The following is a 144,179-nucleotide window of genomic DNA, read 5'->3' as shown; positions in this document are numbered from 1 at the left end:
CTTGTTTAAAAATAATTCCTTATCTCTTCTGGCTAACCTCTGGAATTTTGCATTTAATTGGGCATATCTCCCCCTATCACTGTTGCCTTTTGCTTTCCTTCTTTCTTGGGCTACTTCTAGTGTCTCAGCAGACAGCCATTTTGCCTTCTTGGTTTTCTCTTTCTTTGGGATGTATTTTGTTGCCGCCTCCTGAACAATGCTGCCAACTTCTGTCCAGAGTTCTTCCGGGACCCTATCTACTAAGTCCAGTCCCTTAAATCTATTCTTCACCTCCACTGCATATTCCTTAGGAATATTAGTGAGCTCATATCTAGCTGATCTGTGGGTCTTCCCTAATCTCTTTAGTCTGATCCTAAATTGTGCAAGAAGAAGTCCGTGATCTGAACTACAGTCAGCTCCAGGTCTTGTTTTTACCGACTGTATAGATGTCCGCCACCTTTGGCTGCAAAGGATGTAGTCAATCTGATTTCGGTGTTGTCCTTCTGGTGAAGTCCATGTATAAAGCCGTCTCATATTTTTATTGCTAAAAATATGGTATTCCATTTTGGATGCTGTTCTTCAAGAAGGTTGACATTGGCCCCTTCCTAAGATTTCAACCATAGTTCAAAGGAAACTGAAGAGGCTCAGAAGAGGAATGGGGAATAAGAGAAAGTACGCACACATATTGACTGGTTTCAAAATAGGTGTTCAAAAAGAAAGGAGGCTATTGTTCTTGGATCAATAAAGGCTCAAGTTAAAATCCAATCCATTTAAATTTCAGGAAGCATTATTTCAGTTGAGCTTTAAAGATAAAGATACAGCAAATAAAATGAGTTGCTTAGACAACTCAACCATAACTTCCAAAAGAGAGAAACTGTAAAAAAGACTGCTCTCAGAAGAAGAAAAGATTGCAAGAACATGTTCATATCTATATTAGTGTATTTCACTTATAAAATTTCATCAACTATTATTATGTGAAAATAAGAGCCATGAAGACAGGTTTTATATTGCCTCAACAATGGCTGGATTATGCTGGAAGATGCTATAAATTGCTAATGGGGAAATGGCATGTGTGTGAGTGGATGTGGCGGTCTTCTAAGAAACTGGGAAGTGCGCATTTTGTTCCATCATATTATGACACAATTGGACTCGTGGAGGAATCCAGGAGATAGGGGAAAAGACCAACTGATCTTCCTGTTCCCATTGCCATTTCCTTTCCCACTGAGTGAAAAAGTGATGTATTTTCATTAAACATTATGAGAAGATGGTATATTTGATAATTATTCAACCACATTCATTCATCTAAATCAGGCTGGCCAGGTAAGTGTGAAAGGTAGTCCTTGCTTAGTGACTGCCTCATTCAGTGATTGTTCGAAGTTATGACAGTCTTGAAAAAATAACTTTATGACCAATGCCCGCATTTACAACCTCTGCAATATCCCTCAGTCATGTGATTGCCATTACAGTCAGTACACATTGTCCTGTGCCTGACCTGTTGTTTTTCTCCCCCGCACCACAGAGTGGAGAGATTGGAGAGGAAGGGATTACAAGAGAGTAAGCAGGCACACAATGGGGAATACACACAAAAGGAATGCAGGGGGAAATGGGTCAGGCGCAGGAGAGATTGCCTACAGAAATCACTTGTTTTTTTTGTTTTTTTCTCCCACATTCCTTTCAATGTGTATTCCCTACTGTGTACCTGCTTATAATCCCTTTCTCTCCAATGAATTAAATCAAACATTGATTTCCTTCTTGCTAATTATCCCAGTGCCAGGGTGAGCATTCCAAAGGGCAGGGGAGGGGAAAAGGAAAGCACAGTCACAGTCACATGATTTCCCACTTAGCAACCACTTCACTTAATGACAGAGCTGCTGGTCCCAATTGTGGTCACTAAGTGAGGACTCCCTGTACAAAAATACATTTACACAAACAAACATACATACTTTACGCAAACACTGTTCATAGTACCATTCCATATGTTTCCATCCTGGCTTCTATTACAACAATAGACCACTTCATTCACTGCCTTCTGTTCTTTAGACTTCTCACCAATCTCTTTTTGAGGAACTCAACCCCTTCATCCAACCATGACTATCTTGGCCTCCCTTTTCCTCTTGACCCTTTGTTTTGCAACTTGATTCTTATTTATTGCTTCTATATAACCAAAGCACTCCACATAATTCTTTCACACTTGTCACTCACTTTTGAATTCAGTGACCAAACTACTTCAATGCTGTATGCTTCTTTCATACTACTCATTCAAAAGAATATTCAATTTATTCATCATCCATTTGTTCTTGGCTCTATCTCTCCTTGTTTTACCTGCATGCTTCACAAAGACCTCATTCCCACTGCATTCTACTTTTATATTTCTCCTGGCATATCCATCTCTCACATCCATATAACAAAGTGGGCAGAAGCCCATTGGTATGTATAGCCATTTTCACTTCCTACAACAGCCATTGTTCACTACAGACCATATATGACCCACTACTTTTCTACCAGTGTTTGCATGTCATGAAAATTATCCATACATTTCCCATCATTAGTAAACATTCCACCAAGGTATGCATCATCTATAGGATCTAGTTTTTCATTGTTTATGTGTAACTTAAAATTGTTCACTCCATTTTCCCTGTCAAACACAACAACCTTGGTCTTTGATACATTAATTTTCAGATTAATGTATCCAGATCCATATTCTGTTGCATCATACAATCTAACACTCATGCAAATCATTCAAATTCTCAATCATATACTGTGCTAAATAGAACTGTAACCTCACATGACCAATTATCCCAAAAAGGATGAATAGGAAACATGACAGTGAATATCTAAACACGAGATTCTTTACAGCTGGAGCTCCCATCACCTCTAACCACTTAGTATTCAGAGATTTCTATTGAAGAACATTTTTGACCAGCAAGTATGTGCTAAAAATTGTGTTAAAATAATTCAAGTAGTAAATAAATACACAATTTTCAACTAATTTTGTACAAATTTTAGTTTTTTTTTTAAATGGAGGGGATGGAATGCAAATATAATCACTGCCTTGACTGACTGATTGATTGATTGATTCAAGTCAAGTCCATCAAGTCAGTGTCAACTCTTAGCAATAACATACACTAACCTTCTTCAGGAGGCTGTCTCTCCAACCTAACCCTTCAGGTTTTCCAATGTCGCACCTGTCAGCACTCTAAGTGAGTCCATTTGCCCTGATACTGGTTGTCCTGTTTTTTCCTTTCCTTCTACCTTTCTCAGCTTTATGGACTTCTCAAGGGAACTGGAATTTTGCATAATGTGTCCAAAATATGATAATTTGATCCTGATAATTTGTGCTTCGAGTGAGAACTCTGGATTAATTTGCTTTATGATCCATTTGTTTGTTTACTTGGCTATCCATGGTATTCTCAGGAGACTTTTCAAACACTAAAGTTCAAAAACATGAATATATTTTCCATCCTGCTTCTTCAAATTCCAACTTTTGCTTTATTGTGTATCACAGGAAAATTCATTGCCTGAACAATTCTAATCTTTGAAAGGAACATTAGCCTTAAAAACGTAGGGAAGTCAGTCTTGGCTGAACATCAGTCACAAGGGCCAAATCACAAAATACACTTGGAGAACATCAGTATCCTGGCATGATGTAATAGATATTATCCCATAATTATTAGAGAACAGCAGAAATTATGAACATTCAAATATGCCTCCAATTTCTTTTGCTAACTGCTCCTTACTCTTTTTTCTGCACTTTGCATAATGCTTATTGGGAAAGGAAAGAGTATAATGGGTATGTATGCGTCTGTAGACATTTAAACTGCTCTTTGATGCCAGAATTAAAGCAAGTGAATCACATCAGAGAGGAAGAAGTGAGACAGACTAACTCAGCAAAATGAGAACTACCATTTGGTTCATCCTCCAAAGAGCCATTTCCTCTAATTGTATCAGAAAGTGTGGGCAGGTCAGTGGGACTCATGCTCTAAGCTTAGTCTGGGAAGATCAGTTGTCTCTGAGATCTCCTCCTCCCTAAGCTGCTTCTACTCACATCTAGCTATCATACATTGTATTAAGCCATGGTCTGCTTAACTGTGGCTTACTGAATAAGACACAATTGACTGCCTTTGTTGTACATGTTGTACCACAGATCAAGCTACAAATCACACCACAAGCTGAGCCAAAACCAAACAAGTCATATTTTGGGATAGTATGGTAGAAAAACCCAACCTATAAGGACAATGCTGTAAATTCAAGATCAGAAGTCTGAGTCTGCTACAGTCCTGATTTCCTTCTGAATTGGTTTACGGGGCTGGGAGGTACAGTGTTGCAGTGATTCTCCTCCTTCCTTCCCTGCTGGTTCCAGTCAGTGTTATAGGAGGAGAAATCTGGCCCAAGGACCTTGCTTTGTGGAATACCTCAGGTCCCTGCTCCTGTTTAACATCTACATCAGTGTCATTTAACCTTGGGAGCTTTAAGATGTGTGGACTTCAACTCTCAGAATTCCCCAGCCAGCATGGCTATCTGGGGAATTCTAGGAATTGAAGTCGACACTTCTTAAAGTTCCCAAGGCTGAGAAACACTGACCTACATGAAATACCTGGGTGAGGTCATCCATCAGCACAGGGTTAGATATCATCATTAATGATGATACTCAGTTGTACACCTTAACCCTGGTCCCTCCAAGTGATGCAACCAAGATTCTGTCTTGGTGCCTGGAGGCTACAGAATAGGGTCCTGGATGGAGCAGAACAGGCTTAGACATAACCACTGTAAAACCAAGTGGCTGTGGATCATAAGCCTTTTCTGCCACAGCACCTGCCCTTTGGAACATCACCCCCCAGTGGTTAGATTGGCCCCAACCCTGCTGGCCTTCCAGAAGGTTCTAAAGACTTGGCTCTGTCAACATGCCTGGGGATCCAATTATGGTTCGGGGCCTGCTAGATGGCTGTATTGATTGATCTGTGATTTGTACTTGTCTGCTTTTTTGTTTTCTGGTTTTGATTTTGATTTTTAATTGGGTTTTAAGGAATTGTTTTTACTGATTTTTGTATTTGGTTTATCGGTTGTGTTGTTTGGTTGTTTTTAACTATGTGAGCCACCCAGAGTCACAAATGTAAGATGGGTGACTGTACAAATTGGATAGATGAACAAATAAACAAACAAACAGGGGAACCTCTGGGTCTGGGAATTTTCCATCTTTGGTACTGGATGGATTTGCACTGCCCCAAACAGGCCCAATGCACAGTTTGAGGTTCCTTCTAGACTCCCATAATTCCTGCAGTTCCTCCCACAATTCCTGGGAGAGCATTTTTAGGAAATGCCACCACAAGCCACTGAATCTCTGCTGAGTTACTCAAAAGTAGGTAAAGTGGTGACCTCTTTCCTTGTTTCTCTTCCTTCCAAGCAGGAAGAAGTGTGTGTTAAGATTAAATTCCTTGATTGGTAAGTATCAGATATGAGCAAGAAGTCTAGAGACAGAGGCCCAGTCTTAATCCAACCGCTGTACATACACAGAAGATCAAAAGAAAACTTCAGCTAACATCTCAACATGCTAGGAATTCAGGTTTTGTTTTCATACACTGTATGGGAGGTATATTGTTACATTTGTTTATTGTTGCCACCCAGTATATGGTTTTAAGATGGGTAGCTACACAAATGTTTTAAATCAGTGTTTTTCAAATTTGGCAACTGTAAGATGTGTGAACTTCAACTCCCAGAATTCCCCAGCCAGCATGAAGTCCACATATCTTAAAAGTTGCCAAGTTTGAAAATTGCTGATATTAAATAAATAAATAAATAAATAAATAAATATTATGCATCCCAACTGCTATAACTGTGTTCTGAAAAGCTATACACTTTCCACAGTTACAGAAAGCTGATCTTTTTTTAAGCACATTATAATAAATATTCTGTCAAGGGAAGTGAAAAATTCTGGACAGAATTTTCTAAGCTGAGCATTGTAGAATCTGTGAGCTACCATTACATTCTTCTTGAGCTCTGTGGTTCAATACAGAGTGAAGGTTAGTTTTAGGGCTTAGGGTTCTGGTTGTGGTTCTGGTTGTGTGGTTGTGGGTTATTGATCTTACACACTCACCCCTCCCAAGCATAAAGAATCACACGCTTAGACAGATTAGGTTAAGATAAGTAAAAAAGAATTTTACTGACTTTATTGTTGCTTCTGTTAGACCCATCTTGGTGGAAAAGATGAAGTTCCTTTAGTTTGCCCTAAACTCTCAGCCCTACAGCTGCCAAGAGTTGCGTGGAAGAAAGGGGCAGAATCCTTCATCAAGGCCCGAGCACATGGCCCTGATGAATGGAGAGCAGAGCAGCATGCTTGCTTCTCCCTGGGTGGAGGAAAGAGAGAAGAGAGAAAGAGGAAGTAGGAGTGGCAACAAACAGCTTCCTCAGAGTTGCATTGTGGGACAACTCAATTTACATGCTAATTCACATGCTAACGAGGCATGCTGGATTTGCCAGGACTTCCAACAATCTTAGGGTAACAAATATATTTTACCATTGGGGTAGGTTTCCTTGAGGTTTAATTCTTCCTTCTATTTAATAGGAGAGTTAGCTTTGCAGTGAATTTTTATGATTATTGATAGTTTTATATTCATGTTATAACAGGAATTGCTTGCTCGAAAAAATTCAGTGTAAGGTACTGTCAAGTTAGGTTTAGCATTACTGTATGCTTCTTGGAAGCCTATACTTAAAATTCACAAAAGAGTTAACTGAGTTTTTATAACTGGTACCAATCATAACATCCCACAGAAAGTATGGTAAAGGTAGGGTTAGAGTTAGGAATCCTTGAAGTCCTTAGAGTTCAACTTGGTGTGAGGGGTAGCACTAGGGCAAGTTTTTATAGCTGATTATTAAAACTTTAGTTTTTCATTGCAAAATGTGGAAGAACTCCACCCATGAAAATTTCACTGAAAACCTTTTCTTTTCTGGAAACAGAAATTGAGAGTTACTTCTTTTCCATCAAACTGAAGGACTGTGGTTGAAAAACATGCAGAAGAAAAGTTCAGCACAGCACTGCTTCAAATGGGTGGCACTGAGTGCCAAGGGATTTTCTAGGTTCCAATGCTGAACTAATTTGATTGTAGCAAGCTGGAAAATAGTTCCTTCCTGATAGCTGATATGACTGCCATCAAAGAGAGCTGGAGGACAATTATAAGAAGGAGACCAAAACGTGTGAGGACAAGAGGTCTGCCAGGAGAAAAACAAATGGGCCTTAAATGGCCTTTAGGTTTTACAGTGGAAAGTTTTTCATTATCTTCTCCTTTTTAACTAGGAGATTTATATGACTGCTTGGCTGTTGGCAGCCTTGTATCTACTAAAGTTTGTGGTCTGGACTGCCCTTTTAAACTTTCTACAGTGGAAGAAGCCAAACTGGGATCCAGACACAGGGGAACACTTAGCTGCGTGGGTTGAATTTGAAATCCATCAGATTACAGCTATCTTCATCAGAAGCAAATATTAATGTTGATAAGAAAACTTTCATCACAGATTATCTGCTCACAGCATCAGCTCTTATTTCATGTCTTAAAATGGCATTCAGGGCTTCTAGTGGCAAAGGAGAAAGAAGATCTGGTTTACAGTATTAGAAAAAAAAGGGCATCTTAGCCTTCACTCTACAGAAATTCAACATGCCAGTTTGCTGAAACATGCTATGATTTTTCAGTAGCGCTATTTATAAACGCTTTTTGTTTCTCCAATTTTTCTCCTTCAGAAGTGTAAAAAACAGTTTTGAAATACAGGTAATCCTTGCTTAATGACCACAGTTGAGACTGGAATTTTGGTTGCTAAGTGAAGGAGTCATTAAGTGACTCCAACCTGATTTTATGACCTTTTTTCAGTGGTCATTAAGCAGACCACATGGCCATTATGTGAATCACACAGTTCCCCAGTGATCTTGCTTGCCAGAAGCTGGCCAGGAAGGTCGAAAATGGTGATCACAGGACCATGGGATGCTGCAGCGGTCATAAATGTGAACCAGTTGCCAAGTGCCCAAAATGTGATCACATGACTACAGGGACGCTGCAATGGTGGTAAGTAAGAGCACTGGTTGTAAGTTGGCTTTTTCAGCACTGTCGTAAGTCTGTAGTATCACTAAATGAATGGTCATTAAGTGAGGACTACCTGTAGTTCTTGGAGTGTATTGGAAGCATTGCTTCCTTAGCACCTCATCAGAAGCCACAGAGATGTCATCTACATGCATTACAGAATGAAGGAATAACATCCTGGGGGGGCACTGATGGCACCACATTAAAAGAAGCTGCTGGAAGCAGGTAGAAACCTTCCTCCTGAATAAGTACAAAAGGTCAAGTAAAGGTTAACATAACCACAAAGGCACCCCTATGAGGGAGAAAGAAAATCAGCCCAGAGACAGAGCAGAGTCCACCAAAAGTTATGAACCAATTAAAAACTACTGATGTAATCTGACAAGATCTCTGAGGTATGTAAGTTTGATGTGAGGGCCATCTGGGCATGCTTGCTTTGTGACTCTAGTCCCAAGCATTAATTCTTTACTTCTGTACAGAGATAAAGTTTTAAATATGTTCCCACCCACTTCTGTGTGATTTTGGGGCTATTTGCACCAAGTGAAACCAAACACCCAGCTTTGGGCTGGGCCAACAGCACTAAGTCATAATGTGGTTTATTTATTTTTGGCTTTGTGTGTTGTCTGAATTTAGCCATCACAGTTGTCAAAGCATCATTTAAGGATCCGTGTGAAATCAAATTTAGTTTTTAGCCTGGGCCTACCGTCTTTGGTTTTTAGAATGCAATGCCCAGTCAAAGGCCAAGCCAGAAAAAGTTCAGCACTTCTGACTTAGTGTGCTATGCAAATACAGCCAGCCGTGCCAACTGCCCTGATTTTGACAGCACTGCCCCATGTTTTAAAAGCTATATTTGCTGTCTGAAAGTATATTAGTATATATACCCATATATGGAATCTCAAAAAGCAGGCTATCAATTTCACCCTAGTCTGGTTTAATACCACAGGCTAAGCCACAGCTAATTTAACCACATCTTATTTAATACACTAACAATGACTTAGCTTAGCATACTGTGTGAATCAAGTCAATAATTAGATCCAGACAGACTGACCAACAGAAAAGAGGGAAACCCAGTAGGAAGCTGCTAACTGCTTGCTTAGAAAACCACTTGATCTTTAGAAAACAGAACGTGAAGCTTTATCAAAATGCAGTAGCAGGGAATTTTAAAATAGTTGACTAGTATAAATCCAATAGATGAACAATAAAATTCTACACTTGTTAATCAGTCATAAGTCCCACTGACTTTAATTAGATTTTCTCCTTGGCAATGGAGTTCAAAGGGACTTACTTCTGACAGACATGCTTACAATTGAGAAGTCAAGTTATACTCTAAAAGTGTTTCTCAACTGCAACGATTCTGGGAGTTGAAGTCCATACATCTTAAAATTGTGGAGGTTGAGAAACACTGCTCTACAACCACATCACCAGCAAATAATGCCATTGTCCTGTCAGTGGGATTGATGAGTCTTAGCAGTTACTCCATCACGCCCCTGATCCATGCTCCAAGAGTTGGCCCACTTCATGTCTGATCAACAAATATTAGTTTCTGTTCCTCACAGTGTGGAGTTACCAACTATTTCAACCAGTACAGAAGCAGGCATACGAAGATACGCAAGGCTGCTGCCGAAAATGCAGCATTGTGTCTTTTTCTTTTCTTTTCCATACATCCAGGATAGCCTTCCCCGACCAGGCATATAAATGTTGGACAGCAGCTGCCAGAATTCCTTGCCATCCTGGGAACCATCAGTCTATTTGGAAGACTGGGAACACTAATCTTCATTTAATGTGTAAAAGCATGTGAAAGCATCTCACATTTAATTTTGTACCAGTTTGGCGGGGGTGTAGTTTCCTCCTTGGTGGTTTCTTGATTATTGTTTTCTGCCTGATTGTTTGTCTGGTGTTGACCTCTGCTTATCTGAATCTGGGCTGCTGGAGGGGATGTGTTATAGTCTTTTTGTTTCCTTCCTATGTGTTTTATTGTCTCTTTTGAATGGTGTGTAAATGTGGTTTATCTCTATGTGACTGAATGATTATATGCCATCAAGTCATTTTTGACTCCTAGTTACCACATAGAAAGATTTCCTCCATGACATTCTATCCCTAACCTCTTCTTTCAAGTCTTCCAATGGTGCACTGTAACTGAGTCAATCTACTTTACTTACTCTTCTTTTCTTGCCTTCTACCTTTCCCAGCATTAGAGCCTTTTCCAGAGAGCTGGGTCTTTGCATAATGTGTCTGAAGTCGGATAATTTGAGCCTGGTCATTTGTGCTTCAAGTGAGAACTCTGGGTTGATTTGTTTGATGATCCATTTGTTTGTTTTCTTGGCTGTCCACAGTATTCTCAGGAGTCTTCTCCAACACCAAAGTTCAAAGGTGTCAATACTCTTCCTATCCTGCTTCTTTAAAGTCCAACGTTTGCTTCCATAGAGTGTCATAGGGAATACCATGGCTTGCACGATTCTGATCTTTGTAGGTATAGACATGAGTCTATGTGTCTATTGATAGCCATTTCCACCAAGGAGGAAACTACACCCCTACCAAAACTGGCAGGGCAAGCTACTGCATATAAACAGGAAGCAAACCCCACACTCACTCGTACTGATGATGTTACCTAGTTGGGTAATGAAACATCTGCAAGGAAACATCCAAATGCAGAGAGCACCAAGGACTCCACAGTTCAACCCTGAGCTACAGATCTTCTCTTCTATTGGAACATTTAATTTTCCTGCCCTCTGCAAGGAGTTGCCAATGGAGCATGGAGAGAAAGATGAGACAGGCATCACGTAATACATTTTTATGGGGAAGAAGATTCAAAGCAGCTGTTTTCAGCAGCAGCTGTGCCTGTGTATATCTTGTGGGGGAGCAACAGCTGCATTCTGTAGTTAACTTTTTGGAAACAGGAAAGGCTAAAGTGAGTGGGATGATAATGCCAGGAGGATAAACCCAAGATTTTTGGTGTTTTCTTGTTTGGGATAAGAAGCTTTGGTTTCTTTCTTTCCCTTATTTAAGGGATACCCTAGAATTTCCATTGCTTTCTGATCCAGGCAGGAGGAAAATCATGTCATATTTTTTCAGCAATTATAATTGGAGGGAGATTGGGGCAATGAAAAATAGTTTAGAGCAGTGTTTCTCAACCTTGGCAACTTGAAGATGTGTGGACTTCAACTCCCAGAATTCCTCAGCCATTCTGGGAAATTGAATTCTGGGAGTTGAAGTCCACACGTCTTCAAGTTGCCACGGTTAAGAAACACTGGTTTAGAGCTTCATGTAGCCCCGGTTGCCCTCCCTATCTTGCAATTTTTCAGTCTGTTTTCAGTACAGTAGCATATTTTATTTTATTGATCAGGGTTTCTCAACCAGGGTTCTGTGGAACCCTAGGGTTTTGCGAGAGGTCACTAGGGGTTCCTTGGGAAATTACAATTTATTTTAAAAAATATTTCAAATTTGGGCAACTTCACATTAAGGAGGTAAGTTTCATTCTTTAGTTTAAGAACACTGTTAATGCACATATACAGGCCTACACATGAAACTAATATAATTTGGTAACTTCTGACCTATATTTGAGCCTGAATGTGCAGGAGTTCCCCAAGGCCTGAAAAATATTTCAAGGGTTCCTCCAGGCTCAGAAGGTTGAGAAAGGTTATTATAGATATTAGGTTGCCTTTCAGTGGAAACTTCCAAAAACATTAAGATGATAAAAAGCCATTAAAACAGAAATGAAAAAGCAACCCAAACAGGACAGGAATTATCTACCAAACGCCTGAGGGATGAATGTGGTAGCAGAGTCAGTGACAGGCAGGTGACTTTATGACCCTGAAAAGGCCCCAAGTCATTATCATCTCACACTGGGATTTTCCAGAGTTTCAAGCAAGATTTCCATATAATTTGACATCTTGCTTGAACTTACGTGATTTGACATAAGTATACGACAGGGTATGATCTGTTGTGTGAAAGTAATTGTGAATTATCATAATAGAGAAGGCCTCTTGCTTTACCCATTTTCAGACAGATACTATTTCTAAAGTTCACCAAGTCACTGAATGCTTCTCAGCCTCTGGCTCCCCCTAGTGGCAGATGCCTCTATTGAAGCCAAACTGGCTGTTGTGAGGTACAGCTCTAGAGCAGTGTTTGTTAAAGTTTTTGCTCTGAGGACCCCTTCCCACTTTTAAAAATTTTGGAGGGAGGGCCCCAAAAAAGTTTTTCTTTGTATGGGTTATATTTATCGATATTTACCATATAAAAAATTAAAATTGACACATTTGTAGAATATTTATTGAATCATGTAAAAACAATATTAAACCCATTAGATACAGTATTAACATAAATAAAATATTTGTATCTTTTTAACAAATAAAACATAATAATGAGAAGAGTGACAATGTTCTAAATTTTGGCAAATATGTTCAATATCTTGCAAATAATTTTGATTTTTGCAGATCCCAGGGGTTCTTGGACCACACTTTAAGAAATACTGTTCTAAAGCATGCTGCCTGGGGAATTCTGGGAGTTGAAGTCCACATATCTTAAAGTTGCCAACGTTGAGAAACACTGCTCTACAGTAAAGGGCAATCTTTTCCAGACTGAGATCCTTACTCCAGTTTTGAGTTTGTAATAACTCTACACAGATTTAATAAGTTAACTACTTCTGTCACATTCATACTGACAGTAGATACTATACAAGGGCTGTGAGAAAGCTGCTTGTGAGATTCTGTGCCTCCAACTACAATTTCATAGCATATATCACTAACAATGATGGCCCTCAGCTGTAAAACATAGGAGATAGAATTTTGGCTTGAAATCTCATTTACACTTCCCAAATATAGAACTAAGATGCAAACCAGAACACAATTATCCTTCCATTTTTGTATTCTTCTAACTTTTTGTGATCTATTCCTCTGATCCAAAACTATACACAGAAAGGTATATTCCTGAAAATGTACACATTAAGGGAAAACCGAATATAAATAGACTCAGGGCTGCTTGTGGACTTTAAATTATTAAGAAAAATGAATACAAAGTTTTGGGAGTCTGAAATGCACAAGACAATAATGGATGGATGGATGGATGGATGGATATAATTCCAGATGAGGAATCTCTTTGGTTCATTCCTGTATTTTGAATACTGTTGTTGTGAAAACAACTCCACTTGTAACCAATGTTAACCAACATTAGGTTGTAATAAGTCATTTTCTCCCCTCTCCTCCCTGTTTTAGACTTTATCCCATGACACTCAAAAGTTCAATTGACTCTCAAAGATCATCAACCTAGTGACAGTTTCCAGAGAGGGATTCTATTCCGCCCGTCCCCTGCAATATTCCCAAATAATGCTAAATTTTGGAGGACATAAACAGTGGCCAGCACACCACCACAGTTGCTGCTTTTATCATTTCTTTTAGCAGCAGAACAAACATAGAACAAGAAATAACTTCTGTTGCTTGCTATCCCTAATGGCAAGAAGCTGCTGGAAAGTTTCTTATTTCCCAGATGAGAAAGTGATAGTCTTTTGCAGCAAAAAGTAGTAATCCTGTGTATTTTAATGACAGGGATGCTTATTATCACCCAAGCTTTTGTGATCCAGGTTTGCTAATGAAGTAGACTGAGACCCATAAGAGTTTATGAAATGATAAAATGGTCATTGTTAATGCTCCTCAAAATTCTTGTTCAAACCTGACTTGTGACTAACAATATTATTACAACAGCCAAAGATACTCCCTAGAAACACACTAGAATGGAGATTGTATCTTACTTTCACACTGGGTATAACACAAGTTCCTTCATTCAGACTGTGTAGTACATAGTGTTCTGCACTCCAGTAAGATTACCCTCCCCACCATCCATCACTTGTGGTGTCTGGCTCATTCTAGTATTTATTTACTTCCTGTATTTTTATCCTGCTTGTTGGACAACAGCTGTAGCCCAAGGCTCACTTCAGTTAGAACCAAGAGATAGCCCTTCCCTTCTAGCCCACAGTTGAAGACAAGCTACAAAAAGGACAAAGGGAGAAGGACAACCAGTTTTTCAAGACAGCATTTATAAAACTGCATTTATATCTGGTTCAGGCCAAGTCCCTTGCTTTTGTTTAACCAGCAATGGGCAGCTTTTGTTCCTTTGGCTGGCATAAGTGTCAGGAGCAAGAGGATTCCCTGCAACTGCTCTTTCTTTCGCTGAGAAGGCCTCTTCATTATGTTCCTCCTGGGAAACAGGGTGCACAACCTCACAGTTGGCCTTGGCCCCCTGGCCAATACACGGGACCAGGTGTGCTAATTCCAAGGCAACTGGGAAGGCTAATACCAGCAATTATATGCATATTTAATATACAAAGGAAACGAAGCAATTGAGCATAGTCTTTCAATTTGCATTTTGCAAAACAAAGAAGAATGGTAATCATCTAGTGAGTTGTGCAGTCTTTGGTCCTGTTTTTAATGGAACCCTGACCACCGAATTCAGACTCCATGGAACTGTTAGCAATTCTGATGGATTATCACCAGATTATATACAGCTCTCTGACGTAGCTCTTAATGTAGATCTGCAGCAGAATTTGTCCCAGGGCCAGAGAAGGCTAACATAGGTTATGACGGAATAGGGTGTAGGAAAAAGACCGACTGGGTTGCTTGCAGGATCCCCTCTTCCTCGTCATCTCTGCCTGTCCCACAAGGTTGCAGATGGCTTACTCTCTGTTACGGTATGCTAGCTAGGAGAAGTCCAGCTGACTTAGTTTGCCTGCCCTTTCATAGCCCACACTTATCAGTAGGTGGTGTGCCTGTACTTACATGGAGATAAGTTGCGTTCTGCTTTTCTAAATCTGACTTTTAAAAAGACATTGCACAAACTAGAGCATGAAGAGTCTGCTTGCATATTAGGAAATCTGTATTTGAATACAATTATGTGATTCATATGTATCTGCATCAGTCATTTATCCTTCCAGGTTTTGGTACGGCTTTTGGCTTAATCACACCATCCAGCATAGGCACGGGCTAAGAGAGCTGGCTATTCAGTTAGGCACACCAAGCATAGATTCTGATTGTTTCTGAAAAGGAAGCAAATGGCTACTTATTTCATTTGTTTTTATTGTTCTTATTTGTACTGTCAGGGATGGAGAGAGAGGTTTGTAAGATTTCCAGCCTCATGTGACAAAATAACTTCGATGCTTTGCGTATTGGGTATCTTGAGAAGACATGGGAATTGTTCTGCCAGTTTTGAGCTCCTATGGAAGGTGAAGTACCCACAACCCAGTTTGCCTGCATTAACTGTTTATGAGTTTGCCTCTCCTTTTGTCTGTTGTAACAGGCTTCCTTATATTGTTTAAGTGATCAGTTTTCCTGGGATCTGTCTTTGGACCAGGGTTCCTCAACCAGGGTTCCATGGAACCCTAGGATGTGAGGTCACTAGGGGTCCCCTGGGAGATCATGATTCATTTTAAAAATTATTTCAAATTTGGGCAACTTCACATTAAAGAGGTAAGTTTCATTCTTTATTTGTAGTTTAAGAACACTGTTAATGCATATATACAGGAGCCTACCCACTGCTATAGCAGTGAAGATCTAAAACAATGGCACTTATGTAATGACCAGGTAAATAAATAACTCAGGTCCTTTTCTGCTCATGATATGCTCTCATTGCCATCAAACAATGAACTGGTAGTTTATCCACTTTGCACTTCTTTAAAGGTCCTGTTTTTCAATTAATTGATAAGATGGAGACAAATGGAGCACATGAAATAGAAAAGTACACTAATTTGGGGCACAGGGACTTACAGTCAGCATAAGTCCCCTCTATAAGAAACAGAAGTTTACAGAGAATCACTGAGCAGATCGTCTAGTCTAGGCTCCTAGTCAAGGCCAGAGATGCAGAGTTTGAGACTCCTAAGCAGAAAGCCTGCTCAGAAATCTCTAGTGATAGAGCATCCTAGATATGAGTTCCCCAATTTGATGTTTTCCATATATGTAGTATACCCACAGCCTACATGGCCAATGGCTTGAACAGGCAGGCCCTTGGTTGCAGAATACTACTATATGTAGATAATTGGTGCTGGAGGAAAAATGTCAGCTGTTTAAATACTAGTTAAATTTCGCACTGTAATTAAAGCCTGACCCAACTCAGCTAATACAGCGTTTAAGAATTTTGATATAATAGTAAAATCTAATACAAACTAAACTTAAAGAAAAGAGAATAGAAAGGAGTAAAAAGTACAAGAAGGGAGGGAGGGAGGGAAAAGTAGGAATATAATAAAGAAGTGACTTCCAGGGGAAGTATGGTGAACCGAAGACAGATCTGCGAAAGTGGTGCTGATGATCATGGCAAAGACCAGGGAACTGGTGAGTTAGAACCTCTCCTTGGAAGCTCTCTAAATAAGGAGAGGATGGGAGATCATCCACATGTGCTCCGGATGGCTGCTCCTTGTGAGGAGGCTGCAGGGCAGTGGTTTTTCGTGGGTTTGAGCTCTGGGAAACGATGGGATTAGCCACCTTGCTCGCAACTGCAGCAGAGACTTTTAAAGGACACTAAGTTCACAAACCTGTCAGGATATAGAGTGAAGAAGCACGCTGAGACAGGAATTGAACTCTAGTATTTATTATTCTACTCTAATAGACAGAATCCTGCTAAACTGAAACGGAACTAGCAAACTACTGGAAAGACTCCAGAACACTAAGGCAGTTTCTTTCTGATTTTCTTGACTGGGAGCCTAATGGATTCTACACTGTGTGTGCGCTTTTCCCCCTGGAAAGGGCCCCCACCTTCTTCACCAGCAATCCCCATAACAGCACCCTCCCCTTCAGAAACACATTCCATCACAAAACCTCACTTTCTAATCACTTTCAGAAATTGCTCATTAACTACTTCTAAGCTATTAGAGACCTTCAGAACAACAAGTTTGAAAACACCAAGTGAGTCTGCCTTCAATCCTGAATGAAATTTTTTTAAAATCATAACCTTAAGAATTTAAAGAATCTGAAATAAACAGCAAAAAGCTAAATAAGATTTTGATCTTAGAAAGTTATAAATGGACTAAGGGCCTAGATAAAATTGGAATATTGAAACTTTTACAATAAGATTTTGGAATTAATTATAAAGTACAAACAGCTTCTCATGGGAAATAGATCCTGTTTTGGTTTTTACAAAATATAACATAGATAAATAATTTCATGATTTCAAAAACTGGACACTAGAGAGGACTAAGAGAAATCAAATCCCACGACAATAAATATTTGAACAAACTAAATATTAAGACTGTTAGAAGTAAAAGGAAGGAATATAAAGTTGGTTTAATTGATCAAGGTTAAAATAAGATATACTGTTATTTCTGACAACCCTTTATGGACTTTCTGCTGACACCAGGACTGAAAAGATGATGTTTTATGGATTTGTTTATAGATAAGGGATGGGATATGGGAGGAAGAGATAAATGTTTCTAACCTTAGAGTCACTAAATTTGTTTATACTTGTTGTGATGAAGGTTGGAAGTCATTCCAGACTTTTATTACTAGTCTTCAAAACTTCAAGAGAAAATAATTTCAATCATCTTTTCACAGGTGGGGTGTGATGGTCTTGCACTTCCTTAGCTGTCAGGTGGCTGAAGGTGGCATAAATGCATTGTAGAATTGTATTGTAGGCTTGTATTGCAGAATTGTCTTTCCAGCAGTTTATTCAACTTCCTATATCTAAGGTCAGTAAAAAGGGAAGACTGGGAAATGTGTTCTGCCAAGAGAAGACTTTGCTACAAAGGAAAAAAGTGTAACAGAAATCTATACTAATAATAGCATCTTCTGCCACTTCTAATAATAAAATAAGTGCTGCCAAAAAAATAATTTTTAATCAAGTACTCAGAGAAGAATCCCCTATACCCTTCCCTCAAAGCTAGAAAAACTAGGGGGGAGAGGGGGAGGGAGAGGGAGAAACAGAGGGAAACTTGCAGGGAGGAATCATGGCAGATTTCAGCAGAGCACTGGCTAACTCACTGAGCCAAACTATGAACTTCATACAACATGGTTTAACACAAGATGCCTCCAGCCACAGTCAGAAATAAAGAAGGAAGTTTTGCATTCCCAATTGGACTGTGTAAACTGCTCCTCAACAAGGCAGATTTTGTCCCAGATGTGGCATGATTCTCTTGCCTGAAGCATTGAGGTGACATGATTTGCTTAACTGAGACCTTCAGATCACTACAAAACCTCCTCCATCAGTCGCACCACCTGGAAGAGACTTCTGGGCATCTGTTGTGCGAAACAACTTTACCTGAGACCACTTAGACTCTTTACATAGGCCTACTGGCCAATCAACTGCTAGAGTCTACATCAGATTTGAAGCATGTCTGGCTAGGATATGGGGTAGCTCAACTCTTTATTAATTGAACTGCATACCTGTTACATAAAAATTGAGATCTGGACAATGGAAATCAGATTGAGATTGAGATCTGGACAATCAGACCTTCAAGGTAAGCCAGGTCAATGAACAAACACTGTAGGGATTCCAGAAATGCTACTTATTTCTATATTTGAGATATTTGCTATATTTGAGATATTGAGAAAGATATTTGAGGAGCCAATTGTATGCCAAAAATAAGTCCTATTGTATGAAATAAATACAATTTTAACGATGCAGGCAGAATTGCAACCTTGGATTTCCTGAGGCCTTTGAGAGGAGGGTTGCTTCTATTGGAAAGCAAAATGAATTGTATCTTTCAAAACAAGGGTGTGTCACTCAAAAATCTTATTTATCTTTTTTTATATCAAGAGATTTTATCAAAGAATTGAGGTGTGTTTAGAGCTCTTGTGTGTCATTTGATTGTAAAACACTCAAAACTTAAGAGTTCAAAGTCTCAGAAAGTTGATACCATGGGAATAAAGAAGGTCAGTGTTACTTAACAAAATTTTATTACAGTTGGGTGTGTCAGGAGGATTTCTTGCATAACAAGTATTACATAGGCTTTTCCTCGCTTGCACCTAACCATGATATAAACATTCCCTGGCAACCTTTTTTCTGTTGCATCCTTACGATGCCTTCATCTCATCCCCAAGTCATACCAGAGGCAGCTTTAAATTATTTCTTGATGTTCAGGTATTAAAGTAGTATTTTTTCTTTAAGCAGGCAACAAGCTGTGGCAGTTGTGCCATGGGTGCAATCTGACATGCTTCACCAACTATTCATTTGGTGGCTCATTCAGGAGGCCTCATAAATTGGGATCAACCCAGTACCACTTTGCCACTCTCTCCTCTGGTCCCAGGGCACCAGCCCCTGTGGTCTTTTTGCTTTGCAGCAGAACAGGCCAGTTCTTTCAGATGGGCTGTCCTGCAATACATCCCAGGTCTCTGAACCCCATCTCAAAGGCCCGTATTAGCCTGAAGCAGTTGACCGAGAGTGGTGGTGGGGAGGCTTCATGATAAAGCAGCTGCTTCATGCTGAACTCTCCTCATGCTTGCCAGCTGTTGCTTGGCTGCTTTTGAAAACCAGTTTAGCACTCTTCTGGAATAGAGCTAAACCCATGTATAAAAGGAGCCCAACTTTCAGATGAAGCAGTAGATGGTCAAACACCCTTCCAATGCATCACACAAATCATTTCTGGAAAACAAGGACAAATTTTGAAAAATGGCTAAATCTGCCAGTCTGTCATCTGTCAAACTTTACCTCTTCCAACCCCTAGGCCACATTAAGAAGAATGTTTGTAGATGTTTTCCCACTGGCTGGTGGCATTTAGTGGGAGGGAAGGATAACAAAGCCAGCAGGATCCACTAATTCTCATCCTCTATGTGTCATATATACCTTTAAATGAGGAGAGCACCATTTGCTGGCTTTGTGCCTGTTACAAGATATGTATGATGGATTGCCATGGGGAACATAAATGTATTGTTTATAATCTACTACAACTAAAGGATCGTTTTCTGCTGACTCAAGGACTGGTGCATAGCACTTCAACTCAACTATGGGGAAGAGCTGCTTGAATGTTTCTTCATTCCATTTACACATTGTGCTAAGCCATAATATGTAGGGAAGTTGTCATATTTATTTTTGGGGAATAAACTTCATATTGTCATGGGGACAAATAATGTGTTACTAGGAGTGGAATTGCTTCTGTTCCATCCGTAGAAACAGTGAGACTTTGATGTCCCGTGAACACTGGACCTTCTCATGGACTGCATAACACTCACAATCCATCATACGCAGGGAACTTGGATCTCCAGGCCAGCAGAAATATTAGGGAAATATTTCTCTGAATCTCCCCCTTTCTCTGAGAGTAAAATTTGATAGGATAAATGTTGACAAAATCCCAAGAATTATTCTTTGGTCACAGTTATGCACAATGGCTGCAGAATTGAGACAAGGGGGAGGATTAAGGGGAATGTACAGAACATCAGAAAACTATTGTTCACTCACTTCCTCCCTTCTTGAGTTTAAGAACCTTTAGCAAAAGGACACTGGAAGCAGGACATCCTCTAAATCAGTATTTTTCAAACTTGGCAACTTTAAGATGTGTGAACTTCAATTCCCAGAATTCCCCAGCCCTCATGCCAAGTTTGAAGAACACTGCTCTAAAGAAATCTTGCTAACAAGTTTACCAACCCTCCCCCCGCAAAAAAACTTTTAAATGAACCCTCTTAATCTCCAGAACATGCAGAACTCAGAACATACAGAACTTTGTCCTTTAGACTTAACTGTGAATATAAAACAATTAAGACCCAGCCTGTAATCACAGCTTTGTGGAACATAGTTAACCAGATTCAGAGATAATATAGGTTATGGCTGACTTGGAATTACCTGAGACAGCTATAAAAATGTTCCTGCCTTCCTGTGTCCTCTGCTGTCTCCAGCAAGAATCGATCGTCTTGGGGAAAAGTTGCATTTGGAATATTAAGAGCATGCTGAGCGTGCTCTCCCAAAGTGATCGCCACAGTTGCAGAACACAAACTGGCGACATTCCTCTCTGCAACTTCAAGTCCTGTCATGATGCTTGCTGCCACCTCTGCATACCTTTGTCATTTTTCTAGGCAGGTATCTACATATCTACTCACCATTTTTATTTTATAAGAACATATACAGCACCTAGTGTATGTAGGACACAGTCATTGGGGGAAGTACGTTTGATGCCAGAGGCTTGACAAAGGCATACTTTGCAATAAGCTAACTTCCTATTTAAAAACAACAACAAAAACTTAAAAATATAAATTAAACCCAGTAGAGAGTATGAAAAATGCCAAGGGAGGCCTACAGACGCACTGGTGTCCACAGAAACAATTCTATCCATCTCTGATTTGGAGTAAGAGTCTTATGTGTAAAGACATTTGCCAGTTTGGTTGCTAGTTCATCAAGGTCAACTGTCCCTGACACATGGACCAAGATAGGATATCCAAAAGTGCAAAGATCTGAACATCTTCTGAAAAGAACAAAAATCTTGCAGGAGAGTTCTTTTGGCATGGGAGACATGAAGGCCTTTCTTTCTTCTGCAAGGAAGTACAGGTGCCATCAAGAGACATTTTAGTCTCTGAACTTAATGGTATCAAGGAAAGGTGGGGTGGGGTGGGGTGGGGGCTTTAGATGGCCATCTATAAAATTACTTCTGCTTCAAGATTCCTGCTTGATTAGAGCAAAACTACACAACAACCCTCAAACAGCTATTGGCCAACACAATAAATGCATCTGCGCAATTTCAGACTTTAAATTTCTTTATGTTAGTACACTGTCATGACAATCATAATAAAATGGAACATATTTCTTGTGTCACAGAATTAAATATAATTTTGAAGTAGAAAAGGACACTCATATGTTATATCAAATAATAAAATGAGCATCATTAACTATGCACAAATAGCTAGCTGTCTCCTGATATGTTTAAGGCAATGCCTGCACCCAAGCAGATCCTTATGCCAGCCCAGTTACTGATGTTGGCCTTCTTTTACCATGGATGGATATTTTTAGTTGGTAGCCCTCTACTGGAATCCAGCTTTACTGTACTGTTGGAGAGAAGATACTGGGGCAAAAGTCCAAATTCCAGCAGAAGGCCCCAGAGAGCCCTACAACTGCAACAGAGTTTTGTTTTTATTTGGTTTTTAGAGAAATAAGATGCAGTACCAGTTTAGGACATTCCCATAATGGGTACACAATGTTCAGATATTCCTAGTCGCCTAAGCCAGCATTGCCTGCACTCAGGGTTGTTGAGAAGGGTAGGCCAGCAACAAATAAAGGGTCACACTTGTGCAGTCATGTGAAGTCATATACATGATATTACCATCTGCAGAACACCCTCCCTCTCAATCATAAGACCATCAAGTCTGGAATCTAAAACTACTATTGGCAGTATCAGAAAGTATTGGGTCTGTCTTGCAAGGCTTGGTGTGATAAAGAAACCGTAATTCCTGTTTCTTGGTGTGGATAGTGAGTTTCTCTCTTGCATTGAATCTGGAGCAGAAGTCATTCCTTGCACAGTTTCAGAATGAACTAATGGTTTCATTCTCTCATTCCAATTCATGCAATCTCTTTAGAATTTGTGAATGTTTTCAGGAGCTATTAATGTCTGGGTGACATAACTAATCTGCCATTAAAATCCCCTCCTACCATGGAGGGGACGCGGTGGCGCTGCGGGTTAAACCGCTGAGCTGCCGATTGGAAGGTCGGTGGTACGAAACCGCGCAGCGGGGTGAGCTCCCGTTGCTCGTCCCAGCTCCTGCTCACCTAGCAGTTCGAAAACATGCAAATGTGAGTAGATCAATAGGTACCGCTTCGGCGGGAAGGTAACGGCGTTCCGAGTCGTCATGCTGGCCACATGACCCGGAAGTGTCTATGACAACGCCGGCTCCAAGGCTTAGAAACGGAGATGAGCACCGCCCCCTAGAGTCGGACACGACTGGACTTTACGTCAAGGGAAACCTTTACCTTTACCTACCATGGAAGGAGGTGTAAATCTGTGGTAGAACACCCACCACACCCATCCTCTGCCACTCTTAGTAGGTGGGGACAGTGGCTTTCTTTCTTCTTCTTTCTGGTACATGAAGAAAAAAAAGCTTCAAGGGAGAGAGTTTCAAAAAAACGATTTGTTATGGAACAAGCTGGCAGATGAGTCGATTAGATTCCATGGATCCAGAGCTACCTTAACCTCATCTCCTGCCATCCTATTATCAGAATTATGATGTCCTATCTTGGTAAAGCAGTGGAAGGTTTAATTATATTGATTGTTATGATGTTAAAACTGATGTTTTTTTAATACCTATATTAGTACTTAATCTGTATTATTTAGGATTTTCTCCCTTAATAGATGGCTTTAAGTATCTTAATCTGTATTTTCAAGCCTTGTTTTTCTGTTTTATTCTATTTTATCAGCAGCTTTAAGAAAACCAATAAAAGTATAATTAAGCCAAAATGCATATGGAAGGCATGGATAAGTGACTACAGTAGAGGGAAGTGAGGGGTTCACAGCAGCCTCAACTGGCCAGTAGGAGTTCAGCAATTTCCAGTCCTGACTGTGTCATCCTGAACACCTTCATATGCCAAGACTTGACTTGGGAGAAGATTGAAAATACTACTTTAAAACTAGAGCAGCTAGGATAAATTCAAGATGTCTCTAGAATGGGCTAGGACAAGACAAAGACTCTGTCATGACAACATGTCCCAGAAAACAGTTAGTAGGGTGGATAGCAAGATGTGAGAAAGAGCCCTGGCAGAGAAAAATGCTCTGCTCTGGCAATTGGTTTTTGCCAAGCGTTATGGAAAAGGAGGTGAGTAGGGTCGACCCACTGATGCACAACGTTGTAAACACTGTAGATGGAAAGCCATGTTAGGGAGATGATTTCCCATGGATTTCAGTATTAGGGAGTCTGTGGAATCTCTTAGGTAGCTGGAGTGTGGGTGGCAAGTGGTCTGAATGCAGAGTCTATGAGACCTGATATTTCAGCTGTGATGGTTCTGATGCTTGAGACAGTGGGGCAGCCTGGGTTGCCTCATTTGTGTATTTTGGGAAGTAGGTAGAAGATGGGTCTCCCAACATTGTATATGGGATGTGACTTGGAGTCAGTGCAACTGTGTCTAGGTTGCATTCTGAACGGACACTAGACAGAAGCAAAAAGATCAAGTAATCTCTAACTTGTCTGGGTTTTGCAGCTCAGACCATGTGGCTCTAGTAAAAAAGCCAAAAATCCTTTGTCTGTGTGTGTGTGTGTGTGTGTGTGTGTGTGAGAGAGAGAGAGAGAGAGAGAGAGACTGATAGATGGGGGAGAAAACAAATAGAAAAGGTAGTGTGAGAGAAAATGTTTGTGGGTGTGAGTGTGAGAGAAAGGAGGAGAAAAGAAACAGAGAAAGTTGTGTGCATCAGAGACAAGTGTGATGCTTGCTTAGATTTTGGAGGTAAGGGGAGAAATATTATTTTGCCCAGAGATCCAAGTCCAACTGTATTTATTTGTGAGATTTATATCCCTCCTTTCATCTGGGAGCAAAAGGTGGTGTACCTAATGCTCCCTTCTATTTTTCCCCACAATAACAGCCCTGTGAGGTAGGTTGGGCTGAGAGAGAATGGCTCACCCAAAGTCACCCAGAGAGCTTCTGTTGCTGAGCGTAGATTAGAACCTGGATCCCCCAGTCCCAGTCAGACACCACAACCAGTCAAAATAAAAGGCTTTATTTAGTTCAGAATGGTCCAAGAACACACCTTTATAAGGAAGAGCAGAAAGGATGGCCGTCATGCATTCTGGCCCCTATCTCACTGCAAAGTGGATATTAATGGCAAGGGAAAGCATGCGCTTCAGAATTTTGCAAGACAACAAAAAGCTGCTAAAGGGGGCCAGGAAAGGACATAAATATTAGCATTAGCCTGCAATGAGTTAGGTGCAATGGACATCTAATACTACTTTTTATTGTTAGAGTAATTTTGATCTGGAAGTACAGGTAGTCTTTGTTTAGTGACTGCCTCATTTAGTGACCATTTGCAGTTATGACGGTAATGAAAAAGTAACTTTGCGACCAGTCCTTGCATTTATGACCTTTAGGGGAGTCTGTAAAGCAAAGGAAAGCTCAAATAAAATTTGTAAAATAATGTTTTACTTAGTGATCACTTCGCTTAATGACTGAGTTGCCGGTCCCAATTATGGTCATTAAACAAGGACTACCTGTATATTTAGTTTTTAGATACCCATCACTATTTCTCTTTCTTTTGTCTTGTCCTCCTTTCTTATGGTATTCTAATGGCCACCTAGCCATGTTTTCTGCAAGCAACCTGGTCACTGCCCAGCCCATGCTCAGCCTGTCTCACAACCTAGAGAAACCCCTCCCCATCATCTGGTTGGGACTCAAGTGGAGCTGCAAGGAGGGGCTGGGAAGGGTGCAGCCTTTCCACCCTGGGCCCCCTGCCAGGGGTCTTCCCTTGGGAGTCCAACCATAGCAGGCCAGACTTTCCCACCTCCCATCCCCAAGACTGCCTGGCATGTCTGGACAGTCCAAGGAGTTATGTAAGTAAAGGTGATCCAGCTGACCTGGTGCATCTGGACTTGCAAAATACTTTGGACAAAGTCACTCACCCCACTCTTGTGTACATTTAATTTTGAAATGCATTTTATTCCTTTTTTTTAATATGCAAAAATATCCCCCCAAAAACCCCAACTACAAAAAATACAAAAACAAACGATGCACAAAAGTAAAAACAACCCCCCCCAGAACATAATTAATAAATAAGAAGGAAAACATAAAAAAGGGAAAATGTAAATAATCTAGGCATAGCATCATCATAAATAATCTAGGCATAGCATCATCATATCAAGTATGAAATACTGTATGAAAATTTCAAATTGGAAAGAAAAAAAATGTGCTTGTTGTAAAATATCATGAAATCTGTGCCAAAGGGTAACATATGTTTCCCTTGCATAAATTTAGTCATTCTAGATTAAGAGGATAGGTCTACTAATAGATAGCTAACTGGCTAAAGGGTAGGAATCAGTAGAAATAAATGGATATTAATATAGTAGTTCTAAAAGTAGAAAGGCTCTTATGGTGATGGATTTTTTGATGATCTTTCTTTGTGTAGCCAAAAGGGAGGAAATGGCCACAATCGTTTTATACAGAAAATAGAAATGAAGGAGAACAGCATTTTAAAAATAAAAGCAGTTTATCTCTATAGCAGAATAACAATTTAATTAAAATGAAAATAAAAATAGTAAGCATTTAGATTTTGTAGCCGATATATTTCTTCTTGCTGTGTCTTTAATTTTTAGTTTAGGCTATTTGGGCATTCTGTTCTGAACGTCGTGTTTTAAGAACTCACTTTACAAGAATCCATCTGAAATGTTAAATGAGGGTTGTAAGGGATGGTGTGGTTCCTAGTGTGGAGTTGCACTGGACATGCACACTCCTTAAAGCGGCTCTCATTATCATCAATTTTAACATGCATGCAGTTATATATATATTTTTCTCTTGTTAATTAGTTTGATATAGTAAAATGAAATATTTTCAAAAAATCATCAGAATTCCGATGGCCTCCTTTTCTACAGCAGAGAATAAGGCCCTATGACCTCTCATGAAAAGGAAAAAAAAAAAGAATCAGATACTCAAAGAAAGCATTATCAGAAAGATTAAACACTCAAGAAGTAGGCTGTGCCCGGAATCGTGCCAATATTCACTGGATTATTTTCCAGATAATCAGAGTAAGAAGTGGAGATTCAGAAGGACCCTGTGATTTTTCCAACTTCAAAGAAAAAGAACATCCATGCCCATGAGGCTGCTCTGGTCTGACATCAGAGTATGAATTGGGAAGTACTGAGAAGAATGATAACTTTGGAACAGGGTTCTTATATGTAAAAGGGCTTAGAAGAGAGGATTTTAGCAGGGGTGCTACAGGGTGAAAAAGGGGCCAGGAGTGGAGGGCACTAGGTGGATTAAAATGCCTGAAATTAAGCAAGCCTAGATTGGACCAGCACCATGTAAATCCTGACAGAAATGCTATAGATGCCTAAGAAGCACTATAGAAATTCTTCTAATCAATTGGCTTTTATTCTTTATTCTAGACAGTAGGAATGTCACTGGAAAGGTGTGGAAGTAATTTTTCCTAATTTCTTCTTCTTTCTACATTCCCTTGCAACCTTGTAAATGAGACCCCTTCCATACAGGTAGGGAAGTAGCACGAGAACTGGAAATAAAATCTAATGTTTCCAGAGTTACCTCTCCTGGACAACTATTGAATACATATGATCCTTGTTCTCTGGAATCTTGCCATTCCAATATCAACTATCCTCATAGTTTTGTGATTTCTCAATCAGACCCACCTTGTTTTATACAAAATTCGAGGTATATATTTCAGTCCACTATTGTTGTTATGTTCAGGCAAGACTGTCATTCATAAGGATGATTAAAATGGCTATGCCGAAACTAACAATGAATTCATGTTAATTCAGGCAGAAATCTCACTGAATTTAAGGAATTATTTAAGGGAAGTATTCATTATAAAGAGTTACAAATTCCTGAAATTTAAGAACAATTTGGCTTAAAAATTCCTGGGGCTAATAAATTGTAGTAAAATAATAGTGATGCTTGGGCTTGGCAGAGAAGCTCAAAAGGTTTCTGTTGGCAATGAGCAATTCTAATCTTCCCATTCATTCCTTTGAAGCCCTGCCCTGGGAGGTGGCTCCTTGTGAAACAGAATGATTATTAAACTAGTTTTGAATCAGGAGTGTCCCTACAGTATGTCAGGAAAGGCATCCAGAAAGCAATTTTATGTTGGTTCTCTGTGATGAACCAGGAAATTGGGAACAAATACTGTAGTTTTTTTCATGTTAAAAGTAACAATTGTAAATTCACCTTCCTACATATTGCCACTCAAAATAGGAATGCTTCTGTTGTTGAGAGGCTCAGTGCTGAAGCCAAAAGATAGGAACAAGATGTTCCATTCTTTCTCTCTGTTTTGACTATATGGCTAAGGGAGGGCAACCTGTGGACACTGGATATAGTAAGTGCCTCCTGTCTTGAACGATGTCTTCAAAGATGTCTTGAAAGACCATGAAATCAAGATTTTTCCTTTTTTTTATTTGGCAGGGAGAGTTCTATACGATTTCTGCCATTGGGCCTCTAACAGTAACTAAATGCACCTGATACTATATAGATTTTTACAACGTATACTAAAGGACAGGTGAATCTGGCAGGTCCAACCCAACTCTGCAGCAAGGCAGAATTTTGGAGGGAGGACAACTGATCAATACAAAGTGAAGCACGCTCCATTTATACCTTTATGGTACCTACTGGGTGGCTATATTAAATAATAATAAAAATAATAATAGAGCAATACCTAAAGGACTCCCTCCATATTTGGAAATGTTGAATTTATTGGACCTGAACAGCTGAGCTGTTCAAAGAGCATAAGTATATGTATGGTAGAGAGGTATTGTTATTCCCTTCCTGTATGGAAAAGATAAATGGTGGAAGATTAAAGGTAGACAGAAGGAAGTATGTTTTCATTCCTACCGGGTTCACTCATCCCCCATATCCATGGTTTAACTATAGTTTATTAATCAAACCACACTTGGCTCTGTTTGCATAATATACTAAACCATACATTATTGTTCACAAAGCCTAATCACTGGGTTCACACAGCAAACATATTACGGCTTTACTCAAAGTGTGAACTAAATCAGTGTTCACATACAATGTCAAGTTTACGGTGGATTGGTTGGTTTGCAAGCCGTGGTGTCCCATTTTATACCCATTAAATAATGGGCAAATTTACATTTCATACTAAACCAAATCTAACTATATTAGGATTTAGTCATTCTATAGAATTCACTATGTCAGTACATAGCGTGCTTCACTTCAGCAATGTGGTAGCTTCTCAGGGATCTAGCTTGAGTCTCCTTATAGTCAAGCCCATTTTAAAGTCACTTTCTTATAAAGCCATGAAAACAGATGACACACGTAAACCACTTTTACATACTTCCCAATCCCTCCAAACTATGCTGAAGCTGGTAGTAAAATCTTTTGCATTCCTGCAGACCTTGGAATACAGAGCAGACAGGAAATGAGTAACAGGAGGACAGAGAAAACACTGGCAGCTGATCAAGCCATACCCTCTAAGATGAAACTTACTAGTGTAGTAGACAGATTATTTACAAGAAAAAGCTAGAGCTTAGAAATTCCCTGCACATATCTTATGGCCAGCGTTAAGTTCAGTGGGATGTTCCTAAGCTATCACTTCTTAGTTTCAGCATCCAAATGTCATCTGCATATGATAATGGCCAAACTTACAGGATTATTTTGGTCACCCATATAACAATCAGGCCAATACAAGCTTTGGAGATGATTTGGAAGAAGGGCTTTGGACCTTGTGTGAACATTATGCTTCTCTGCTATTAAAGCAACCCATCCTTCTCTTTTTTCTTTTCCACATGAGCTTGAAAAAAGCTGTGGCTGTTTAAAGAATTGCACAACAAGTTGATTCCTTAAAGCAGCAGCATCGTTTTTCAGGGTGGTGTGGATGCCTGAAATAAGACAAGCTGCTTTGGTAAGTAAGTGAGGTGCTCTGGCATGAGGTCTGAAGTAACTTCTTCCTAAACATTTTCAGTGTGTGCAGTGTTAATAACAGTGTACGTCAAAGTGCTCTGAGTGCCTAGTAATTATCTGATATTGGCCACAGGTGCCCATGTCTGATCTAAAACTTCATCTCTCACCTTATGAGCCAGGCCAGGCATAGGTAGCTTCCTTACTTCTTTTGCAGCAGAGAAGTATAAAAAGAAACCATCCACTTTTAGCAATCTCATTATTGTCCTGTTAGCATCTCCCTTCCTGCTATGGATATACGGATTTCTTTTCAACTGCTTTTGGTCTTTATTGTGAAACTTATCAAAATATTTCATTTTCTTCTTTGTGCAAGTTTTTCTTTTTATTATCCCAGTTTGGACAAGGCTTGTTTTCTGAAGTAAGTTTTCTTTTCTATACTAGATACCTTGACCTTGTTACCTGTGCTGTTAATCTCTGGCTTGGCCCTTTGGTGAATCACAACTCCAGTACCTAGCGTTTGTGTAGCTGTTTGGTTTATTCTATTTTCTGAAGTCACAGATATTAGCTGATCATTATTACTGCACACATATATTCACTGATTACAACTTAAATGCAACATAAAGCATTTTAGTGTGTGAATGGAAGATGCAGGAAGCATAATGGGCATGAATGAGATAAAATAGAGCTCTGCGCTATTTGAAAATCACAAGCTTTTTCCCCAAGTAAAATAACGCATGCAAAACATCACAAGTTCACCAGCTGAGAAGAGACACATGATAAAAACGCACACTGCTCCATAAGCTAATAGATCCTTTTTAATTACATCCATATTGCTAGATAATCTGATTAGTTAAGCTCCCCAAGTATTAAATAGAGACAGGCCAATTCCTTGTCATACCAGTCTCTGGAGTCAACAAAGAGCTTAGCAACAAGGAATTGTGTGCTCAGATAGCCCAGCTCACTTCTATCTTAAAGTCTGAGGATATGGTTAGCTTTATGCTGCCCTAAATTCATTTAGCCTTTTTCATCCTCATCCTCATCATACTTGTCAAGTGTAAAACAACTTATAGGGCTTTTCCCATTAGGTGGAGTGTTAGACAATTGTGAAACTTCATCCTCTGCTGTTCTACAACATGTCATACATTTTTCCAGTATGGCAATATTTTTGCCATATTCTAAAAATTAGATTAGTGATTTTAATACAAGCCCTCTTCAATAAAGATGGTGTAAAGGGTAATTCTACATTTTGAGTCAGTGCTAATTTGCTCCCAAATCCCCTTTCTGTGAACAATGAGAACCAGGGAAAACTTGGCATAACCATCAGCAATACTCCTCAAATATTAAAAATAAGGTAATCATATGCATGGGAAGGGAGAGGAGAAATAAAAAATAACGTCTCTGAGATTTCTTGAACACTATGATATATGGCTAATTAACTCGCATGACAAGGAAACTTTGGTGAACTTAGATTATTATTCATGTTATTTTTGAGATATGTATATTTTTTGAGTCCCTTGGCTGGTGTCCAAAAATTAACCAAGTCAGACTTGATTAATATTTGGATGGGAGTCCAACTGGAAACACTACACTAGGGCTGTCGGCTAAACTGAAGATTTGGAAAAACATAGAAGGCAACGACAAACCTTCTCCATACTGTTGTCAATAAACCTGCATGGGTTTATCCATGGAATCACCAGAAATCAAGCAACAAACTGAGTGCACTACAATGGTAAGCAGCAACCAAAATTACTATCACTAAGTGAGCAAATGGGATAAGGAGTGCAAATAGTTCTTTGGATGGGGAGGTCAAAGAGAAAGTACTTTTTTGTTATTTCTCGTTCATCAGAGGAACATGGAGATGAAGGGAAAGTCTCTTGTGACCATAGGAGATGTGTCATGTTTGTTTTCTACCCTGAAGACAAGAACTGTACATGCTGCAAGAGAAGGTGAAGAGACTTTTGCTTGCTTGCTTGCTTATCTCTCTATCTTGTATAGCCACCCATCTCACTTTTACAAGTTACTCTGGGCGGCTTACAAGTTAAAACAGCAATAAATACCTAAAAACAGTATAAACAATTAAAAACATCAAGAGTATTAAAAAAACAAGCTAAAAACAAAAAGGCAAAGGGATGTTAATAATACCTGAGCCACCTCACTAGCTCACCCATCCCCTGGGGTCCCAGGCCTGTTGACACAACCAAGTCTTAAGGGATCTTCAGAAGCGATCAGACCAACCTCACCTCAATGGGAAGAAGGTTCCACAATGTGAGCGCTACTGTAGAAAAGGCCTGCTGCCTTGGGCCCGCTAAACGTAGCTCCCTAGATGACGGAACCCATAACATGCCCTCTCTGCTGGATCTGGTGGGATGGGCAGATGAAACTGGGAAGGCAGAATGAGGGCAAGATGGAACCCTGCTTATGAGGGAAGGTGGGAAATTCTTAAATTAGATACAGGAAGTGCTTGCAAAGGGACAACAGCAGCAAGAAGCTTCCCAGAAGATAAATGAAAGCCCAGCAGAGGAACAATGAGAACATCCAAGTCCCTTAAGAAACTTCTAGTACCTCAGTGGCTTCAGAATTGATTCCAGTCTCACCACTGATTAATTTTCTGAATTCCTGGATGAAGAGCAGCTGCCACAAGTCTCAAAGACTATGTCCAAGTGAACGGGCATAAGGCTAGGTTGATTGAGCCTATCTCCCATGGTTTCTGCCTGCCCAGTAAGATTGGGCCAAGTTGGTGTGCTCCATGTCCCTTCAATTAAACACCACCTTACCAGAACCCAGGAATTGTACCCTTTTTGCTGTGGCACCTTCACTCTGGAATATCTCCCAAGAGTTCCATGTAGCTCCATCCAAATGATGTTCTGGAAATCCTTAAAAACTTGGCTAATAAATTGTAGTAAAATAATAAAGATGCTTGGGCTTGGCAGAAAAGTTCAAAAAGTTTCTGTTGGCAATGAGCAATTCCAATCTTCCCATTCATTTCTTTGAAGCCTTACCCTTACCCTGACCCAAGTCACAAGAATTCCAAGTGCCTTTATACAAATACACAGAGTGTGGGCAATGCTTAACAGAATGCCTAAACAGAAATAATGAAAAGCAGAAAGGCAAATATGATCTGGAAAGCAAATAAGATCTGGAAGGTATTGTTGAGATCTGGTGTGATGAAACTCATGAGTGGAATGTAAGGATTCAAGGATTTGAAAGAAATAGAGAAAAGGGGAGTAAGAATGGCATTATATGTGAAGGAAATGCACAACTGCAGTGAGACCCAGTAATCTGAACATGTGAGTCCAGTTGGGAGCATTTTGGTAGAAATACAACAAGGGAAGGGGAGACAACAAAGTTATTATGAGTGGGTGAGTGTAACAAGCCACTTAACCAGGTGGAACATATGGATAATGCCCTCTTGGACCAGATTATAAAACTTTCAAGGAGGAAAAACATAGTAATAAAAAGAAACAAAGCAAGAAACTTATTGTTTACCTGCTTTTAACAGAAATGCCCTCCAATAGAAATATACAGATAATCTGTTCACTTGAAAAATGGTTTGTTAAGAACCTCCAGTGAGGATTCATGGTGAACTAGACGTCCCCAAAGGAGTGGGGGCAGCATTGTGGTGGAGATCGGCAGCATTGCGGTGAATTCTGACCAGCAAAGTCTCTCCAGAAAAAGGAGAGACATGAGATCACCCACTTTTACTCCAGACAGCTGCTCTTTGTGAGTAGACTGCAGAAACTGAGGTTTTTGTGATCAACTTGTGAGTCAAGTGGCTGGGAGTCGGCCCACAGCCGTAATGTAGCCTATATGGACATAAGGTTCGCCAAGCCTCATTTCTTCATCACTTTCAGAAATTGCTTATCAATTGCTTTCCTTCAATCCTTAGCAAAAAAAGTTTTAAATGCAAGTTTAAGGACTTTAAAAAATATTTTGGAATAAACAGCAAAAGGGTAATTAGAATGCTGATTTTAGAAAGTTACAAACAGACTAAGGGTCCAGATGAATTTGAAATAAGATTTTGGAATTAATCATAAGAATCCTTCCTGTGGGAAAATGCTGGTGTTTTGAGTTCTCTTTAAAAAATGATAGGATGAGACTTCAAAAGGTTGGACACTAGAGGGAACCAGAAGGAAATAAAGATTACAATTAAAGGAGAAGAATGCTTAAATTTGACTTATTAATAAAGAATGAAGCAAAATATTTTAACATTGGACATATGGAAGAATACTTTTGAAGAATGGACTCAGAAATTAATTTTAAGAGTGTCTGCCTCTAAGGATAGACTGTTTAAAAGATGTAATCGAAGAGGAACAAATTTTACTGGACAAGAATGAGACTGATCTGAAAGTGGATTTAAAAATCACAGGGTACAAGAATGATATGGAAAAAGATGCTACACTAGATATACAAATGAAACAGGCTGATGTCTTAATAATTAAAAGGGATATACAGGTAACAAACCAAAAGAGTGACCTGGATAACTTTCCTATATCGGATTTTGAAAAAGAGACCTGTTAAAAGTTTGAGAAGGGACAAAGGAAAAATAAGAAATCAAGTTCTAGGACATTATTTGAAGGGATTAAAAATAAAGATTGTTAAAAGAAAGAAGAAATATAAAGTTAGTTTATTGATCAAGGTTAAAATAGCTATGTTGTTATCTCTGGTAAACCTTAATGGACTTTTGCTGACCAGGACTAAATGACAAGGCTTTGTTTATAGATAAGAGATGAGATATGGTAAGAAGAGATCATTTGTTGTATTTTAAAAGAAAGTGGTAAGTTACTAAAATTGTTTATACTTGTTGTAATGAAGGGGGAAGTCATTTCTTTATATTTTTTTCTTTACTAGATTCTTATTTTTTCCTATTCTTTTCTACAATTTTTCTTTTTATTCTTTTCTTTTATTGGTTTGTATTAGTTTTTTAATCTTTTTAATTGTAATTTTTAATAAAATTATTTTTAAAAAAATGGTTTAATAAGATTTGGTTGATTTACCTGCTTGGGGAAGGCAATGGCAAACCACGCCACTATAGTCTGCCAAGAAAACGTCACGAAAGCAGCGTCCACCCCAAAGGGTCAGATATGACTCCGTGCTTGCACAGGGGACCTTTCACTTTCACCTTTTTTTTTTTTAACCTGCTTGGGAAGGTCTCCAATAAAATTCACATGTTTAAAATAACATGTAGGAAATCATTATTTTGTCAGGCATGTCAGGATTTTAGGTTTTATAAATGACAAAATAACTATTCAAAATAAAATTAATTGGCCTGATATAGGACCATTTAATAGGTGATTGTGTGCAATGTACAGTACTGTAGTAATAATAAGAATAATACCATCTGTTGGAAATCCAACTCTACCCAGATTGCAAAGTCCTTAAAATTCCTTAGTAGTCTTGGTGATGGTTTCTCTTTTTCCAGAAGGTTGAGACAAAAGGGTAGGGTTTTCCTAGATCTGATCCTAACCAATAAAGAAGAGGTGGTGGAAAAGCAGTGGACATTTTGGGAGAAAGTGACTCACCTTGGGGTGAAAGATGCAATAGAAAAAGAAACTGAAGTATAGTCTTACATGCACACTAGATTTCAGGAGAGTCAATTTCAACAAGCTTAGAGAAGTACTATAGGACACCATTCATGGAAATCTTCAGGTCTAAGGGAGCACAGGAGGGTTGGGACTTCCCAAAAATAAGCTATCTTAAATACAATCATGCACCATTCTAAAGAGAAACAGCTCAGGAAACTGCAATGGATGCAGAGAGCGCTTTCTGTTGAGCATGTTAAAAGGAATATAAATAGGAGATGAGTATAATTATTATGGGGCTGTGCCATCAAGTAGCTAATATTTCTGGGGGGTGGGGGGGAAATAAGCTTGCAAGGGAAGCTGAAAGCAACCCAGAGAGCTATTTCAGTATTAAAAGGAAGACAAAAGGTAGGGGTAGGCTCTTCACTCAGCAAAGATGGCAGGATAATGATGGGGAGAGGGCAGAGCTGGTACTTTCCTTTAATCTTCTACCCAAGGGGGAACTATGGTCAAATGGAACTAAACAGAACAATTCATAAAAAGGAGGGAGTGGCAGTCAAGTCAAGTGATCTGATTAGCTTGTGTCAGTACTGAGCAAGACTGCGGAACAAGCTACACAGCTGACTTGTGAGCAGTCAGAAAAAAACCATTGCTTGGCAGAAGCCAGCATGAAAATGAAGTCTTATCAAGACAAAATAATGCCAAACTAACCTGATCTCCTTTGAGACAGTGACCAACTACTTGATTAACCACAAGAATGGACATAGCAAATGTTGATTTCAGCAAAGCATTCAACCAAGGCTCCTGTAAGATTCTAGTATACAAGGTGACAAAATGTGGGATGAAGTATGCTACCTTTAAATGGATACAGAGCTGATTGAAAAATTGCACATAATGAGTGTAAGTTGCTCTGCATCAAACTAGAAGGAAATGTCAAGTATGTTCTGCAGGGCTCTGTTCTAGGCCTTTTGCTGAGTTCAACATACTTAGAAAAGTCTTGCATGAGGGTGTCAAAAAACAAGATTATTGAAACTGTGGACATGGCTGAATATGAGCCAACAATATGTTGCAAAAAAAAAAAAAAAGCAACTAGGGTTTTATGCTACACCAATAGAAGTACAGTGTCAAGATCAAGATGAATTATCATTCCTCTCTATTCTGTACTGGTCAGACCACACCTAGAATATTGTATCTAGTTGTTGGTACCAGAACTTAGGAGGGATGTTGACAAATTGGAGAGTGTCCAAAGGAGAGCGGTCATGATAAAGAGCCTGAAAGGAAACACTTATGGGAATAGTTTAATTGTAAAGATTTATATGGCTGTCCAATCAAAATGCAACTCTGGGTGGCCAACAATCAATAAACAAGAATAATTAGAAAAAAAAGAAGCAACCTAACAGGCATGGATAAAAAATACCAGTCAATATCCAGACCAATGCTCAAGGGAAGGGCCAGAATCTTAGTGCTTTACAAAAGGCTGGCAAGTCTGGGGCATCTAAATCTCAGGGGGTATACTGTTCCCTAGGGCCCCATCAGATTGCACTATTTAATAGAGGAAGCCCAGTGCACACCCAACCTGCCAGATGTAGTGAGACCAGCAGAAATAACTGGCAACAGGTGGTCCCACAAATAACCTGCCCCTATCCCATAAAGAGCTCTATAGGTGATAACCAGCACCTTGAATTGTACCCAGAAGTCTTCTGGGAGCCAGTGCAGCTCATAGAGCAATCATATATGATGGAATGTGTCTCTGAGGAGGGAGGTGATGCTATGGAGGTAGCAGGAGAAGGAGGAGGGGGTGCATTCCAGGGGAGAAACAATCTTACAGTTTGGAGGACCTTGGGCAACTGGCTAAGAAGCTGAGACAAGACCCGCCTTAGATTCCCTGGAGTATTTCTCCCTAGCACCTTTTGGCCTTGCCTAGTTTGGCAAGATTCTGTGTATGGTAGAAACAATAAAGAACTAAAGCCTAATTCCTGGCTCAGCACTGTTTCTTTGCCTCAAACCCTGACATCATATGGGTGAATCAGGACATACCTATAACTACCTGCATTACTGCAATTTCTGAGTGGTCTCTTCAGGGTGGCCTCATGTAGAGTGCAGTACAATAGTCTGAGGTGGCCAAATAGTCTGGGGAAGATTATGAGGAGATAGCCTATTTGGCAGTAGACAAGTTGAATGAATATTAAGATGTATTCTAAAAGACAGGGGCAAGAAACAAATAAAAATGAATATATTTCATTTGGACCTCAAGAAAAATTTCTTAATGATGAATGTTCTGCAATAGAACAGACTGCCTCAGGAGACAGTGAATTCTCCTTCACTGAAATGTTCACTGGATAGCTAGCCATATGTCATATAAACTGTAGTAGTAGAGGGTTGGGCTAGATAATTTCTAAGACCTTCTAACCCTTACATTACGATTTTTTAAAAATAATCACCATCTTTCCAAAAGGAAGCATGGAACTGGATTATCCTCAGATCCTAGAAGCTTTTTAAAAGGGGTATTTTATGAAAATGTTTGGAATAAACTAGATTCCTCAAATAATCTGGTTAGCCCAATTTAAACTGTTGGTTCACAACACAGATTGACAAAGACAATGATCACTCACCAAAAAATCAAACTTCAGACGATAGAAAACCTTTTCTAGCCCCTAGATAATTTCACTAGAATGTATGAAACATATATTCTACTGAAATTATCTAGGGGCTTGTCCAAACAATGAATGATTTGAATTACTTATATGCACATTTTTTTAGAACACAAAACAGTTTTATAAAGCTGAAATTTGAAATTCATGTGTCAACTTCTGTAATGAAAGGAAAATGAGTGAAATAACTTTTTAAAAGCATTTTTTAAAATAAATTGTAAATTTAAACCAATTGCGCATTAAGGCTTGTCTGTAAATCTGGCTCTTCACTACACTGAATTACATGTTAGTAACTCACCCATAAATGAAGCAACATCATTACCATTTCTTGGTTCTTGAATATGTATTCTTTTTACTGAAAAAAATCACTCATAAATTAACAAATACAAAAATGTACAAACACACAGGTGAATAAATGCAACAATACAATGGATTGCTTTGCTGAAAATTGCATTTTAACACTAGATTTCAGTGCAAAAATATACCCCTGGAGTCTCACAGAAAACACAGAGCAAGCTCAAAACAACAGAAAGAAGGGAATTACATATGATTCAATTCTATCTTTGACAGTAGATGTTTGGCAATGCATGGTGGTTGCTCAGTTGGTAAACTCATTACAAAAGAGTTTTTACAAAACAAGAAGAAGATTCTAAATAAATGTTTTAGCAAATAAAGATCCACATGGCTCATATAAAACATACATGTTTATAATCATAGTGTTCTGTCCCTTAGCAGTATTAGCTGACAGTGCTGATGGAAATGGGGAGCATTCTGTTGAAATTTCAGTTATTAATGTACACATTTTAAATGATTTTTAAAAACACCATAACAACACATGCGTTCGACAGTTATGTTTCCAACAATTACATTTACCATATAATAACGGACTTATCTGATAAGAATAACAGTGCACATTTAAAAGATATTCCACGCTTTTAAAGAAAGGGCAAGAAAATAATTTGGGGGAAAAAAACCAATCCAGAACTATTAAGAAGTGAAGCTGACTCTTTCACACCAATCTTCAACAAGTGCATTTCTTAGCAGAGGTAATTCAGAGGGTATAGTACAAGGCTGGACAATCTAAAGTGTGTGTGTGTGGGGGGGGGGGGCTGCACTGCCTAATGGCTGTTTGGAAATGCCATGGTGAATTAAGACAGATCGAAAACATTCTCAACTGAAGCACCATTAAATAAAATGTTGATTTCTACTAACCTGCCAAGTTAAAAAACAAAACAAAACTATATATGAATTATTCACAACTGAAAATTATCAAAATGTGTAAGTCTTTATTGCTTCATGTGCCATTAAAAGAAAAAGAACAAAAGCTAAGTTATTACCTCTGCAGCAACCATAAAGGTTCTCTTAGGAAACATTTTAAAGCGTACTTATCAGCAAACTCAAGAACAGACTTCCTGCCCTTTCATATCAGCTGGTAAGATTCACACATGTGCTCGCTCGCTCGCTCACTCACACACACCCCTTCATAACTCTTGAGGTTCAAGAAATAGGTCTGGTTAATCACACCCGCAACAGCTGTACGTGGGGGGGTCATATATCCACCAAACCCAAACCATAAAAAAAAACCCTATTAACACAACTGAAGGCAACAATGCAATCAGAGATCAAAGTACTTTTCACATTAAGTACTCACAAACCTTGTCTATAAATATATATTAAAGAACAATTTGTTTTACCAGAGTAACACACCCCAGTTTAAAAAAGTCTGTACATGCTACATAAACAGATGGACTGGTTTTAAACCAGAAAAACAAAACACAACAAAGGCACAAACCCATTATGACAGGCTTAAACAAAAAACTAGGTAAGAGATTATGGACCAACCACTTGTCTGATATTCACATTTTTTTTATAACTAATCTCAATGCCCTTCATTCCTTTAATTAAGAGTTGGAGTCTGGATATCTTTATCCCAGTATCTATACTTGTGCAATGTTTTCTCTGGTTAATAATCATACCCAAGAACTTCAACCTACAGTTTTAGTCTATATTAGTTCAGTTTCATTTACACAATAAATATATCAAAATACTATTCATAATCCCTTCCCCCAAAATTAAAGTTACAGGAATCACTATAGACTTTTCCAACAACAGACCGAATGATCTGCAAACTTAAACCAAACAAAAAATATGAGGGTAACAGGGTAAAGTGGAAACTTCGTTAACTTTCTGGAGACTCTTGTCCCTGACAAAGATAAAACTAGGAGATATTTTCTCTGATATTCTGCTGCCATTATGGAATATGGAGACAAAATGCAGTGGAACCACAAAAAGACATTAGAAAGACTAGGCATCTCCAAAAATGTATGTGATTGGTCTTTGCACTTTTCTGAATAGAATACACTCCCCCCAAGCCAGATTCCTCCTTCTCCAATGAACAGTGCTATGACTTCCAAAATAACCAATGACCTGACTAAGTCTCAATCCCACTAACAACTGGTAAATAGCCCTGAAGAGAATTACTTGCATGAGTGTCATCCTGATGTGCTGAAGTGCTTGCACGGTTGAGGGCTTACTTGAGTTATGTTAAATTGGAAACCTTCAGCTTCTGTTTTGAACTGTATTTTTTAATAAAAATAAAGGAAAACAATTTATACAGCTTATATACATCTATACTTCTTTAAGAAGTGATTGTGTGTATATATAGATATATATATCTTTTTTCTTCAAGCAAGTCAATTAGAAAACCAAGGCAAACACAAATGCAGAAGAATGGCGTCATGGTTAGGTAGCAGTTCATCTCCAATAATGGCCGTAGCTCACAGGATAGTTTCCAGCACCCTCAGTCAAGAAACCAATAGTTTTCTTTTTAGCCAAACTGGTTTTATGAGCAGAAAAACACATTCACTCTCTATTTGTTACTGGAGATTGCTTAAGGAAATAGAGTGCTGGGACAAAAGCCGCAGGTCACACCACTGTTCCTTTTAAAAAGAAATCAAAAAGTCAAGTCCGAACTCACTGACAGTGTGAATATGTCTACAGTCGGATGATCTATGTGCGTACTTTTGAAAATTATTCTTCAAAATACTGTGATCCTTCATTAGACACAAGATTATTCTTGTCCAGGAGACATCTATAAAACAATCTCTTGACATGTTCTCTTCTCATATTCTCTTAGTATTCGTTCACCAGAGCCAGCTCTGGTGTTAGACTGACAGTTACGTTTTTATACAAAGTATCATATGTAATATTTGGAAAATAGTTCAAGTTATTGAGGCCATCCAGTTCTTGCCTCTCTTTGGACTTCCTCAGGAGTGCATACCTATTAAAACAAAAACAAAACACATTAAAGCCAACATTGTTCCAATGTGCAACATAAAAGACTATTAATATGAGTGCACATTTTGAATATCAGTAATTTCTTACTTTATTAGAAACATCAAAGTGCAACCTGCAGACATCAAAAGCTCACTCGTGCCCACTTTAAGAGCTATGACTTGTAGGTAGTGGACAGATTCACTGTTTTCCAAAACTTCACATCCCACTATTAACTTCATTTTGTGTTTATATTAGTTTATGTACACAGTATTGTATAAACACAGGCAATTGGGTTAACTGGGTAAACTATGGCTAAATTAACTATAGGTAGGGATGTCATGTGAACAGAATCAGGCATCAGAGCTGGATATCTAAACAAGAAAAATGGATTCTTATTGAAATGTTTAGAACCTGGTAAATAAAACACAAAACACAAACCCAACACGCAAAAATGAAAGCATTACAAATTACCAGCTGTAAAATAAGCTGTTTTATTTTAAATTGTCCGGTTCCTTTCTTAGTCCTCCTTGAAACTTCTAGTGTTGCCCAACCAAGGCAGAAGTTTCCTAAGCAGCACATGTTGCTTTGGCCAATTCTGATGAGAAACAAGCACTATTACATCCAACTTCCTTCTCCACAAAGCTCATCACCAATTATAAACTTCTCTTTCAGTACCATATTAACACATGTGGATTTTTAAAAATTCCATTCTCATTTTACATAATGAAAGCAAATCTAAGACTATACTACCCTGGGAATAAATCAGTGTGTTCGATGGGACTCACTTCTGAACATGGATCCACTGTTCTGCTTGCTAAAATTCATCCATTAAATAGATTTCGAACATCATTTTTATAAATGAAAACTTTTTCTGACACTTCCATTCTCTTACGTTCATGAGAAAGGCTGAAGCAGAAATAGCAGCTTTAGGTACGCTTCTTCTTCTTTTTTTTATAAATAATCTTTTAGTAGTTCAATAACTTGGGTTTATACATTGCATAAAACCATAATATGGCTTAGTGCTGTGGGAACCTGCCAATTGTGGTTTATGCAACAACTGTTAATTAAATAAACAATGGATTTGTGTGATGTATAATCCAAGCAATACATTTTCCAAGAAGAACTGACTTACATGTTTGCAGAATACACTTATAATTAAATGAATCACAGTTAACACAGTTTTCTAAGTTTACGTGACACACTGAACTATAAATTAATCACACTGGTTGAATTCACATAACACACTAAGTTAAAATGGGATGGCCCTTTTGAGACTCTGGGTTGTGCAAGCACAAAGTCTGTGATCAAGGCATTCTAAGATTTGGCCTTATCCACAGAGCTCTCATGACATTATTGTTCCTCAGTCACAACATGTAAGTTGCCATATTTCCTACTGCAGAACTGAAAAGATGCAGGGCGAAGTCCAGTCTGTTGCCATATATTTCAGAAACTGACAGTCTGGAAGAGATTATGGCATTTGCAATTCATTCCCATGATTATTCTGTGGAAGTCAAAACTGTTTTAAGGCAACATAGCTGATGGCCGCCAACCTTCAAGCTTTTATAGCTGCACTAAATGCAGATTGTTATGGGAGAACAAAGTCCTACAGTGCTGCAAACTGGAATTTAATGGGAGGAGGCTTTTGCTATTCTTAAGTCAGGAACAACTGCCCTTGATGTGAAAATAAGGACAAGTCATCTCTGAGGTTCTTTATGCTCATATGTTTACAAGCCAGAATGTTGGACTCAATTATCATTAGCAAATTCTAATTTCAGTGACTACATCTGTCGGTGAAAAAAGCAAGCATGGCCATATAAATCCATGAAAAGAAACCCCAAAGCAAAATTCACAACATCTTCAAGGCAAGAGAAAATGAGCATCCAATATTTAATTTAGAAACTAAAATCAAGAAGCTTACATCTTCTTTGTGCTGTGTGTTAATGTTTCCAATAAACATTTATTAGCAAGGAATTATCAAGGAGAAAGAGTGATTCATATTATGTTTCCACCATCTGGATATGTTGGACAATTCCAGAATTCCCAGCCATCACAACCAATGGTTGCTTTAGCAGGGAATTATGGGAGTGTCCTCCCATATATCTGTGGAGTATCAGGAACATCAAATCTTGAATTTGAATATTCAAAGGTAAATACTTCTTGTTTACTAAAAAGTAAGAGTGATTTGTCAAATGCTTTGCTTACCTAAGAATATCTGACAATTTCAGATATTCATCTGGGATTTACCAAAATTTCATCTGGGATTTACCAAAGAGCAAAGATATGGCCTGATTCTCACATTTTGTTAAGTCACAATTTCTTTAATATGGTTTGAATAAATAATAATTTACTGAGTTCACATCTCATGAAGCAGTATGTCATGATTTATAAATTACAATGACTGAGTTCACATACATATAGTAAACCAAACAGCTACATTATGGTTAGCTTGACATATGAATCCAGCCAATGTAAAACAGAAGTAAAAGACATGATTGCAATAATAGAATATTTTCTGAACAAATCAGTATGATGAAGCAATTAAAAATATCAATGTTTTAAGACCAGAAGTCAGTAAAACAACTGAAGGAAAAGATGCCCCACTCTAATTCCCTATTAATGGATGACACCATCAGTTTTGAGGGTTATGTTACAGAGAATTAAGCCTTCTGTTTTCTCCTGCATGATTCTGTATTCGTCTTTCCTCTCATTTACATTTCCTACAATGAGCATGTCCACACAGATGAGTTACAGTAGCACTAGGCTGCTGGACAGAGATCTCAATTCAAAACATTATTAAGCAACAGCAATAGAAGCAGTAGGCTTTGTGTGGCGATGTAGTTATCAGTAGTCCAATTCAACAGCAATGAAGAAAGCAAGATAATAGATGTGCTGTCAGTTTAAAGAAATTTAAAATCATTTTGAAAAATGGACCAAAATGTATAAGAAATCTTAACCATGCATATAATTGGTGAAATGATACAACACTGAATGATCTTCCAGATGTACAAGTATGCTGTTACAATGGCATTTGTGATATGCTGTCATGATCCTCTTTATTCCATAACATTTGCAGCTTTTATATGCATTCATAATGACATCTTTATAAATTTACTGCTTGTTGAAGTTTGAGATGTTAAAGTTGAGAAGTTTCTTTTCTCAAATATACAATTGGGAGCGTGTGTGTTTGTGTGTGTATGTGTATGCATGCATGCATCTGCATGTATGTATGCCCATACATGTACACACACACAAACACAACTTCCCCTGTCTTGTTCCATATCCTGAAGTTACAATATATGGCATAATTTCATACCAGAGATCCCTACTAGACTCCATTAGGATAAGGCATAAAGGCTACCCCTCTAGCATAGATGGAGTTATAACCCGTGAGATGCTACCTCTATTGATTTACCTTTCCCAGTGCACATGCAGAAAACTCTGTCAGCATATATTCTCCACTAGCAAAGTTTGACCAATAGAACAAAAATAGGTAATGCCATGCATGTGGCATAAATACTCCCTATTCACAATCCCATGATTCCTGAAGGCGCAACAGGTAATTTCCCCCATCTCCTTCAGTAGGAGCAGAAAGGGAAAAGATGGTGCTGGGATAGAAGTCCCTTTAGTGAGCTACTCATCAATTAAACCATTTAATGATCTATCACCTGCAAACCATAGTCTAAATTTCCTCCCTTAGATTGGCTTGCTTTTACATGCTAGCAGCTGGAACTGAAACAAATAACAGTTTCATGACAGAAGAGGGAGAATGGGAAAAAGGAAGAGACGGCGTGTAAACTCAGGAGCACTGTCCTTGAATAAACTGAGTAAGCAACTAAAAATTGAAGGTTACTTAGAACATAAGAAGGCAAAAATTGCAATTGACAGCAGAAGACAACATTTTAAAAAGTTGCTTTTGAAATCAACTTTCCCCCAAAGTTGGTGCTCTAGAAAGCACAAATTTCCCTGCCTTCCTTAAAAAACTGTTTAAATGTTAAGGCAGTGTTCCTCAATCTTAGCCTTTTTAAGATGTGTAGACTTCAATTCCCAGAATACCCAAGCCAGCACTGCTGGCTGGGATATTCTGGGAGTTGAAGTTCACACATCTTAAAATGGCTAAGGTTGAGAAATACTGGTTTAAGGTTTAAATGAAATAGTGATTCATGACTTAATGGGGCCTAATATAAGCTCTGGTCCAAAGCAATAATTTTTTAACCAAGAATCAGCTTGAGGTTCTGAGGCTCCGACTGCTTATCTTTCAGCAAAAGCATCAATGCCTCACAAACACTTGAGGTTAGGGGAAAGGTTTCTAAATTATAGCTGCTCTATCCCTCAGTTAAGCACAGTCTCTTTCCGGTAACTTCCACAGCAAAATGAAGGCTAAGAGAATAATGGGAATAAATGGTTCATCTCAAGTCATCAAATGGTTAATGTCAGGCTCTGCCTGCTACCCAGTAAAACACAGACACTAGTGTAGGCTTAGGTTCTGGTTTTATTTGAGTATAGAATGCATGCCCTTGGAAAAGCTGAGAGTGAGTGGAGCGCGCCGGAACGGGATTTAAATAGCCCACGCCGGTCAGCGCTCCACCCCTCCTTACTCCGAGTGTGCCCCGAGCCCTGTCGGTTCTGTTGCCGGTAGGTGAGGGGTTGTGGAGCCCCTCCTCTGCTCCGGGCGTTTCCTTAATTGCTTCCCTGGCCGGTGATGGGTCATTGTCGGGCGATCAGGTTCGTAATCTCTTTGACAGCTCAGGCGCGCCTCGTGGTCGGGTCTTGTCAATTACCTTCTTTGCAACATTGTATCTCTCTCTTCTGTGCCTCCAGCTAGAGTTGATACTTTGTTGCCAGCACCTGTTGCTCTCTTTTGTTAGCTAGTTGCCTTTTCCCTTAATCCGCCCGGTACCCATTTCCTTTGTTATGTGAGCCGTTGCGATGTCACAAGCATTGCAACGGTGATCATGACAGTTAATTGGAGAGAAGGAGAGACTTAAAACAGAACATTGTATACTGTAAGCTCATTCTGTGCTCCAAAGTGCAATTAACTGAAAGTATATATCGCAATATGAAATTTATATTTTACATTAAAACAGGCCTATAGAAATCTCTATGTGCTTGATAAATGCAAAGGTCACTGTAACAGATACAGCATTGAGTAACGAGGATCTCATTACAACCCATTTTGCAAGGTATGCACAATTAGTACTGATTGGCATGAGATCTTGATACAAAATTTACCGTGAGCACAAACTTTCCATCCAGCCACACATAATGAAGATAGAGCTATGGCATCATTTTGCAGCCTATTTCAGTGGGAAGTAAGTAGTATCCTCCTGATGGTCAAGACTACAACTCAAGCCATAATTGTAGCTGGCATGGGAAAATATCTGATGGACTATATCCTTGAAAGTGGAAGTCACAAAGACATTATGTGTGCCAGCTAAAGAGCAGGGGGATCCTAAAAATTTGCTTAAATCAGTCTAAGAATAGGCAACGTTTGTACTTTTCTAGTAGAAACACTTGAACATTTGGCTGAGTTTTCAATACTTAGGAAAGGGCTGGGGACAATATGTATTGACTGGAAGGACAAGAGGCACTGAATTAACAGATAGGTTCAGTGATGTAAGATAATCTGAATCACCATAAGTACTTAGACCACACACACACATACGTTTCTACTGCAGAGATAGCAAGTTAGCTCTATCTTAGAATCATCTTCCACTCAAACTGAAATACAGTTTCAGATTATAAGAAATCATAAAGAACAGCAACACAACAATGTTGGGTTGCAAAGTAAAGATCCGCAGGACTTTTTTAAGATAAAGGTCTTAACGGGCTCAACTATCTAATTGGAGAATGCAGACAATAGTTTGTCTACATTGTTTAAGATACATACTGGAGGCTTTAGAGCTGCTATACTTCACCACACCTTTTAAGGTAGCAGAGTTTTAGCATTTAGAATGAGATCCACACACATCTGATGGACGAGGAAATCTGCATGTACACAATATTTTACTTACCTTCCTAAAAACTGTACTTCACCTCTGTGATGATGGGGAATCGACTTGTATTTCCCTGTATCTCCTTCTGGCCGAGTAACCAAGTAGCCTGCATAGTGAACTCTGGAGGAGAAAGGGAGTTGTTAAGCTGCTCTGAATTCAGTATTCGCCAAGACTAATCATTTGAGCAAACATCATTGTCCACATTATTCATAAATTAAGTCTCCCAACATATCTCCTAAATTAGCATATTTATACCCTTTTTCATTTGAATTGGGTGTGTTGCAGCCTTTTGATTATGTTTCAGTTAGAAAATGGAGTAAGCTGTTTATAAATTGACAACTATGAACCTATGGGCCACAGCTATAACTAGTATTGTTGTTATATACTTCTAAAAACAGCTTATCTAACAGAATAAAATCTGTATCCAGGAAATATACAGTACTTCCTTGGTCAAGTTGTAAAGGTGGAAGATGAAGCAGATTAACATTTCATCAGAGATAAGAACATGGTTGTGGAGGTGGGTATTCTCTAGATGTTGTCTTGCAAGACTGGCAGCTGCCAAAACAGGGCTGAATAGCATAAAAAGAAAATAGGGAAGGCTTTCAGGCAGTTGGCATTGCCAAGATGATCATATAATGGAAGATGTTCCCAAGGACATGAACTTCCTGAAGAAAAGACTGTCAAAATCACCCCTTTAGAATTTTATATTACAATTCTTTTTGTTCATATGGTCTTGTAGAATTTGACACTATATCATGGGGCCACATCAGTTGGAATTTACATGCAGTCCATCCCCTCCATCCCCTGCAATGCAAGGTACCTGTTCCAAAGGTCGTCATCCTCTCCTCCCCAGCCCCAGAACGCATTTGCAAAGCCGTTGATTTTTTTGAACTGTTCCACTGTCAAGCCACTCACTCCTCCAAAAAATTCAGTGTAAGGAAGGCTATAGAGACATGAAAATAATGTGAAATGAATAGTTTTTTAGTGGTCACAGCAAATACGTTGTTGTTGCAGCTTGTCTCAATTAGTTTTAACTAAAGCAATATATGCTTCTATATAATTTTCTACCTTTAGCTTTAAACTCACTAGGGAATTGCAGTTACTTACATATACATGTACTTATCCAACTTTGCAGCAAAATGTCTTGGCATCTGTCCACATCCATAATAGTTACGGTCATTCTCAGGTATATGGTCCACATCGTGAAAGATCAAACAATCCCAGTCCAAGTCCTTCATAGCTTCCCGAAAGCCAACATTGAAGAGCATAGCACGATTAAAGGGCTGATTACCAGCCTAGGAGAGAAAACCAATACAAAAAATTGTATTTTACCAAAAAAGACACAGAATGTTGTCAGGCTAACTCTTGATAGATAGGAGTTTAACAAATGCCTGGAATCAGTGATGTCATGCCCATCTGGATACATAGGCCAAAATTTGATCAACACGTACAGTATAAATGCAATGAAAAATTTATATAGCACTTTTGTCCCATGATATCCCAGCCTAATCTGTAGGAGGGGGTAAAACACGTCTTGATACAAGTACGAAATCCCACTTCTTAAGTGGATCTTACACAGATAATTATGGGCAATTGTACAAAAAACAAGCAAACATGGAAACACTGTAAGTGTTTCATCAAGGAGAAGTGTAGCAATTTAAATCCAGTGGTATGTATTTGGAGAGCTGCTATCTCTCTTCAGTTTCATAAAAAGTTGAACCAATAATCAAAGTATATCAAGTCAATTAAAACTATGTCTTAGGAAGTACCAAAATTTTTGCTTTAGATATACTTAGATTTTAACTTCAAATCAACAAACAGAACACAAATTCTCTTGGAAGACTTTTCATTTGAAATTTGCCAACTGTTAACTCTAACAATACTCTGAGCATTGGAGATATAATATTGCTGTGCAAAAACCCTATGAGTATGAGCATATCTTTCTTGTACAACAGATCAGCATTTCTCCATCACTAGAGAGGAAATTAGCAGAGCTGTGCAAATTCTCAAATAAATGTTTTACTTTGAAAGCTCAAGTGAAACATTTCCTTGAAGATGTTTTGTAAAGCAATGTGTGGCCTCCTTGCTTCTAAAAATAAAGTGTGTACATCATTTCACCTCTCTCCTGAGGCCTCCTCCAGCAGTTTCAGTAACTGGAAGAGTATTTTGTATTTGTACACTGCATGGGTAGAAGTTTCTGGCTAGGGGAACAATCAGTCAAGGCTTTAGGATGATGTGGGTTACCTCATTAAAGGAATTACTTCAGTATTTGACTTGGTAAGAAAATGTTATCAAAACAAACCAATCTTCACAAATCTAGAAATTAACCCCGAAAACAAAAATAGTACATGCAAACTCACTTGCTCAATAACATAAAATGCAAACTGTAAACGTTGGCGTTGCAACATTGGAATAAGATGTCTAAAGAGAACGGGGAGATGTTCAAAACGATTGCGGAACGGAATAAGAATAGCCACCTGCAGACAGAGAAAGGTCATTAGCAATTCCAAGATCTTGCAAGCAACCTAAGCTACCAATACTAGACAAGCAAAGATGTAAACCTCACGTGGGCATTATTTTTAAGTAAAATCCTTAACAGTGGGCAACTAACTTGTCTAAACATCCTGTTCTTGCAAAATTCTGTTCTAGTACAACACAGCTAACAAAATTCAAATTCATGTATTTAAGCCTAATAAGATTCCAGATACCAAGAACATGTTCTGATTTAGAGGTTAAGATGGGCTCACCATTTCAGTCCTTGTAAACAGCAACAAACCTCACTGCCTGCTAATACTAATTACTGACATGCATCAAGAGGCCAGATTATAATTAATACAATTTAAAGCAGACTTCAGGCTTGATTCTTGAACTTTCATTTCATTAACATACCATATTGGAAATACTTAAGATTAATATTAAGATGTACCAGATTTCATAAACAAATTTACCAGCACTGCCTATAACTTCAGATGCTTCCATTTTGCAATACTGACTTCTGCCTCACTCTTTCCCATCTGAAGAAACAGTTATTGCAATACCGTTGCCGTAAGGACCTATTTGCTTTTTGGAGACATATCTTACTTGGTGTGAAACATATTAACAGGCCTGAAGAGCTGTGAATATAGGAGAGGTTCATGAAAATTACTTTATTTATTTTAAAGGATTTATATTGCCAGAGGTTCATGAAAATTACTTACTTACTTATTTATTTTAAAGGATTTATATTGCCACCCATCTTGTGAGACATAACTCTGGGTGGCTAACAGCAATAACAAACAAAAAAACTACAATAAAAACAATACAATTATGAACTCAGGACTGACATTCCAACCATACTGCATGAAAATTTTGAGATTAATCCACAAAAAAACCAAACCAACACAATGTTGGGTTAGGTGTTTTCACCCAGATACTAATTGTGATCATAAATCTGCTCCACTGCATCCTTTGACATATACAGGAGCCTTAGGAAAATGTGATAAAGGTCCATCATTTGCATAGGATACACAAAATGTAAGGCAGAGTGGGAAGCACTCCAGTTCTTCACGACAGATTCCTAATTTTATTTTTAACATTCCTGGGATCTGTACTTGAAATGAGATTTCAAAAGTGGAGAAATTAGTAGTGCTGGAAACGCTGCTTGCAACTTACATGCGAGTCTCACTGATAATGTTACCTAGTTGGGTAATGACATGTCTGCAAGCAAACAACCAAGCTCAAAGAGCACCAAGAACTCCACAGTTTCAACCCTGAGCTACTGATATTCTCTTCCATTAGAGGGAACTTAACAGCTACAACCGCCGCCCCCCACCCCCGAATTATAAGGCCAGCAGCTTCTACAAAAAGCATTTCAGAAGAAAAATCTAAGTCCTGCACACAGCAAACTTATGATTCAAGAAGGTATAGCACGATTATTTTCAGCATTCCCTTTCTCTAGCTTACTTTCCAGCGAGGCAAGCAGTCGTTAGGCTTCCAATGGCCTCCTAATTTGATAGTAGGGTCTTGAGAGAAGAACTGGTGGATCTCATCCATACTAATTTCGCTCATATTTACATCAGTAGGGCCCTCTGTGTACATAAATAGCAGAAAATGAGAAGCAGCAAGCACAGCTCTGTCTGTTAACTTGTTTTGCAAAACCTGAATTTCCTTATCGTATTATGCATGTTGTAAGTTATACCACTCTTGTTGCTATTTTGTCGTCAACTGAAATTTCCAGGATCAACTCATCCCTTTACTATTTTAATCATTACTTTCTGAGCAATAGTACGAAGACAATAAATTTACTTAACCTACAGATTATAAGGAGATGCCATATCTCGCAAATAAAGTTTGAAGGGTTACTATGTTACTGTTTGTATACTAATTAGAAGCCTCTTATGGTCAAGTAGTGGTTGGGTATTATCTATACTTCATTTAGAAGAATAACCAAGTACCAGCTGTTACATATGACAATATCACATTCGTATTGTACTGCTGAACAATTAAGAAAGGAAGCACACAGGCTCCACATAGAACAAACTTGGGTTTGGGTGCTTGGGTTTGCCAGACTTGCTGAAGGGCAATTGCTATTCACTAGGAGTAACAAAACAATTAATTTTACTAGGCTTCATTACCCTTCATTGATATAATCATGTAATGAACGAAATAAGACAGCAGAAATTTAACAAACACTGTGTTGAAGCATAAAGATTTCAAATATGTGGACTTATAATGCCTCATGAGATATACCAGCCTTTAGAAATGGCAGGCATGGCTGGAATTCAAGATTCTAGCATAATCCTGTTCAGGTTTAGGCCATATATTTCAGGCATTACAGCTAGTCCTCACTTAATAACAGTAATTGGAACTGGAATTCCCGTTGCTAAGCAACATGGCTATAAAAAGCAACATCACGTAACCACACTGCTTAGCGATGGAAATTTTGGCACTTTCAGTTGTCATTAAGCAAATCCCATGCCATTGTTAAGTGCAATGTCACGTGGTTGCCATCTGTGACTCCTGCAGGCTTCTCCATTGACTTTGCTTGTAGGAAGCCAGCAAAGAAGATTGCAAATGGTGATCACATGACTGCGGGGATGCTGTGACCTTCCTAATTATGAGGACCGTCGTTAAGTACCATTCGTTCAGTGCTGTTATAAATTTGAATGGTCAGTGAACATGTGGTCATTAAGCAAGGACCACCTGTATCCTTTTAGGTGTTCTTCCATGGCCTCTATGGATATCTAAGAGTCTTCATGTGCCAAGGGGGAATAAGATGTTCTTGATGACTACAAGCTACCTTTAAATGTGAAAGTAATCCCAATCTACATATGATAGTGTGGTAAAAGGTCTCTATTCCTCTCCGATCCCACAGGTGGGAAAGCCTGCACATGAACTAAGAAACAAATAGCTTGTTTTTTAAATACAAATAAACTAATTTCTGGACCATGTAAAGCCTTGAAGGGATGCTTCACTTCAAGCAATATTCAATGGGGCACCCTTTTGAATCTGTTTAGCTAAGCAATACCCCCTGCCCACTTTCTATAAACAAAACAGTTGTGTTTCTTCACTTGGTGCAGCTTCAATGCCTAATCCAGCAGTTTCAGAAGTGGCTTCTGTACATGTTGAAAGTGTTGGATGAAGCCTTGAAGTAGTGTGAAACAACTCAAGGAGGTAAGCTGCAGTTTTCTCCATGGTATGAAATTATCTCAGCAATCTATTTAACATACTACATAAATAATTAATTCTAAGTTAAAGAAATTGAATTCAGATTCCATTAAAAACTATTAAAACATATGGAGCAACATTAAAATTAAAAGGGTTTCAGAGAATCTCTCTCTGGTTGGAACATGACTTTACATATGTGAGCATATAACTGGAAAAAGAAGAGTGATTATGTAAACCATAACAAAACCTACTCATAGAAGGGAGCCTTTCAGGGCAAGTATGATTTGGAAAGTAAGTAAAATCTTCAGGAAGGAAAGTTGTTTGCAGAAAGCTTTCACTGTGATTCAAATCAAGAGGATAATCTGATGGGAGAGAGAGAAAAGATTGCTATTCAAACTTTTTTTTTCCAATGACTTTAGCCAAGTCATTAGGTTTGTTTCTTAATATCTGTAGTATTATAGAACACAAACAAGCAGTTTCATATAATTTATTTCCTATTTAAGAAATGAAATTCCCTCTCAAAGAATAGAAAAGAAATTCCATCCATTAAACATCTATAAAGCCAGTAAGAGATACTGACAGTTGGATCAATACATCATTTTATTTTACCCATTTGAGATATTCCTAAGATTTTAGGATATGCCATTCTGCACTCATATTTTATATGTCAATAGTACCATGAAAGCAACACTTGTGTTTTTATTATGGAAAATAGAAAGTAGAAGCAGACAGAATTATGGAGACTTGATACAAGCAAAATATATGGCCCTGGCTATAAAAAATTAGCTGATCTATCTCTTTTGACAAAGGAAGCCATTTTTGTTGAGAAAAAAGATACTAGTTCATTAATACAGCATCTGCACACTGAATTTAAAGTTTAATCCCTGGTGGTTCCAAATAGAGCTGGAAAAAAAATGCATCTAAAATCGTGGATAAAGGTAAAGGTTTCCCTTGACGTAAAGTCCAGTCGTATCCGACTCTAGGGGGCGGTGCTCATCTCCGTTTCTAAGCCGCTGAGCCGGTGTTGTCCGTAGACCCCTCCGTGGTCATGTGGCCAGCATGACTACACGGAACGCCGTTACCTTCCCGCCGAAGCGGTACCTATTAATCTACTCCATTTGCATGTTTTCAAACTGCTAGGTGAGCAGGAGCTGGGACTAGCAACGGGAGCTCACCCCGTCACGCGGATTCTGAACTAGACAGAACCACCTAATATAATGCAAGACACTCAATGTTTCTGACTGCAGTTTTAAGAGTCTGTAATGCATCAACACAAATGAAACCAAAACAAATAATATACTCTCTCTCCCATTAGCTACAGTCCACTGTTAAGTACTTAACACTGATTTAAGAGGAAGAGGTTGATCCTTGGGATCAATAACAGATTACATTATTTTCCCATTTCTTATATCCACATGATTGAATGTTTTAATCAGGCCTATTTCAATTTATATGCTGCAACGTATTTTTATTTACAACTTGTTTATTTTAGTTTACAATATCATATCCCATTCATTTTGCGAGACTCTGAGCAATTCATAACAGTGAAACATAATAATAATAAAATAACCAAAATAAATAACAGGCATCAAATCAAAACTAACAGGGACGTCTAGCTTTTCAACATCTTCAGTCTATCTGCTGAAGGCCAAATAAAACAGAATGGTCTTCACCTGTTTCCAAAACAGAAAACCATCTTCACTTCAGAAAGAAGAGAATTCCAAAGATCCAGAGTAGCCATAGGGAAAACCTGCCTCTGTGCTGTTGTCTATGACAAACGTGAACAAATTTTCCAGCTGGCTGCACATATTTACATAATCATCGATTTTAAAATGATTTATGTGACAAGTATGTTTCCTAGCATTGATGATGAACATTTTACTAGTCCTTAACTAACACAGCAAATCTATGAGGGCATGCAGACTAAAGTACAAGATAAAACTTCTAATTGTTTTGTCCAAAATTGAGATTATCCTCCATCCTTTCAAGGTCATACTGTTAAGAGTCTAGCCATCAGAATGTGTAATAATTGTGTAATAATTACAGCGGCATGCTCGTATTTCACTGTGAAGGAGGCCAACATGAAACTAAAATTAAGACCACAACACAAGGCACTCCATTAGTGGTAGCGGATTAGCTTACATGTTACTATCATAGCAATACATACATTCTTATCAACAACAAGCCAGTAATTCCTACTTTTTTTCTTGTTTTATTTTATTTTATCTTAATCATTTTCATGATGGTTACACTTTGTGCAGATCTGAATAATGCATACTTAGACAACTAGAATTTCAACTCATGAATTTATTCTTGATACAACAGTTCTATTATAAATAAATTATAAATTACTCAGAATGCTCATTTTTTAATTTTACTATTTCACTCCTAATGAAACTACTGTGACTTTCTTATATATGGGCCCATCAGTGTCCATGTGGCAATATGCCAATTTTGATGAGAAAATTATATGCAAAAACAAAGTTGTTGAATGAGTTCAGAGGCAGCATAACTCTCTAAATACAATGATACATCCAGAGCAAATATACAGGATCCATACATTCAAATCTCCAACCACCAAGCTTTTTTTTTCTTTTTGTAAACTGCTATGGGACCTTAAATTAATTTCAAATTGCTCTAAGATGAAAATAAAATAGTTAAGAACTGTAAAATTCTTCATATATTGGATAATTATTAGGGAGGAAAGGATGGAGAATAAAATTATTTTGCTCCTACTATTGTATTGATAGTAGCAGCAGCAAAAGCAGGTAAATCATGATATTCTTTCCATAGATACCTTGAACTTTACTTTCATCTAGAAACTGCAACCGTACACTTCGTGTAAGCTTTATTATTTTTTTTAATCTCAGATGGTACAAGGGAACTACTGAAGGGGAGTTGGATCGAACAGATGAAAGGTCATCCTATGATGCAATGTGAATGGTGTATCCTAGCAATACATTTGGCAGCTGTTTTGCTGCATATCATCTTGCACAGTCTTTTTTTCCAACTATCTCAGAAAAATGCTTTAAGAAATGGAAACAGTTGAAATTTTCAAAGATACGGTTGGCTGGGAAATCTGGAAAAAAAAATGTGAGATTTGCAAGGCAGTGTTATATACGTGGATGCCTATAGAAGCCTGAAATCTTGCAAAACAGGAATTAGCAATCGTTTCCTTTTCCTGAGTGCGGTAGGGAAATTAAATGATGTTACTGTAAGACAGTGCCGGGCAAATGAGAATAAGTGCATTTTACCATCAGTACATGCCCAGTTTACGGACAACAGACAATAGTTACGAATGGAACCTATTGTAGCAAAATTCGAGTTAAATACACAATGATTCGAGTTAAATACACAATGATTCGAGTTAAATACACAATGATTCGAGTTAAATACACAATACTACTCATACAGTATTATACAATCATACTGTTCCGGCTTACATACAAATTCAACTTAAGGGAAGATCTTGGGAATGAACTTAATTCTTAAACTGGGGACTACTGTAGTAACTCAAGTAACATATCAACACAGAGAACAGCTTCTGTGAAAGCATGCTTGCTCATTTTAGGATGTAATAATTTGTTTGTTTATTAAATTTGTCCCCGCCCGTCTCCTCCCATTGGGGGACTCTGGGCAGTTTACAATAAAATTGTCATGAGTGAGGATGGCGAGCAGGGGGCTCCCATCCAGGCTGTAAAGCGCATGCGTAGTACTGAGGAATTAGGTGGCCATTCAAAGAGACACAGATCGGGCCCGCCTCAGTCTTTGGGGTTTATATGTCTGGGTTTTTCCCACGCTTCTTCAGTTTGTTAGGATTCTCTGTTATGTAGCAGTAATAAAACACTAGAGACCTATTCCTTGTCTCAGCGTGGTTCCTGGCTGTTAGGACAAAAATAGTCAATTAAAACAGCGAACATACAATATAAATACAATATATAAATATATCATTTATATCATGGACACTAACATTCCAGCTAATAGCATTTCCTCAGCCAAGCATAATCAATGCATACTCCAAGGAGAGAGGGGTTATACTTTTGTACAGAAATAATTTTGACTACATACAACGTTTTAGTTCTCAGAAATGAAGCTAGAGCAGGAAAAGAGAGCAGAGAATTGCCCTTGCAGTACAAATGGACCTCTAGCCTGATATTTAATACTTTAACCTTCTCTGATGCATCATTCTCTCTAGTCAAGCCCTTATATTATTTATTAGTAGTAGTATAAGTATAACCAGTTATTTTTATACTTTTATATTCAGTTTGATTTTAAAGTCCCTGCTTCATAGTAGAATAGTAGTTTTTATGTGTCTTATATCTTTCCTTTATTGTTGCACCGTTTCTCTTGTCTTTTTTATGTCAGTAACTATGTAATCCACCCGGAGAATTTGACTACTGGGTGGGTTAGAAGTAAAATCTCAGTGTTCAAGTGGTGTTTAAAATAGAATTCAAAAATTAAAACAGAACATTCTTTTTAAAAGCCACAGTTATTTGTTTGTATTATTTATATGGCTGCCCATCTCACAGCAGTGACTTTGATTATGATCCACCCATATGTCACTAAAGGCTGGAATAAGATACCACGCATATCTACAAGTTGGTCGTGATAAATATAAACAGATCTACGTCGACAGCGATTACCAAAGTTGGTTGCTGCAACAGAGAACTTCCTGTTCTGTGCATCAGTGACTTCTTGGTCATACCACATAAACCAGCTGAAGAGCGAGAAGCACTGCTCCAGCCTAAGTGTTACGCCCACTTCTAGAATGAACAAACCAGGACTTACTCTTCCTATTAAATAGCTGAGGAACAATGAAGCTAATTTTAATTTTCAAAGAATGGTGTCTTCCACTTTGGTTTGTCAGCTGCACCACTACTTCTAAAGCAATTACCAAAGACATTTTAAGTATTTAAGAGGCAGGATTCTGCTTTGCATCTTCAAAGAGAAAATAAATACTTCCGTAGTTTAACAAATACTATCTGAATCCCTTAGACTTCCACACAGCTTATAAATCAATTCATTCCATTCAGCAAATCTCTGAAAACTTCACATTTCTTCTTTTATAAAGCCAGACAAAAAGAAATTTTCCTAACATTTTATGGAAATTACCCCATTCCCCATAAAGCATACCAGAGTCATTTCCAGTGCTGTTCCTCTTGGCATAGGCACTGCGGACCACCTGCTCATAAACCTGTGCTCCTATCGTTCTCATATTTTCACGAATCATGATACCTTGGGCTTGCATCATGAAGAGGTAGGTGTTCACTGCAGGAAAACAAAGGTTAGACTAGTTATAGCTTTCTGAAAAAGAGAATGAATTCTGAACTATTTCAGAAACCACTCCTCCTTTTTCACCAATATTTCAGAAAGTTATCGTGCAATTTAAATATTTTAAAATAAATAAATTTAAGATAAATATATTTAGTTATGTTCTAGAAATACAATTCCAGAAATCTATATCCCAAAACATTTCAGAACAAAAGGATACTAAGAAACATACACATTATTTTGTTATATTTAGAACCCAACTTTTCTCCTCCAATTTTTTTTATCTTATAACCAGAACCTGAGAGATAGTTTGGACTGAGGTGCACTAATTAACCTAAAGTTACCAAGTGACTTTCCATAGGTGAGGACATGAACTTAACCTTCCCTGATCATAGTCAAGCATCCCAACCATTACAGCTGGTAAATTCTTTTGAATGTAAGAGAACAGATTACTTTTTAACAGCAATGGTTACCGCCTTGCACATGAAATCCATTTATTTCCTACTCAAATACAATTGATATTGCTGCTTCAATCCTATACTGTCATGTTCGCCGTTTCAATGTCTTTGATACATCGTAACGTTTCGCATGTCATTAGCTGGATGCGTGTTTCATCTTTCTTGGGAGGATGGGAGTCATTATCTTTTGGCTTTGCTCTGGAATGTATTTGCATTATCTACTGCGTTCAAGGTTACTTTCCCAGGCTAGCGCTCTGATTGCTAGCACCTGTGACGGGCGGGGCTGTTACGAGGGAGGCGGGATACGTTTGCACCAAGGGTTTAAGTTTGTATTTGGCGTGCTTTTGCTCATTCTCAGCTTTGTCTGTATTTGCCTTTAGTTCCTTAATAAATCAGATTTCATATAGCAGCCTCTTGTGAGTCTGAGTATTTGGGCTGGGGCAATCATTACATAAAGCTGAGAATTCTAAGATCCCAATTCCGCTGGCCCCTGTCCAGGAAAAGACAAATTGTCTAACCCTGTGAGGGAGAGCGCCAGCGATGACCGAGCCCGACATCATGATGATGGAAGAAGGGGAACTGGACTCGACCGTGAGGCAACCCGACCGACCGTCCCAAGGGGGGGAGCTGTCAGCCATCCTAGAAGAGGCGAGCTCCAAGTCGGAGGGTGAAGCCGGGGGCATGAAAACTGCCCCGGAGACTACCGTAACTTCTCCGGGTGAGCTGGTCACCTGGGATGAGACCCAAGGGGATGTCACGGTGGTGGGGGGCCCATCCTGGAGGCAGAGATACCCACTATCCCCCACCGTGGTTCAGGTGCAGCCAACGGAGAGCTCCCCCACCCCGGATCGTATCCGAGTGCTGGAGTCAAAAATGGACTCGTTAGAAACGATACTGAAGCAGCTGAGTCTAGATGTGACCTCGTTGAGAGAAACCCGGGAAGGATCAAGCCAACGGCATTCAACCCCTTCGTCCCATGGGCAGTCCCCGGAGCAGCGACGGCCGGCGCGGAGGCGCGAGGAGGACCAGACGGTCCAGATGGAAATAGCAGCATCGCCGGTGCGGCCGCCCCAGGGTCCCATGCCGCCGCGAGCCCGGGAAGCACAAACCCTGGTAGCCCCGGTGGCGGGGCGCAGCCCGGCGGGGGGCGGGATGAGAGACTTCCCTGTCAAGTTTGATGGGGACCCGACCAAACTCTCATTTTTCCTGACGAATGCTAAAGCCTACATGGAAGAATGGGGGTCGCTTTTTCAATCAGAAAAGGCAAAGATCATCACCATTGCCACCAAACTGAAAGGGAGGGCGGCAGACTGGTATGTCCAGATGTGCCAGTCGGAAGCGCCTGAACTGGAGAAATTCAACGAGTTTCTCTGGGCCTTGAGACAACACTTTGAGGATCCCCTGGCGAAAGAGAGGGCAAAGCGAGCTCTGAAAGAACTTAAGCAGGGGTCAAGATCCGTGGCTGATTATGCGCTAGAATTTAAAGCGCTGGCTGGGAAGGTGGATGACTGGTCCCAAGCTACTATCATCGAGTTATTCAAGGATGGCCTGAACACAGAGGTGCTGCGCTGGTCCTTGGAGAGGGACGACCCATATACACTGTACGAATGGATCCAGCTGGCGGGGAGGGCTGAGCATGCCCATGAGATCTTCGCCCATCGAAAGACCGCCAAATCGGGGCGGGAGGTGAAGCCCAGCCGCCCACCAAGCACCGGGGGGCGACCAGGACAACGACCCTGGGATGAGGAGCGAGAGAAGCGGTATGCAAAAGGCCTGTGTCTGAGATGTGGTAAGGAGGGGCATCGAGTGGCGGCGTGCCCGAAGGCGAAGGGAGAGGAACGGCTCGGCAAGCCGCCGACGAAGTCCCCTGCCCTGCCGAGGAAGCAGAAAGCCGCGGTGGCTGAAACCGAGGGAGACGATGTGATGTTCTACGAGGATGAGGGTGAGCCCGAACTACTGCAGCCGGCGGGAAACGCCAGCCACCTGCTTTAAAGGGCGCCGCAGGGCAGGTGGTGGAAGAAGGGCGCGAGCCTTCATCGGTGAGTGGTAGTTACCGCATTCTCACGGTGAAGTTGAAGTTGGGCTCCCAATCCAAGACTGTAGAAGTATGGGCCATGATTGATTCGGGGTGTTCCCGGTGTCTAATGCACCCCGATGTGGTAGCGGCTCTGGAGCTACCTATTTTCCCTTTACAGCGACCCATCGCCTTTACACAGCTGGATGGGTCCATGGCAGGGGGCAAACCGGTCACCCATTTCACAGGGCGGGTAGCCTTGCAGCTGGGCAGCCATCGGGAAGGTTTGTCTTTTGTCGTGGCCCCAGTAGGGGGTCCCTTGGTGGTGTTGGGGGTGCCCTGGTTGGTTCAGCAAAATCCTCAAATAAACTGGGTTTACCGGACTATCACGTTTAGGGATGGCTTCTACCAAGCGACAGAGGGGAAGGGTACCCCAGAGGAGATGGTGGGGGTTGCGGCAGCGGTGACTCCGCATCTCCCGGACCTTCCTCTGGAAGGCTTGCCGCCGGAGTACCGGATGTTTGCTGATGTGTTTGGCGAAAAGGAAGCCGACCAACTGCCCCCTCATCGAAAAACGGACTGTGCCATTGAGCTGGTGCCCAACACCCAATTGCCCAAGCCAAAGATTTATTCCATGACACAAAAGGAACTGACTCTGTTGAGAGACTTTGTGGACAAAAATTTGGCGCGCGGATTCATCGAGCCGGCGAATTCACCGGTGGGGGCGCCGGTTCTCTTCCGCCCAAAAAAGGATGGGACATTGAGACTTTGTACCGATTTCCGCGGATTAAATGCCGTCTCAATTTCCAATAAATATCCCCTGCCATTGATCAAGGACATGTTGTCACATCTGGCGAAGGGAAAGATCTTCTCTAAACTCGATTTAAGAGAAGCTTATTATCGTGTACGAATCAAGGAAGGCGATGAGTGGAAAACTGCCTTCAATTGCCCATTGGGAGCATCCCAGTATAAGGTGTTACCTTTTGGTTTGGCCGGGGCCCCTGGGGTATTTATGCAATTGATCAATGAAGTACTGCATGAGCATCTGTTTAAGGGGGTATTGGTGTATTTGGATGATGTATTGATTTATACTGAAACCATGGAAGAGCATGTGTCTCTGGTAAAAAAGGTGCTGAGTAAACTTAGATCAGCAGAATTGTATGCCAAACTGTCTAAATGTGCATTTCACCAGACACAAATTGACTATTTGGGGTATAGAATTTCAGATAAAGGCATTGAAATGGACCCTGCCAAGGTGCAGGCTATCATGGACTGGGAAAGCCCCCGCACCCGCAGGCAACTTCAAAGTTTCCTGGGGTTCAGTAACTACTACAGATTATTCATAAGGGGATTCGCTGAAATTGCCTTGCCGCTAACCGACTTGCTCCGAACCAAGGGCTTGGGAGATACTCGGAGAGTAAAGAACCCAGGGGTGCTGCTGTGCTGGACGCCTGCCTGTCAAACGGCGTTTGAGCGGCTTAAGGCAGCTTTTATCAAAGAGCCCATTTTGCAACATCCTGATCCCTCAAAACCTTTTGTGGTGCAGGCTGATGCCTCCGATTACTCTATTGGGGCATTGTTGATGCAACAAGACGGGACAGGATGCCTCAAGCCATGCGCCTATCTGTCACGCAAGTTCTCCGAGACTGAACGACGTTGGCATGTATGGGAGAAAGAGGCATTCGCAGTAAAAGCTGCATTAGAAGCCTGGCGGCATCTATTAGAGGGGGCAAATCATCCCTTTGAGGTGTGGACCGACCATAAAAACTTGGAGGCTCTTAGCACCCCTCGAAAACTGAGCCCAAAACAAGTCCGTTGGGCTCAATTTTTTAATCGGTTCAATTTTCAACTGAAGTTTATTCCGGGGAAAAAGAATTTCCTGGCTGATGCGTTGTCAAGGCAACCTCAGGACTCTGGGGCAGCGCCAAAAGTGGTTAGCACCCTGTGGACGGCGCCCCAATTGGGTATGCAGGCTGTGACGCGTAGCCAAACACGCGCGCGGCAGCCACCCGCTGCGGACGCCGCCCAGCCGAGCGCTTTGTCAATTCCTTCCCAGTTGCAACAAAAGTTTCTAAAAGAGCTGAAAACTGATACTTGGTTGCTGGCAAATAAAGACAATGTTACTTTTGACCAAGGCTTCGCTTAGAAATCTAACCGCCTCTACGTCCCTGAAAGCCTCAGAAAAGAGGCGTTACTACGTTCACACGATGACAAACTGGCGGGTCACTTCGGGTTTGTTAAAACCTTGCACCTAGTTCGGAGGCAGTTCTGGTGGCCCACATTACGCAAAGATGTCAAGGACTATATTGCCTCCTGCACTGTTTGTGCAATGTCTAAGCGCAAGGTGGGGAAGCCTCAGGGACTGCTGCAGCCGGTGGCTGCCCCTTCTCGCCCCTGGGATGAAATTTCCATGGACTTTATTGTTGAATTACCACCCAGTCAACGCAAAACTGTCATTTGGGTGGTCAAAGACTATTTCTCAAAACAAGCCCACTTCATCCCTTGCGTGTCCATTCTGTCGGCACGTCAATTGGCCCGCCTATTTCTGGTACACGTGTACAGGCTACACGGATGTCCCTCCCACTTGATTTCGGACAGGGGCACACAATTTACCTCGCAATTTTGGCGGGCGTTCCTCAAATTGTTAGGAACGAAGCAAGCCCTGTCCACGGCGTGGCATCCCCAGACGGACGGGGCCACAGAGGCTTTAAATTCTACTCTGGAGCAGTACCTTCGAGCTTTTGTGAATTACCAGCAGGACAACTGGGTAGACCTCCTCCCTTTTGCCGAAGTGGCTTACAACAATGCAGTTCATCAAAGCACCGGCCAAACCCCATTTCGTGTGGCCCAGGGTAAAGACTTTGTACCCATCCCGGATCTACCTCAACCTTCAGGCGGATCAGCCACGCCGGGTGATTGGGCAACGCAACTGGCAGACTCCTGGCCAATGATTCAAAAGGCACTAGCTGATGCACAATTGGATTATAAACAGTATGCTGATCGGAAGCGTGCCCCTCAGCCGGCATTTCAAGTAGGGGACTCGGTTTACCTTTCCACCAAGTTCATAAAGTCCTCACAACCTTCCAAGAAACTGGCTCCTAAATTTGTGGGTCCTTTCCCAATTACCGCTCAAATTAACCCTGTGACTTTTAAACTTGACTTGCCTCATAATCTCAAACGCTTACACCCTGTTTTTCATTGCAGTTTGCTCAAACCGACTATTCCTTCTGACCGCTGGCATCGCCAACCTCCACCTCCAACCCCCATCATGATTGACGGTCAGCAACACTTTGAAGTTAAAGAAATTTTGGACTCTAGACGCCTTCGCAATACTCTGCAATACTTAGTTCGCTGGAAACATTTCCCTCATCCAGAGTGGGTCGCTGCACCAGATGTGGCTTCCCCTGTTCTAGTTGCCCGTTTCCACTCGGCTTATCCCACTAAACCGGGTCCCTAAGGGTATTTTTAGGGGGGCGGTATGTCATGTTCGCCGTTTCAATGTCTTTGATACATCGTAACGTTTCGCATGTCATTAGCTGGATGCGTGTTTCATCTTTCTCGGGAGGATGGGAGTCGTTATCTTTTGGCTTTGCTCTGGAATGTATTTGCATTATCTACTGCATTCAAGGTTACTTTCCCAGGCTAGCGCTCTGATGATTGCTAGCACCTGTGACGGGCGGGGCTGTTACGAGGGAGGCGGGATACGTTTGCACCAAGGGTTTAAGTTTGTATTTGGCGTGCTTTTGCTCATTCTCAGCTTTGTCTGTATTTGCCTTTAGTTCCTTAATAAATCAGATTTCATATAGCAGCCTCTTGTGAGTCTGAGTATTTGGGCTGGGGCAATCATTACATATACCTTAAATTTCCATTTATTGCTTGTGACATCCAGAGAGACAATACCTTTAATAAGCTAACTGAACTTTAGAAAAGCAATCTTCATTACCAGCATCCAGTTTGGATTTATTTAAAAAGTACAAGAGCAAGTATAAAAGCAGTCAGATCAGGGTGGGTGGGGGTGTCTATTAACATGAACATACTAGTCTTATCTTGATTACTATGAACACGTACAAAGCATTTTGAGTTTGAACTCTTTTGAACTCAAAATGCACACTGCTTAAATCTTCCTAGAAATGTTCCATACTTAAAGAAATAGCCATCCTGACCTCAAAAGAGGACCAGGATGAAATTAGAACTCTTTCTGGAAGCTTATTATTGAAGTTCTGGAAACTGATTATTGAACATGATAGAGGGTAAAATGGTAAAAAGTGTTAACAATTAAAGAGCCAGAAAAAAGAACTTAAACAAGATCAAAATACTGAAAAGAGATAAGAGTATAGTGTAGGAAGAATACAGGAACCTGAACTCAGCTATTTAGTTCAGCAACCTGCTGCATGTCAAGAGCTTGTTATGCTTGGGAATAAAGACTGACCTATGCTGGTATCAGGAAACTCTAAACCTCATTATTTATAAACCTATTTGCACAGACAGAACAGAAGTTAGGCTATTGCCCTTATATTCAGTTACATTTTCTAAACTACAGAAAACACAACTCAGAAAAAATGGACCAAATAGCCCAATTCCTACACTCATATTATGTAAACAGTAATTACAGTAAACAAAACAAAACAAAACAAAAAATCAGTTCCATGGCTACAGAGATCACAGTGATATTTTGAGCTTTAACAGTTCAACAAAAGGTCACTTCGAATATTTTAATTAGAAGCTCAAAACTATAATCTAGCTCACATTACAAACATGGACATTCTTTCTACCTTTTTTTTTGAAAATCGACTTCAAGAAAAATGGAACTATGAGCAAGCCATCCCTTATAAAAGACTGTCTTACCTTAAGTCCTTAATGCCAGATGGATCCCCCCCCCCAATTCCAGGGCAGCCCTTCAAAACAGTCTCCTAGGCAAATTAAGTGAGATATTTAATCATTTTTTCACAAGAGAGATGGGGGTTCGTTCACAAGATACATTTTGGCTTGGAAAATAATTTGAGTTCTCCTTTAACAAAAAAAAAAAAGGATTTTCAAATTAATTTGAAATTAACATGAGAGAGCTTCCACACTTCTGCTATGTAGTATTTCAAGAAATATTCAGGATTCTTATTCCTAAATTAGTACATTTCACAGGATAACACACTGAAAAACATCCCTGCATATATACCTCAGCTATTCTGTGCAGTTATTAATGACTGGTACCATCACACAATACTAGTAATGATACACTACTAATATTTTTTTACACTTTGGCATGAACACCTAATCTAAAAACAGCTGATCAGGTCTATAATTTATGCAATGATTACAACATTCAGTACATGACTTTGTAAAGTTTTCATGTCCTGCTCTTAGTCATCACATATTATTGCTATTTCTTATAGCTGAATATTATACCTTAAAACTAAAAAGTTTAAACACTTTCTTCAGCTATAATGTATACCTGACAACTGCAAAACACCACAGAAGTATCTAAAAACTAAGTAAGTATCTAAAAACTAAAAAGTTGTCCTGCCCATGGTTATATTCTTTTCTTATTTCACATATGAGATTCTAAAAAGATTTCCCGCCCAGGCATTTGGAAGCTGAAGTTGCTAACGAAACAGTATCTTTATCCTCCAACTGTTCTGCAGCTCTAAGTGGTGCACAATATTATATAAACATTTTAATTTGGTCTCTCACTTCTAAATTGCCAACTATTTAAAAATATACAATTCAATAAAACATATTTATTTATCACACTGAGACATGAAATCGCTATAAAACTACTTCTCAGTTCAGGTGAAAATCAGTAATACATAGATTACTCACAAAGACTCACCAGAAAAGAAACAACTTTGCTAGTTCTTTGAAAAGAAAAGCTAGCTAAGCATGCTTAAGCAGAGACAGTTTGGTCTAGTGGTTAAGACAACGGGCTAGAAACCAGGACACTGGGAATTCTAGTCCTGCCTTAGGCGTGAAAGCCAGCTGGGTGACCTTGGGCCAGTCCCTCTCTCTCAGCCCAAGAGCCAATCAGGCGTGGTATGAGAGTTCTAGTCCCGCCTTAGGCATGAAAGCCGGCTGGGTGACCTTGGGCCAGTCCCTCTCTCTCAGCCCAACTCACCTCACAGGGCTGTTGTTGTGGGGAAAATAGAGGAGGAAGGAGTAATAGGTATGTTCCCCACCTTGAGTTATTTATAAAAATAATAAAGGAGAGATAGAAAATGAATAAATAAAAAATAAAAATACTCAGCTGGGGTGCCAAAGCAAGAAGGTCCAGGATATAAGGTATTTAAAAATCATACTTGTTCCACAGGGCACCAAAAATATGGGTTTTTTTTATCATCATGGTATGTTGCAAAGAACAGATAGTTTTTTTGCCACAGGCTATAGAGGAAGGTGATTAAGCAGTATTGGAAAGTTTTTACCTGTGCTCATGTGTAAGGTAAGTTCATGGCATTTGTTTTTTTGTTAGATGTGGACATGAAAATCTATTCTAACAAAATGTACCTTTTCAATTTATGCTGACAAAAGTCCTCAGTTTTATTCCAGAGTAGTCCTTCCTCTTATAAACATATACCCCTTTATGAACAGGGAACTGTGCAAAATTATCAAAACTGTTCAAATTCAGATGGTGATAATTAGAGATATGCCATTTCTATTAAGGCTCCTTAACTCAATAAAGCCAAAATTAACATGAATTTCAAATATTGTGTCTGAATACTGTATGATAGTTTCTTCTGCCTTGATCTACTCCAGATGCATGCTGAAAAGGTGTTCTTCAAATGAAAAGAAATACAGTATGTTGGCCTATAAATAAACAAGAACACACAAGTGTTTGAGCATTATCAAAGACAACAAACCGCAAGACTAGTTTCCTTTATGATGCTTGCAAGTTAAAAAAACAACCTTTTTGTTCTTAATTTTTTAAGGGCAGCAGAATAGCACCTATTCTCAGAAACACTGTTGCAATCTCCAAAATTTCACCAAATGAAATCTGCAAGATTTCACCAAAAGTAGCCAGTCTGTTTGTTTCTATTAAACAAAACTCTCTGAATAGGTTCTAACATAGCTTTCTGTTACGGAGATTCAGTAATATGTAATTTTCAAAAGCCTAAAGTGATTCTAGGTCAGTCAGAAAGGCTTCTAACATTAAGGAACCTGTAACAGCATCTTTATCCTTATAGATATAAACTGTCAGCCACACACCAATATGTACTTGAGTCTCTCTGTTCTAAAAGCCTAATTGAGGTGGCAGCAAGACAGGAAGTACCCAACTATAAGGAAGTCTATTTTGCAAAGTCATCCTAATCTACGTGAATGCTCACCTTTTATCCAAGGAGTGCAGATGTGAATTTACTGAAAACATTCTTCTAAGCCAAGGTATGCAGCTTAAAGATATTCATTCTAATTAGCCTGGATTGGCTTTTGAAAACATTAAAGACTTGTTAACATAACTGATATATTTAAATAATTGTTAATTTGCAGAATTCAAACAGATTTTTTTTCATAGATTGGTAAATAAAAGCCATGCTTTAATAAGTGCAGATTTCTCATATTTGCTACTATTTCAGCAATACCTCAGAATTTCAGCAATGGAGGGATCAAAATTGAATACAAATATAGGCGCAATTCAGATGTTTCAAAAAATTATTTGCAAGGTGATATTTTCAGCTAAATCAAGAGGGGAGACGACTTCTCTATCCTACTAACACTGCAAATATAGATAGTAAGTAATACTATTATGTTATATTGTTAAGGAACACTAAGTCTGATAGGGGCTCACTAATAAGATATAAAGTACAGGTGTTTGGAAGTGACTACAATCCTGTTAAAACAATACTTAAGCTTGTTGGGGATGAGAAAAATGTTCCACTTAAGCTGTTTACAAACATTCAATTACATTTTCAAGAAACAGACTCTACCATGCCATTTCTACAGCAAAAGATGTATCATTTAGTTTTGTTTAATGTTAACTATAGTATCACCTGGACCAAAAATTAAAGTGTAATACTGAGCAAATGAAAATCTATGTGGTCACTAGAAATCAAAAATGAATTAATGGCACATAATCAATCAACTAAGCAAATATAGTTATTTCTGTGAAATGGGTATTTTTATGCTTTGTGAAGAAAATATGTGATCTGCTACACAGGCAGGAAAAATATTTTATGGGTGGGCTTTATGCTCATTTCACTATGCTTAAGATTCATCCATTAAGCTATCAACATCTACCACAAGCCTGAATATATCAATAAGCAGCAGCAGTGCACAAAATGCACCAGTTTAATTATTTTCCAGAACATATTAAGAAAAATCAGAACGTTGATGTTTAAATATTTATCATGAGTTAGTACTTGATTATTACACTCATAGTAACTGTTCACTTTTCAAATCCAGAAACCCTATTCACAAAGAATGGAGCAAAAAACTAAGCTGCAGCTACTTACTACAGGTAAAGTAATAATTCATACGGAGTTTTGCATGAGTATTAGTAAGAATCTTCAGGATGATGGAACAAGAAAGCAGCACTAATTTCAGATCACAAAAAAGGAGTGAAGGTGACCCCAAGATTTATAAAATCACTTACACAGTATTTTCTTTTGTATCTTACATATTTTGAATGCAGCCATCTAGGAGTGTGCTTTTAAAGTGGGAACCATCACGACCTGAGAGGACTTTGGTTGACAAGTGGACTTACCATCAAGAAGAGGAGGGGTGTGGAGAGTGATTCTGCCTACCTTCTCCACAGGTGATGGTAGGGATGGAGATTTTGAGTCACTGGGATTGTGGATGTTTGGATGCCTAACCAGTCCAGTGAGAGAGGGCTGGTTAAAGGGACTATGTGAGGGCACATGTAAAAGGGGGTCTCTGGTTAGCTGGAGGCACTGAGTGCTTTGCATAAGAGCCTTTAGACTTAAGGGGCCCTGTGGCTGGTGGTTGGTTCTGTAAAATCAGGGTGGGTGGGCCTGGGCCTGGAACAAATTGGTCAGGGGAGGGGGAAATCTCTGAAGCTGTGGGGATAGGTGAGCTAAAACATCTTGGTAACAATGGGTAAGGGGAGATATGCTTGGAGACCGGAGGCAGGCCGCTCTCAGGGACCATGCCACAGGCATATTGTTCCTACGGAGTGTTCCAGCCCCCTGATCTCATTCCCAGGTCCTGGTTGGCAGACCTTCAAGGCCCTGGGCTGTAGGCGGCTGCTGCTAAATGCTAGGTCAGTCTATAATAAAGCTGTCCTCATCTGCAACTTTATTGTGGATGAGAGGGCTGGAAGAGGGGATTCCCCTTTCTGAGATGTACCCAGCTGGGTTTCGGATGTGGAACCAGCCGAGGTCCCAGTGTTGGGTGGTGGGATGGAAGTGGTCATTTGAGATACTTGGGAGGCATCCAGGGGTGCTGCCCCACAGATTACCAGGTGCAAGACCCTGTTTGTTAAATTGGGCTCTATAGATTAGTTGGGATTGCCTGGGTTTGGGGCCCTGAGTGTGTGAGAAGACCTGTCTCCTGGCTATGTTAATTATTATACTTCTTGGCTGCTATGCATTTTAATTTTTGTCATTGTAACTCTTTTTAGTTTTACTTTTAATGTTGTTCACCACCAGTCACTGGCTGAGATGGGTGGCTATATACTCTGATTAAATAAATCAATTTCAAAAACAATATTCAGTTGCCTTCTGAATGACTAAAGTTTGGGGGGAAGTCTTAGGAAGAGTTACTAGATCTTTTAGATTATTAGGTATATTGTTAGCAAGATACAGAAACTGCTGAATGATTAAAGCCTATTTAAAAAATATTCTCGATAGGTACAGCAGCTTGCAATAACTTTTTTTTTAAAAGCAGGCAATTAGTATACATACACATGTATACAATTACACAAATACACAAAACATGCTCTCACATCAAACCAGGCTCACAATAAACAGAAATGTTGAACATTAAATTAGATGGACCATTAATTTCATGTATTTTAATGATGTTTTGTCTGTTTTAATCACTAGCATTATTTCTTTCCTCTCTTACTCTTTGTTAAAACAATCATCTCATCATATGCTAAGTACTTGAAAGCTATTATTTTTGAATAATGAGATCTGTAGAATTTTTTCAAGCAAGACAGTAAACTCATCTTCGGATTATATGTGCAGCATAATCCACTTACACTAAGTCCGTTAACTCTCTAGTTGGTGGAATTTATTCCACCTGTATCATGTATGTTAAAAAATTCATTTAATTAGGATTGCTGTTTGAAACCACACACATGAAAGTTACTTATTACAGACTTTCAAACTGGAAAAAAATGTTTGCTAGGAATGAGTAGAGCATTTGAACTAAAATGTGATCCTAGATGCCCAAAAGATAGCAACTACCACCAAAAATCTGCAACATTCTTATTATTTCAGTAATGGTTGAATATATACTTGAGAAAAAAGTACAGAGCAGCAGACTCTTACACTAATGAGATGTGCCTATCATGTTAGCTCAACAATGAAATTCAGAGAATAACAGATTGCAGGATGATTTACAAGAGGCTACCAAGATTTTGGATTTCAAATCATTTTACAACATTACTTCTTTCCAAAACTAAATGATAATACTAAAATAGTGAAAACATGGAGTAACAAGGTAACACACGTGTGGAAAGACTATGTGGGCTCTCGATTATTTCACTGCATTTAGATTCTTTCACAAGCTACATTTAGAAGATCTCCTTGTCCTATTAAAATATAATAGAATTCACAAATTTGAAAGTTACCCACCCCTGATGTAGTGAAACCAAATCAGCATCTGTATGCCCAATGTACTGGTTTGTGGTGAACAAACATTTTTATTCTACCTGCTTCAGGAGGTTTATATCAAAAAATAGAATGATGGTGATGATAGAATCTAAAGTTGCCATTTTATTCACAGAATAGAAATCCTCCCTTTCAGAGGCACCTTGCTGTACCTCTGGAAAATCTGTTCCAAAAATTCTAGAGGGAGGGCCCACTAAAATTCAGTAAGACATGATATTGACTTCAGAGAAGAGGAAAAACTGAGAAAATCACCTTCACTATTTCATTTTATCATCCACCTGGTGGATGAAAAGGGGCTATATCGATGGAATGACAGCTCTGGTTTTCACCCTGTATCAGATGCTTGCCTTCTATGTTAGCTGAATTATGTAATTATTTATTTGATGTAGTGAGAAAAAGCTAAGAAAGACAAGACCATATTCCTAACTAGTTGATATTTTGAATACCTTGAAACAGAGGGTACACAGAATGTGTTGTGAACTGACAGGACATAGGTTCTCTGCTTCTCCAAAAATCTGCTTTAACTATAAAGTGCCAAAGCAGTTTGCTATCCAGTAATAAAAATCAGCATGAAAAGCAGAAAGAGGCTAAGACAATTGTATTATTCACTTAGCAACACCATGGATATTTAATAATGCAGATAAGTGACAAGACCTAATATTGATTTTGAATTGGAGTACATTGTGGTTTTGGCCTTACTTTATTGGGTTTTGAGGCTGCCCAATTCTAAAATAAGTCTTGGTGGCTTACAATATTTAAAAGAATACATAATTTAAAAGGAAATTACTTCCTGGACAAAACCACATAAATAACACACACCCCCAACACACACACACACACAAATTGTCAGGGGTTCCACAAACATCCTAACCCCGGATCTGAAAACAGAGCCTAGACTTCTGGAACTTTTGAAGGTAGGGAGCTGTATCTATCTCCAGGGGGATACTGTTCCAGAGGGCAGGGGCCATAACAGAGAAGACACATTTTCTCAGTCTCGCAAGATGATATTTAATTGAATGGATCCAGAGTGTACCCACCTGTCTGTCAGTTGGTTGTACTGTGGTGGCTTGCATGTTGCTATGATGCTGGAAGCTATGCCACCAGTAGTTCTCCTACCAAAAGGGTTACCCATGGTGGACAGGTTTCAGCAGAGCTTCCAGACAAAGAACAGACTAGGGAGCAAGGCCTGGCAATCTACTCCCGAAAATGTGCCAGTGAAAACCCTATGGATTACAACAGAATGTTTTGTGATATAGTGCTGGAAGATGAGCCCCTCAGGTCAAAAGGCACTCAATATGCTAGTGGGGAAGAGCTGCCTTCTCAAAGTAGAGCTGAGAATGGTGACACGGATGGAGTAAATCCTTCGGGACCTCCATCTGCTGATGTGGCACGACTGAAAATGAGAAGTAACAGCTACAAACATCCATTAATAATTGGAATGTACGAAGTATGAATCAAGGAAAATTGGAAGTTGTCAAGAATGAAATGGAACGCCTAAACATCGTATGTGAAGAAAGTGAAAGATCATTAAAAAGGCAGGAAAGCAGGAAAAGATCCAAATGGATGTCAGATGAGACTCTGGAACTTGCTCTTAAATGCCGAGCAGCTAAAGCTAATGGAAGAAAGAATGAAGTAAGAGAGCTAAATAGAAAATTTCAAAGGGAAGCTCGAAAAGATAAGGAAAAATATTATGATGAAATATGCAAAGACTGGAGCTAGAAAATCAAAGAGGAAGGATACAATCAGCATTTCTCAAGCTGAAAGAGCTAAAGAGAAAATTCAAGCCCCGAGTTGCTATCCTTAGAGATTCTATGGGCAATAAAATAAATGATGCAGGTAGTATTAAGAGAAGATGGAAGGAATATACAGAATCACTGTATAAAAAAGAATTAGTTGATGTTCAGCTATTTCAGGAGGTAGAATATGATCAAGAACCATCGGTACTGAAGGAAGAAGTTCAAGCTGCACTGAAGGCATTGGCGAAAAACAAGGCTCCAGGAATTGATGGATTATCAATTGAGATATATCACCAATCAGATGAAGCAATGGAAGCGCTCTTCCATGTCAAGAAGTTTGGAAGACAATGACCTGGCCAACTGACTAGAGGAGATCCGTATTCATGCCCATTCCAAAGAAAGAAGATCAAACAGAATGTGGAAATTACTGAACAATTTCATTGATTTCACATGCTAGCAAAATTTTGCTGAAAATAATTCAACAATGTTTGCAGCCTTATATTGATAGAGAACTACCAGAAATCCAGGCTGGATTTAGAAGAGGACATGGTACGAGAGATACCATTGCTGATGTCAGATGGATCTTGCCTGAATGTAAGGAATACCAAAAAGCTGTTTACCTCTGTTTCATTGATTACGCAAAGGTGTTTGACTGTGTGGACTGTAACAAGTTATGGCTAGTATTACGAAGAATGGGAATTCCAGAGCACTTAATTGTACCCATGCAGAACCTGTACACAGATCAAGAGGCAGTCGTTAGAACAGAAAACGGTGACACTGAGTGGTTCAAAATTGGAAAAGGTGTGCAGCAAGGTTGTATACTTTCACCCTGCTTATTCATTAGGTACGCTGAACAAATAATTCGAGAAGCAGGAATGTATGAAGAAGAACAGGGTATCAGAATTGGTGGAAGACTCATTAACAACCTGTGATATGCAGATGATACAACTTTGCTTGCTGGAAATGAAGAAGGCTTGAAGTACTTGCTGATGAAGATCAAAGATTGTAGCCAGCAATATGGACTACGCCTGAATGTGAAGAAGACGAAGATTCTCACAAATGGACCAGTAAACAATGTCACAATAAATGGAGAAGAAGTCATCAACGATTTCATTCTACTCGGATCAACCATCAATGCCAAGGGAAGTAGTAATCAAGAAATCAAATGATGAGTTCTAGTCCCACCTTAGGCATGAAAGCTGGCTGGCTGACCTTGGGCCAGTCACTTTCTCTCAGCCCAGCTCGATGCAATGTAGACTAGCCTCCTCGTGGTGCACCCCGGACAACGTGACTTGTCACGGCTAAATAGTCTACACATCTGGCTGCTGGACCTCACAAGGATTTCCCAGAAAGAAAAAAGCAGCATGAACACCAAACTGCTACGCCATACAATTAAAAAAAAAAAAAAAAAAAGCAAAGACGTCAGTTTAAAAACAAAGGTGCGTCTGACTCATGCCATGGTCTTCTCAATTACCACATATGCCTGTGAAAGTTGGACATTAAAAAAGGAAGATAGAAGAACTGATGCATTTGAATTGTGGCGTTGGCGAACCTTACTGAAAATACCCTGGGCTGCCAGAAGAACAAACATTTAGAAGAATGTTTTAGAAGAAATACAACCAGAATGTTTCCTAGAGGTGAAGATAACTAGGCTTAGACTCTCATACTTCGGGCACATCGTCAGGAAAGACTGATCGCTTGAAATGGACATCATGTTTGGTAAAGTCGAGGGCCAGCAGAAAAGAGGAAGATCTTCAATGCAATGGATTGATACAATTACAACAACAATGGATGCAATCATTGGAACAGTCAGGCATATGGTGCAAGACCAAGCAGTATTTCGTTCTGTTATACATAGGGTCACCATGAGTCGTAAATGACTTGACGGCAACTAACAACAACAGAGTGTACCCACTCTGCTGGATCAAAGCAGACAGGCAGAAACAATTGAAGATAGGTGGTCCTTCAAATAACTAGGTCCTATGCCATGAAGAGCTTTATAGATGACAACCAGCACTCTGAATTATTGGATGAAGCAATTCATCCAGTAGTAACCAATACAGGTCATGAAGCACTGATGACACATGGGCATAACAAGAAGTCTGCCACTAAACTTTGAAACAGCTGTAGCTTCCAGGTGGTCTTCAAGGGCAGCCCCATATAGAGCACATTGCAATAGTTCAATTGTGAGATGACTAGGACATGAGTGATTATCTGAAGGGTTTCCTGGTCAAAGAAAGGGTGCAAGTGGAGCAGAAAGTAGACTTGTGTAACGGCCCTCCTGGCCATAGCTGCCACCTACTCTTTGAGCAATAGTTGCAAGTCCCAGAGGACACACAAATTGCACAGTAGTCTTGAATGGTGAAGTACAACCCTGTCCAAGACTAAAGGTGAAAACAACCGAGACCCAGGGGCCCAAGGAGCCACAACTACTCAGTTGAGCCTGAACCTGTTCCTCCCCATCCAGGCCCAAACAGCCTCCAGACACTGTGGTAGCACATTGACAGCTTCACCTTTTAAGCCTGGGATTGAGATGTACAATTGGGTATCATCAGCATACTGATATCAGACCAGAACTGACAAATAACCTCACCCAGTGGTTTCATGTAAATGTTAAACAGGAGGACAAGAGTGTTGAGCCCACAAATGAGGGATTGCGGGCACAACCATAACCCTACCCCCCATCAACACCAACTTGAACCACAACAACACAGTACTCCCCCACTCCTAACCCCCACAGCTGGTCCAGAGGAAGGAGTATTAGGTATGTTTGTCACCTTGAGTTATTTATAAATATAATAAAGGATAAAAATTAAAATACATACATACATACATACTGTGGATGTCAGTATTGAAGGCCACTGGGAGACCAGGGAGCACAAGATACACCATTCCCATCCCAGCTCCAACAAAGGTCGTCAACAAGCCTGACCAATGCTGTCTCCCTATTGTAGCCTGGACTGAATCCAAATAATCCACTTCCTCCAAGACCCTCTGCAACTGATGTCTGACCACCTTCTCAATAACTTTCTCTATTAAGGGAAAATTGGAGACTGGACAACAACTGTCCAGAGTGGAAGGGTCCAGTGATGGCCTCCACCCCCTCCCATAGAAAAACTATGGAACAGCAGACTTAAACCTCATCATTAAACTGCACTAGCACATAGTTTTTGTTAAAAAAAAATCTAAATAAATCTGGAACTGAGTATCTTCAAGTTACTTTTCAAAAAGTTCATACAATGTGTCCTATATTGTTATGTATGTAGTCTGGACAAGGGAACAGAAATATTGAATTTATTTAATACAGAAGCTTAACATCCCCCCTTACATCTTAGAATCTAAATTCAAACAAAAAGAAATTTAATTCTATTAGATTACACTTGTACAGAGACAGTAGCTTTGTTTCTAAGCAGTCATAATCTAAAGCAAAGCTACATTTTTATGTTATAATTCAGTATCTTCTTCCTTTTGCCAATTATTAAGGGCATCTAGAAATCTCTACTTGCACATCCTTATTCATGGTATCATCTCTGAAAGCTTTTCAAAATAATATCCCGCACAGACTAAGGTGTAAACAGGTGGTGGTGGTTGGGTAAAGGACTTCTTTGTGGTGTCTTTTTGCTACAATGCTCTCCCTAGGAGGGATCATATAGCCAATAATGCTATATTTTATAACCAAGCAAAAGCCATTCCTCATCTTTCTTTTTAAAACTTGAAATATGAAACTGTTATATTACAGAAATATAATCAAAATATTTCTGAAGAAAGGTACAATCTGCAGATATGCTTACTCTTGACTTAAATTCAGATACCATGTAACTAAAGAACTATTCGCACTAGTGGAAAAAAAATCAGAACCTTTGGGGGCTGACACAGGATCTATCTAAGCAATATTTTCCTATTGAGCAAACATGTATAATAGATGACAGCACCAAAGTATTACTGGGGGATTTTACTGCTTTCTGTTATTTCAGAGGCTGCTGTCAGAACTATATTCTCTGATTCAGCAACCAACAGGGATGCTGGGAAGGGAGGACCATAAAAAAGCCATACACTAGTAATGTAAACTCTGGCAGCAAGCCAATGAGCTGGAAAAATGCTATGAAAAATAGAGCTTTGGGTGGAGAAGAAGGCAGGCCTTTGCCTAGTTAAGTTTTCATACCTTTTTATTTAATTGCCCATTCAAATTTAGGTAGCACTTCACATTTTTCTTTAATGCATTAAAAGTGTGAGATACAGTAGGAAAAACCATATACAATAAATAATATTTCTGGAAAGTGATTAAATTTACCACTTCTTACATTCTATATGTTACTGGCTTTGGACTTTTATTCTTGCAGGTATTATGCTCATATACTTTTTAATGGTTTAGTCTTTGACTATGACTGGAGATATGATAATTTTATTTCCCTGACAATCAAAACAACTTTCATTTCACTTCTCTCCAAGTCCCTAAGAAATCACATTTTGTTTCTCATGGAGTGCAGGCATGATACCATGTTGTTTCATATTATGAACTGTTTCATGTTATGAACAGAATATGGTTTTAGGCTGTTATTTGGTATTTAGACTGTCTTTAAGTTGCCTGCTAGCAATAGAAAATTACAAAAATATCCCCCCACCACAAAAAAACCTTTAGCGCAATGCAGAAAATCTCAGGTATCTCAAAACGTAACTTGAAAAATAACTGGTTTAGCACAAAGCAGGAAAGTTCAAGTATCCTATTGAAATGATACATCAACATACAGGTAGTCCTTGCTTAACAATAGTAATGGGGACCGGCAACTCCATCTGGTGCGCCAGTTGCACCTTTTCCTAGATCAGGGGGCCCATCAACACAGTCACTCATGCCCTGGACATCTTGCAACTTGACCACTGCAATGCTCTCTACATGGGTCTGTCCTTGAAGACCACCTGGAAGCTTCAACTGGTCCAGAATGCAACAGTGTGAGCAGTAATGGCATGCCTCACTATGCCCATGTAACACCCCCGCTCTGCGAGCTATGCTGGTTGCCAATTTGCTTACAGGTGCAATTCAAGGTGCTGGTTGTTACCTATAAAGCCCTACATGGCATAGGGCCTGGTTACTTGAGGGACTGCCTGTCTCTCATAACATCTGCCCAGCTGATGCAATCCTGGAGGGTTGATGTGCTCTGGATTCCTTCAACAATGTCATCTCTCAGGACCCCAGAAGTGCACCTTCTCTGCAGCAGTGCCTACCCACTGGAACGAGGTTCCCTCCAAGATCCAGATGGCTCCTACTCTGCTGTTGTTTAGAAGAGCTGTGAAGACTTGGCTCTTTGCCCAGGCCTTTGGCGAGGAAGAGTGAGACCTCTCATCCCATCACACTTGCCACCTTTTTTTCCTTTAAATGTTTTATTGTAATTTGATTGTTGTGAGCCACCCAGAGTTGTTGAGAGTCAGGTGGCATACAAGTTTAAATAATACTGATGATAATGATGTCTGTAAAACCAATTACAGATGAATGATAATTAAAGCACTGATAAAATCATACAGCATTTCAAATCAACCTCCCATAAACTGGTACTGGAGAGACTGGATGCAGATTAATGTTGGATGGGATCTGTGGCTCAAAGGGCCTATGATGAAACAAACTCCATAAGAACTGAGTTTCACAAGATACAATAAAAAGTTGTATACAAAAGTTAGGAGAAACAATCAAGCAGACTTACTCAGGGGAAATAAAGCATACAATCCTGGTGAAGTATTGTAGTTTACTGTTCCCTGTTACTCTGTGATTCAATGATTACCTGGATAAATCTTGCTTCCCACAGATTTCCAACTGTTAATTAGAGGCTTAGAAGCACCAGCTCTCACCCCTTTGTCTTCCTGGAAGCTTCAGGACTTTTGATCTAGAGCCCCCTGTTCATCTCCATTCCCCACTCTTTACTGTGACTGACATTTTACTTCTTCATAAATCTTGAATACTGCCCTCAGTTTTTCCAAGCTTTGCTTTTGTCCATTCCTTCTCTCAAGAGATCAGCTCTCTCTGAGGCTTATCCATCCTCCCATACTGAAGCTAATCCTCTCCTGCTCCTTCTAATCTCTCTTTCATCTGCTTTAAGCAGAAGGACTTTTAACCAGAAAAGGTGGACAGAGGGAATCTCCTTTTGGGCCTCCCTGGGAAAATCTCTTTTTTCACCTTCCCTATGTTCACTCTAACCAAAGTGAGAAACTTTGGGTCACTCCTTTCTTGGCTTATACATTTCAATCATATTTTACTGGGGAAGCAAAGATGTTGTTTCTCTGAGTGAGTCATTTCAGGGGAGGGAAGAGCTTGATTGCCTTGACTAAAGGCAGCACCTGCTTGATTAAATGGGGGCTTGTCTATTTAGTATTTACTTTTAAACCATCATTTTCATGAGACCTTGGGCAGTTGGTAAGGAAAACATCCATATTACAATTGTATAACAACATTAAATTATCTTAAAATAAAATATACTAGTATGATATCTCTACAGCAGTTTTTTGTCATACATATAAGCTAAAGAACCTGGTAAGAGGAAAGGAGGATAGTGGAAACAGGAATTATGCAAAATCTTTCCTAGTACAAATAGCATTTTGGTCTCTAACATTAACTAACTAACTAAACCAAACCATCGAGAATAGACTAAATGGAGAAAGCAAGCATAGGACAAAAGAGCCTCATTTAAGTTCTGACAGGTGGCAATATTCTGCAAGGAGCAAAACTGTTATGCCACAGGGAACAATGGGAGCTCAAAACAAGTCTCTTTACACCCATGGCTTTTAGCCTAATATAATAAAAATACTACAGAAACTATGCATATGACCTACAGAAAAAATTGCTGGGTGATTTTTAAACATGCTTTGAAAAAATATTTTCTAGAATTCCACTAGGAAACAAAGGAAATAACAATTTAAGCATGCTTTTATTTTTCCAACCTGACTATATTAGCCCAGTAAGAGTAACTCCCACTATGATTCACTTCAGCACATCCCATGAACAGGAACAGCAAGCCAATGGTCAAAAAACCAAATCAAGATAGTTGCTTACATCTTAAACTTACAACAGGAAAACTTCAACAATATCAGCATATGTAATATTGCTACATGTATTGTGTAACGGATACATTGCACAATCCAGACTACTGCATTTGCCTAATGATTACCTGCCTGCAAATAAAGGCACAACACAGAAATCCAAGTAAGTTCCATAGAATGAAAGAGCTCCCCTGAACAAAGACTGAAGAAACATGCCTCTAATTTTTTTTCCTGTAGGAAGTCATTCTTACTGCTATTTAGTTTTAGATAACGAGACATCCATACTTTGTATGGATGTGCAAAATGTTTCAAATTAAAAACATTTCAAACCTCAAACACTTGGTTTCAAATTCAAGGCAGATACTTTCAATTTCAAAACACTGTTCAAACAATTCCAAAAGCATACTGAACTCAAATCTACCCCAGAATCAAAACACCTGTTTCAAAATCAAAATAAAACTGTTTCAAGATCAAATCACTTCCAGAATGATTGAAACAATTCATTTTGAAAGTAGAAGCACCTGGTTTGAACTAAAACACCATATGCATTGCTACTTTGTAATTAGATATAGCTTTTTTCATATATCTGTTTAGTAACCTATTAAGCCATGCTACAAGGATTATTAAGTGTACCATGGTACAAATTGGCTGCCAATTAGCTACCAAGCAAGGATCTTAACATCTAAGATCTTAAATAATTTAGGATCAGTATACCTGGCAAATTGCAAACATCTGTGGATATCCTGCTGTGCAATGATAGACTCTACTCTGTAGTCACTCTCTGTTCTTGTTCACTCCTTGGAATGCTCTCCCTCTTGAAATATGTGAGATGCCTATTATTACATCTATTAATAACCCATTGAAGACTTACCTTTTCACTGAAGCCTTCCTTATGTGAATGCTATGAATGAATATTAGTTTCCTTCTCACCTTCATCTTTTCAGTGTATATATTTTATACGGTTTAATTTACTGAATATATTTTAATAATTACTATAAACTATTTAAAATTCAGCAGGAAAACACATTAAATCAGGGTTTCTCAACCAGGGTTCCGCGTGAGATCATGATTTATTTAAAAAAGTTATTTCAAATTTGGGCAACTTCACATTAAAGAGCTAAGTTTCATTCTTTATTTTTAGCTTAAGAACACTGTTAATGCATATATACAGGCCTACACATGATAATTTTGTAACTTCTGGCCTATATTTGAGCCTGAATGTGCAGGAGTTCCCCGAGGCCTGAAAAATATTTCAAGGATTCCTCCAGGGTCAAAAGATTGAGAAAGGTTGCATTAAATATTGTACAGAAATACATTAAATAAATAATTTAGGAAGTCTGAAACAAACAATAGTATCTTAACTTGGCAATAATGTTTCTTATAAAGGTAAAATTTACACCAGTAATTCTGACAGCTGTAGTCATACCATAACTTGGTGTACTAACAAAGTTATAACTTATGAACTTGTAATACCAAAGCACTGAACTCTAGGTTCAGAATAACTCTTCTCTGTTATTGCCCTGTGCCAAACTCAGAGACCTGCCACTGCCCCCCATGTGGGGCCTTCAGACAACTTGAGGCACCCTGGGAGAGCAACATAGCTGGTCACATGGGGCCAGCCACAGACAGCCACTATAGTAGCAAACAGGAATTATGGTGGGGTGGCTATAGAAGGATCAGAAAAATGCAGAACAAACCCTAGCCATGACAGTGCTCAATGCAGGGCTGGAGGCACAGCCCACCATAACCTACTCGTCTGGGCACAGAGCTATTTCTATTCTGCCTAAAAAAAGAGTCATGGTGCAGAATGACAAGATACACAGTCTTTCTCCTTGTAAGCATGAAGTATTTTCTTACTAGTCAGAGCCATTGGCAAACTGGCACCCTCCCTTTTTCCTCCTTGCCTCCATTAGTCTGTCTATCTAGTTTCTTCTCTTCTCACTTGTTACACCCACCAAAAGCAGTACGGATCAAAGTCACCTTTCTTTGGGAGGATCCTTGCCAGCTGAGAGGTGCATGACCCACAGGACATATTATTACAGTCCACAGAAAATTATTTGGAGGACCTTAATTTTGAGACTCCTAAAATAGTTTCAGCATAATCCATCGACATACTATAAGAATTCTAGATGATCCTTCAGAAGGTCCATTTAGTGCTTTAGCTATGTTGTACCACCTTATTAAAAGCTTGTTAAAAATCCATTTAAATTTGGTTTTAAGGGCTGGTCTCAATATTTTAGTTGGTCATTTTCTGCTGCTGTCTTATTGCTTAAATTTTGTTTTTGATAGTTTTTTTTTTCATTTTCAATTACATGAACCACAATGAGTGTTGTTTTTACTACTAAAGAATGGGATCTCAATTTATACATAGAATGAAAGGAGCAGATAAAATCAATGGTGGTGGTGGGAATTAATGTTTTTTATGTATTTCAACAGTCAATTTTTCCATAATGCATGAATTTCTCAAAAGTACTGGGAAAATTGCACATGATAGCCATGGCAAATTCTGAAGATTTCAGCCTTCCGAAAGGTATGAAAATTCCTGGCAAAACAGCCAAATGACACAGGATTATTTTTTCCATACTTTATTCATGTTAATTTTCATTCAGAGTAAATTGAGAAACATTGTTTTGCAGCTTTGTCTAGATGGGCTTCAGAATTTGCCACACAGATTTCAGCATTAATATTTTTGTCTACTTCCAAGTAGATATTATTCTTAAATCGGTTAATCTGCAGTTTCTCTTCTCTAGAGGTCTACCCTGTTGGGAATCTTATGTAGAAAAAAGCCTTTAATTGCTCTGGGGAATATGCTAGTAAAAATGTTCACATCTACATTTCTCTAGAGATACATTGGCTGGGAAAGTAAATTTGAACAGAGAAGTATGATATAGCTTTTTTCAAAAAGCAACAAAATAATTGAAGAATTATTGAGGAGCCAGATAAAACTGTTATCCCATAGAATCTAAGATTTAAATTAATCAATTAAAATGCTGCATACCAATACTAAATTTGTTGCTTTGCATTCCCAAGCAGAATATTGTCATGAAAAGGAAGACAGAAAGGATTTTCTCCCCACAAACCAATTAATATCTCTCCTGCAAGTAAGTAGTCACAAATTATCAGCAAGTATGTTTTCATGAGCATGAAGATGATATACGCAGCCTTATTCTTTCTGGCTTGACTCTTGGTTTCCATAACATGAAACTAGTTTAAACAATGCAGGAGTTGTCTAATTTAGAAAAACAGGTTGGTGTCTCTGACCAACAGAGAGAATAGCTGCAAATTAATCAGCATTTGCTCCAAGTACACTAATATATTAGGCCAAGAGAACAGAAAACAGAATACAAACTAATACCCAAATGGTGTTGGAGAAAGACTGAAATGGGGATTACCACAACCTTGGTATGTTTGTTAGTATCCTGAACACAGAGGAGAAAACATGGCAAAAAAAAATCATGGCTGTTAACTCTTCTTTGAAATTAACTAGAGGTCTGAAATCTATATCCAGGTCATTACCATTCAATACCATATAGAAAATGACAGATTATAGCAGCTACCAGCATAGCTTATCCCACTTGCCTCCCAGCACCTCCCTTTTCATCCATCCCTTTAGCTGTTGCAGCTGATATCCAACTGGCCTCCCTGCTCCCAATCTTCTCAGCACCTTCCCTTCTCTCTCTCCCCTCAGCCACTCCACTGATGTCCCAAATAGGCAAGCTCCCACAGACTGTGACTAAATGCACAAAACTCACATGGGTTGAGTTGTCCCCCATTATAAAACACTCCAAAATCTAATCATGAAATATGACTAGAATAAGGAAGCCATCTATGCAATGGTGACTGCACTCTACATCTGTAGGCTAAGATTTCAATGTAATTAAGAGTTATGAGCATATATGTAAATATATTTTATTTCAATATATAGAATATGCCTTGAAAGCCAAATCCAAGGAAGAATTTGGAAATTCTGTCTTTTTTTATGGTGGCACAAACCAGGTTTAGAATGTGAATGAGTTTACCACTAGCTATGAAATGAAACACTTTCCCATAAAAATTAGCAACCATTCCTAGCAACCCAGAGGAAGTATTTCCATACCAATTTTTGCCAGGCCTACCCCAGAAAAGAAAATCAAAGAGCTAATTCTGCAAAAAAAATGTAATAATCCCATACAAACTATATAACTTTGCAGTTTATGGAAAACAATATTAAATAAAATTGAGTTTGGGGATTGTACATTCTCAATTTAATCTCAGATATGACTCTGAAGGATTACAGATTTGTAATTTTAAAGCTATTTTCTGCATCCTCTTATTCTAAGGTTCTGACATCTTTAGATTTCAATCATATTCAGTACTATGGTCAGAATGGCTTTTGTCTCTTCTAATCATCATGCAAGATTAATAAACTACTACCTAAACAAGAAGGCAAAACCATCAAACACTTAACTAGTTTAGGTGCTTGTGAAAGAATTGTCAACAAACTGACCCTGTCAGGCTGAAAGAGTATTTTGGAACGGGCAGCTATAATAAATCTAAATAGTAATAATAATAATAATAGTAATAATAGTAATAATAATAGATCCATTATTTTAGAAATATCTAAGCTGAAGCTCAACATGACAGCTCAAGCCTCTCTACTTCAAAGAATATTTACAAACCTTATGTTTCAACAATTGTTCTCACTATTGTCTCATTCAAGCATCATCAGAACAGCATGCCTGACAGATCATTTAAAGGTTACCACTCTAACAGCCTCCAATGCAAGCAACTGTAGCAAGACTGAAGGACTTTTTTTTTCAATTGTTTGATTTAAAATGCACCTATCAAAATCTACATGCTTTAATGACAATGATCGGCTGTTTACTTACTGCTTCAACCAATAAATAAATATACAGGAAAAAGAGTCAACAATATGCACAAGTCATGTCAAATCATTCCAGCATAGAACTGTACCATAATCTATTGTTAGCCTTCCAGCACTTAAAGGCAGGTTTGTCAGTAAACATTCCTGAGGATCACATGGTAAAATAAAACATATTCAGTATAGTTCAATTTTAAATAATAATATAAATAATTTAAAACTGAGCTTTTGCATCTCTGATGTTAAAATTGCAGACTGAATTCCCAGAAGCATAGTTCCATTCAGCTATATTTGCATTGTTCCATTTTGTTTGCACAAAATGAATAACTAATAGTTTTGCATGCAAGGGTAGTAATTGTCAGGTGCTATCGCATAATTGTAACTGTGGCAACTTCACCTTGTCATGAATATGCTGTCAAGGTTGTTTTCATGTAGCTATTTATACATATGAATCAGGCTGCTGGTTGCCTGAACCTGCACTAAGTTCCCAAATGTTTGTTCTTGCTCACTCTGGTAAAGATTGCTTTGACAGACTTTTGAAGTTAAAAATTAAAGTAGATGAAGGAAGACGGAAAAGAGAGATCTAATTGTTCTTCACACGTATCTTATTCTTTTCAATTATTACTTAAATCTTCACTCGAGAAAAATTCTTTTCTTTTTTTCTATGACAATTAATTTAAATTTTAAGCTTACCAGTCACAAACAAATTTTGTGACAAACAAAGAGTCCCCCTTTGGGGGGAAATGGGCAGTGACAGAAATTTGAAATATAAATAAATAAATAAATAAATAAATTTTGATCTATTTAAATGCACACTGTTGCTTTTAACATGTATAAAGAAATAATAGCCTGGTTCTCTATGATATGTTGTTTATTCGTTTAGTCGCTTCCGACTCTTCGTGACTTCATGGACCAGCCCACGCCAGAGCTTCCTGTCGGTCGTCAACACCCCCAGCTCCCCCAGGGACGAGTCCGTCACCTCTAGAATATCATCCATCCATCTTGCCCTTGGTCGGCCCCTCTTCCTTTTGCCTTCCACTCTATGATATATGCACACATTATTATTTAAACACAGCTTTGGCATGAAGGACAGATAAGTATTTACTTCTTCATACAACTTGATCCAGGTATATTTCTTTCTTTTTTTTTGCTCATAGTTAAAAACAGTCAATTATGCCTCTCAGGCTCATACATTTCTATTCAGTTTAAATGTGTCCCCTTTTTAGCACTAAGCTTTTAGACTTCACAGAATGGAAATGGCTTCCAGTAATATTTTAAATTCTGATATAAAGTTAAAGTGGAGCCTACAGGAAATAACTTTGTTCATGTAAATTCTCATTATTTTAATCCCAATATGTAAACACACTGTAGCATTTCTCAGACCCAAATAAACAAATGGTTTAGATCCTTTCAATTTGCAATTTAAATTCTTTAACTGTCTTTGCCTGAAAGATACCAAATGCCAGCTCCTTAAAGAGTCACCCCGATCCTAAGGTAAAACCACTAATTGTGCACAATACATTCTTTATAGAATTTATTCTAGCACAGCTTTTTCATCCTTCCAAGTGTTTTTAGCCTAAGTGAAAGGTAGGAAAAGTAAGCTTTAGGAAAAGACCTTTGATTCATGAATTTAGACTACTGAAATTGGCTGGAGCATGAGAAATAGGCTTATTCTTAAATTAGGCTAACTATAAATCAGAGTAGGCAATTAATCAGAAACACACATGAGAAAGATGTTTTAACACAAAACAGAGGAAGAGAGCCAAATGAGGTAGAAAGCAAATCACTGGGTATTTACTTTTTGACTTGGAATTATATAAATAGTTCTTCCTTTTAAAATTCCAAAAATACACTATGGAACTTCAATAATGCTAGCATAAGATTTTTTTTTAATAAGAAACCATATTTCCCTCAAATGCAATTTTTTTTCCTTTTCCTTTTTCAAAATCTCTCTCTCACACACACACACGCGCACAGAGTCTCTCTCTCTTCCCCCCACCTTTCTCTAAGTCCTTGGCATAAAAGAGCCAAGAGCCAAGGTGTGGCATTCTGCCTGTCCAACAGAACTTTTCAGGTCACTGTAATAGCTCCTTGCCCAGCTTTTACAATCTACAGTTTAAACCTTACAGTACTGTAATAAAAATAAGTTACAACTATTGGATTTCCTGTATAATAAAGATGGCTTGCTTAACTTTGTGAAGGCTGATTAGCCACTCCTTTTGCCAGAGACTAATTCAACAGTAAATAATCCATTGGAATTACATGTTGTAACTGTTCTTTTGTTTTATGAGCAATAAACCTATCAAGTCAGTGTAGTTCTGAATAAAGTTTACTCTTTTAAAGACAAGCCCCATACACTGTAAAGCATCACACACCATTCAGCAGCTAAGAACATCTTTTCCTAGCAACAGTAACAAACGTATGAGATTCCTTCATTTGGAGACAGCAGCACGTAAATAAATACACTCAGACATTATTTCTAAATAAAATGAGACATTTTCATCCAATTTCATGAGTCCTGTATTTGGATTTTTAAATATGTTGTGTGGGAAAATAACTAGTTTTTAACCACAGCAATGAAGATAGCTCCATTAAGATACACAGATTGCATCAGGACTTAATCATGTAAATATATTGAAGTCAGTAGGTCTTTAACTGGTCATAATTCACTCCCAATGACTTAATATATCTATTCCAGACTGGACTTGATTTAAATCACTCCTCAGGAATAATCCATTTTAAGATTTAAAATCATTATCAGAAAAAATACAATTTAATCATCCTTTCATGAAATGAAGTGACTGTTGTCTGATACTGCCCAAATTAATCTTTACTGCTTCTCAGAGAAATACAAGTTTCATTTTAAGGTAGTCTTCATATTTCTGTTTATTCATATTCTAGAAAATAATGTCAAGTTTTTACTTTTTCAGTTCCAGAATTACCTCTCAATTTAGAATGAAATCGTCAAAAAGAAAAAAATATCTATGCAGACATTATTGCTGTCTGCATAGACAGAAACTGGATTACTTCTTCAGAGACCTCTCACTTCTAATGCTTAAGTGACAGAAATTTAAATCTCTCCCCTGCCCATGGATTCTCTTTTGAGTCCTGCTGCCATTATACTGTAGATATTTTCCTTCTATAATCAACCAAGAACACTGACAACAAATTTTCTGAGGATTATACAAACATCTTCTGCTCACTTTTTGTTTCATATTCTATTCTTCCTTCCATCTTTTGCACCACAGACTTTCGTGTTCTGATCTATTCTACCCTCCCAAATTCTATATTCATTGGCCTTTGTTTTTGCATTTTTGCATTTTTAGAGATGTAAAGGCTTGACTGTGTGTAAATGCAGTGTTATGTACACTATCTGCAAAATACAACTAATCAGGATTGCAATTTTTCGTTCCCACAAACTGGTGTTAACAATATATTATGATGGTATGCTGGGTTCATTTTTATGCAATAGTTTAAACAAATGCTAAAATCCAATTTAAATATTTAAACACTTTTAAATTTTAAAAACAATTAAAATCAGTATTTATCTATCTGTTCTGTTCTCAAATACAATTATGTCTGGATCCCTTCCACTAATAGTAAAGTAACCATAAACTCTGTTATGGTTACCAAATACTGAAATGCATGAAAAAAGCAACAATAAAAACGACTTAAGCTTTTGTTGCATGGTTTTCAGGCAACTCCTATTTAAGCCATTTATTTCTACTCAGCAGTTTTCAAAGTTGTAAGGAAAATCTCATTAAAAAGTTGCAGCTAATTGATTGTTTAAAGATAAGAACTCTTACATCTAATTTGGGTGAAATATGGTTATATTTCTTTGTACTCTGTTGGATAACTTCCTGTTTATCAAAAATATCTGGATTTCTCCATGCACAATGCCATTATTATCTGAGAGACTTAGCTGGCTTCTTCCACTTGTTTCATATTCTGCTGTAACTCTAGGGCTGGACAAGAATGAATAAAGAAGGCAAACTGCCTGTATTTGGCTTATATTAACTGAGGCATTATTCATTGTCCTTAATCCAAAAAGAACTCTATCCCTCACAATGAAAAAAAAAACTATTCTAGACATATATATATATTGTATAAAAGCCATTGCAAAATTTATAAATTGGTTCAGCATGCATCAACTCAACAAGATACACGGAGATTTTCAGCCAGTTTGAATAATGTACAGATACAGATGCATGAAAATGGCATCAGGTTCACGACTACATTCATTTGTAGTCGTGATACATGTGTTTTTGTGTACATTAAACTAACTCTATGAAATGTCACATTTCAACTTAAGTTAAGAAATAAGTAGTATCGATGTTGCATGCCATAAACCAGGGGACCAGTTATTTTTAACAATATAGGTTGGAAGAATAAGTAACTTCATTTGGATTAGGATTTTTCAAGTCATCTTGACATTAGGACACTGAGAGTGCCTTATGCAGAGTAAAACCACTGGAGTAGCAAGTCCTATGTTTTCAACTAACTAGAAGTAGATATTCAGAGAGAAGCTGCAACCCAAGAAACCTATTTATAAACTTCCTGTTTTCCTCTCCAACTGGGACTTGAAAAATGACAGGCTCATCTAGCCTGTTATTTGGCTATCTGGCTTCACAATCATAAGCTGCACAGACATACTTTAAGTGGAGCATATCTTTGAGTGCTTTGGCCACATAAAGAGCAATATTAGAAGGCTGAAAGGATATATATACTTCACCAGCCACACAATCCTGTGAAAAATGTACCTGTTTTTTATTTGTATAAGCAGTTTACTATCAGGTGTCATAACTGGAGGGCTACTTACACATTTATTTTTTCCTTCAATTTATATGGCTGACCATCTCAACAAAGTGACTATGGGCTGCTAACAATAATTTAAAAAACATACTGACACCAAAACAAATACATAGCTGGAAGCTAACGTGATACTAGCTTATATATTTAATTTCCAGTAGGTGAGTACCTTAAGTTAATAATTTAATTATATGGCATGGATGGTCACACCAACAACTTTGTTTAGTAAACATAAGAGATATTGGTGTTTTGTGGACTTTTTTCCTTTTCTTTTTACGTATAGTAATTTCATAGTTAACCTTTGTGGAAACTATTTCCCTTACCTGCTGTTGTGGGAAAAGTATCCACTTAAATCAGGAATACTTAATAGAAGTCTCTCATAATAGTGTCCAGAGTGCTCATCATATCTTTGGAAACAAGCAGCAATTTTACACCAATCCAGTTTTATTGGGTACAAAGCTTTTAGCGCTGCCACTAGATTAGCTTTTGCTTCGGTCACCTCTGCTTCAGTGGTGGGACTCTGAGCTGGCCAAGCTGCTTCTCTTTGTTAATGTTTAACCTGACCAGGATTCATGATGCAGCCCAGTAACTCATTAACACCCACCCAAGTAGGGCAGTATGTCTGGAAAACAATGCCTAATTCCTGTTGGATTGATGATTCTTCCTGGAACCCTTGGTTCTGGCACCTGCAGCATGAGTTTCAATTGTAAACCAGGGGCTCTGGGCAACTCATCAGAACCTGGAACCTAACGCCAAGGTGGAACCCCCTTGGTTTTTCACTGGGAGCTCCTAGGCTCATCCTCTTCTTTAAGAGCTTCTCCTTTCCCTCCTCCTTTAATGTCCACTGATGCCTCCCAGCCATCATCAGCCACTGCTGGAGATGGAGGGGGTGGAAAGGAGGTTATGACACATAGGTTGAGAACATCATCCTCCCCTGGTGTAAGTCCAGAGTCCTCCGGCAACAAGGGGATTGGCTTGGGCAGAGTAGGGTACTTGATGCTGGAAGGAACTTTCTGAGGATGCAGACAAAACTGTTTCTTAACTGACAAGCCTTATCCTCCCCTCCCTCCCTCCCTCCTATGTTTTTCTTTATCCAGATTGCTAGGGAGCCCTCTAATTTAAAATTCTTGTTTCTTAGTAATAGGAGCAGTCTTCCATTTCTCAAAAAACAAGCATCCTTTTCAGCCCTCAGTGGGTGCAGCTAGGAAATTGGACAGGCAGCTCAGTTCAGCAGTGGGAACAATATTTGGGAACAGGCAAACTAATAGTAAAGGTTCCTTGCTTATACCCACTCACTTCACCTCTCGCAGCCCTATAGGGACATGGAAATCACCTATCCTCCCCTTTGTTTTACATGACCCAGAGGTCATGGGGGAGGAAATCCCATAGCTCCATGTGTGAGGATGGCTGAGAGGTAGGGATGCCCCGTCTGGCATACAGTCAAGGAGCTTATGCTAGGAACATACATATCACAAGCAACAAGGAATGGGTTAAAACTGACAACAGGTAATAACTTACTTCCATCCCTTTCTGTGCACCAATGCTCACATAAGCCAGCGTCCCACTTCCCCTTCTGCAGAATCACTAGCAGTATCTTATGACTGACCACACCCCCAGACTTGCTCCTGCAGGGTCCTTACTGCTCAGTTAAGTCCCCACAACCCCAATACGCATCTCCAAACAGGCTTTGGATCATAGAGGAAGGAGGATACGGGCAGGGATTGCAAACCTGTGAAGGTAGCAGGGGCACGCCACATGTGGTGGATTGCCCATGCTCTTGTCTTTCCAAACCTTTCAACTACACCAAGCTGTTGTGGGAAAAGTGCCCATTTAAATCAGGAACCAAAGAAATTGGAAATAGATTAAACAAGGACCTTCACTGGCATGCACAAGTTCAGTGATCACTGGGCTTCTCACCAAAAGCACCACAAAAGAGCCCTGAATAAACAAAGTTACAGGTTTTGTTTGTTACACAGAAGAGATTAAGAAAATATTGTGAATCATCCTATGACCTCTACAATTGCAACGTGTCTGACAATAGTACTGACGACCTTACCCTGCATTCCTCTAAACAGAATACTACTCTTGTTTGTAGATACATTATTTATTTATTATTTATGTACTATAAACAACACCATTTATTGTACCCATATACTCCCTCTTTTCACACCATTAGGAAAGACAACAGTCTGGTTATCTGTCTTCTTCCCAGGGTCAGTTATAGCTGCCTGTCTTTTCTCCTAATATGAGTTTATGCCTAAACCATCCTCGTTTTCATATATGCTTTTAAATCTCTACACTCCTTTAAAGCTCCAATTAAAGATATCATCTTTTGAAAAGATGGATGGGGATTCCAGCCTTACAAATTTAAGTTACTGAGGGTTGGGCATCCAATTCCCTATTCTTATGTTTACCGTGGTAAAGTGCAAGAAGTATGTACTGTTCTACCAAAATCAATCATACATTCCATACGTATCATTGCACGTTTTTGTTTGTTCTTACTACATTATCTACATTACTCATTATAGAACAGGATATAATGTCATAACATCAATACAGAAAACTGCAATAGACAAATAATTCTTCAACTATCCTGAAGAACTAACCAAGCAGTTTTCGGTGTTTATCAGACTAAGCTCAGAAATGGAATACTCCACAGATCAGCCAAAACATTTTGCTTAAGCACATAAGTATTAGGCCTATGGTCTGTGTTCTCCAATTAGAACAAACCATGCCTCTATGGCATAGATAAGAAATCTATGGCCCTAGAATGGCCACATCATGCCCCAAACCATTTTGTGACCATCAAATATCTTTATTATGGTCTTTGACCAGCCTTGTAGTTATAGCCAATGTCATGAAGAACTATCTTCAGTGTAAAGAACAAGGAGTCCTGAAAATGATGGTTTGGCCCCCACAGAGCCCTGATCTCAACATCATTGAGTCTGTCTGGGATTACATGAAGAGACAGAAGGATCTGAGGCAGCCTACAGCCACAGGAGATGTGTGGTTAGTTCTCCAAGATGTTTGGAACAACCTACCTGCCAAGTTCCTTCAAAAACTGTGTGCAAGTGTACCTAGAAGAATTGATGCTGTTTTGAAGGCACAGGGTGGTCACACCAAATATTGATTTGATTTGGATTTCTCTTCTGTTCGCTCACTTTGCATTTTGTAAATTGATAAACAATATATACTGTATTTTTGAAAGCACTCTTCCTTTACAGCATTTTTTCACACCTGCCTAAAACTTTTGCACAGTACTGTAGCTGTCAATTTGCTGGATCTTTCAGGATGCTGTCTCTGGATAATTGTTCAGGAGGAGCAACACTTGGGTTGAACATATTGTTGATTGGGGGAGAAGGTAAGAGAGCAGACCTCTTGTTGCCAATTAGGGTGGATGGTGTCCTGAGTCTTGGGTAGTTCCACAGGAGAAGTTTCATGGGCAGAGCAAATAAGGCCAGATTGGGGGTCAGAGTCAGAGGGTGACCATGTTCAGGGCTCTTATGGAGAGAGTTCACATGCAAGGAGGAATAGCAAGTGTGATGGTTGCCTTATTCAAAAAAACACAGACTCACCAGCCAGGGCTAAGGATATCTGGTTTATTAAGAATAGAATGCAGACACGTAGAAAGACGGGAATGAGCACATGGCGTGCGAGATAGCCGGTAAATACCCACGGTGTGGACCTGATCCTACCCCACCCCCCATTGTCCCAAAGTCCTGACTGGCGGTGAACCCGGAGTCTCGATGGGCGATCAGGGGGCGATTCCGGAGTCTCGATGGGCGATTAGCGCTGATTACCTCTGTCCTCTTCCTGTGTCCGGAGCAGGTGTGTCCCCCGTGGTAATGCAGAGATGTCAGGGAGATAGGATGATGGCTTCTCGGGTCAGGGCAAAGGTATGCTCCTTTGTCCTTTATCTGTATTGTCTTTCAGTGCTTATGGGATTAGCCCTGATTCTTTCCTCCCCCCTTCACCAGAAAGGCATGTTCCCCATTGTGATGTATGTATACATCACAACGGGGGACATGACATACTGCCTCCCCCAAAAAAACTTCAAGGCGCCAGTTTGGAAGGATACACTGCATGGAAGCGTGTGACTAGCCGTTGCGCACCCACTCAGGGTGGGGGAAATGTCTCCAGCGGACCAGGTACTGAAGGGTGCCCCGTAGCCTTCGGGAATCTAGGACCTCCTTTATTTCAAAGTGCTGCTGCCCATCGATCATGATGGGAGGAGGCGGGGGGGTTTCGTTATGCCACTTTGAGGAGGTAGCCGGTTTCAGTAAGGCACAATGGAACACCGGGTGTATGCGTTTCAAGTTGTGTGGCAATTCTAACTTAAAAGTTACTGGGTTGATTATTTCCACTATTGGAAAAGGGCCAATGAAGTTGGGGGCTACCTTCTTTGAGGGCTGCGGAGACTTAATGAATTTAGTGGACAGGTAGACCTTATCTCCCACTTTGAAGTCTGGCTGCGCAGCCCTGTGGTTGTCCGCATAACGCTTGTAGGTTGCTTGGGCTTCGGAGAGAGCCAGCTGAATGATTGGCCAAACGCTGGCTAGCTGAGCAGCCCAGTCATCAGGGGAACAGGGCGGGGTAGCTGGCTGTGGCAACTCCGGGATCAGGACCAAGTCTCGTCCATAGACTACCCGGAAGGGGGCGTGGCCCGTGCTCTGGTGCACTGCATTGTTGTATGCCACCTCAGCAAAGGGGAGTAAGTCTACCCAATTATCTTGCTGGTAGCTTATGAAGGAGTGCAAAAATTGCTCCAGGGTGGAGTTGAGGATTTCCGTAGAGCCGTCCGTGTGGGGGTGCCAAGCAGTGGACAATGCCTGCTTGGTGCCAATCAACTTCAAAAATGCTTTCCAGAATTGTGAAGTAAATTGTGTACCCCTATCTGTGACCAAGCAGGAGGGGGTACCGTGTAATTTGTAAATGTGATTTAAAAAGAGGCGTGCCAGCTGTTGAGCGGAGGGAATGGAGGCGCATGGAATAAAATGGGCCTGTTTTGAAAAGTAGTCCTTAACCACCCAGATGACTGTTTTCCGCTGGCTGGGTGGCAAGTCTACGATGAAATCCATCAAGATTTCCTCCCAAGGGCGGGAGGGGCTTGCCACCGGCTGCAATAGTCCCTGGGGCTTACCCACTTTTCGCTTGGCCATAGCACATGTAGGGCAAGCAGCGACATAATCTTTTACATCCCTCCTAAGTGTAGGCCACCAGAATTGTCACCTTACCAGATGTAACGTTTTTACAAAGCCAAAGTGCCCTGCCGTTTTGTCGTCGTGAGAACATCTCAGAACCTCTGCTCGCAATTGCTCTGGCACGTACAGGCTATTTTGTCTCCAGGCCAAAGTATTTTCAAAAGAAACATTGTTTTTACTGGTTTGCAACCATGTATCCGTTTTTAAGGCTTGTACGAACTGCTGTTGCAATTGCGATGAAATTGACATGCGTCTCCCTCCCCTTGCGGGCGGTTGTGCCGGAGTACGCTGCATTCCAGTTTGGCTGCGCGTGACAGCTTGACAACCCAGCTGTGTGTCGGTCCACACAGTACCTATAATGTCTGATGCCTGACTGGCATCCTGGGGCCGCCGAGAGAGAGCATCAGCTAAGAAGTTCTTTCTTCCCGGTATGAACTTCAGCTGAAAATTAAAGCGGCTGAAAAACTGAGCCCAGCGAACCTGCTTGGGGCTGAGGCGTTTCAGGGTACTGAGCGCTTCCAGGTTTTTGTGGTCCGTCCAGACCTCAAAGGGGCAAGTGGCCCCTTCCAGGAGGTGTCGCCATGCCTCTAAGGCAGCTTTGACGGCAAAAGCCTCTCTCTCCCATACATGCCATCTCCGTTCTGTTTCGGAGAACTTGCGGGAGAGGTACGCGCAGGGCTTCAGCTGATCCTTTGGATCCCGCTGAAGCAAGAGCGTCCCAATTGAGAAATCGGAGGCATCTACTTGGACTTCAAAGGGCTTGGTGTTGTAGAACCGGTTCGGCTGTGAACAGGCTTTTGAGATGATCAAAAGCCCTTTGGCATTCAGGTGTCCAGTTAAGTAGCGCTCCCGGGTTTCATGCCTTGCGCGTGTCTCCCAGACCCTTGGTGCGGAGTAAATTAGTTAGGGGCAAAATGATTTCCACTAGTCCCTTGATGAACCCCCTGTAAAAATTAGAAAATCCCAGAAAACTTTGTAGTTGCCTCCTAGTGCGTGGGCGCTCCCATGCCAGGATGGCCTGGACTTTCCCAGGGTCCATTTCGATGCCCCTCTCAGAGATTCTGTAACCCAGATAATCTGAGATTTATGAAACTTGCATTTAGAAAGCTTGGCAAATAGCTCGGCTTTGCGGAGTTTCCTGAGCACCTGCTTAACCAGGCATTCGTGCTCCTCTTCAGTCTCAGAATATATCAATACATCATCTAAATACACAAGGACCCCCTTGAACAAGTGTTCTTGCAAGACCTCGTTGATGAATTGCATAAATACCCCTGGTGCCCCTGCCAAACCAAACGGTAATACTTTATATTGGAATGATCCCAGTGGGCAATTGAAAGCCGTCTTCCACTCATCCCCCTCCCGTATGCGTATGCAGAAATAGGCTTCTCGCAAGTCCAGTTTAGAGAATATTTTCCCCTTTGCCAGATGTGCTAATATGTCTTTGATTAGGGGCAAGGGATATGTGTTTGATATGGAAACCAAATTCAATCCGCGGTAGTCCGTACAGAGTCCTAATGTCCCATCTTTTTTTCCTCTGAACAACACTGGGGCTCCAACTGGCGAGTTTGCGGGCTCGATGAAGCCTCGTGCTAAGTTCTTGTCCACAAACTCCTGCAATGCTGCCAGTTCTTTCTGGGTCATTGCGTAAATTTTTGGCTTTGGCAAGGGTGCGTTGGGGACCAGTTCTATCGCACAGTCAGTCTTCCTGTGGGGTGGGAGTTTGTCTGCTTCGTTCTCCCCGAACACATCTGCAAACTCAGTGTACCTGTCCGGCAAGCCTTCCAGGGCCGCTGCAGCCAGATTTGTGGTTGTAGATGCCGCCCTCCCCACCGCAGCATGGGGAATTCGGTACCCTGTAGGTGCTTGGTAGAAGCCGTCTGCAAACGTGATCGTCCTGCTTTCCCAATTTATGTATGGGTTCCTTCGTACCAGCCACAGAATGCCTAAGATGATTAAAGGGTGGCCCACCGGTGCCACAACAAATTTCAGTCTCTCCCGGTGGCTGCCTAACTGCAGCGCCACTTCTCCGGTGAATTGGGTGACCGGGCCCCCTCCCGCTGCCGAACCGTCCAATTGCGTGAACACTATGTGGTGCTGAAGTGGAAAGCAGGGGAGATTTAAATCGGCAACCACGTCCGGGTGCATTAGGCACCTAGAACAGCCCAAGTCTATTAGGGCCCAGACTTCAACCGACTTCTCAGTGGAACCTAACTTAACTTTTACGTACAGGGTGGGACAGTTGGCACTCACCCAGACGTTGCTGCGCCCATTCTCCTCCACCTGCCCTCTGGCGCTTCTCAGGGCAGGTGGCTGGCGTTTCCCGCCGGTTCTTCCTGGTCGTTCTCCTCCTCTTCACTGGAGTAAGGTAGTTCTTTTGCTCCGATCTCTCCCCTGGCCGCTGGCATCTTTTTGGGCACTACGGGTGGTTTGCCCGGCGTTTTTCCTGGCCTGTCAACTGCCTTTGTTTTCGGGCACACCGCCGCTTTGTGGTCCTTTCCCGCATCAAAAGCACTGCCCCTTGGTGAACCGTCGCTCCCTCTCCTCTCTCCAGGGTTGGGATGTTGGCCTCACCGGTCCTGCAGCGGTTCGGGGTCCCTTTACCGTCGCTGCTTGTTGCGCCGCCCTCTTGGCTTGTAGGAAGGTTTCCTGGGCATTTTCCGCCTTACCGGCCAGCAGTATCCACTCATGTAGAGTGTTTAGGTCGTCTCTGCATAATGCCCACCTCAGAACGTCCAAGTTCAGGCCCTCTTTGAAACGTTCAATTAGGGTAGACTGCGACCAGTCCACCACCTTTCCAGCCAGTGCTTTAAACTCCATGGCATAATCTGCTACAGATCATTGCCCTTGGCTGATTCCCCTTAGGGATCTCTTCGCTCTCTCCTTTTCTAAGGGGTCTCTGAAGTGCAGATTTAGTGCCCAGAGGAACTCGTCAAATTTATCGAGTTCTGGGGCTTCTGCCTGGCATAGCTGCACATACCAGTCAGCCGCCCTTCCTTTAAGTTTCTTAGCAATGGCATTAATTTTGTCCTTTTCTGAGCGGAAATATGGCCCAAATTCTTCCATGTAGTTCTTGGCATTTGTTAGGAAGAATGATAATGTTGCTGGGTCCCCGTTAATTTGACCCCAAAGTCTTTCACCCCCGCTCCTGGTGGGCTCCAAACCACATCTGGTCGTCTGGACGTACCTTGGGCTGCTGGGGTTCTCCGGTCTCGGTGTAGGGATTCCCCAAGCCGGAATCCGGGCGGCGTTGCCTCAGTTTCGTGCTGACTCCAGCCTCTTCCCAGCAGTCGCGTCTCCAGGGTGTGTGTGGGGGGGAAGATGACCTCCTGGCGGATTCCATGAGGTGAACTCTGCCCGGCACTGCCTCAGCCTCCTGCCATCTCCTTCCTCTCCCCGGCTGTCACGTCTCAGGGGTGGGGGGGGGGGGTGATGAACTTCTGGTACCTGGTTCCACCTCAACCCTTCCTCGGGATTCCCACGCCACCGACCATCTCAGGAACAGCTGTTCGATTGACTCCAGCCTTGCCATTATCCTCAGCCTCTCAGCTGTTTGGGAGCCTTCCTTGGTTCGTCCGATCTGGCGCCTTCCCTCTGCTCCTGCGATCGTCGAGGATAGCAGGTCCTGTGGCTTCCTAGATGCCCCGGGCGTCCCTGGTAGGGATCCCGGCGTCTCGTCCAGGGTGACCCACTCACCCTGCGACTCTCTGGTGGCTTCAGGTGTCCTGCTTCTTCCGGCCTCCTCCTCGTCCGAGCTTGATCCCGAACCCTCCTGGATTTCGTACCGTCTGGGAATAGGGTTCTCACCGATTGCCCGTGCTGTGGAGTCGGGTGCCCCGTCGCCGGTCCTCTGGTAGCCACCTCTCCGTGGGTTGAGCCTTTCCATCGCCAGCTTTGATCCCTCACAGACGAAATCTGGAATGGTGCTAGCGGAAAATTTTTTTTTGATTCCCGTCTTTATGTGATGGTTGCCTTATTCAAAAAAACACAGACTCACCAGCCAGGGCTAAGGATATCTGGTTTATTAAGAATAGAATGCAGACACGTAGAAAGACGGGAATGAGCACATGGCGTGCGAGATAGCCGGTAAATACCCGCTGTGCGGACCTGATCCTACCCCACCCCCCATTGTCCCAAAGTCCTGACCGGCGGTGAACCCGGAGTCTTGATGGGCGATCAGGGGGCGATTCCGGAGTCTCGATGGGCGATCAGGGGGATTAGCACTGATTACCTCTGTCCTCTTCCTGTGTCCGGAGCAGGTGTGTCCCCCGTGGTAATGCAGAGATGTCAGGGAGATAGGATGATGGCTTCTCGGGTCAGGGCAAAGGTATGCTCCTTTGTCCTTTATCTGTATTGTCTTTCAGTGCTTATGGGATTAGCCCTGATTCTTTCCTCCCCTCTCCCCTTCACCGGAAAGGCATGTTCCCCGTTGTGATGTATGTATACATCGCAACGGTTGACATGACAGCAAGTTGTAAATGGGGCAGCCATTGGATGAATAGAATCAAGGTCCATACAGGGCGAAGCCAGTGGGGATGGAGCTGTAGTTTAACTAGCCTGTTCTTTTGAGTCCAGTTGTAAAGGATTATCACCAGTGGGCTGATCATCTGGGAAGTTATAGAAGGATTGTATTATGTTGATCAACTTGGTGTTCCCTTCATTTGTCTGAATGAATTTTGGGCTGGAGTACCTTCTTTTTTGTTTTGTGGGAGAGTTAAGCACTCAGAGAATGAACTTGTAGGCATTTCAACAGGAGGACAGCTGGAGGGCAGTAAAGTGTTGAGGGACTCAGTTGCAGCAGTCACTGACTGAAGCATTGATTTGACTCAAGTTTGCCTGTAATTCTTTGTTCTTCTGTAGAGAGGGTGCCAAACAATTGAGCTAGTTCTTCCTCATCCTCCATAGGGTCGACTGATGTATCTTCCCTTTAATTAAATTGGTGTGCTCCTGTGCTTATCTGGTCCTGAACTTGGGAATTGGTAGAGTACTCTGCTGTGTAGGTAGTTGCTGGCTGAGATTATAAACTCTGGGATTTATGCCATCCCCCCTCGCAGGCTTGACTTTCCTCCCAGAATTTAGCAGAGGCTGTACATTGCTATTGTGAAAGACACGTATAGGCATGATTTGAAATCCCCTTACAAAATTTTTAGGTTTAAAAAATCATTGAAGGGAGTGCGAAGTGCCTAAAAGTCAATATTATTCTTTTGAGTCCTTGCCAACTGGGAAGCCAGGAGATTTCTGGCTGGAATATACTCTACGATGAAGAATTTGTGAGAGGGAGTGAAGTATTGCTTGTCTATTGTGCCACTTGCCTTCATTAAAAGGGTTAATTGCAACCTGGAGCAGAATCCTGTGTCACTGCAAGATTAGTTCATCCCTGGCAATTTCCATATATGTGGGGTCTTGTGCAGCATATGGATTTTGAGTAAGTGCTGGAGGAAATGAGTTGGTGGCTGACTCCGTAACAGGTTTAGTTATATGCTTTTCCATTATAGCCTTAAGTTCATCTATTTTCTGATTGGCGTCTAGCAGCTGATTGAAAATTGCAATAACCATTTAGTTTAAATTACTTGTGGTTTTAAAAGTGTCTTCTCTCTATCTCTATCTCTCCTACAGAAGCCTTATCATCAAAGGAAGGGAAATCATCTACTTCCCAATCAAATAGGGCATATGATTTATTAGCAGACATTGCAAGGGGAGAAGGAGAAAGAGAAGAACACTCACATGCTGTAACCTTATACTGGAACAAATCCTCCAGTTTTAGCTGTCTGGAGGTTGCCACAGACTGGTCGGAATGCTTGGAATTTTCTTTTCGCAACATCTCAGGCTTGTTCTTCCCTTTGAATTCTTTTCCATTCCTGTCTTGTAGCCATTGCTGCCCCGCATCATGAGCAGGTGTCCGAGGCTGTTGGATTCCAGACTCTAAAATACCAACTAACCTTAATTCTAAAATTCTAAGATTGCTAATCCTAATATAGGGAACTAAAATTACTAATCGGTATTAAATAAAATCACTAGGTAAACTATTTGAAAACTAAATAAATGAGTAACTAAAACAAAAGAGTTAAGAGCTCACTAAAATTGCTGTCACTCTGTGGCCATGTTGCTCTCCCCTCTCCCCCAGTCATCAAAATCAATTACCAGCCAAAAATTAATAATGCACTTTTGCATCAATTTTAGACTAGATACTCCATAAAGTACTGTTGTGTACGCTCCAAATACACTATAACCAAAACTTGAGGAAGCTTACATTTACTGACAGAAGCATCAATGGTCAATGATCTTTATGGGAAAAAAAAATCAAAATTAGAAATAAACAAGATAATACAATGGCACACATAAGCTGAATCCTATTACAGTATAACAGAACAGAAAATTTTCAGACCAATGGCTGTTTCCTAAACTGGCATGGCTAATTAGAGATTTAATCTAAATTGTTTTTGACATGCATATAACTGTATGAATTCCAGAAAACAGGTTTATAGAGTGAAGTGTTCTATATAAGTCTAGTTGTAATCAGACAATAGTAGGTCAGTGCTTAAAAACACACATCTGCTTGATTCTCAAAGTACCTTTTATATAGCAATATGTCCAAGTTTTATCTAATTATATAACCAAAACACGAATAACTGTTGCCAGATCAACCAGCTCAGACATGGACACAACTGATACACTAAGCCTAGCTATGCAAATGTACTCCTTGCCAATACCACTATCTGTACATCCAGGAGCAACTTAAGAACAAGCAATGTTCCCAAGATGCAAACCTAATATTTAAGCAAAAAATGTGATATCCTTCCTAAACAGACTGAATCCTAATATCCAAACAAACTGAATCCAGAAAACAGTGCCAGGCTTCCACTTCTCCCTTGAAATTAGGTGATAAACAATGCCTTCAGAGTAGTGATGGCACATCACTTCAAAGTTTTGTATGAGCTTTTCAAGAGATGGCATGTTGTTATTTAGTAACATAGGTGAAAACCTACCTTACATCATGGCTTAAGTTTCCACAAGACGAAGCCTTCTGAATGTGTTAAACTATAACTTGCATAATCCAAATGCACATAACCAGTGCTAACTCTGGATATGAATAATGGAAAGTGTACTCCAACACATCTGGAGTCTTCCAAACTGAGGGAGTTTGTCATACACAAGTGCCAAAGAATAGTCTTCCAATGCCACCATCTGGACACAATATAGAAATATTACTTAGGATATAGTGGCCCCCAAATCCCCTGCAAAAACTTCTCAAAACAGCATCACAATCAGTGATAATAAAAGCCAATAAGAGGCCAGAGAGAATCAACAATCCTATGTCATCCACCTGGGTAATCAGACCAGGTTCAGTTCTACATCAACATCCCATATTCTCGACAACTACCAGATTACCATGGGCTCAGATAAAAGGAGCCATAAAAATATTTCTAGGGTTATAAACCTTCTTCCCTAATGTTCCCTTGTCTTATAGTAATAACATATAAAGGATATGAATTTCAACCAACAACAGATTGTGTTGATAGACTTGCCTTTCCATGGTGAATTGCCTTTGGAATATATTCCTTTTCAGTGGTCTTCAGAATCACTTTAGCAGCGCTGTTAAAACTTCTAGGAAAGGTGTGTATATTAAATTAAATTAAATTAAATTAAATGATGGTCAAAGACCAAAAATGTCAATTATAATATAGTCAAGTAAAGAAAAAAAGGGGGGGGGGGAAGAGGGGAGGCTAACCACATAATTTTAAAAAATAAGCCAAGGGATTAACTAAATGAACTGCAAACTCTTTAGACAGCAATAAATTAGCCAGCAGATTAGCCATGTTAGCGATTTTGCGTAACTGTATAGCTTGATAAAAATATTTGGCCACCAGGTGTGTGAGTGGGGAATCAGTATCCTTTAAAAAGAAATAAACATAAAATCTATCAGTATGACCCACAATTTAGAAATAATTGGGGAGATCAGAGCACATCTTGGGGCATCATAAAAAGGACACTGCATGAGGACATGGTCAAGAGTTTCTACCTCCCTGGATCTACAAGGGCAAAGTCTCTGAATAAGGAGTCCCATGAAATCTTCCTGCCAGCAGTGCTGAAGGGAGGGCATCAAAGTGGGCTCTGGAAAAGGTCCACCTATATTTGCTTAGGATTAGATTGTGTAGGTACCCCACAGTAGAGGGCTTGCAGCTATCTAACATTTGGCGATAGAATTCAGGAGCACTGACAATCATTCATTTCGGAGTTCAATGTCCTTCTTTCATTTACTATTGATTTGGCCTTCTGCAGAATTAGTTGACCTAAATATTCAGTAGAGAGGCCAAGACTGCAAAGTTCTTTTGTACAAGCACAGTGCCAATGAGATTGGTAACTGTCTGACAACCGCAAAGGCATCAGGCCTGTAGGACTGAACATGATTTTGAGTCCTTAAGTTAAAATCCTGATCCAAGCCTGAGCCTTAATAATTGACACATTCACTTCAAGCCTCCAAACTGCATTGGGGGTGCATTTTGGGATACCAAAGACCTAAGAAAATTTGACTGGATGGTTTCCTAAGCCCTTAGGTTTGTTTATGGACCAACTTGTATCCCGTATAGTAGCTGGGCAACTGTTTTAGCCATAAATAGTTTAATTGCTGCTGGGATATAATTTGCCCGTTGCCTGTAAAATTTTATTATTGCTTGTGAGCTCTTCTGGGCAGAAGTGGTGTAAATTACCTGGGCTGTTAATTTCCTAGAGGCCTGAAACACTAAGGTCAGGTATTTAAAACGTGTAACTTGTTCTAGTTCATGGGAGTCAATTGTCCACTTTTGCTTTTGTCTTTTATTACAGAGAACTAGGACTTTACATTTGTCATAATTTTTAATTGCTCATTACAGTAGGATACCAGGGTTCTTAGTGCCCACTTCATGCCTATGGAAGACAAGGAGAGAAGAACTGCATCATCTGCATAGAGGAGAACTGGGAGATGTCTATCCGCCAATTTAGGTGTGTGGGTATCAACTCTCTGAAGAGTTTTAATCAGAGAGTTGATATGTTTAAAAGCAATGGTGCTAAAATGCATCCTTGTTTCACTCCCTTAACAGTCTGCATAAAATCAGAAAGGTCCCCTCTCCGGTTACATCTTACTCTAAGGCCGGTTTTATCGTTTGTTGTTTATTCGTTTAGTCGCTTCCGACTCTTCGTGACTTCATGGACCAGCCCACGCCAGAGCTTCCTGTCGGTCGTCAACACCCCCAGCTCCCCCAGGGACGAGTCCGTCACCTCTAGAATATCATCCATCCACCTTGCCCTTGGTCGGCCCCTCTTCCTTTTGCCCTCCACTCTCCCTAGCATCAGCATCTTCTCCAGGGTGTCCTGTCTTCTCATTATGTGGCCAAAGTATTTCAGTTTTGCCTTTAATATCATTCCCTCAAGTGAGCAGTCTGGCTTTATTTCCTGGAGGATGGACTGGTTTGATCTTCTTGCAGTCCAAGGCACTCTCAGAATTTTCCTCCAACACCACAGTTCAAAAGCATCGATCTTCCTTCGCTCAGCCTTCCTTATGGTCCAGCTCTCGCAGCCATATGTTACTACAGGGAACACCATTGCTTTAACTATGCGGGCCTTTGTTGTCAGTGTGATGTCTCTGCTCTTAACTATTTTATCGAGATTTGTCATTGCTCTTCTCCCAAGGATTAAGCGTCTTCTGATTTCCTGACTGCAGTCAGCATCTGCAGTAATCTTTGCACCTAGGAATACAAAGTCTTTCACTGCTTCTACATTTTCTCCCTCTATTTGCCAGTTATCAATCAAGCTGGTTGCCATAATCTTGGTTTTTTTGAGGTTTAGCTGCAAACCAGCTTTTGCACTTTCTTCTTTCACCTTCATCATAAGGCTCCTCAGTTCCTCTTCACTTTCAGCCATCAAAGTGGTATCATCTGCATATCTGAGATTGTTAATGTTTCTTCCAGAGATTTTAACTCCAGCCTTGGATTCCTCAAGGCCAGCTTGTCGCATGATGTGTTCTGCATACAAGTTGAATAGGTAGGGTGAGAGTATACAGCCCTGCCGTACTCCTTTCCCAATCTTAAACCAGCCCGTTGTTCCGTGGTCTGTTCTTACTGTTGCTACTTGGTCGTTATACAGATTCTTCAGGAGGCATACATGACGACTTGGTATCCCCATACCACTAAGAACTTGCCACAATTTGTTATGGTCCACACAGTCAAAGGCTTTAGAATAGTCAATAAAACAGAAATAGATGTTTTTCTGAAACTCCCTGGCTTTTTCCATTATCCAGCGGATATTGGCAATTTGGTCTCTAGTTCCTCTGCCTTTTTTAAACCCAGCTTGTACATCTGGCAATTCTCGTTCCATGAATTGCTGAAGTCTACCTTGCAGGATCTTGAGCATTACCTTACTGGCATGTGAAATGAGTGCCACTGTTCGATAGTTTGAACATTCTTTAGTGTTTCCCTTTTTTGGTATGGGGATATAAGTTGATTTTTTCCAGTCTGATGGCCATTCTTGTGTTTTCCAAATTTGCTGGCATATAGCATGCATTACCTTGACAGCATCATCTTGCAAGATTTTGAACAGTTCAGCTGGGATGCCGTCGTCTCCTGTTGCCTTGTTATTAGCAATGCTTCTTAAGGCCCACTCAACCTCACTCTTCAGGATGTCTGGCTCTAGCTCACCGACCACACCGTCAAAGCTATCCCCGATATTGTTATCCTGCCTATACAGATCTTCTGTATATTCTTGCCACCTTTTCTTGATCTCTTCTTCTTCTGTTAGGTCCTTGCCATCTTTGTTTTTGATCATACCCATTTTTGCCTGGAATTTACCTCCAATGTTTCTAATTTTCTGGAAGAGGTCTCTTGTCCTTCCTATTCTATTGTCTTCTTCCACTTCCGCGCATTGCTTGTTTAAAAATAATTCCTTATCTCTTCTGGCTAACCTCTGGAATTTTGCATTTAATTGGGCATATCTCCCCCTATCACTGTTGCCTTTTGCTTTCCTTCTTTCTTGGGCTACTTCTAGTGTCTCAGCAGACAGCCATTTTGCCTTCTTGGTTTTCTCTTTCTTTGGGATGTATTTTGTTGCCGCCTCCTGAACAATGCTGCCAACTTCTGTCCAGAGTTCTTCCGGGACCCTATCTACTAAGTCCAGTCCCTTAAATCGATTCTTCACCTCCACTGCATATTCCTGAGGGATATTAGTGAGCTCATATCTAGCTGATCTGTGGGTCTTCCCTAATCTCTTTAGTCTGATCCTAAATTGTGCAAGAAGAAGTTCGTGATCTGAACTACAGTCAGCTCCAGGCCTTGTTTTTACCGACTGTACAGATGTCCGCCACCTTTGGCTGCAAAGGATGTAATCAATCTGATTTCGGTGTTGTCCATCTGGTGAAGTCCATGTATAAAGCCGTCTCTTAGGTTGTTGGAAGAGAGTGTTTGTTATGCAGAGTGAATTGTCTTGGCAAAATTCTATCAGCCTGTGTCCTGCTTCGTTTTGTTCTCCCAGGCCATACTTACCTGCAATTCGAGGTGTCATTTGACTGCCCACCTTAGCATTCCAGTCTCCTGTGATGAAAATAACATCTCTTTTAGGCGTGTTGTCCAGTAGTTGCTGCAGATCCTCATAGAACTGCTCTACTTCAGCTTCTTCAGCATTTGTGGTTGGGGCGTATATTTGGATCACTGTGATGTTAGATGGCTTGCCCTGAATTCGAATTGAGATCATTCTGTCGTTTTTGGGGTTGTATCCAAGCACTGCTTTAGCCACTTTACTATTAATTATGAAGGCTACTCCATTTCTTCTGTGGTCCTCTTGTCCGCAGTAATAGATCTGGTGGTCATTTGATGTGAAGTGGCCCATTCCAGTCCATTTCAGTTCACTGACGCCCAGAATGTCTATCTTTAATCTTGACATCTCACCAATAACCACATCCAATTTGCCCTGGCTCATAGATCTTACATTCCAGGTTCCAATGGTGTGTTGATCCTTAGAACATCGGATTCGCCGTTCACCACCAGCACCGTCGGCCGCTAGCCGTCCTTTCGGCTTTGAGCTAGCTGCGTCATCACGTCTGGGGCTAGTTGAGCTCATCCTCTGTTCCTCCCCAGTAGCATTTTGACCATCTTCCGACCTGGGGGTCTCATCTTCCGATGGTATACCGACATATCTCTGGTTGTACTGATCCATTTAGTTTTCACGGCAAGAATACTGAGGTGGGTTGCCATTACCTTCCCCAGGGATCGCATTTAGTCTGACCTCTCTGTCATGACCTTCCCGTCTTGGGTGGCCCTTCACGGTTTAGCTCATGGCATCATTGAGGTGCTCAAGCTCCAGCACCACGACAAGGTAACGATCCTTTGCTGAAGGGTTTTATCGTATAGCTTATGAATTAGGAGCAAGAGTCTTTTGTCTATCTGCTCAGAATGTTCCTAAGTCTGACCCTTGAGATATTATCAAAAGCTGCCTTGAAATCAATAAAGGCTGCATATAGATTCAGACCAGAGTGGTTAGTATATTTGCCTGCTGGCTGTTGAAGCACCAAACAATGGTCTATAGTAGATCATCCTAGTTGGAACCCTGCTTGCTCAGGGTCAGTTATTCCCTCATCTATTACCCAGGTTTGGAGTTTGGTGAATAGGTACCTGGCATATAATTTGCTAATAATGTTCAATAAACTAATTGGCCTATAGTTAGCTGGGTCATTTCTATCCCCCTTTTATATAAGGGAACAATTATAACTTCCCCCCAGTCCTCTGGAATTTTAGCTGAGTCGTTAATGTATGAAAAGAGCGAGGCCAATACAGGAGCCCACCAGTTTGAATTGGATTTAATTAGCTCAGGGGCAATATGATCACTCCTGGGGGCTTTACCACACTTAAGCTGGCTAATAAGATGTTTAACTTCCTTCCACGTGACTGGGGACCACTGTGGTAGTGAAGGTAAGAGTAAATCCATCACATAGGTGTTAGCATGCAGATCGCAGTAGAGGGCTTGGAAATGATGTACCCAGATGCTTGAGAGACTACTACAATGCACTTGTATGGTGTCATCATGGGAACAATTAGTTATAATATGCTAGAATAGGGAAGGATTTTTTTAACTTTGTAGCTTTGATTAGCTGCGACCATTTTTTCTTCTGGTGTTGGGATTTTTTCTTTCTGAGCATGGCCTTATATTGTCTTTTCTGCTCCTTTTAAGATTTGGATGGAATCTGGTGAATTGGCCTGAAGTGAGGTGGCACAGGATCCCAACAGTGCTGCTTTAGCAGCGATACAAGATTTATCAAACCAGCTGTTAGAATGCCATCCCATTCTGGCTGGGTTGGTCTTCGCCTTCATTACAAAAGCTTGGAGCTTAGCTATGAGGTCATGATATACATCAAGGGTGCTGCTGTCTTGTAGGGTGGTTGGGTCTGTATGCCCCAAAGTTACAGAGGGATGAAAAATATGACTTTCTTCTTCTGAGTGAAACCATTGGGCTATCCTATCTTCAAGGGAGTTATTCCATCTGGCCCTGTAAGAGCCACCTCCCATCAGGCATTTTGAATTGGCCTTAATTTGGCTCCTAATTGGGCCTTGCCTAAATTTACAAGTAAAAGTAAGTGGAAGGTGGTCACTTTCAGACCTAGGAACTAGGCCAAAGTGATTAAGGTGAGGGGCCAGGTCTCTAAAGATTATTAAATAATCTATAGTGGATAACTTGTGGGCTGACCAAAATGTATATTGCCCAGGGAAATCAGTTTGGACTGAACCATTTAACACTTGAAGGTTAAATCTATTTACAAGATGCAGCAACCTAAAGCCAGCTAGGTTGTATTTTGTGTCTTTAAAGGATCTGGACAAAAATGGTGGTTCAATTACTTCTTCAGGGGGACAGGCATTAAAACTTCCATAGAGCGCTTCATCGTTACAACCAGATCTTGCATTGAGATCCCCACCTACTAGAATATATGCACCGGGAAAGTTATTCAGACAAAATGTGAGGAAGGTATCAACCTGATTCTCTATGTTCGGGTGACCTGTGACAGAAGCTGCTGAGGAGGAAGATAAAAATTAATATAGTTAAGGAAAATTGGTCAAAGACTGACAAGACTGATACAGCATTCTCAAATTGGGGTAGTTGCTTTACAATTTGAATACAGAAGTTAGAGGCTATAAATAGACCGAGTCCCCCCACCCCCGAGTCTGCCATCTCTGAGGCTAGGCTGTGCAGGGGCTAGTAGAGAGAAGTAGTTAGGGATTAAAAATTCCCTCAGCATTCATGTCTCCTGCAAAAAAATTATTTCAAATTGGGATAGAAATCCAAGAAAATCAGGGTCTGCTTGTTGTGAGGCCCATCCATCTATATTCCAAGAGAGGATGGAGAGATTGTTAGCAGAATGTAGTTGTCAGGTTGCTGGTTCCCTCGGGGTGCTGTCGCTGGATAGTTGTTCAGAAGGAGCAACACATGGATTGAACAAATTGGTGATTGGGGAAGAAGACAGAAGACAGATCTCCTGTTGACAAATAGGATGGATGGTGTCCTGAATCTGGGATGATTCCATAGGGGAAGTTTTACAGGTAGAGCAATTCAGGCTAGATTGGGGATCAGAGTTAGAGGATTGATTATGTTCAGGGTTCCTGTGGAGAGAATTGACTTGCAAGGAAGAATGGCAAGTTGTAGAGGCAACCATTGGATGAATAGAATCAGGCTCCATACAGGGAAGAGATGGAGCTGTAGTCTGTCTAGCCTGTTCTTTAGAGTCCAGTTGTAAGGGATTATGACCTGTGGATTGATCATCTGGAGGATCATAGAGGGATTGTGTTACATTGATCAACTTGGTGTTCCCTTCATTTGTCAGAGTGTGTTTTGGACTGGAGCACCTTTTTTTATTTTTGGAGATGTTAAGCACTCAGAGGATGAACTTGTAAGCATTTCAACAGGAGGACAATAGAGTATTGAGGGATTCAGTTGCAGCAGTCACTGACTGAAACATTGATTTAACTGCCTCAAGTATTCTTATAATTGTTTGTTCTTCTTCTATAGGAAGGGTGCCAAACAACTGAGCTAATTCTTCCTCATACTCCATAGGGTCAACTGATGTCTGAATCTTCCCTTTAATTAAATCTAGAGTATTATGCCTCCTTGCTTATCTGGTACTGACCTTGGAGTTGGTGGAGTGCTCTGCTGTGTGGGTAGCTGCTGGCTGAGATTATGAACTCTGGTGCTTATACTGTCCTCTCTTGCAGGCTTGGCTCTCCTTCCAGGAGTTAGCAGTGGCCATACACTGCTATTGTGAAAGGCAAGTATAGGTGTAATTTGAAATCCCCTTAGAAGATGTTTGAAAATCAATGAAGGGGGTGCAAAATGCTTAAAAGTCAATATTATTCTTTCAAGTCCATGCCATCTGGGAAGCCAGGAGATTTCTGTAAACTGGCTGGAATATACTCTACGATGAAGAATTTGTGAGAGGGAGTGAAGTATTGCTTGTCTATTGTGCCACCTGCCTTCATTAAAAGGATTAATTGCAACCTGGAGCAGAATCCTGTGTCACTGCAAAACTAGCTCATCCCTGGCAGTTTCCATACATGTGGGATCTTGTACAGCATATGGGTTTTGAGTAAGTGCTGGAGCAACTGAGTTGGTGGCTGACTCCATAACAGGTTTAGTTATATGCTTTTCCATTATAGCCTTAAGTTCATCTATTTTCTGATTGGCATCTAGCAGCTGATTGAAAATTGCAATGACTGTTTTGGCAGTTAAAAGGCAATTCTTAACGACCAAGTCCACATCTATGTTTAACTTACTTATGGCTTTAAAAGCATCCTCCCTTCTGTCTCCTACTGAAGCCTCATCATCAGATCCATTTCCCAGTCAAATAGGGCTTAGGATTAGGGGAAGGGGAAGGGGAAGAGGACTTACATGCTGTGTCCTTATGTTGAACAGATCCTTCAGTTTTAGCTGTCTGGAGGTTGCCACAACCTTGGAGCGTTTGGTATGCTTGGAATTTTCTCTTTTTAACATCTCAGGCTTGTTCTTCCCTTTGGTCTTTCCCTTTGAATTCTTTTTCCTTCCTGTCTTGTAGCCATTACTGCCTTGCTTTATTGGCAGGTGTCCAGAGCTCTTGGGTTCCAAAATCTTAATCCTATCTAATCCTAGTTCTAAAATTCTAAAATTACTAATCCTAATACAGGAAACTAAAATTACTAATTGATATTAAATAAAATCACTAAATAAACTATCTTAAAACTAAAGAAAAGAGTAACTAAAATAGAAGAGTTAAGAGCTCACTAAAAATGCTGCCATCTTGCTCCGCCCCCCAAAATTAATAAAGGTTCCATCAGTTCAGATTGAAAGGACTGATACAAAAGGCAGCGCATCAGAAAATGTGATACCACCTCTATCACTCTGTCTAAACCAGAGTGAGTTTGGTTAAACTAGAGCCAGTTTGGTCTAGTGGTTAAGGTACCAGGCTAGGAACCAGGTGAGTTCTCGTCCTGCCTTAGGCATGAAAGCCAGCTGGGTCACCTTGGGCCAGTCCCTCCCTGTCAGCCCAACTCACCTCACAGGGTTCTTGTGGTGTAAATAGGAGGAGGAAGGAGCATTAGGTATGTTCGCCACCTTGGGTTATTCATCAAAATAATAAAGGTGGGATAGAAAATAAAACAGAACAAAACAAAACAAAAAAATAAACAGGGACATAAGATCTCATAATGGCATGTTATTAAACCTCCCCTCTAAAATCATAGGCAGCAAAACATCTAAAAGATCTCCTATATAGGACAAAAAGGAAGTCTAAGAAGTAATTATGTAAAGGTTCTGTTGGGAACGCTACCATTATAGTAACAACAAGCTTTGCTTTGTAAGTCCAAGTCAAAGACTTGTTCTTTTATCTCTAGAGCAGCTCTTGTATACCAAAGTCTTAAAAAATTGGGCTCAGAGGCCACTGCAATTCAAATACAAGACTATGCCTTTCCTCCAGGAAGAACCAAACTTATTAATGAGGATTAACAAGGATGTGGGAGATGTGTATTTGTTAAGTGTGCTTGTTCTATGGCAGTTACTGTACTTGTTTATGGACACTTTATTATTTCTTCATTCTGTTTTTAACTGCACTTTAGAACTTATTTCTTTTTTACCACAAAGGTGAAATATAAACTTAACATATTAGTAAGAATTCTAAATGTATCCAACACAGATACCTAGTTTCACAAATTAGTATGTAGTCAGTGCAGGCTGAAAAAAAAATCAAAGAAAAAAATAACACTCAAGCTTATTAAGCAGCATGGTCTGCAAAGTTTTGTTGGATATTCTGTCCTACAGAATACAAGGTAGATGGGTTATAGATGGGTTATACAGCATTGTGTTGAACAGCTGATTTTGTATAAACTACAGTACATGTTTACCAAAAGTAATCAATGAACAAAGCAAATATTATCAATCAATGTTAAGACCACCTTATGTGACATTGAAAAGGTCCACTATATCAGAGAATTGAAGTTTAAATGGCTAGGTTTATTAGATCTGATGCCCTATTTTGAAATACCAATAAAATATAAATTAAATTTAAAATGCTGCATGTTAAAAATAAGCTTCAGAATACCAGGAAAACTGTTATTTTACTTATTAGATTGATATTTCACTTTGGAGCTCAACACATGTACATCACAATCACTTCTCCAATTTTTCCAACAGCTTGGTGGAGTAAAATAAGCTAAGAGATAGTGACTGGCCCAAAGTGATCCAATGAGCTTTCATAGCTGAGTGCAGACTTGAACCTGAGTCACCTAGGTCCCAGTCTAACACCTTCACAACTGCATCACACACTTTATTTTATATAATAACATTAGTAATGTGTATGTGTATAAAAACACTGTTTAAAAAAGCATAATTAAAATGCTATTAGTCAACTAGTATTTCCTACTTGTAACTAGTAATTCTACGCAAGGAAATTTTGCATCCAGTTCTTTTTAAAGAATAAGAGACAGCTAGATATTTCTGGGAAAGCACGGCAATAATATAAAATGAAACATTAAAAAAAAACATTTGTCCTGAAGTAAAAGCAACTTGTTAACATACCAGGTATTCCTTATACCAAATTTCTGATTCCCTGTTGAAATGTTCACTTAATTCATTCCTACAGTCAGTATGACCTAAAGTGGTGAATAATCTACAACATCCACAGGGCACCCAGACTAGGAAAGCTACCTTACAGTAACAGAGTACAATGCAACATAGGGACATGTAGATAAAAAGCTATTAATTCTTAATTAGATCAAGACCAAATTTAATCCTACAAGTGTTTGCATAGGAACATTGCACTTTCAAGCCACTACTGTTACCTACCACTCATCCCTTGGAAATTATTACATTGGCACTGAATAAAGTTGTCCTTTAGAGTCAAACATGACCAATATAAGACTGAATTCTGTAATTTCAAGCTACATTAAAAATACGTTTGATCATCAGAGAGCAATAAGAAGCTTCTCAAAATCTGTCTCACAGATGAAAACGTTATAAGCAGCCCAAAAAGCGAGATCCATTAAAGAAACTGTAAGGCATTTTAGCTTATGTGAACAGATCTCATTTGTAAAAGATATCTGAAGATCAGCAGAATCTCTCTATTAACCAAAAGCTAACAACAGACTACTGGCAGAATACTGGCACTTGATAGTATGAGACAGAGGGCGAAGGATGGGAGAAAACAGCAGTCAGCATTACTGATTTTTTGTTTATCACTTTAACTATCATCAAATGTATGTATCACATGTATCCCCCAAATAATCACTTGACCCAACTCTGATCACAATCTGCAGGTCAGTCTAAAGGCTACTGTACCTCTTGTGTTTTCATGCTGTCTAACCACTAATATGAGCTAGAAACATACCAAGCAATTACTTCCATGAAGCTTCTATTTCTTAAAAAAAAAAAGTGGGGGGGAATACATACTTTTTAACTCATCTTCCCAAACTCAATGCCTGAATCCATCCCCACCCTCTCTTCCATTTTGTATGTAGAATTCAAGGGAATAAAGAGCTGAATTAGTCAAGGTCAAAGATAAAATGGAACAAAAAAGATATAAACAAGCGTGTAGTAATGTGGAAAGGAGAATACTATGGGGAGGGGAGGAAAAATTTTGCTGATGTCAGGGACATCTATCTGTTACAGATCTGGCTGGGTGACTTTGGGCCAGTCTCTCTCTCTCAGCGCAATCCACCTCACAGGGTTGTTGTTGTGAGGAAAATAGGAGGTAGGATTATTAGCTATGTTTACCACCTTGAGCTATATATAAAAGTAGGCAGAATATTGTGTGATTTCCTAATACAAATTGATAAAGTCTTGGTGCATAGCATGCCACATTTAACTGGTTGAAAAGAAGAAAGTCTGGATAATTGATGTGGCAATACCAGGAGATAGTAGAATAGAAGACAAAGAATTGGAGAAGATCACAAAGAATCAAGATCCGAAGATTGAAGTTGAAAGATTATGGCATAACCGGCCATGGTGGTCCTAGTGGGTAATGGCATACTGGACATACCAAAAAAACCCTTGGACAGCACTTAGAAGATCTGCACATTGACAAAATTTCTGTCAATTACAAAAGGCCACACTGCTTGGATCTGCACATATACTAGTCTGATACATTACAACATCCTAGGTTCCTGGGAAGAACTCAATGTGACTGAAGGCCAACACCAGCTAAAGAACTGGCAGCTGTGATTTCATGTTGTATAAGGAAGGCTGAGAGAAGGAATATCGATGCTTTTGAACTGTGGTGTTGGAGGAAAATTCTGAGACTGCCTTGGACTGCAAGAAGATCAAACCAGTCCATCCTCCAGGAAATAAAGCCAGACTGCTCACTTGAGGGAATGATATTAAAGGCAAAACCGAAATACTCTGGCCACATAATGAGAAGACAGGACAGCCTGGAGAAGATGCTGATGCTAGGGAGAGTGGAGGGCAAAAGGAAGAGGGGCCGACCAAGGGCAAGGTGGATGGATGATATTCTAGAGGTGACAGACTTGTCCCTGGGGGAGCTGGGGGTGTTGACGACCGACAGGAAGCTCTGGCGTGGGCTGGTCCGTGAAGTCACAAAGAGTTGGAAGCGACTAAACAAATAAACAACAAAATAGTAAAGGGCACCTTGGGTGCAATTCCAAAACATCCGGAGCACTTGAACACCTTCAGCACTGACAAAATCACAATCAGCCAATTGCAAAAGGCAGCTTTACTTGGAACAGCTTACATCCTGCGAGGATACCTTTAATATTATTAAACAACATCTGCCTATCCCAGGTCCTTGGGAAGGACGACAGGTTGGCAAAAATGCCAAATCCAGTCTAAACATCTGGCTGACTATAAATCAACCGTAGTAGTAGTATCTTAAATGACAAAATGTCCCACACATACCAAAATATACTTAAAAAGAAAAAAGAAACCTGACATAAACTCAACGAATCTACCTACATGTTATTTTTCAAAATAATCAACACTATTATCTTACAAATGGACTACAAACACGTATGCCCCAAATAATCACCACCGGATTGAGGAGAAGCGCTTAAGAGGCGAGTGAGCGAAGTATGTTCGAGCCTTAGAAACCGGAGTAGGGACTCGTGGGCGGGAAAAAGGAAACACGATCCGGGAGGGCAGCCTCGAAGGGTCCATATTGCCAATAGCACTTGTGGGAGAAGAAAATGCGTTTTTTGGGGGGGAGGAAGAGCGCGCTACGACCCCCCACCACCACTTGACGAGATTTTGGAGGCGAGTAGAAAGAGCTCAGGCGCCGAGCCCCCACCCCTGGCTGCGGCAACTGGGGCGGGCGGGAAGCAGGGAAGGGAAGCGGTAGGTAACATTCCCGCTTTCCCCCACCCGCCGCAACAGCAGCAGCAGCAGCGGCGGCGGCCTGAGCCTGGCGGGGCGCCTCTCACCACCTCAGGCAGCGCTCACTACCCTCCCCCTTCCTCCGCGACCGTTAGGCTCCTCTCCCCCGCCCACGGAGAGCGCAGGCCCTCAGGAATCGCGCCCCCTCTCCTCAAAAGAGCCCCCCTGCCTCGGTGTCCGAGTTTCTCTCCTCCTCCCGCCGTTCCTCCACAAGCAGGCCGGGCGCGCCGCCCCTCCTCGCCAGCCCAGAGACGACTGAGCCGCCGCGCCTGCACAACCGATTTCCTCCCCCCGCGCGCGCCGCGCGATCCCTTACCAATGCCGGGCGCCACATAGACGAAGTAGAGGAAGGTAGAAGAGAGCGAGAAAAAGAAGAGAGCGGCCAGCAGCGAGCGCCGGGGAAGCCGCCAGGGCCTCCGAGGGCTCCGCTTCCACCGCATGGTCCGCCCCCTCCTCGCCTTGCTGCCAGGCGATCCGACTGACGAGAGGAGGGGAAAGAAGAGGCAGGCAGGCAGGCGGCGGAGCTCTAATTGAGGCGGCGGCGATGTAGCAGCGGCGGTCGCTCCTCCTTCCCTCACTTGCTCCCTCGGTCCTTCCGCGCGGCTCCTCCACTACGGCGACGGCGCTGCATGAGTGAGGAGTCGGCCAGCAACGGCGCTCAACGAGCAGCCCCGGTTTCTCTTCTACCCTGCTTCTGGCCGCTCCCGAGGCTGGAAGCACCGGCAAACGGAGGGGGAGGAGCCGACGGGGGCGGGGAAATCGGGAGCCTTCAGGGGCTGTCTGCAAACTCCCCTGTCCGGAACGCCAAACGCGGACCTGCCCTTGACGCGCTCCCTCGGCCACCTTTCAGGGCCGCCCGCAAAGTCCCCTTTTCGCTCTTCCTGGTCCTGCGGGCTGCCCGGGAGGGGGTGGCGTTGGCGAGTGATGTCACCGATCGGGCTCTACTTGGCAAGTTTCGGAGGCTCTTTTCGCCCTACATTGTTTCAAGGCATAGCTTCAGTGGCCCAGATTTACTAACGTAACCCCAACATCAGGAGGAGTCTGGTAGCGGCTTTCCAGCCTAACGAATTGTATTAAACGACCTAAGCTTCTGTGAGATACAACTCATTTCACCACATGCAATCGATTAGCTTCCAAACTCCTCCTGATTTTTGGCTGCCATAGACTAATACAGCTCCTCTCCTCCTACGATGACTTCACCTAATTTTGTGACCCATGCACAAGAATAGCAGCCCTAACAAGTAGCTGTAAATATAGATTGTGTCCCAGCATTTAGTTAAATCACCATTTTAAAATAAATATTCACAGAATAACAAAGTGATCTCACTTAGCACAAATGCCGAGCCATGTTTGTGCCTCATTTATCTTGTGAATTTAAACACCAGTTTGCATACCAATTTGGGTTTATACAATCAGTTTTGGCAAACCAGTTTGTTGTGTGAAAAATCCTATTAGGGTAGCCTATTCTAATTCTGTACCCTCCCTATGCATTTCCATCATTTTCCTAATCAGCATAGTCTATAACGACCAGAGTTACAGAATTGGGCAGCTTTATACACTTCTAAAATTAAATAAATACTGTAGCTATGCTTGCAGAGATGATGTGAATTGCAGAGTCTAACTCATTGTAGAGTACCAGGCTGGAGTGGTACAAAGCTATTGGGAAACAAAAGGGACTTTTATTGTCATACTGTTACAATCCTGGGCCTTTGTGGAATGATTGAAGACATTTAAGATGTTATCACTAGTTCAAGTTGATCAACTGAAACACAAACATGGAAAAAAATGATGAGATATTCATATGCACAAATGAAAGCCCACACATTGTGGAACCAACTTCATAGGTGTCAGCCAACATGTGCTAAATGTGTTCACTACAGATAAGTTTCCCACATTTTGCAATTCACAAACTGAAGATAAAGGGCAGAAACAAGCCTCAGCTCACCATGCAATGCTATGTTCCACACAACAGTTATAACAGTGAAACCAAATACTTTAACAAAGAACTTGAACAATTAGCTCAGCTGGCCTACAAAAATATCATAAAAGACCCAAATGCTCAAGTAGACTTAATATGGGTGTGTTAAAATTTTGTGGGCAAATTCTCACAGGATGAGTGAAATAAAAATACTGAATTGATAACCATTGTTGAATCACAAAAGACATGTGATGAACATCTATTTTGAGAAACAGCAGGGAAGCACTGAATTTGGCACTCATCCAACTGGGAAACTAAAGCAGAGAACACATGATCACAAACGATGTAGTACTGCATTGACTCAACATTGGGAATGGCCATAGGCCAATCTAAACAATGCTTACTCTCAACACTCTCAATGATGATTCTCAAGAAATATGATGACAGTAGCTGCAACTCGAAAAAGAAATTCTAAAGCAAAATTGTAAGTATATTGCAAATGCATTGCTTCTCCCAACAATATGAACTTCATATTAAAAATGCAAGTGTGTTGCAGCAGCAAAAGTCAATAAAATAACTGGAAAAGGCACCTGTATTAGACATAAAACTACAGTGTTCTTAGTATAGAGTAAGAAGCTTGAAGGAGACTGAATTGCCTTCTATACTGGTCTATGATTGTAATAAAGATTTGATCTAAATTGTGTTCTGTGAGCTAAGCCACAAACTAAGGCAACACTTACAGTAAAAGAGGACTACAAAACTTATTGGGCCAGCAACCCAGGAAAGCAGCAGAGGCAAGAAGCAGTTATAATGTGCCAGAAGAAATGCAAAGGTAGGATTTTAAATCCCCTCAAAAAGAACATATTAAAGAAGAATGCCAGCATTTTTACACTGTCTTTTTGCCTCAAAAGTAGCCATCCCCAAACACCATTACTCAGGTAAATACCCAATTTGACCAGATAACAGCAGGCTAGTTTTCACAAAGGATACTCAAACACTGACCACCTCCATAAAAATCCACCAGCTAATGGAATGAGCGCAAGCAGTTCACATGCCTCTCCCTTGTGTATGTTGACTATGAAAAAGCATTTGACAACATAGAAATGAAGGCAATAATGAACACCTTAAGAAATCAAGGCACTGATGAGAACTACACACAGCTGATAGAATCAATACATGAAGGCTGCTCAACCAACAATTTTATTGCCCAGTCAACATCTCAATAGATTGAGGTGTCCAACGAGATAATACAATCTTCCCAAAGAGCTTCACAGTGGCTCTTGAAGAAAATTTCAGAAGCACATTTTAACTACAGTACCAGCAGCAGGAAGACTAATCTAAATGGAGTAGGGATACAGCCCCTTTTTATAGAGTTATGCAAATTGGAATATACACCTGATTGGATACCACAGCAAAGTACTTGGTTGAATACAGCAGCCCTTCATATGTTACTGAGGTCAGTGAGGTAGTTAGATAGAACTATGAGGTAATGGCAGCAGTACTACAAAGACAAGGGTGTATTTAGAGAGAACAAAGGCAATATTTCATGAACATCATTTCTTTCTAGAGATTTACTTTTGTAGGTTATCTTCTACTGTTCTTGCTTCCCAGAGCCTTTATCTCCTAGTATCTTTTCCCACTTATATCAACATTCCTTGGCCTTCTAAATGTTTTATGGCTGAACTGAGGTTTATTGTTTCTCAAGTTGCTGGGGAGGCAATTAGGAGAGAGGGATATTTTGCTTTCTTTTACTTATTTGGATCAGTGCTGTATTTTGTTGTACACAAGACTTGCAGTGCAGCCTCAGAAAAAGATCCTATAATCAGTAGTCTTGGTCTCGCTCATATTCGATTTAAATAAATTTACTCTTACCGGAAAACTCTGCCTGTCTCCAGAGCCCCCTTCACATTTGTAGGCACCCTAGCAGGAGTACCTGCAAAAATGGTTACGTCTCAAACTCCCCTGTGCCTTTTCTGAAATGGGAAGGTGCAAGATGGCCGAAACCGGGCAGAATTATGCTTTCAGGTGCTACTGCCGCTTTGAAGTTTCTCCTCTCCTCCCAGCATGGGACACTTGTCATTATTGGTGAAGCCTCCAGTTACATCAGACAAAACCAGGCAGATGATCGGACCCTTAGGCACACATCATGTTCCACATATGTGCTAAGCCTTGGTTTGTTCAATGTGATGTTTGTTGAATAAATTATAATTATCTGATTTATCTACCATACTAAACTTTGATTAAGAAACCTCCATTTCTGAGGTTATATAAGATGCTAAACTGTAGCCAAATAAATTACAGTATGGCTTTTTGTGACAGATGAACCCAATCACAATATTGCACAAGAAAAACATGACAAGACAACCTGTTCACTCAACTGGGAGTTTTACTTTATCAACTCTGTACATCAAAGAGCAAAACACAACTTTTCCTTTGTATCAGGGGCATCACTGATATAATTTAACACTTCAGGCATATGGTTAAGTGTTTCTATTCTGTTTTTCCATGATTCTGGTTGTGTAAACTGTTTTAGTAAAGAGTGAAATACGAATATTTACATATACATATTTTAAATCAATAAAAGAATAGTCTTGATATTTATTTAAGACAGCACCTGCTTAGTTAAGACGTTACCTCATAGATATCAGCTTGATAAAATTAGAAACAACTGCAATACCCCAATCCTCCAAAAAGTCCATGAAGAAGAAAGAGCATCATAGAAAATGGTTCTCTACTCCACACTTTGGGCCCCATAATAATTATACCAAAGTCCACAGAAAACTTTGAAGGGGAATTTGTTTCATCCGTTCCTTGGCTCACACACCTTGTGTAATTTACTAATGAAAGTGCTTTACATTTGCTATCAAGGCATAATCCTTACAATAACCACAAACCAATTATTTTTATTATTAACCAACAATAACATGAATAAAATGCGAACCAATACTACTGGCCAAATTGTCACTACTTTATTTTTCTTGCAATTTAGAACAGAATATAGGTCACACACAGTGTTAATTCATAAAGTTTTTTTTTTTAATTTATACATCATACACATGCCCATATCATACTACAGTATTTCATTTTGGAGTTAGCAACATCATGTAAAGCACAGAAAAGAAGTAAGAAATAGTAAGCCAAAGGAGGGAGGGCATGAAATAAGGAAAATGGAAGGAAATATAGCTAACTCTAATTTATTCCTTTCTGTCCTTACAAATCATTCTTGTTTCAACATTCAGCCCCCATACATTTTTGATTTCATCTTTTTGTGTTTTATCCCACATGTTGTAGGCATTTCCATCACATTCAACTTATTGTTATGATTTTCTTGACATATTCAACTCTCACTTCCAGATAACAGCAGATGTTACAGAGTTATTTTGCTTCCTTTTGACAAACATTCATTCCTCACAACAGACCATATACTACCCATTATCTTTTTACCAGCATTCACACTTAACCTTTCTCCGTTTCCCAGTCTTTCGTAAGCATTTTACCAAAGTACACAAATTCACCTACTTGCTCTTAATTTTTCACCATTCATGTATAATTTGCAGTCATTCACTCCTTTTTCCCTAACAGATGCAACTTCTTTAGTCTTGGTCTTTCTTACCATTAATTTTCAGATCCATCCCATTCACCCACTCCAAAATCATTTTCTATTTCCATCAAAATTGTTCTGCAGTTTCTCCCCCTCCATTGTGTGGTCTGTTAAAAGCACCCACAATAATCCAGATAACTCCAATTCATACTTCCTAGCATATGTTTCACTCCTTTCATTGATATTGAATGTTCCCCGTTTCAATGTTCTGTTAACATCGTAACGTTTCACATGTCAAACCGTTTCTCCATGTATACCCGCCTTGCTCATGGCTGGGTTTTTCCATTCCTGCGCTCTGCTTTGTTTTGGAACTTTGGAATGTATGTTTGGGTTTGCACTCCTGTTCAAGGTTACTTTCCCAGGCTCGTGTAATGGATCCTAGCACCTGGGAGGGGGTGAGTGCTGACGGGTGCTTGGGGCGGGACCGAATTGAAGGAAAGGCTTTTAAGTTTGTATTTCGCGCGCTTTGGCTCATTCTCAGCTTTCTCTGTATTTGCATACTATTCCTTTAATAAATCAGTTATCTTTAAGCCCGAGCTTGTGAGACTGAGTATTTGGGTTTAGGCAACCATTACATAAAGCTGAGAATCATTTATATCATTTCCGCTAGCCCCATCCCAAGTTGGGTAAAGAGGAGCACTAGCGATGATCAAACCTCCGCTTCGCGAGAGTGAAGGGAGCGAAGAAGAGCCGGACTCGACGAAGACTCTGCTAGCTCCAACTTCGAGAGCGCAAAGGGCAGCACGTCGGGAGAGGTGAGATGTCCAACTGGATGAGCTATTGTTGGCAGTGCAGGGCGCCACAGGGGGTGAACCCCAACTCGAAGTGGCAGCAGCACCGGGGAGGGGATCTCCACAACCATCCTGGGAACCCGAAATCCCCTTATCACCGAGGGTGGTGGTGACCAATAGACCCTTGGAAGAGCCTGTCACCCCTGCCCGCATGAAAGCAATAGAGGACAAAATGGATATGATAGTAACCCTATTAAAGGATATCCCCAGGGGCCCGGGGTCCCTACAGGAAGACTGGGAAGAAGACCCCTCCCAGCTGGCTTTCCCAAGACAGAGGTCCCTGTCATCATTCCGGGGAAGAAGTAAGACTCGGGCTCCCCGTCAATTGGGAGGAAGGGAGCTGAGGGCATCCAGAGATCGACCACCACTGGGAGCTCGACGGACGCTGTTGTTTGCAGAGCCACCACAGCCGGTGGAGCCGGTAAGAACCTTTCCACCCTTTGGGGTGAAGTTTGATGGGGATCCTACCACGCTCTCCTTCTTCATCACAAATGCTAGACATTATATGGAGGATTGGGGGCGAAGTTTTCGGTCAGAACAGGGCAAGATTAATTTTATTGCCAACAAGCTGAAGGGGAGGGCAGCCGATTGGTACGTACAGCTGTGCCAAGCAGAGGCCACGGAGTTAGAGGACTTTGATGAGTTTCTGTGGGCGCTAAAACAGCACTTTGAAGACCCATTGGCTCAAGAGAGAGCGAAAAGCTCCCTGAGAAAACTTTATCAAGGAACCCTCTCTGTCGCAGACTATGCTTTGGAATTTAAAGCCCTGGCGGGAAAGGTGGAGGACTGGTCCCAATCAACCTTGGTAGAGATGTTCAAGCAAGGGCTGGAGACGGAAATCCTCCGTTGGGCTTTGTGTAGGGACGATCCTAAAACTTTATACGGCTGGATTCAGTTGGCGGGCAGTGCGGAAAACGCTCTGCAAATGTATGCCCATAGTAAGGAACTGAGACAAACCCGAATCGCGAAGGGAGCTCGTGCTACGGGATATTCGAGTCGCCCTAAACCAAAAACCTGGGAGGAAGAAAGGGAACGACGATTTGCGAAAGGTCAGTGCTTGAGATGCGGGAAAGATGGGCATCGTGCCACTTCGTGCCCAAGACGCCGACCAGAAGAACGGCCAGGAAAAGCGCCAGGGAAATCGCCATCCCTCCCGCGCAAGATGAAGGCTGCATGCGCTGAACTCGACCCTCCAGACCTTCCATTCGGGGACGAGGAAGAGGAATTACAGTTCGACCAGCTGGCGGGAAAAGCCTTCCACCTGCCCTGAAGGGCGCCGTTGGGCAGGTGGAAGAAACCGGGCGCGACCACGATTCGGTGAGTGGGAACTTCCCTACAATGACTGTCAAAGTAAAATTGGGCTCTAGAACCAAAACTGTTGAACTCTGGGCCATGCTGGACTCGGGTTGCTCCCGTTCGCTGATGCATCCTGATGTTGTAGCTGCCCTAGAATTGCCCACGTTCCCTTTGCCACAGCCCATGATCTTCACGCAATTGGATGGAACCATGGCGGGGGGGAAAGCAGTCACCCACTCTACAGGACTGGTGGCTTTACAGATGGGTACCCATTGGGAGAAATTGCCTTTTGTCATAGCTCCAGTGGGGGGCCCTTTGGTGATTTTAGGAATGCCTTGGTTTGTGCAACAAAACCCTTTCATCAACTGGCTGCACAGAACTGTAATGTTTGCTGATGGATTTTATAAGGTACCTGAAAAGGACTTGTTAGAGGACATGGAGGGGGGACGGGTGGCTAACACTACAGTACAAACACTGACACCACTAGAAGGATTGCCCAACCAATACCAGGATCTGGCTGATGTGTTTGGGGAGAAGGAAGCAGATCGCTTGCCACCTCACCGGAAAACAGACTGTGCCATTGAATTTCTCCCCAATGTAAAGTTACCTCACCCAAAAATCTATCCCATGTCTCCCAAAGAGCTAACTACGCTGAGGGAATTCATTGACAAAAACCTGGCTAGGGGTTTCATTGAGCCTGCAAACTCCCCAGTGGGGGCCTCTGTTCTCTTTAGACCAAAAAAGGATGGCTCCTTGAGGCTGTGTACCGATTTCCGCGGGCTCAATGCAGTCTCAATATTAAATAAATATCCTTTGCCCCTTATCAAGGATATGTTATCACATCTGGCCAGAGGCAAAATCTTCTCAAAATTGGATCTGAGAGAAGCCTATTTTCGCATTCGCATAAGGGAAGGGGATGAGTGGAAAACAGCGTTTAACTGTCCTCTTGGGGCTTTCCAATACAAAGTCCTGCCCTTTGGTTTATCGGGGGCACCTGGGGTTTTTATGCAACTTATCAATGAGGTCTTGCACGACCACCTGTTTAAGGGAGTACTGGTGTATTTGGATGATGTATTGATTTATACTGAAACCATGTCAGAACATATTCACTTGGTGCGTCAAGTGCTTACTAAATTGAGAAAAGCTGAGTTGTATGCTAAACTGTCCAAGTGTGCCTTCCATCAATCACAAATCGATTATCTAGGATATAGAATTTCCGCTAAGGGTATTGAAATGGACCCTGCCAAGGTTGAAGCGATTGTGGCATGGGAGCCTCCACGTACCAGGAGGCAATTACAAAGTTTCCTTGGATTCGCCAATTTATACAGGGCATTTGCCCAAAATTTTGCAGAAATCGCCCTCCCCCTTACTGAACTGTTAAAAACTAAAGCGCAGGGGGATACGCGACGCTCTAAAAACCCAGGAGCGCTCCTTAAATGGACTCCGACTTGCCAACAGGCATTCGAGGCGCTCAAGCAAATCTTCACTACCGAACCCATTTTGCAGCATCCAGACCCCACCAAGCCTTTTGTGGTACAGGTGGATGCCTCTGATTTCTCCGTCGGGGCACTACTGCTCCAGTCAGACCAGTCTGACACCTTGAAACCCTGTGCTTACCTCTCTCACAAGTTCACGGAAACAGAGAGACGGTGGCATGTTTGGGAAAAAGAGGCTTTTGCTGTAAAAACCGCTTTGGAAACTTGGCGCCACTTATTAGAGGGGGCTTCAAACCCTTTTGAAGTCTGGACTGACCATAAGAACTTGGAAGCATTAAGCACCAGTCGAAAACTCAGCCCCAAACAACTTCGCTGGGCTGAATTTTTCAGTTGTTTTGATTTTACCCTCAAATTCATACCAGGCAAGAAAGACTTTTTAGCTGATGCGCTGTCACGCAGACCCCAAGATGCTGGCCCAGGGCCAACGGTGCAGGGTACTGTGTGGACGGAAAAGCAACTGAGTCTGGCAGCTGTGACACGCAGCCAAGCGCGAGCGCAACAAACTCAACCTCAAGCCGCTCCGCCTCCCTCCCGGTCACCGCGCTTGCCAATTCCTTCAGACTTGCAACAACAGTTGCTATTCCACCTTAAAAATGATACTTGGTTGCAAGCAAACCTACACACTGTAACTTTCACTAACAATTTTGCCTGGCGAAACGATCGTCTCTATGTGCCTGACGCTTTGCGGAAAACGATCCTCCAGCGTTGCCACGACGACAAGTTGGCTGGACATTTTGGATATCTTAAAACACTTCACCTAGTTAGGCGACAATTCTGGTGGCCAACTTTGCTAAAGGACCTTAAGGCATATGTCACGGCATGCCCTGTCTGCGCGGCTACAAAGCGCAAGACAGGCAAGCCTCAAGGTCTCCTCCAACCGGTTGCCACCCTGTCCTTCCCATGGCAGGACATATCCATGGACTTTATTGTCGACCTACCACCCAGTCAACGAAAAACTGTCATTTGGGTGGTAAAAGATTTTTTTTTTAAACAAGCGCATTTCATCCCATGCGCCTCTATCCCCACCGTACAACAGCTGGCACGCCTCTTCCTCGTTCACGTGTACTGCCTTCACGGAATCCCCGCCCATTTGGTGAGTGACAGAGGCACACAATTTACGTCACAGTTTTGGCAGGCATTTTTGAAACTGCTTGGCACCAAACAAGCCCTATCCACCGCTTGGCATCCGGAAACGGATGGATCTACTGAAGCAGTTAATTCTACTCTTGAGCAATACCTTCGAGCTTTTGTCAATTACCAACAGGACAACTGGGTGGACTTACTCCCATTTGCTGAAGTCGCTTATAACAACGCCGTGCATCAAAGCACTGGTCAAGTTCCCTTTAAAGCTGTCTTCGGGCGTGAGTTCATCCCGATCCCTGAACTCCCACACCCGCAGCCACTCCCAGCCTCTCTCACTGACTGGGCTGACACTCTCAAAGACTTGTGGCTCAACATTCAACAAGCTCTGAATCATGCCCAAACCACCTACAAACGCCATGCCAATGCTAAACGCTCCCACGAACCTACTTTTGCTGTGGGAGATAAAGTCTACTTATCCACAAAATTCATCAAATCACCACAACCCTCCAAAAAACTTGGCCCTAAACTTGTGGGTCCTTTTCCCATTGTTGCACAAATTAACCCTGTTACTTTTAAACTGGATTTACCCCATAACCTCAAGCGTTTACATCCTGTTTTCCATTGCAGCTTGCTCAAGCCCTACCTGCAGTCAGACCGCTGGCATCCCCATCTGGCTCCACCACCTCCGATCATGATTGATGACCAACAACACTTCGAGGTTACTGAAATCCTTGACTCCCGCCGCCAGCGTTCCACTTTGCAGTACCTCGTTCGCTGGAAGCATTTCCCTCATCCTGAATGGGTTTCTGCTCCCGATGTCCGCTCACCCCGCCTGGTTGCTCGTTTTCACTCTACCTACCTGGACAAACCGGCTCCATAGCACTGTTCTGGGGGGGGGGGGGCGATATGTCATGTTCCCCGTTTCAATGTTAACATCGTAACGTTTCACATGTCAAACCGTTTCTCCGTGTATACCCGCCTTGCTCATGGCTGGGTTTTTCCATTCCTGCGCTCTGCTTTGTTTTGGAACTTTGGAATGTATGTTTGGGTTTGCACTCCTGTTCAAGGTTACTTTCCCAGGCGCGTGTAACGGATCCTAGCACCTGGGAGGGGGTGCATGCTGACGGGTGCTTGGGGCAGGACTGAATTGAAGGAAAGGCTTTTAAGTTTGTATTTCGCGCGCTTTGGCTCATTCTCAGCTTTCTCTGTATTTGCATACTATTCCTTTAATAAATCAGTTATCTTTAAGCCCAAGCTTGTGAGACTGAGTATTTGGGTTCAGGCAACCATTACAGATATTTAATCCTACATCCTCACTTCCCTGCATATATTCATCAACTCAACTCCACAAAATCACACAACTTTCATTCAGATCAAATACATCCTTCCTGTCCTTTAGTTTTACTGGCACAAAACAAATCTATTTTTCTTTTCTTCATTCCCTTTTTTAATTAATATTTACTCCTCTTACATTCCAAATTGCAATCTTCTCTGTGCCATGATTGCCACCAGATGAGCCCACAGATATTAACCTCCACCACCCATCATTCCTTTGGTCAATTGAGGCTTTCACACAATTTGTTTAGTAGTTGTTCTTATGGTTAACACACACACATTTTTCAACATGTTGTATGAGCCCAGTCACTGTATTTATAAATCATCATTTATAGCTTAGTTTACTGTGCATTCCAAACTGTTTATTCAATAAATCATGATTAAACAAAATACAATTTAAGCACCATGTATAAACCAGTCAGCAGCTACAAACAGCTCACCTTGAGAAATATATTCCTTGTCATCTTTATTTCTCCCTACATGGTTCCAATCAGTCAAACAACCCTGAAATGTGGGATAGCATACATACAATGGGAGATGACGACCACTGGGCTCTTGGGCCAGCGGAATGAAAAGGCAAGCCCTCATGTAATTGCACTACTCACAAGCACTGAGTAGTGGTCTAGGGTGCACAACTATGACCTTGCATACTTTCCTTTTTCAATACTTGCAGGATTTCAGTGGGGTCAAATTGTAACTCTTAGTTTAGACTGAAGCACTTTCAGTCATATGGTGGTGTGTTTATGACAGTGTTTCTCAACCTTGGCAACTTTAAGAGGTGTGGACTTCAACTCCCAGAATTCCCCAGCCAGCCTTTGTGTCACATTCACTGATTCAATGTAGTTTTTACATCGTAACGTTTCACATGCCATGGTGCTGACACGCGTTTCTGTTTGGGAGAGAGCTGTGAGACCTTGTACCAAGCTCTGTACGTGAAATCAGTACAATGGAATGTGTTTGGGTTATTTTCTCTGCTCAAGGACTTTTCCCGCAGATCATGAGAAACCGTTAGGAGCACCTGGGATTGTGGACTTGGTAAGATTCTACGGGGGGAGGGATTTCGTTTGCACCAAGGGTTTTTAGTTTGAATTTGGCGCACTTTCATCATTCTCAGCTTTCTTTGTGATCCTGCATACTGTTCTTTAATAAATCAGATATCTTTGAATTCCTACTTATGAGTCTGATGGTGTTTTAGAATAGCAACCATTACACTTTGCTGGCTGGGGAATTCTGGGAGTTGAAGTCCACACCTCTTAAAGTTGCCAGGGTTGAGAAACACTGGTTTATAACTTAGCATGTTGTGTGAACAAAGCCATTGTGGCTTTTCACATCACAAATTGTAGCTATTATGCAAATCCAGACAAATGTGGCTTGCTCAACAAGCCAAGATGTAATGTGATATATGAATCCAGCACGTTATACTACGTCTCTGTAATGCATCACTTGATTGCAATTCTGCCAGAGCTCATTTTGTGACCCCGATTGCCATGGATATAGTGGTGCTGTGCCTCGCAATAGTAGCTGTAGTCTAAAAATGCACACACATTGTAAAGTTGAATGAGACAAGTGCAAATTTCACAACTCCTTTATATAAATGCTTACATTTCTCCTGAATTTGAAACTGCACTTTTGGATCATTTTCATATTGTCTTCTTTCTTTTGATCTTTCTCAACCAACAGTTTTGGGCATTGCAGCTTGGCTTCAAATAGACAAAAGAAAAAATACAGAAAGGTGAAATAAAGGTGTAAAGTGTTGTTAAGAAGCAGACAACATGTTTTTAGCTAACATTAACCATAATGAAATATTCTTCCAATCACACAACTTGTTCACATATGACATATTACAAAAATACCCTTGAACATGTGTGAAATGCCTTTCTAATACCACTATCCACAACCAGTTCTTTCATTCCCATGTGGGAAAACCTAATAACTATTGTAAACTTTTATAAGCTAAGGACAGAGTTCCCAACCCTTTTTTTTAATTATTAATTTTTCAAGATATAATTAAGACACATAATGCAGAATATAAGACCGATAGAATACAAGTCTAAAAGAGAAACAGGAAAGGCTAAAAAAGCAAGTGGTACAGAGAAAAGGATGGCATTATTTTGTGTTATATGTGCTGGAAAAAAGAGAAGTTTCTCTAAGAATACAGTAGAGAGTTTGATGCCTCCCTTTGTGAATCCATGTCAGTATAACATTATCCTGTTTCAAACTTAGTTGCATTCTTCTTTAATAGCCATGTTTTATTGCATGTCCCTTATTGGAAGCAAATTAATATAGCACTGGCTTGCTCCTAATGGCTCTTCACAAATAAATTCTACTGCTCCATTAACCAGGTTTAATAAAATTAATCTAGCAGATGCCAGGGAGAAGTCATAAACTGACTTAACGTAACTGAGCAATAAGAAAGTCACTTCACTGAAGAAGGAACGAATGCAAGTCAGTTGTCTACCTTGAATTACTGTACAGTTACTTAATTTATTTATTAGATATATATGCCTAGTAAGCTGAGGGTGGACTTGAACTCAGATCTTGGCCAACACACAAACACATGTACTCACACATACATGTTTATAGATAGACCTGAATGAAATCTGCAGTTATTTTTAGACAATTGAAATAAAATAATGTGTTAAGAAATAATAATCATGCTTTTTGCCTCTTAAAACTGGGGATCAGAAGGAATTGTCTGGATTCTGAGATCATACTTTTTTGCTTGTTTGTTCCTAATCTCATTTTTATATCATGTTTGTTGTTGTTTATTCATTCAGTCGCTTCCGACTCTTCGTGACTTCATGGACCAGCCCACGCCAGAGCTTCCTGTCGGTCGTCAACACCCCCAGCTCCCCCAGGGACGAGTCCGTCACCTCTAGAATATCATCCATCCACCTTGCCCTTGGTTGGCCCCTCTTCCTTTTGCCCTCCACTCTTCCTAGCATCAGCATCTTCTCCAGGGTGTCCTGTCTTCTCATTGTGTAGCCAAAGTATTTCAGTTTTGCCTTGAATATCATTCCCTCAAGTGAGCAGTCTGGCTTTATTTCCTGGAGGATGGACTGGTTTGATCTTCTGGCAGTCCAAGGCACTCTCAGAATTTTCCTCCAACACCACAGTTCAAAAGCATCGATCTTCCTTCTCTCAGCCTTCCTTATGGTCCAGCTCTCGCAGCCATATGTTACTACAGGGAACACCATTGCTTTAACAATGCGGACCTTTGTTGTCAGTGTGATGTCTCTGCTCTTAACTATTTTATCGAGATTTGTCATTGCTCTTCTCCCAAGGATTAAGCGTCTTCTGATTTCCTGACTGCAGTCAGCATCTGCAGTAATCTTTGCACCTAGAAATACAAAGTCTTTCACTGCTTCTACATTTTCTCCCTCTATTTGCCAGTTATCAATCAAGCTGGTTGCCATAATCTTGGTTTTTTTGAGGTTTAGCTGCAAGCCAGCTTTTGCACTTTCTTCTTCACCTTCATCATAAGGCTCCTCAGTTCCTCTTCGCTTTCAGCCATCAAAGTGGTATCATCTGCATATCTGAGATTGTTAATGTTTCCTCCAGCGATTTTAATTCCAGCCTTGGATTCCTCAAGCCCAGCATGTCGCATGATGTGTTCTGCATACAAGTTGAATAGGTAGGGTGAGAGTATACAGCCCTGCCATACTCCTTTCCCAATCTTAAACCAGTCCGTTGTTCCGTGGTCTGTTCTTACTGTTGCTACTTGGTCGTTATACAGATTCTTCAGGAGGCAGACAAGATGACTTGGTATCCCCATACTGCTAAGAACTTGCCACAATTTGTTATGGTCCACACAGTCAAAGGCTTTAGAAAAGTCAATAAAACAGAAATAGATGTTTTTCTGAAACTCCATGGCTTTTTCCATTATCCAGCGGATACTGGCAATTTGGTCCCTAGTTCCTCTGCCTTTTCTAAACCTAGCTTGTACATCTGGCAATTCTCGCTCCATGAATTGCTGAAGTCTACCTTGCAGGATCTTGAGCATTACCTTACTGGCATGTGAAATGAGTGCCACTGTTCTATAGTTTGAACATTCTTTAGTGTTTCCCTTTTTTTGGTATGGGGATATAAGTTGATTTTTTCCAATCTGATGGCCATTCTTGTGTTTTCCAAATTTGCTGGCATATAGCATGCATTACCTTGACAGCATCATCTTGCAAGATTTTGAACAGTTCAGCTGGGATACCGTCGTCTCCTGCTGCCTTGTTGTTAGCAATGCTTCTTAAGGCCCATTCAACCTCACTCTTCAGGATGTCTGGCTCTAGCTCACTGACCACACCGTCAAAGCTATCCCCGATATTGTTATCCTTCCTATACAGATCTTCCGTATATTCTTGCCACCTTTTCTTGATCTCTTCTTCTTCTGTTAGGTCCTTGCCATCTTTGTTTTTGATCATACCCACTTTTGCCTGGAATTTACCTCCGATGTTTCTAATTTTCTGGAAGAGGTCTCTTGTCCTTCCTATTCTATTGTGTTCTTCCACTTCCGCGCATTGCTTGTTTAAAAATAATTCCTTATCTCTTCTGGCTAACCTCTGGAATTTTGCATTGAATTGGGCATATCTCCCCCTATCACTGTTGCCTTTTGCTTTCCTTCTTTCTTGGGCTACTTCTAGTGTCTCAGCAGACAGCCACTTTGCCTTCTTGGTTTTCTCTTTCTTTGGGATGTATTTTGTTGCCGCCTCCTGAACAATGTTGCGAACTTCTGTCCAGAGTTCTTCCGGAACCCTATCTACTAAGTCCAGTCCCTTAAATCGATTCTTTACCTCCACTGCATATTCCTGAGGGATATTAGTGAGCTCATATCTAGCTGGTCTGTCGGTCTTCCCTAATCTCTTTAGTCTGATCCTAAATTGTGCAAGAAGAAGTTCGTGATCAGAACTACAGTCAGCTCCAGGTCTTGTTTTTACCGACTGTATAGATGACTGCCACCTTTGGCTGCAAAGGATGTAGTCAATCTGATTTCGGTGTTGTCCATCTGGTGAAGTCCAGGTATAAAGCCGTCTCTTAGGTTGTTGGAAGAGAGTGTTTGTTCTGCAGAGTGAGTTGTCTTGGCAAAATTCTATCAGCCTATGTCCTGCTTCATTTTGTTCTCCCAGGCCATGCTTACCTGTAATTCCAGGTGTCATTTGACTGCCCACCTTAGCATTCCAGTCTCCCGTGATGAAAATAACATCTCTTTTAGGCGTGTTGTCCAGTAGGTTCTGCAGATCCTCATAGAACTGCTCTACTTCAGCTTCTTCAGCATCTGTGGTTGGGGCGTATATTTGGATCACTGTGATGTTAGATGGCTTGCCCTGAATTCGAATTGAGATCATTCTGTCGTTTTTTGGATTGTATCCAAGCACTGCTTTAGCCACTTTTCGATTAATTATGAAGGCTACTCCATTTCTTCTGTGGTCCTCTTGTCCACAGTAGTAGATCTGGTGGTCATTTGATGTGAAGTGGCCCATTCCAGTCCATTTCAGTTCGCTGATGCCCAAAATGTCTATCTTTAATCTTGACATCTCACCAATAACCACATCCAATTTGCCCTGGCTCATAGATCTTACATTCCAGGTTCCAATGGCGTGTTGATCCTTAGAACATCGGATTCGCCGTTCACCACCAGCACCGTCGGCCGCTAACCGTCCTTTCGGCTTTGAGCTAGCTGCGTCATCACGTCTGGGGCTAGTTGAACTCATCCTCTGTTCCTCCCCAGTAGCATTTTGACCATCTTCCGACCTGGGGGTCTCATCTTCCGATGGTATACCGACATATCTCTGGTTGTACTGATCCATTTAGTTTTCATGGCAAGAATACTGGGGTGGGTTGCCATTACCTTCCCCAGGGATCGCATTTAGTCTGACCTCTCTGTCATGACCTTCCCGTCTTGGGTGGCCCTTCACGGTTTAGCTCATGGCATCATTGAGGTGCTCAAGCTCCAGCACCACAACAAGGTAACGATCCTTTGCTGAAGTTTTATACCATCCCATCCTACAATTCTGGGCAGTATATAATGACCATAAAAGTATTAATTGTGAACAACCAACACAATTTAAAATTAAAACGAGACATAATTAACAATAACAATATAAAAATAATATCAAGATGACCCTCAATGACTTCTTAAAGAGAAAGTTTTTAAATGTCTTTTTAAATATCAACAATGGGAAATGTGTCATCCACAGCATGGGGACAACCACTGAGAAGGCCTCTCTTCTAGTCCACGCACTCTCACATTACACAAGGTGGTGACTTTAACCAGTTTTATTTATTTTCTTGATTGATTGATCTTATTTTTATCCCACCTTTGTTATTTCTCTAGATCCTGTCATAGGATGGGTGAGGTAGGATCCTATCAGAGAAGGCAGCCTCTAATGTAACCTGGAGCTGCTCAGTATTGCACTTTGAACTGGATCTGGAAGCTTACTGGCAATTAGAGTGGTGAAACAAAACAGATGTTATCTTGCAAAACCTAGTTTTCCCTGCTAGAAGTGTGGTTATTTCATTTTGTACTAGCTGTAGCTCCTGAGTTTTCATCAAAGACAGCCCATGTAGACCACACTGAATTAGTCTAGGGCATAAGAATATGAGATATTGCCCAACTGATAGGATTACTTGGCTTGATTGTGACTTCATATGTTCTGTGGTCTAACCTGTGTGATTTGTAACTTTTGGTTTATGGTTTTGCATGTTGGGTAAACCCAGTCAATTGTGATTTATTCAATAAATTATGATTAAAAGATCTGCCTCCTAGTACACATACCTCTTGTACTCATGACACCTCTCACATTACACAATGGTAGAACCTTTAACAGATCTTCTCTAAATTCTGTCATAGGATGGGTGAGGTAGGATCCTATTGGAAAAGGCAAACTCTAATGTAACCTGGAATTGTCAGTATTGCACTCTGAATAGGATTTTTTTGTATTCTTTTTTTAAGTGAATTTTTGAATTGGAGATCAGACGGGAACCCTACTGGCCTGTCGCAAGGCCCTGAAGACATAGCTGTGTTCTGAGCATGTGGGTCAGAGTGTCATTTGCAGCCTGTGAAATGGTTGTATTGAAATGGTTGTGCTGATGGTTGTTTCTAGTGGTTTTTTTTTAAAATTTCAGGTGCAGATTGTCTATTTATTTTGTACTTTTTAAAAATTGTTGTTAGCCTTCCAGAGCCACCTATTGGAGACAGGTGGCCATATCAATTGAAAATAAATAAATAAATAAAATCATGGGTTACCATGAATATGCAAATCCAGCCATGGTAAGGAAGTACTGGCTAAAAAATAAATTAACTTTGTACAGTGCCTTAGTACCAGGATATATCAGGGAATGTCTTGCCAAATACAATTCTGCCCATCCAGTTTGAACATCAAGGAAGACACCCACCCTTCTTGTATCCAAGAATGCCCTTAAAATGGTTTTATTTCAATGAGTATTTGGTGTTTGGGTGGATATCTACCCTTACTGATTTTTGTTATAATTTTGAGCTGTTAAGTTTAAAGGGATTGAGATATTAATTTTGTACTGGTGTACTCATGTACTTTGCACAGAGTCATAAACATTGGGGCTATGATCTATACATAAATGAGAATAAGAAGATAATGTTATAGTAATAGGCTTTCCCCTTTATAACATATATGAGGTTTCCCTATCCTGGGACTCTCTAGATGAATTACACTTAAGCTCCCATAAGCCTAGAGCTTATGCTAGCCAAAGATTATTGGGATTAAAGTTTACATATTTGCAGTACATTACATATATTTAGGTATAGTATATGCAAGACCGAACAGCATTTCATTCTGTTATACGTAGGGTCGCCATGAGTTGTAAACGACTCGATGACAACTAACAACAACAACAACAACAACAACAACATATGGAAGACTGACTCCTGGTTTACAGTTTCCAAATTAATACTTGGCTTTCTAGACTGATAAATGAGAAAGAAATGAACATAGGTCAATTTGTCTGCAAAGGACAGATGCGGCAATATGCCAAACAGTGGAAGTAGGTACTGTTCAGCTAATTATGAGCTAAGATGGTTAGGAAGAGGTTCAAAATGATTACTGCTGCTACTGCTACTAGGATGTGATCTGAGGGCATCTAGCTGTGCATTACTGGGCCCACCATATCAGAAGTCAAAAGTATTGGACTATGTTAAAAAAAAAACCTCTTTAGATTTTGGCTAGGTTAGTGCTGGCAGCATTTGCTTGCTCTGAAGAAAATAACTTTTCCATGAGTGCCTAATTACAACTGGCTTGGTTGGGAACAGCTAAGAACAAATGTGAACAATGCATAATGGATATTTCTAGTCGATTATTTTAATCAAGGCAGTGTTAATATGGATGATGTAATACCTAATCTTTTACAAATAATTATATCATACTGTAATTATTACTTTTTAAAACAAGAATAATGCTGAATTAGATAAGAATTTGGTCTGAATCAGGCTTGTATTTATTTATTTGACTTATATGTCCACCAAACTGGAAAGACTCAAGGCAGCTTTCTCAGCCTGGCACCTTGGGCAAACATAATAGACTAGTGTAGTGACTAACGATACCATCAGATGACAGCAAAGGAATGCAGAAAAGTTCTCTTTGCTACCATCCAGTGGTCAGATGGATTTTTTCAACTCAGTTCCAGTAGCCACAGTGCTACTGCAACATGCTAGTGCCATTCTGCTTGAGAGAAAACCCAGAGTTCCTGTTTCCAGTCCTCCCTAAGTACAGTTTATATGCATAATCCCCAGGTACCAGGTTAGATATCTCACATGTAGCCACTAAGCCTTTTACCAATGACAAATATAGGGATGGGTGGCTCCACCTGCCTTGGGGCCCAGTGACCTCTATCTATCATTGACCCACCCAACTGTAATTTATTTAAACACTTAAGCAAACCATGACTTAGTCCAGTGTGCCTTCTAGCCTGCTCCTGTGCTTCTTAAGCCTAACCCAGTGTGGTGGATTTCAGTAATGCTGCTGGTTCTCAGGAAGGAGGAAGCAATTCCAAGGAGGACAAGATAAGAGGAAACATAGGCCAGGGGGTGATTGAGGGAAAACTAAGAGGTTTGGAAGAGCCTTGCCCTAGAGCTTTCCCAGGTTATTTCCCCTTAGGTTAGGTAGAGTAGCTTCAGTCTGGCAAGATTCTGTCTATATGGTGTGAGCAAATAAAGAACTGAAGTTTGACTGGACTGATTCTTTGTCATTCTTGGGCTGGGCCTGACACCCCAATACCCAATTTACTAGGGCGCTGCTAGGCCTTATTTCTATGTCATTTCCTTAATTGCCTCCTCAAACGGAGATAGATGAAAGGCAAAGGCAAGAAAAAAGAAAATGTTCTTCCTTAAAAGACTTCAGGAAAGACTTAATCAATGGTTAATCAATAGTGATGTGCCATTTGTCTTTTATTATTTACTTAGGAGTTTCTAGAAGCTATCTCCCCTGAGAAATGTCAGGAAAGCATACCATCTGCCTTCTGGCATTTTCTGTAACAGAGATAATATGCTTCTCCTCAGGGATCCCTCAACCTGTCCAAGGGACCTGTACTCTGGCCCAAGGGGAAACGAGAACACTTCCTTGAGAAGTACAGAAGCCCTCATAATTTAATTTACTTTTTTCAGCCCCAAACTAATCCCTTCACTTTAAAAACATTTTAATCTGCTGAGTCCTTTTATGAACTGGATTAAATTAAGAAAGCCAAAGCCTTCAGAAAGTTCAGCCTTATCAACTCTTTGCCTTCAAGAAACTGATGGAAAAACAGCATACCATATATATTTGGATTCATAAATAGTTTGCTGAACCTGATTTTTCCAGTATGAAGTCATACTTCATACTTCCATACATACTTAATGTTATATAATAATAAAAATATATTTTTAAAAAAATCTTGAGTTAGAGGGGCATGGTTTGGAACAGCCTAGCCCATGTCAGCCTAAATTTGACCCAAATTCTATCAAACTCAACTGAAACATTTTTGTTCTCTTGCACTTCAGCAGCAAATCAGCATTTTCCCCCCATTCTCCACAACATCACAGCCGGCCCCAGCAGAGCAATGAAGTAACTCTTCAGCCAGCACATGCTGAGAGATGTGGAATGGGACCTACTTGCTTCTCTTAGGCTGAATGGATGCCTACATTGAAAAAAAAAATTATCTGCCCATAATGACCAGCTTTTGCATGTGAATTGATGGAGGGGCATAATCGTGACCTTTAACCGAACTGCATAGTCTCTAACATTCCTCAGCAGAAAATGGTCATACATGAGCCAGTTATTCTACCAGGGGTGTCCTCAGACTATGATTAAAAAAGTCAAGATGGCAGCTGCAATTGTGTGATCAAAGCTCCACCTGTTTTTCATGTTGCACATAAAAAACAAGCAGGGCTTTGATCACACCACTGAAACTGTTATTTTGACTTTTTTGACCATAGCCAGTGGAAACCTTGTATCCTGCCAAGAATTATTAACCAGGTCTGCTCAGCAAGGTGCCCTTCAGATCTGCCAGATTTCAATTCTCAGAATTCTCATAGAAAGTCACACTGGCCATTATATTGTAAGGAAAGTATCTGCAAAATCTTGCTTCTTTTATCAGAATGTCAAAAGTAGTGTCACATCATTGTGCTGCAACCTACATGTCTTTGGGGCATGTATGTGATGTCATGATGCATGTAGAAAAGGGGCAGAGCTTGTGTCACATCATGTCTTGCATCAGCTCTGACTTCCCATATGGATGCCAGTAGATGGGCCTGTACCTCTCAGCCACTACATACTGCTGCCATGTGGTTTGTATTAGTTTATACTGCACAAGAAAACCTATCCCCCACTGATCTGAAAGTTGTTACAGTAACATGGCTAAAGATACTATACACCTGAAAAATGCACTTACCCTGTACTAGATTACCAACACCTCAAAATATATTTCAGTATCTGTACTATATGAAATATTGCTATACGGAACATGGTATCTTTATTCTGAAATTCCACAAATTGGTTCACTATCCCTATCCCTAACCCTACACAGATCCTCTTTGTTGAGTCCCATCTGCATTGTACATTTTGGGCAAAGACGAAAGCTACCTACCCCTGCAGTAAGCAATAAACTATGATTCCCAAAATATAGTGTCTGTATTAACACAATAAATCAGTCCAAATGCAAACAAGCTATCATATGTATGAATCCAGCTTAATTGTTTCCTGACTCAAAATGGCTGGGAATGATGCTGCCAACTTATGCTAATTATGATTCCAGTCTGGGTCCACCCAAAAAAAAAAAATTTGGTGGTCATAGGTTAGCCATCACTTGTAATTCAGATCAGAAGGCAGTACCCCATAATGTTGTCAAGCTTTCTGTCTGCTGCAGGAAAAGCATTAGTGTATGGATATATGAGCATTCCAAAGAGGGGGAATCTAACCCAAGCAATGTTTGGTGAAGCAGGTTTTATTAGTAGAAGAGAAAGGAAATTTACTATGACCTAACACCTAGCTGGAAGATAGATGCTTTTGAACTGTGGTGTTGGAGGAAAATTCTGAGAGTGCCTTGGACTGCAAGAAGATCAAACCAGTCCATCCTCCAGGAAATAAAGCCAGACTGCTCACTTGAGGGAATGATATTAAAGGCAAAACTGAAATACTTTGGCCACATAATGAGAAAGCAGGACACCCTGGAGAAGATGCTAGGGAGAGTGGAAGGCAAAAGGAAGAGGGGCTGACCAAGGGCAAGATGGATGGATGATATTCTAGAGGTGACAGACTTGTCCCTGGGGGAGCTGGGGGTGTTGACGACTGACAGGAAGCTCTGGCGTGGGCTGGTCCATGAAGTCACGAAGAGTCAGAAGCGACTGAATGCATAAACACCACCACCACCTAGCTAACTGGAAGTAGGAGAGTCAAAGAACAAGTACATGGGCATGGGTGTCTGGCAACAAAGACAGAAATGGCATGAGATTAGCAATCTCATAACAAACAGGAGGCAGAATGACAGGCACACAGGGGACAAAGAGTATCTATCTACAGCCCATAGCTTCTTGTGATCAGTAACCATTTGAGTCAGATTTCTAACCTGCCACATCCTTCCTACTCACCATCTGTCCTCAGAAGCTGGTGTTGCTGATGACTGGAGAATCACTTTCTTTTTCTATTCATGCTATGGCAGGATTGTTGGGAAAGTACTTTTTAGCAGCCCATAGCTGCTGGGGAGGAGAAAGACCATACAGCCTTCTTTTCTCACCAATAGCAGTTGCACTGTTAGGTGGAAAGGAAGAGAATCGATGAGAATAAAGGTGGGCAAGATCACAAAGAGTAGGAGTTTGGAGGCTTACCAGGAGAGAGGATTATATGGGTATTGCAACTCTACAAGTATGTGACAAGAGTCCAGTTTTACTGAGATTGACTCAAGACTGGCCTGAACTATACTTGTATTAATCTTGGTCTATCTCAAATTTGTACTCTCCAGATGTGTTGAGATGGCCATTCCCAGAATTCCTGCTCAGGAAACTTGGGCATGCTAGCCAGATATCCTGGGAGTCACTGTATATGGAGGGTACTAGGCTATTTCAAGCAAGTCAGAAGAGAACCAGAAGCAAGGTTCACAGTTGCTAACCACACTTGCCTGTTAAAGTTTTGTAACACACTTAACTGAAAGATGAATTGCATACAGTTTGTGGCACTGCAGTCATTGTTTATTTCCTGAAATGTCTCTCCCTGACAGAAGGGCAACTCAAGTGCTGATCATAGTATTTCTCTGAACATCCCTTAAATCTACTACTCTCCCTCTCTCTCTTGACTCTAAATGTGAGATTTCACTTTCTTTTTTCTTGCAGGATGAGAAAAACCAAAACATTTGAGGAAGACGTTTAAGGTAGTGGCCCCAAATGAAGTACGCAGGTTATGATGTGTGTTCTAGGCATGGAATGAATCCTGCTTCTATCAGCAAAATCATTAGATTTTAGCAAAATCATATCAGCAAAATCATTAGATTTTAGTAGACTGAATAGTGAACTGAGGAAGCAGAACTTCAGAAAGATAAGCCATTGCTGCAAACAGCACCTGCAGAAAGCAGTGACAGGACCTTTGAAGAGGATACAAACTCAACAAGGGCTGAAACAGTGAAATAAGCATCAGGAAACTGTTTTTTTCTTTCCCACATGCTGCTTCTTTTGCATTAACAAATATACATTATTTTATAGCCACTAATGAAATAAAAAGACAATCCAAGTTTTTCAGAAGCAGCATTGTTACTGAAACAAACAAACCACCAAAAAAACTATTCAGTCTATCTGTCTTTATGTTTTGTTGTTTATTCATTCAGTCGCTTCCGACTCTTCGTGACTTCATGGACCAACCCACGCCAGAGCTGCCTGTCGGTCATCAACACCCCCAGCTCCCCCAGGGACGAGTCCGTCACCTCTAGAATATCATCCATCCACCTTGCCCTTGGTCGGCCCCTCTTCCTTTTGCCCTCCACTCTCCCTAGCATCAGCATCTTCTCCAGGGTGTCCTGTCTTCTCATTGTGTGGCCAAAGTATTTCAGTTTTGCCTTTAATATCATTCCCTCAAGTGAGCAGTCTGGCTTTTTTTCCTGGAGTATGGACTGGTTTGATCTTCTTGCAGTCCAAGGCACTCTCAGAATTTTCCTCCAACACCACAGTTCAAAAGCATCGATCTTCCTTCTCTCAGCCTTCCTTATGGTCCAGCTCTCGCAGCCATATGTTACTATGAGGAATACCATTGCTTTAACTATGCAGACCTTTGTTGTCAGCGTGATGTCTCTGGTCTTAACTATTTTATCAAGATTGGTCATTGCTCTTCTCCCAAGGATTAAGCATCTTCTGATTTCCTGACTGCAGTCAGCATCTGCAGTAATCTTTGCACCTAGAAATAAGAAGTCTTTCACTGCCTCTACGTTTTCTCCCTCTATTTGCCAGTTACCAATCAAGCTGGTTGCCATAATCTTGGTTCTTTTGAGGTTTAGCTGCAAGCCAGCTTTTGCACTTTCTTCTTTCACCTTCATCATAAGGCTCCTCAGTCCCTCTTCGCTTTCAGCCATCAAAGTGGTATCATCTGCATATCTGAGATTGTTAATGTTTCCTCCAGTGATTTTAACTCCAGCCTTGGATTCCTCAAGCCCAGCATGTCGCATGATGTGTTCTGCGTACAAGTTGAATAGGTAGGGTGAGAGGATACAGCCCTGCCGTACTCCTTTCCCAATCTTAAACCAGTCCGTTGTTCCGTGGTCTGTTCATACTGTTGCTACTTGGTCATTATACAGATTCTTCAGGAGGCAGACAAGTTGGTATCCCCATACCACTAAGAACTTGCCACAATTTGTTATGGTCCACACAGTCAAAGGCTTTAGAAAAGTCAATAAAACAGAAATAGATGTTTTTCGGAAATTCCCTGGCTTTTTCCATTATCCAGCGGATACTGGCAATTTGGTCCCTAGTTCCTCTGCCTTTTCTAAACCTAGCTTGTACATCTGGCAATTCTCGCTCCATGAATTGCTGAAGTCTACCTTGCAGGATCTTGAGCATTACCTTACTGGCATGTGAAATGAGTGCCACTGTTCTATAGTTTGAACATTCTTTAGTGTTTCCCTTTTTTTGGTATGGGGATATAAGTTGATTTTTTCCAATCTGATGGCCATTCTTGTGTTTTCCAAATTTGCTGGCATATAGCATGCATTACCTTGACAGCATCATCTTGCAAGATTTTGAACAGTTCAGTTGGGATACCGTCGTCTCCTGCTGCCTTGTTGTTAGCAATGCTTCTTAAGGCCCATTCAACCTCACTCTTCAGGATGTCTGGCTCTAGCTCACTGACCACACCGTCAAAGCTATCCTCGATATTGTTATCCTTCCTATACAGGTCTTCCGTATATTCTTGCCACCTTTTCTTGATCTCTTCTTCTTCTGTTAGGTCCTTGCCATCTTTGTTTTTGATCATACCCATTTTGGCCTGGAATTTACCTCCGAGGTTTCTAATTTTCTGGAAGAGGTCTCTTGTCCTTCCACTTCTGTGCATTGCTTGTTTAAAAATAATTCCTTATCTCTTCTGGCTAACCTCTGGAATTTTGCATTGAATTGGGAGTATCTCCTATCGCTGTTGCCTTTTGCTTTCCTTCTTTCTTGGGCTACTTCTAGTGTCTCAGCAGACAGCCATTTTGCCTTCTTGGTTTTCTCTTTCTTTGGGATGTATTTTGTTGCCGCCTCCTGAACAATGTTGCGAACTTCTGTCCAGAGTTCTTCCGGAACCCTATCTACTAAATCCAGTCCCTTAAATCTATTCTTCACCTCCACTGCATATTCCTTAGGAATATTAGTGAGCTCACATCTAGCTGATTTGTGGGTCTTCCCTAATCTCTTTAGTCTGATCCTAAATTGTGCAAGAAGAAGTTCGTGATCAGAACTACAGTCAGCTCCAGGTCTTGTTTTTACCGACTGTATAGATGTCCGCCACCTTTGGCTGCAAAGGATGTAGTCAATCTGATTTCGGTGTTGTCCATCTGGTGAAGTCCATGTATAAAGCCGTCTCTTAGGTTGTTGGAAGCGAGTGTTTGTTATGCAGAGTGAGTTGTCTTGGCAAAACTCTATCAGCCTATGTCCTGCTTCATTTTGTTCTCCCAGGCCATGCTTACCTGTAATTCCAGGTGTCATTTGACTGCCCACCTTAGCATTCCAGTCTCCCGTGATGAAAATAACATATCTTTTAGGCATGTTGTCCAGTAGGTGCTGCAGCTCCTCATAGAACTGCTCTACTTCAGCTTCTTCAGCATCTGTGGTTGGGGCATATATTTGGATCACTGTGATGTTAGATGGCTTGCCCTGAATTCAAATTGAGGTCATTCTATCATTTTTTGGGTTGTATCCAAGCACTGCTTTAGCCACTTTACTATTAATTATGAAGGCTACTCCATTTCTTCTGTGGTTCTCTTGTCCACAGTGGTAGATCTGGTGGTCATTTGATGTGAAGTGGCCCATTCCAGTCCATTTCAGTTCACTGACACCCAAAATGTCTATCTTTAATCTTGACATCTTGCGAATAACCACATCCAATTTGCCCTGGCTCATAGATCTTACATTCCAGGTTCCAATGGTGTGTTGATCCTTAGAACATCGGATTTGCCGTTCACCACCAGCACTGTCGGCCGCTAGCCATCCTTTCGGCTTTGAGCTAGCTGCGTCATCACGTCTGGGGCTAATTGAACTCTTCCTCTGTTCCTCCCCAGTAGCATTTTGACCATCTTCCAACCTGGGAGTCTCATCTTCTGATGGTATACCGACATATCTGTGGTTGTACTGATCCATTTAGTTTTCATGGCAAGAATACTGGGGTGGTTGCCATTACCTTCCCCAGGGATTGCATTTAGTCTAACCTCTCTGTCATGACCTTCCCGTTTTGGGTGGCCCTTCACAGTTCAGCTCATGGCATCATTGAGGTGCTCAAGCTCCAGCACCATGACAAGGTAACGATCCTTGCTGAAGGTCTTTATTTTACCAAGGCAGAATTATTGTGTGTGGTTTTATCACCCTTTTAAATGTTTATTCAACTACCACTCTGCAAAGTAGTTTTTTTTTTCCCAACAGCAATGCTGTTCTCTTTTCTACCCACCCTCACAATTTGGGATATATATGTTACATTTCTAATCATGTCCCTGAAATTGCTCCAGAAATTGTCCATACATGCACAAGCACAGAGTACAAAATACCTGTATGTTTCTTCCTCTTCATATATTCTTATATTCTTTCTTTATCCCAATTAAAATAAGGATGTGAAGTCCTCTGGATCTGAATGGGAAATGTGTTTCAGATCATGCATCAGCACACATGTAGCACCTTTTGGAAACTCCTTACACCATATTTTCTTGAGATTGTGCTGCAGTTTTAGAGAGCAGAGCAGATACACAATCCCAAGTAAAGGTAAAGATACTATAATTTAAGGAGCTGCGGACTAGACCTACATCCAGGCCTTCCCTATCCTCCTCCACCACCCGTCCTTTTTTGCCTTTGAATCTGAAGCACCGCACCGCCCTAGTCCAAAACAGCTGCATCTATCTTTTACTAACCAAAATAATGCATCTAATGTGAAAACATTCTT

At 40.6% G+C, this 144,179-nt stretch overlaps 1 protein-coding gene across 1 annotated transcript; it reads right to left on the bottom strand.

Moving 5' to 3' along the window:
* Window positions 1–38,878: 38,878 nt before the first annotated feature.
* On the bottom strand, window positions 38,879–116,284 carry B4GALT5 (beta-1,4-galactosyltransferase 5). Its single transcript, XM_063297071.1, has 9 exons — window positions 115,886–116,284; window positions 57,702–57,836; window positions 52,820–52,930; window positions 50,865–50,989; window positions 49,283–49,399; window positions 48,030–48,217; window positions 47,743–47,865; window positions 46,941–47,042; window positions 38,879–40,933 (listed from the first exon to the last, which is right to left on the bottom strand). Exons 1-9 carry the CDS (start codon window positions 116,007–116,009, stop codon window positions 40,786–40,788), a joined length of 1,173 nt encoding a protein of 390 aa, XP_063153141.1. The 5' UTR covers window positions 116,010–116,284; the 3' UTR covers window positions 38,879–40,785.
* Between the last annotated feature and the right edge of the window lie 27,895 nt (window positions 116,285–144,179).

Source organism: Candoia aspera, chromosome 3, assembly GCF_035149785.1.
Source record: "Candoia aspera isolate rCanAsp1 chromosome 3, rCanAsp1.hap2, whole genome shotgun sequence".
Lineage (NCBI taxonomy): Eukaryota > Metazoa > Chordata > Lepidosauria > Squamata > Boidae > Candoia > Candoia aspera.
This window is presented reverse-complemented; position numbering and strand designations above follow the sequence as displayed.

What these genes read in the sequence shown, in the direction of transcription:
- B4GALT5 (XM_063297071.1), bottom strand. Translation starts at nt 116,009, where the DNA reads ATGCGGTGGAAGCGGAGCCCTCGGAGGCCCTGGCGGCTTCCCCGGCGC. An exon ending in CAGCACTGGAAATGACTCTG is followed by an intron (nt 52,931 to 57,701) that starts GTATGCTTTATG and finishes CTCTCCCATCAG; the next exon opens with ATTATCCTCTTGATTTGAAT. An exon ending in GATGACGACCTTTGGAACAG is followed by an intron (nt 47,043 to 47,742) that starts GTACCTTGCATT and finishes TTTCTCCTCCAG; the next exon opens with AGTTCACTATGCAGGCTACT.